The 143,436-nt window shown below is 44.8% G+C and overlaps 1 protein-coding gene across 4 annotated transcripts; it reads left to right on the plus strand.

The window, feature by feature from the left end:
* Positions 1-6,910: 6,910 nt before the first annotated feature.
* IKZF2 (IKAROS family zinc finger 2) lies at positions 6,911-114,081 on the plus strand (the record flags this gene model as incomplete). 4 transcript variants are annotated; one of them, XM_084265569.1, is made up of 7 exons in its annotated part: positions 6,911-6,956; positions 7,703-7,807; positions 66,028-66,294; positions 76,653-76,820; positions 99,934-100,071; positions 107,297-107,440; positions 113,235-114,081. In XM_084265569.1, the coding sequence occupies 7 exons, from the start codon at positions 6,923-6,925 to the stop codon at positions 113,957-113,959; spliced, it is 1,581 nt and encodes a 526-aa protein (XP_084121695.1). In that variant the 3' UTR covers positions 113,960-114,081. The 4 variants fall into 4 exon arrangements, with proteins under 4 accessions (XP_084121695.1, XP_084121692.1, XP_084121693.1 ...); XM_084265566.1 differs by having other exon boundaries at positions 6,923-6,956; positions 66,028-66,216; XM_084265567.1 differs by lacking the exon at positions 107,297-107,440 and having other exon boundaries at positions 6,923-6,956.
* Positions 114,082-143,436: the final 29,355 nt, after the last annotated feature.

The following is a 143,436-nucleotide window of genomic DNA, read 5'->3' on the forward strand; positions in this document are numbered from 1 at the left end:
AAAGAGGGGGAGATGGAATAATGAATAGATTAGTGCTTATATGGCTTTTAGATTGCCCGACACACAGTTAAGTAAAGAAAGGTCTGCATTTGTGCTCTTCAAAGTGTTTTGGGATTTGATCCAGTTTGTCTTCAAAGTGCCCCTTCTGTGGGGAGAGAAAGGAGGGTTCAGTCTAAAGGCAAGAAAGCCAATCCAGGGGTCTGCTGCTCTGTGGTGTTCACGGCTGTCCGAGGCAACGCCGTGTTAGCTAGCTACCTCTCCTGTGATTTGCTAAGTGTAAGTAATGCTGGAGCTTTTGCTGCTGTGAACTATTATTTATGTGACTAACTAATGCAAGCTTTTTGGGACTGAGCTCCTAGAATATGTTGACCTCATACTGGCATATAAAAAAAAATTAGGTAATTTAAACCAGAATTTACATAAAAGCATGAGGGTGGTTTTGAATGATCATGTGCACATACACGTATAGGGGTTAAATGCCCGTACAGTTTAAGTATCTTGCAGAAAACAGGCTGAGCCCATCACTGACCTATCAGAGAGTGTTACTGACCAGCAGCGAGGAATAAACTTCTCCTCCCATGGTCCCTGTGAGGTGAGGGACCTCTATTACCTCCAGCATGCAGGAAGAGAACTGTGGCCCATGGAGATGGAGCGGATGCCTGGAGGGACATTGCAGGTAGCTGTGTGGCAGGATGCTGTCCCAGGCTAGGCAGGGCTTTGGTCTCAGTGATGGGAATGGGTGGGAAAGGGGCTGCCCATGGGCTGGCAGGAGCTCCAGGAGCACCTCTGGATGTCAACCCTGGTGCCCTGATCCTAACCCCACTGCTTGGTCCTCAAGATGGTCACATCTGCTCTGCCGAGTGCCATTCGGGGGCAGGCGTGTGGTTGATATTAATCACTGTGGAGCTCTTGCTGCAGCCCCCGAGCTGAGTTTTGCATTGAAACCAGTGATTCACCCCTGGGTTGCTGCAGCGAAGATGCGCTCATCACTGCAGTCCTCGGAGGTAGCAGGACTATTTTTAGAGGCAAACCCTTTAATTTGATTCCTTTACTTCTCCTTGGGTCACTCCTCCTTGTTTTTGTAGCTTCATTTGGTTGCAAAAGCCTAGGGAGCAGTGGGATTAAAAAAAAAGAAACAAACCAGAAATAATTGCTGTAGAGGATGGGTCCAGCTTTTCCCATCAGCTTCCATGGCTCAAGCAGGTTCCAGCAGCTTTGGGAGAAAAGCTGTTAGCTGTTAAATTATTACCTGTAAGGAGAGCCAGCTGGAAGCTTTCAGTTTTCAACATTTTGATGAAAAGCACCATAAAAATCTTGACAACAAGACTTGTAGCATTTCAATGACTTTTTTTTTTCCTCTTTTTTTCTTTTTTTTTTGCATTTGTTCCTACTTTTCAATGATCTGTAAATGTGATCGAAGGCATCGGGATGCTGCCGAGACCTGCATCTTGGGAATTTTGACACACACCCCCCACACACCCTGAAAATGAAGAGGGGAGGCAGGGAAAAAAGGCAACCCTCAAAGTGTGTACGCCATTAAGTGAACTCATTTGGACAGCTTTTGGGAAGTCACTTTCCATCTGGAGGAGAATTGTCCACAAAGAGAGTTATTCCGGCATAAACTGTTACGGTGTAATTACCCAGCTTATAGTTATGCCAGCCTATTTTCTGATGTAGGCAAGCCAAGTCTAGTTGTTGAAACGTAGGCGTGGGAAACAAGAAGTCTGCTTTCTAGGCGCAGCTCTGGGTGCTCTTTGTGGCCTTGGGCCAGTCCCCTAACCTTTCCGCCTCCTTCCTATGCAAAATGAAATGAACCCACTTCACAGCCGTGGTGTAATGACTAATTGGCTCAAATTTGTAGCGCTGTGGAGAGAGCTGTCTGTTAAAACCTTGGTGTCTTCGGCTGGCTGAGTAAACGTCCTTTTTCAAGCGGGGTTTGTATCCCTCTGTCAGGACCGGGCGGCTCTGCCCCTTCAAAGCAGAAAGCTGTATGATGAGGAGAGGCTGAGCTAAAACCTCCCCCCCGGTTTTACCTGTTACTGCCTCTAACGCTCGTGTGTAGCTGGAAGGAGGGGTAAGGCTGTCGTTAAGGTTTTGCAGGAAAGCAGGAGTTAGGGGTGCTGAGAGCCTAAAGTAGGCTCCTGGTATGCAAAGAACGGTGGCACGTAGGGAAGGGCTCTCGTCGGTGCACATCTGAAACCCACTCGCAAAATGTGTGTTGCTCCCCTTCAGTGTCAGAATAGAGGATAATTTCCTGGTGTTTCCGGTGTAGCTGCTCTGTTGGGTGAATGTTGATGCTTCCTAGTGTTCGCATGCTGAGCTTCCCAAGTGTGATAAAAATCTGTGTGCTCCACACACAATGCATGCAACCACAGCTTCCTGATGGATCGTTAACTGGTCCCTAATGATGGCATCACCACTGGCACCCAGCATTCAGCCTTCACCAAGAGATGCTCCAAGTAAAAGCGGGTGTTCCTGTTGCACCCGGACGAAGCCCTGATAGCCTAAGTCAGGGAAAAGCATCCGTGAGAAAGCACGTCTGGCCTTTACAGTTGGCACGGAGGATGCGTAGGGTGTCGGGCTGCAGATGTGCATTGGGTTTAGGCCGGGCCCTGTGACCCACGCTGCGGCCAGCAGTGCTCCTTTGGCCTTGGCTGTGAGGCACACCGAGGGTTCTCCTCAGGAGAGGATAAACGCCAGGTGTTCTCCCTGCCTTCTCAGAAGGGGAAAACAGCGTGGAAAGGCTTTTATATTAACCGAGCTTTCTCTGAGCGTAACACTGCCAAGAGGAGGAAGAAATCGCCTCGCGTTCAGTTCGGGTGTTGGATGAGGTAACAGGCAGGCAGCTCTGCTTCACAGACAGAGACACACACCTCCCCCCCGGCCGGCTTTACACCGCCCTCCGCCTGCCCCTCGCTTCCCCCCCACTTCCCCAGGCTCCGCACGGCGGCCGTCACCGGAGCGAAGCCGCGGAGAGCGGGACGAGCGTGGCGGGACGGGCCGCGGCCAGCGCTGCGCACCCGCGGCCGCCCGGCGGTTAAAAATAGAAGTGCTGAATCATGACTCCGCCGGCAACTTCACCCGCCCGGCGGTTGCCGCTCCTGAGGAGAAGGAGGAGGAGCGGGGGACGGGGACAGGGACAGGCAGGCGCACACCCGGGGTAGCCCGGTGCCCCGAGGAGGAAGAGGAGGGAGGGGCGGGGGATGCAGACGGGGACGCGGCGGTGCCCTGAGGGGGCGGCGCGCGCGCCCGCCCGCCCGCCCGCCTGTGTCCGTCCGCGTGAGGCGCGGAGCGCACGCGGCGGCACTTGTCCTCTAATCGATTGCCGAGCGTGCTGAGCGGCCCTGCCGGCGCGCGGGCACCCGCCCCCCGCGCCCCCCCCCCGCTCCAGCCACCCACCCCGCTTTCCCCTCCCCGCCACCCGGGCACGCACACACACACACACGCGCTCCTCCATACACACACATAGCGCCCTCCCGCCGCCCCCCTCCCCACCTCCCCTCAATAGCTCCCGCCGCCTCCTCTCCCGCGCCGGCCCTTGGGTGAGGCGCCGCGGGGCGGCTAGGGCGGCGCGCGCGCCCGCCCTCCCGCCCCGAGCGTGTCCGCGTGTCTCCCCCGCGCGCGCGGGTGTGTGTGTGTGTGTGTGTGTCTGTGTGTGTCCGCCCGTGTGTCCGTGCGAGGGAGCGGGGGAGCGCGGGCGGTGCGCCTGCCGCCGCCGCCGCTGCTGCCGCCGCCGCCGGATCGGTTTCTCGGGGTTTGACCAGCTGTCCCAGGCTAACCCTGCTCTCTGAAGATGGAGGAAGTAAAAACAGGATTACCCTTAGCTACAGCTCCACTGCCTTAGTTTCCATAGCCAACTGCCGTGCACAAACACACCTCCACTAGGCACAGAGCGCCGACACTAATAAAAACACAAACAAAAGGGTGATGGAAGTGATTCACTGCCTGCGCGGCTGAGGTAAATCTGCGCCTGGCTTCTCTTTTTCTTTCTTTTCCCCTTTTTTTTTTTTTTCCTCCCCTCTCCTCCTCCTCCTCCTCCCCTCCCCTCTCCCCGGTCTTTCTCTCGCTGGTGGGGAGGACAGCTCCGTCCGGCGTGCGAGGCGGCTGCGGGGACGGCGGGGCTCTGTGTGTGTGTGTGTGTGTGTGCGCGGAGGGGTCCCCGACTCAAGTGCGGGTGTGCAGCAGCATCTCGCGCACGGCGGTGGGCTCCAATGACTTGTTGCTGGTCCGGTTCTCCCCACCCCCCACCCCCCAAAAAAAAAACCCAACACCCCAAACAAACCCCAACGCTGCCCCCTTCCCCTCTTAAATCCATCGTAAGAGAGGGGCGGCGGGGGTGGGTGTGCTGGGAGTGGGGGGGCGGCGGCGGGTCTCGCCCGGTCCGTTAGTCAGCGCCGGCCCCAACTGCCATTTCCCTCAGCGCCCGCCGCCACCTGCGGGCCCCCGGGGGGCTGCGGCCTGACGCGGCGGCGGGAGCCGGAGCCGGGGGGGTGCAGCGCCCGTGGAAGTGCAGGCAAGGGAGAAAATGAAAACAGGGCGAAAACCGAGGCAGGACTTCCATGACTTTGACAGGTTGTGGCATGGGCGGGGAGAGGCAACGGGGATGAGGCGCGGAGCCCGGTGTCGCCCAGGGCCGGGAGCAGCACTCCGGGGAAGTTGGCCTAGGCTTCCTGCGCGGGGTGTGAGTGCGTCTGCCGGGCACCCCCCTCCTCCCACACCCCATCCCTCCCCGCATCCCCTCACCCCATCCCGCCCCGCATCCCCTCCTCTCTCTCTCTTCCCCCCCCGTTTTCGTGCCGATTTGTAAGGAACCGGTGGATCAAGTTTTTCTCTCTCTCCTCGCTGGTTAATCGCATTGCTGCTGACCGACCTCCCTCCCTCCCTCTCCCTTTTCTTTCTTTTTTATTCCCCCCCCCCCCCCTTCTTCATCTTCCTTCAAAGTATATGCCATTCCTGAGCGACTTTCCCCGCCGGCTCATCCCCGGGGCTGCCCGGCTCCCCGGCTCCGCATGCCCCACCTGTAAGTGCCGGGGGCGGGTTTCTTTCCCCTCTCCCCTCCTTTCCCCTTCAACCCCCTCCCCCCCCCCCAGCCTTCTGTCTCTTCCTCTCTCTTTTCTTTAAAAATATTTTTTAAACTTTCCCCATCCTGCTGTGCCTTCAACCCGAGCAAAATTCTGCCTCTCCATTCCTTGGAGGCTTAGCAGCAGGGATTTGCCATCACTAGCCTGCAAATGGTGACCAAACTTTCTTTTCCTTCTCCCCCCACCCTCCCCTTAACCCCCCTTCTCTTTCTCCTCCCCTGCCTTGAAGAAATAAAAAAATTAAAAAAAGAAAAAACAAACCGTGCTTTAATTTCGGTTATGGATGTTTCTGTGTTTCTTTTTTGTCTTCCTTTCTCTTCCTCCTCCCTTCCTCCCCTTTTCTTTCCTTCCACTTCATTGGCTGGGATGATCTTTCCCTGTTGCTTCTTGATGTTTCTTTCTTTTTCTCAGTGTGTGCCTGCCTACCTGGACTAGGGGGAAGATAAGGTAATTTGGAAGGGTTTGAGGAAGCGGCTTACCTGTTTTGAAAACTTTTTTTTTCCCTTCTTCTTCTTTTTGAGATTTCTTTTTAAGAGTCATGTGAAAATCAGTAATTGAAGAGAGTTTGGTAGCAGCTGGGCAGGTTGAAATTTAAGTGTTATGTGCTGAATGCCTTGGGAATTTGATCTGCTTTATACCAAAGAAGAGCACAGAGAAAAGTATTTATTTATTGGGGGAAAGGAGGAGGAGGAGGGGGAAGGAAAGCGGGTTAAGGGAGGGGGAGGGAAGTGGTTTTGGAGACAAGAAGTGAAGCTGCCTGTTTTCCAGTAAGTAATGGAGAAATTCCAGGAGCCAGGGCTAAATATACTTGGCGATCAATACAGAAATGGCTCATTGTGAATAATTTAGCTGCCTGGTGCAGTGAGAGTTTTGAAACTAAAGGCAAAAGAGAGGCTGTGGAGGGAGAGGGGAAATAAAATTCTCCTCTGGTCATGTCAGATTCTTTAACTTTTTCACTTAAAAGAACATAGTTATGATTATCGATCTCTCTTTATATTTTTTCCCCTTTTTTATTTATTTTTCCCCCCCCTCAATATATATCAAATGATAGCTAGGGGGTGTCATTCTATACAGTTACTTGGGTTTCTGGAAAGTAATAGCTTGTTCTGTGTCAGCAAAGCGCTTCCAGAAACTTTTAAGATTGCTCCACAAAATTCACGATGGGGGAGCATTAAGTGTGACGTTCGGCCCCATGCTGTGGCAGATAAGTAAGGTTAGAGCGAACAGGTGCATATGTGTACAGGGGTGTGTGTGTGTGTGTGTAGTACGGTGATAACTTGCTGGAGGAAGGGGGGAGGCAGATGCTGGAGCAAGGGGATGGATGCTGGAGGGGTGTATTTTTTTTCTCGGATCAGGATGGAGTCTCTTGGAGCTTGTGTGAAAAGAGCGATTGTTAACAGTGTCCATCTCCCCAAAGTCTGTTCTGGCTTGTGAGAGGTGATAAGTGATGAAAAGCATTACCGTCCCAGCTTGGGCAAAACCAGTGGGAAGTTTGGGGGGCAGGGAGGGGGAATAAACCCAAACCTCTCAGATCAGATGAAAATGCAGGTGGGGGGGGACACACACATGACAAGAGAGAGAGAAATGGTCAGACCAAGGCGATCCCAGTGCTGCCTGCCCAGGAGGCAGCTGAGTTTCTCTACTCAATTTGCAGGAAGAGCTCGGTGCTTTTTGCAAATGAGCAGATGCGGTACACTTGTGTGTTTCTCTAGGCAGTGGTTGCAACAGCAGCAAAATGGGCAACTACTTAGGGCTTTAAGTAAGTTTAATCATTTAATGGTTGATACTGACAGGCGTCTTTGAGGGTGTACTTTTCTGCCTTGCAGCACTGCACTTTGACTATGGAAGCAGAGGCTGCTGATGGATATATAACATGTAAGTAGTAATTTCATTTGATTATTCCGAATTACTTTACTTTTCCCCCTATCCTTTCTATAACAGACACCCGAAACTTTAGCTTCCTTCTGTATGGGGCTTTGCATTGAGATGATGCCGAATTAGTAGTATTTAAATGTGAACTTTGAATGCATGGGGATGGGTGCATGCGTGAGTAGCTCCCGGTTTAAGTAAGTGCTGAAGATGAATGAACTTTGCAGAGGAGAGAGAGAGAGTTTATCTTCAGACATTCAGCTTGTAGCCAGAAACTTTTCCTGCCTTTCACTATGGTCTTCTGTTCTCTGTGTTGGGGTTTGTGTGTTTTGTTTAACTGTCAGTTAACCAAAAGCTCCGGGAGGGGGGGGGGAGGAAGGTCTGCACCGTAAAGTGCTACTTTAGCCTTCTCCTTGCCCAGCCCCGACTCTCAGTGTCTGCAAGTGGAAAAGCAACCCTAACTTCTCTTGAGGCGAAGCAGCTGGGGCAGGGTTTGTCACAGGTGTGTGTGCAGAAGGACTGGTGGCAGTAAATTCGAGGGGGGCTCTTAAGATCGATCAGGCAGATGTTGGCTTGTGGTGACTGATGCCTTGTGGTGACTGAGAGTCCAGTTGGCCCAGGCTGTGGCAAACCTCGCCGGACAAGGAGGGAAGGGCAGGGGCACAGGGAGCAGCGAGAGGGTTGGAGTTCTTGATCCTTTGTGTTGCCTTGCTCTGGAAACTGACTGAGGGGGACTTGTTTTGTGAATGCAGGTGACAACGAGCTTTCGCCCGAAAGGGAGCACTGCGGCATGGCCATTGACCTCACCTCCAGCACACCCAATGGGCAGCACACCTCCCCCGGTCACATGGCAAGCAGTAAGTCTCCTCTTAAACCAGCCCTTGGCTTACTCTGGTCCTTCGGCTTTTCAGCAGCTTGCTTACCCAGTCTTAACCACTGCTGTAGGAGTCGATAATAAAAGAAGGACAGGGTAGATTTTGTTTTATTATTTTTTTTTTCGTTCTTGTTCATGCTGGTGTCTCCTCTAAACATGAACGGGATTACTAGTCTGAACTATCCCAAGGTGGCATTTGAGAGCTGGTCCTTACCTGTTGCAGGTAGGAAAACACTAGGCTTGACATGTGCTGGCTTTGTTTCATCAGGTTTTGAAATCCAAATGGAAATTGTTGTTGTTGTTATTACTCACTGCGCTTCCCAAAACAGCTTCAAGTAGCTTTATTTGAAAACAAACACATTTTATTTACAAAAAGGCTTTACTCTGGCAAAAGTATAAAGTTAAAATATCTGAGTTTGATGGCAGGTTCTGTTTTACTACTCAGTATAGAAACTTTAGCATCCTGTTCCTCACCCCAGCTTTGCCTTGGCAAATCCAAAAGCGGCCGGGGTAGATTGGAAGTTGGTGGCACTTGGTGGTTGACTCTGATGAACTGAAAGGATTTTGCTGTAGGATGTCAGGGGAGAGAAATGGAGAAAATGCAGATATTTGGGAGGCTTACCGCGGTTGTCCAGTGTTAATAATATTTTAATAATTGCTTTCTTGCTGTATTTTGGAGGTGGATAACCGTCACTTGTGCATGTTTCACCAGCCCAACATCCTTTCTTCTTTTCTTGTGCCTGTGTGAGTGTGGTTAATTGTTTTACCGTCAGTTAGAATATTACAGCAAAATATTTTGCTTAAAGTACTTCTGCACTTGTATTCAAAAACAATGTAACATGCTTTGCTTCCAGTATACTTTGAGGGGGGGGGGTCCTCTCTATGTGATACTGATTTTTTTCTTTCTAGTGGGTATGCTACAGATAGGTATTTTATCTTTTTAAGCCTAGTGTTTGTACAATACCCCACTGAAAACTGTAGAAGAACGAGAGAGCGTTTTAGGGTTGTTTGCTTTAAAACACACAGCGTCTTGCCTTCAAAGTCTTTCTTGCTGAGAAAAAGATGTTACTTTCCTTTAAGAATTCTCCTTTCTTCCTGCAAATTACGAGTGAAATGCAGTTTTTATGAGCCTTTAAAGCCGAGGGTTATTATGAAGATCTCCCAATTATATACATGTTGCTAGAGAATATGATTGCTAATACTCTGGACTGAACTTTATATGACAACCGATCATAATTCAGCATCTTTAGACAATTCCAATCCTGCTGCACTGGGATTCTGATATATTTTATTATGTTGTAAAAGTTTTACTGCTCACTTTCTTCGTTTTCTTTGTTTCCTTTTTATTAATGGGAAGCCTTCATTGGGAAGGGGGGAAAAAAAGCTCCGGGTTTTAAATCTTCTTTATAATCTAGACTAAAAACCAGAGTCAAATTAGGGAATAAAAAGATCTAGGATGAAGTCATGCGAAAATGCTTTAATGTATTCAGTATTTTTGTGCTCACTGTGTTAACGTTTTCATTGACTTCTAAGCTTCGTTAGTTCTTGCAACATATATGTATCTTATTTTTTTTTTTAAAAATGGGTTTTGTGGTATCTCACAGGTGTCTCAACTGCTTTCAGCACCCCTACCCTGTGTTAAGCGTATGCTACTGTTGGAAAATTAGGGGCTCTGCCTGCGGTTCTTAAGCCAAGCCAAACTCTGGCTTCTTAAATTTGTTGTAATTTCTTTGCTGTTTGCAGGCATATGAATGTTTTGCAGAGAGGCCATTTGTTCTGTCTTAAGCATGGAAGATATTGATTAGAGGTTGTCAGCTTTTGTGGCGGGTGTTATGGTGGTTCACTTAAGGGTTTTGGCCAAATCTTGAGTCTGGTAAGTGTAGACTACCTCGCCAGGCTGTGCTTTAGAACTTTCCACCTGTTCTGCAGGGTACAGGAGATCCTTTCAAAGGTTCGGCATCCTAGGGCCCTAGGACATCTGGGGTTTTTTGGGGGGGGGTTGGTTTGGTTTTTTGTTGTTGGGGGTTTTTTTGTATGGTTGGTTTTGTTTGGGGTTTCTTTTTAAGGAGAGGCGGAGGTGGGAGAGTAATGTTCAAAATATTTTGTATGAATTTGGTAGCTCCTCTTGGATCAATCTATTATCCTCCGTTGTCAGCGGAGGAAGTGGCTGCCTTATGTTTTGGTATGGGTGTAATTTCTAGTGGAGTCGCTGGCCTGCTGGCCTGCTGCTCTAGTGAAGCTCAAGGCATGTCATCCCGGCTTGAGGGGGGGTTGCTAGTGGAGGAGGTGGTACGTTAGGCCGTATGTTGATCAGACTCCAAATGTTTCACTCCCGGTTTTGTTGCCTGTTGTCCCCAGCAGGTGACCGGCCTTACTTAGCTGCACGCTCAGGATGTGCACCTGCAAGGCAAAGCTCTAAGGTTTGACCTTTGTTCTTGCGTTCTGTTGAATTGTTTTGAACCACATCTCTTAATTTAGCCTTAATTTGTGTCTGGCTCGAGCAGAGACAGAACCGTAAGAAGCAAATTTCTTGGATCTGTACCGAAATGACTGAGCAGTGCTCTCCCAGCAACAGTAAAATTATGTGCTAGGTAGAGAGTCTTCTATGTTCATTAGCCCCTGGCAATCGGTGTTAGTGGGAGTTCTGGCTGGGCTACTGATGTTTTCAGGTTCTATTCCAAAAGGTTTCGGGTTAAATATTTTGGCTCACGTTGGGGAGTTGTCTACTGCATCCTTTAACCTATTATAATTTTTGAGTATCTAGACAATACGTATAGGTTATGGATGGGGCTGACACTCAATTTTCCTTGTGAATGAGACGATCCTGAAAGATAAATCACAGTAAATCGCCTGTCACAGCTAACTAATGATCTTACATATACCTTACGGTGTGTATCTGCCTTTAGCAGAATCCTGTATGTATGTTGGCAGATTGTGGTTTTATGTAAGCAAAGATTTAAAATAGGTGTAAATAGTCAAACGGAATAGGTTGATAGATCATCTCGCTTTCCTCTACAGCAAAAGACAAATTAGCACACTACCTGCTGAGTACAGATGATACATTTACATAGCCCCAAATCTGGAAGTGCAGATTTTCTTCTGATCTTCTGTAGGAGAACTCTTCCAAGGGCTGGCAGCCAGAGATGGGTGTCAAAGGCCTGCTCAATTAACTTCGTGTTGGTACTAAAGAGTTCCCTTCACGGCCCTATGCCCTCCTGTAGACCCCACCGAGTTCAGAGGAGTCTGTCTTGTTGCCTTTAGTGAATGCTGAACTGGGCTGTAATGATCAGGAACCCCAGAATAAGAACTGGTATGCTTATTAATGACTGATGGAGAATCTTTGTAAAAGAGGCTTTAAAAAGAAATAACTCCCCGTCACCTCCTCCTAATCCCATGTTGAGTTCTTACTACAGCTATTGGAGATTTTAATTTAGTTTTATTCCTCTTGGTTAGAAGACTTTCCCCTTTAGAAACTGCAGTCACTCAGTTAGTTGACTTGATGACTGCTCTCTGTAGGATGAAGGATACTTCTCTAAGGCCACTTGCTTGGTATCGTGGAAAATAACAACACTAGCTATTAGCATCTGACGGGCAGTGACAGAGGAAATTTCCTCTCAAATTAGAGACTTTGCAGTGGGTGTAGATAGCTTTCATATCTCTTCTTTCATAGACAAAAGGAGCCCTTAAACGAAACGGAGACAGAACAATCATAAATATCAACCCCAACATCTGATGTTTGAAACTGATTAAAATCGTGGTATGCTCTGGGGATGTATTTATAGTAGCTTAAAGTGTTCCTAAGTTATGAGAAATAATTTATTAAGAAAATAAGCGTAGTCAACTGACTCCGTCAGTTGCTGAAAATAATGAGGCGATTGCTTTTTCTCCATGGGGGGGAACTGATTGCTCTGACAAGATAGCTACTGGGACAGCAGTGTTAAGTGTGAGGGATTTCAGCAGAGAACTCAGGCAGTGTCTTTTTATAATGCAGCTGATGCTGTATTCCCAGCGATCAGTGGTGACTGTGATGGGCTATCAGTTGCACTCTTTTAATAATTTTTATTTCTTGGTAATTTCCAAGCCCCAAATCTTTCTGATGACTTTGACAATTAAGAGTAGAAAAATCATAGAAGGCCTGTTTTGTCACAGTTCTGTTGCCCCAAGCAGAAAATTCCGTGCATCTCGCGTCAACACTACATCTGTATGGATAAAGAAGTGTAACTTCTGCCTCTCAAAATGAAAGTATGTAAAATTAAGAGGTTGCTCTGTGCCTCAGCTACGCAGCAAACAAGCCTTGCCATCGCCAGAGTCTACAGCCCAGACACGTGAGGCTGGACCTTGCACTGGGATTCTTATTTGGCTCAGTATTTTTGCAGTAGGATGAGGTGACAGAGGCTGAGCCTCTGCGGGAGGCTCTTCTTTAGGGAGGAGGGGGAGGGAGAAGCTTCCTGGGCTGGGCTGCAGGGGAGGGAACTGAGTTAGTGCTCTGAGGCAGTCACTTCCCTGATGCATGCACTGGGGCATGAAGAATTCTGGTAGCCCTACTGCTGTGCTCTGAAGTGGGGGTTCAGGTCTCGAGTTCATATGTCTTGCAGAGTGAAACACTACGTATGGTGCTGAAAGCTTGGACTGGATAACCTTGAGATGCTGAGGAATCTCTTTTCTCTGTGGCCTTTAAAGAGTAGAGTAGGTAATATCTCTTGGTCTGGGTATCTTTAATCCTGCCTCGGTGCCAGGAGGTGGGCTTTTGACAGTCACTTGAGATGGCCTCCAGTCCTTTGTGTCTCACTTCCCAACCTTGACAGTTTGATGTTTCGAGAGCTCAGCCGTGGAATTTCACGTCCATGTCTGATACAGATGTACCTGTGGTTTTACAGGTTGAAGGGTGGTGAAGATACACTGCACCAAGACGAGCTTAGGTGTAAGGGATGAGCTCAATAAAGTGTGGCAGGGAACTGGAAGAGGTGAGCTCCTTTGACACTCAGAGAAGCAATGACTTTGCTTCAGTCTTTTAACCTCAGTACCCCTGAAAATTGCCAGGGGAATAATACTCATGAAAGCTTGAGTCAATGGGTTTAGCTTTCTTGAAGCTTAAGAAGGAAAAAAATAAAGTAATAAAAAAAGAGGTGGTGATTGGGCTTTAAACAGAAATATAATATGAAACCAAACCTCTGCAGAGTAGTGTTATGCTGTTTATTTGGGGTTTTTTCTTGGGGGCAAAAAAAAAAAAAGAAGAAATAAAGAAAAGGTTACCTGGAAGTAAGCCTGCTGGGATGCACCTTGGATTGTTGTAGCTTCATCCACATCGGCTTAGATTTTTCACACTGGTATGGTTGAAATCATGAAATAGTTCCTGTGATACAAACTCTGTGTGTAGATGAAAACGGAGTAGCCACTGAAACTACTGGGTGTTTACATAACTACTGTCTGCAGCTCACACTCCAATGGCCGAGGGTTCCCCTGTGTGTTTCTCATATCTTCTGACACGGTTGCTCTGGCGTTCCTTGTGGAATCAAATGTTCGGCTGCAAAAACATTCCTTTCTCTTGGTGAGTGTTATAACAAGGGTGGAGTGAAATGATCGGTTAATCTCATTAAATAGGTTTTTATTCATTCTGATGGAAGTCTCCTGAGAGGTCATCTGCCAGGGCTTTGTTGCAGCACACACCTTTCTTAGGGAGCTTCTCTTATTCTCTTGGACTGTCAGGTTTGGTTAACTTTCCTTGGTACACACCCTGTTGCAACACTGTGCTCACAGTCAGCAAGTTTTCAGTGTTTACTTCTGGAATTTGAGTTCCTTTTTATACATGCCAACAAAAAGAGCAATCCTTTCTTCCTTGAAATGTGATGTTTGGATGGCAGCTGGGTGATGAGATATGTTAGAGACCTGTCTTTCCCATCCCTGAATCTTGGGGGGGGCAGGGGCTCCTCCTGTTGAAATCGATGAGTATTGTCTCTGGGATGTTGGATCGAGAGTTAGTTTCTGTGGGCCACTGGCTCTGTCTAGTCCACCCCCTAAGTGACAGTTTGCCAGGACTGGGTTTTAGAGGTGGAAATGCATCTTTGCGTTTTACTGAGGGTGAGTGGTGCTTGTTCTCCTTCCAGTGCCAACCAACAAGGCACCTTGAAGAAGTGATGCTATTCTGGCCAGGACGAAAGGGAAGAGCCTTCTGGTGCTTTTTCCTCAGTAAATCCCAGTGAATGAAACTCTTTGGGGGATGAAAGTTGCTGTGAAGAGAATTTAAGAGAAGGCTGTGCCACTGTTGCCTGCCTGGGCGCAGAGCCTGTGCCACAGCATGCTGTCCCTTGCCTAGAGCGGTGAACACTTGTTCGAACTCCAGGCTGCTGGCTGCTGCATCCCAATGGAAGGAGGCAGAGCTGTGATTATTGTTGAGAAGCAATTAGGTTTGACAGGTAGGACTCTGGGCTAGGTGACCAGAAGCACAGTTTTTCTCCCAACTGTTGTCATCATAGGGGAGAACTTTCGTGTTTCTGTGCTGCTTTTTTTCCCCCTCTCCCTCTTGCCTTTTTTCCTGAAGACGGAGGCCATCCATTGCTCAAGGTGGAGGTTTGGATGTTACAAGTTAGGCCCTGGCAAAAGCAGGAAGTTTGTTATGATAGCTGCTTTACTCAGGGGCTGTTTTACATTTAATTTTTGCAGCCCCACAATGAGCTGCATTCAGAAGTACCTTAATACCAGTGTAGCTTATTTCCTGTCCCGTGCAGGAATAATTGTGGTAGTCCTAAAGCACCCTGTGCTGGTGTGATTACATTAGAGCAACCACAAGGTTTTAACTCTTCCCGTACAGCTGAGTGTTACCGGGTCTGCATGTGGACAAACCCCTATTTACAGTGCTCAACAAAACATGCCCTTGATCTGGAGCCAGGGCTACATTACTGGCTTCTGCTGGCACGGCTGTGTCAGCCTGTGGCTTTGAAGAGCTGTAATCCCTCACAGGCAGAGCGATGCTGGCAGAATCTCCTGCTGTGAGCGTAGCCCTGGCTGGCAGGGTCACCTGCAAGTGGTGTCACAGGCGTTACCTCGGAGTGTTCGGCAGACGCTGCTCCTGGAAGAGCATGAGGTTGGTTGATCCCCCTGGATTCTTTGCTGATAGGTCACATAAACTTCTGTGAATTAAAACCTCTTTTTTTTTGGGTTTTTTTTTTTTTTTTTAACTGACTCTTTCTTTCTCTGCACCTCCTATTTTTGCTTTCTAGTTTTGAGGTTTATTCCTGTAACCCTGTGTGGTCAAGGCATAGCAGCACGGAGGTGGTAAGCACCATGGAGGTGGTGAGCTCCATGTGCACAGCACCTGCTCTTTCAGCTTGTGGTTGCTCTGTGTTCGGGAGAGGTCACTGGGCTCTGGGTGTCCCCTCTGGTGAAGCTGAAGTTCCTGGTCAGATCCCTGTGGTATGTCAGGAATGGGGAAAGACCTGTTGATGGTTGGAAGTCAGTCCTAGGGCTGGGCTGGAGATTATCTGCCTCTACCAGCTTGGAGTAAATGGAAAAGAGCAGAGCTTAAGTGCATCACCTCTCTAAACAGGTTAGGAGCCCCTCTTAGCAGACTGCAGTTTGTACACTGGCATAAGCCAGGGAATCTGATTGACTCCAGACTTGCCCCTACTCTCCTTGCTATGGCTTTGTTTACCAGGAGAAGACACACAGACTGTTGGGTTTTTTCCTCAGCCCCTTTGCTGTGGTTTTGGTACCACCTGTGAGGCTGTTTTGGGCACAGGTGTAGGCACAGCACTAGTGGAAAGAGAAAGGGAAGACTAAAGGAATTTGAAAGTCCTTTCCCCAGCACTGGAGTGGGGAAGGCTTTTTGAGGAGTAAGCTCTACTGTCCACCCTAAAGCTTCATGTGGTGGAGATAGAAAACCCAGCTACATCTTGGTGCTGCTGGTGTCAGGTCCTTTGTCCTGGGGTGAGAAAGATGTGGAATAGTATCCAAAGAAGGTAGGACATACTGAAGGACAGTAAACAATAGTCACCTTGTTTACCTGTCCCATCTATCACCTTTTTTCTCATGAAGTTTCCTCTTATGTGAGGAGGTAAGATGGTCAGTGTTTCATCCCAGATAATGAAAGATCTAGGCAGGGTTTACAATAGAGCTAAAACACATGCATGACAAAGCTTGACTTTCCGATGAGCGCTGTTGTCTTGTTTATCCCCTTTGTTCCTCCACTTGAATAAAACAAGTGTTATACTAAAGGTATCAATGCTGGAGTCTGCTCAACTCCTTTTTATTTGTGTTTTCTTTGCATTCCCTTCAGCCTCCAAAATCCCCTAATTCCATCAGAAGCATGTCCTGTGCTTTCTAAAGATGCATGTTCCCTCAGTCTGAGAAAGTTAGGTTGGTGAGTGGCACAGAAAGCTGGCTGGAAAAGCCTCTGATACGCCCAAGTCCGTGTTAATTTTCCTCATAATTACTCTTAGGGAATGTATGGGTGTGCAGTCCTATGAGAATTCACACCTACTCTTTCCTAGTCCCCAGCTTGGCCTTTGGACATTTTACGTTTCCCTTTTCGAGCCCTTTTCGGTAACGATAGAGCCATAAAACACAGACTGAGAGAATCTGGTGACTCTATCTGTGCATCCTTTAAACACCAGCAGCGTGAGTTCAACACCCGCTTCTGTCCAAAGAGCGGCAAAGAGGATGGTGTGAATTCCCTTCTTTTGAAAATGAAAGAAGCTGCCTCTCTCTGTATGAAAACAGCAAGGCTTTTTACACGGAAGAGGCAAGGGGCCTGATAATTTGGGGAAGAGTAGCTATTCTCTTTAAGTCATGGATGGTTTAGAGGTTTCCAGGAAAGAGTCACTGCAGATTGTAGACCTACTTCTGGTTAGCAGCTGGGTTGCGATGGGGGGAAAGCTCTGGCAAAAGAAGAAAACAAGGTTTGGTTTTGGTGGTTTTTAGTCGTCTTTCTTGATAAATCGATAGCTTGCAATGTGTGTTTTGCCTTGGCCAGATAAAGGCCACCAGAAGGGGCACGATTTATTAATTGGTGGCTTTGTGTGGTGATGTTAATTGTAGGTATGGCCCTTGTGTTTTATGTCCGGCGTGATGGCAAGGGGCCTCTCTCCGTGTGACTCGGGGGAGTCTGGGGTGATCTTATTCCCCTGCTCGAGTACAGAAATATTTTAGAATACACCGCTGGGCCTTCAGTTAGCACCATGCCTTAATCCTCATCACCTTTCAGCTGTAGGTCTGTCCTAGATGTAGATGTCTATAATAGTTTTACAGTTTAATCTCCCAAAATTGGGTCAACTTTCAGCAGTTGTTTTGACCTTGTTACCAGCACGGGTGGTTCCTGGGTAAGTTTAATACACCTTTGTGCGGTTGTGTGGGACAATTAGGGGTATCAGCTCTACTTGAAACTCTCTGCTTGAAATTTTTCCTCTATCTTAAACACATATGTGCCTCCCTGCATCACTGTTAGGTATTATCCTTTGGATAATCTGCTCTTCTAGAGTGTAATGTAATAATATCTTCTCATTATATAATGCTTTTTAAACTATAAATCTTTGAGAACTTCACAAAGGATGCCAGTTGAAGAGATACAAACAGGTGAATAAAATTATAGGCTGAAGAGGTGGAGAAAAAATAAAATGAAATTCGTATTAGGATGAATTCAGCGCCTGTAGGTGGGAGGCAGCCAGCTTCATCACTTGTGTATAGGACTCCAAAATGTCAGATTGTAGGTAGCTCTTGAGTTCACAAGAATGATGTTCTAGTTGTGTATTTCAGGGTCAAGTAGTATATGACGTTAGCAGGTATGAGAGCTCTGTGTGTTTATTCTTGTGTCCTCTCAGATTTGTATTGTCGGTCACACAATTCCTTTATTTCTCAGAAATCCCATGAATTTATGTGATTCCCAAACCAGAGTCTTCTTGCAGAATAAATGCTGTCAGCCATCCACTGCCCCCAAATTAGAGAAGGTTGGCAGCTGGAGGGGGTGAAATAAAAAAACCCCCGAAACTCAGAATGTGTCCAGCTCTGGTTTATGACAAGCCTGTACATGTGTGGTGTGTGTAAATACAAATTGAAAGGCACTTATGGAGAGTTTCGGTCACACACAGGATGGAGATGTATGGGCTTGAAAAATATTAGAATCACGCAAGTCTCATGAAATTAGGAAGCCAGAAAGAGGAGGAGTAGAGGTATGTGACTTGTGCTTCTGCTGAAGGGAAAGCTATTAACCACCACCCTTTGCAAATGCCAAATGCACGGGGAAAAAGTTGTTGGAAGCCAGTCTCTGCTAAGTCTGCTGCTCCCAGAACCTACTTTTTGTTAGATGTTTGTATGAAATCACCTTGCTGGGCAGACTGTGAGACCAGACATGACTCAGGCTATCAGCACATAACGTGGTTTCAGGTTGCTGTCTTACTGCTCTTGCCTTAAAATGCTGGGATGAGGTATTTGTGCTTTTTTTTTTTTTTCACACTTTTTAAAGTGCTTCGTTTATTTAATGTCATTAGTGCTATTGTTACTTAAATTTAGCTTCTGACTGGTAACCATTAAATATTTATAGAAGAATCGATAGTAGTGAGATTTTTTGCTATAGTAAATATATATCACATATGTATTCAAAACCAAAGCAAACTGCAGTGCATTCCAGGAAATAATCTATAATGATGCTCTGGAAAGTACTTGCTCATCTTCATGTCAGGATGCTTTATCTGTGTCCCAAGTGCAGCCATTCCTGCACTGACTGTTTTTTTTAACGGCCTAGAAACACAGCACAGTCCCTTTAGAAAAAGGGGCAAAGTAGCATTTTGGATGTAGAAATGTTTATGATGATCGTGGTATAATTATTTGAGGTTTCTGGGTAATGGGGGATCCTTAAGTTTTGTGTTGCACCTGATAGACAGCGTCCCAGCACCAGACCGCCGTGGTGAAAGAGAACTGTGTGGAGGTATTGGTTCTGCTTCACTTGTGCTGATCGCTGTCACCTGTTCCCTTTGCTGAAACACAGGGATGTCACTTGGTGCCCCAGCTTGCCCTGTCCTCGACTTCGTTGGGGTATCTGAACGACACGGGTGGTGTGTGAGAGTTCCTTTGAGGAATCTCTGATGTGTCTCCTGCTGTGAGGCCTATGCTCGCGGCTGGGTGGAGGCAAAACCAGTGCAGCGTTTGGGAAGGGGAAAGTGTTTTTGGAGAAGGTGGTAATGTGGTGACTCGTTTAAAATCGTTTAAACCCAATGCCTAGTTAAAAAACTAGGGCCATGAGCTTAAACTGGCCTCAGAGGCAGGCTAGGCTTCATTGGAGGAGCATGGACAAAGGTGTGCGATACATGGGAGGCCTGATGCCTGGACAAGGTAATTCCTTCTCCAGCTGGGATCTCCGTATCATTTTCTCATGAGACTGTAAATGGAATAGGTCTTGGTAAGCCCATCAAGGAGATGACCCGAATTAATTGTTCCGGCCAGGTGTTTTGGAAGGTGGGAAGCTTCCTTAACCAGCTGGTGATGAAATTTCAATTTATAATTATGACTGTAGTTTATAATAATAATTCTGATTATATATATATAAACAGTTTAATCTACTATAATGTAATATGGTAACATTTGCTGAGCTTTGGCTGCTTTCAGATAGTGAAAATGTGCTGGTGGTTGTTGGCTGGGATTCAGAAACATTTGTCAAAATTTTGTGTACTATGAGAACAACAAAATTTTGTGTGGATTAAGCAATTATTAATTCTCTTCCATTGTCTGTCGGATAAAACTACAGCTAACTCATTAGCCAAAATTAATTGTAAATAAAGCCGATCTGTTGTTGAGAAGGCTAATTATAGCAGTAATTGTGTAATGATGATGCATTTAATTTCAAAATGCAGATTTAAAAGCTACTCCTTTTTGGCAGTGATGGAGCAAGGTGTTCGGCAATGAAGCAGAATGCTGATCGCTGTCACTGTCCTCTTAATTAATACTGCCAGGATTGTTGGGGTTTTCAGTCTTATTACTGTCCCCTGTAGAGCACTTGGGAGCATCCTAATTCTGCTTGAAGCCGGTGGTTAAACATTTAGAAGGTGCTACATGGAAGCACTAGTGTAAGAGGTGATGTAAAACATTACACGCTCCTGGGTTTACTACTGTAGCAGCGTATCCGCATGTCTGAGCTCTGGGAATACTGGCTGTGCTTTGGGATTTGCTACTGGCTTGCCATGGAGATAGATCTGGAGTTTCAGGCCAACAAAACTGAGTTGTGACTCAACGTTTTAAAAATGATGGAGTGAGTAATTTTCCATGCAGTTTTGTTACAGTATCTTTTGCCCCAAGGATTATTTACTGTGGATTAATTTCCATCAGTTTTTCCACTGGTATATGTAATCTGGAATTTCAATAAGAAAGGAATTGTTAAAATAGGGTAGTGTTCTTATCCCAAATTGCCTGTTTCTAATGTCAAAAGTAGGATCACTAGCAAAATCAGCAGTCGTACCCGCTAGCTTGTATGCGTAATTTGCATAATTTCTTGATTTTTTTTTTTTAATCTGTTGTCAAAATATATGGAATTCTATTATGAGGTGGGTTTTGAGGTGTGAGGGGGGTGTTTTTTTGTTGTCTTTTAGCCTACCCTGCTTCATTTTAACAAAGTACCATTTGAATCCTTAACAGAGACATGGGCATTGGCTACAGAATATGATTCACCTTTTCTCATCGTTTGTAATCACTCTACTGATTATTTCTTTTTTTGCTCTTCTGACTTGGTTTAGAGGGAATTGCAGAACCACAGCATGGAGTTAAATCTGAACGTTCCTCCTAATCAGACTTGAAGGGAATATTGGGCATAAATACATTTTACCTATTTTATTTTTAACTTTTTTTTTTCCTTCACACTTCCTGGTTCATGGGGACAAAAACCCTACGAGCATGTTTTAGTTACATCACTAATATTAGAACTGAGTAATCGGGTGGCTTTGCAGCAGTCTCGTTTATAAATTGTTGGTGAGCAGATGGCTCACCAAGTTGGCATGCCAACTCCAAACTTTCACAATCATGAGTCAAGTTTTAAATTGCAAGATTGCCTTGCATGCCACGAGATACTCTGTGTGTGTGTGTGTGTGTGTGTTTGTTTAATAAATGTAATTTTTTCTGTGCCTTCTCATTTCTGAGCAGTGTTTTGCACTGAAGCATGGCTTTTCAGTCATCTGCTGGCTTTGGGAATGACTTTTTTTTCCTTAATTTAATGAAAGTGGAGGGGCTCCTGTAGTCACTTACCTGAAAAATCTTACTGTTAAGGAAAAGCTGGTAAATATTGGGCTAAAACACATAGCAGTGAGACTTGGCAATCCTGGCTAATGCCAAATACTTCCCATGGTTGAGGTCATTCACAATTACACTTGTAGCAACTCTGGGTTTGTAGGCACAATAATTTGCTAGAAATAATTTGCTTATGTCTGTAATCCTGGATATGCAAATCTGTGCCAATTTGTTTGTTTCCCCAGCGGAGGGCTTAAGTCATTAGGCGTCACGGAGTACAAGTGTTACAGCTTGAAATGCAAGAGTGAGTATTTTCTGTAAGCAAAATGTGACAATAAGAAAAGAGAGCTGAGCTGGAGCACTCAGATATTTTCACTGTGAATACCATGAAGTTCCAAAAGGGTCGGATCCACTTGAGAATTTGGCCAAATATTACTAGAAGGATACTTTTTTTTTCTCCCTTCTTTTTGCTTTTTTAAGCTACTCCTGCAACTAAAATTAATGTGGTAGATGTGGGTTATAATGCGTTGTGGGACCTGTTACAGAATGATAATTAGACCTTATTTCTAAATGGTTCCACACAAAGTGTGCTGTTGTAAATGTTAAACAACTCCGTTTCATCCATAATCATGTAATTGTTGTGTGCAGCTAATTAGTGTGTGTTCAATTTAGGCCCAGATTTTTTGGGAATGTCTCCTGTTCTGGTCCTGATTTAGCAAAGCTCTTAAACAGATGATTAACTTCCATTGGCTTTAATAGGACTTAAGCACATTCTTAATCAGGGCCATTGTGTCAAATCATGTCTCTCGGTGACAATCAGAACAACCTGCCAGAGCTGTAGTAAAAATATCTGTAGGTCCTCCTTAAATTCAGATTAATCATTTCTTTAACTTGTGAAACATTTTGTTTCAGAATCTGAAACTGTGCAGATATTTCTCTCGCTTGCTCGCTCTCGCTCTCTTTTCTTTTTTAAAAGCAAATGGTTATTGTCATAATCTAATTGTATGTATAAAGTTTAAAGATTTTAACTAGCTTGGCAGGAGGCTGTTTACATCAAATCTGCTCAATACACCTTTGAGATGGAGAAGAAGAAAATATGCATCTGAGTGTGCCTCGCTGGAATATAAATGTCAGCGCTGATAGATATCTATGATAGAAAATTTGTGTGGGAGTAGTAATTTAGTAATAAAATAGGTCAAATTAATTCTTATGCTGAAGGGGATACCTTACAATAACCATTTTGTAATTTTATGTTTGACAGTTTGCTCTGCATTATGTGGATAGGTGGAGCTGAGATAATGTAATCCATTTCCAATTGTAAACAAGATTGCTTTAAGAGCTGCTGTAGTAAGATGCATGTTGGCTGACTTTAAGCTGAAAGGTAATTGCCTCTGAATATTAATGTGCATGTGGGGATTTTGTTTTTAATTCTGAGATTTCATCTTTGCCCTATAGCAGCTCTGAAGAGGCCCTTGCTTTCCCAAACTCCACTTTCCTGCTAATTGAAGCTGATGGCAAGTGCTGCGCATTGGGCCCTTTGCTTTTATGTTATGTGGCCCGTGCACCTTGGAGAACGCCGCTTTCTTTGTCTCTGCTTTTTTCTTTCTCTTTTCTTTCGTTTTTTTTTGAGTAGATGAGGGTTTTTTTGGAGATACTCTTGCTGTCCTACAACAGCTATGACTAGTTCCTGGACCAGGGGAGGAATGATAGGTTTTGAAGCAGAAGAGAAGTTGCTGCACTAATTGAATTGTAGCCTTTTAGAGAAATGAGAGTTAAGGTGCTGATCCTGTGCTGTGCAGCTGGAAGGCTTCCCCCAGGGTAATTTAGGACCTATCTAAGGCCCACTGCACTTCGTGGGAGATTCTCCGTCTAGTTCCACATGCTTTTGGAGCATGGGGGGAATGTTTTAGGCAGTAGACAAGTTTGGTCTGAGGGAACGTCAGCTGGCTGCATTTGTGTATGAAGTTGTACCTCATCTCTGATTTCTAGTGTGAGGTTTCTACAAGCTATTCCTTTGCCCCGCTGCAAGGCCAAGCACCGGGTGCAGCGGGACTGGCGTTCAGCAGCATGTGAGTGCAGCTCAACTCTGGAGCAAACTGTAGTCAAACAGTGCTGTGGGAGCTTGAAAATACGTCATGTGCTGGGTATTAACCTACACATGTACCAGTGGCACTGGATGCGTTGGGTGTCATTAGGTAGGACTGCTTTAAGATGGTATGACTGGCCCCACATGCCCTTCTGGCAGAGATGGCTGCTCCAAAGGCAAGCACTCAAAGCAGAGTTCGGCTTGCCACCTTCTCTGTGGCAATGGCAGCAGGTTTTTTTTCTAAAAAAGACAAACCAAACAAGAAACGGGGGTATTTTTAGCTTGGATCAATTTGCTGATGCGGTTTACTGCATGGTCTCATGCAGTGAGAGGGTGGTGGCTGAGCAGGGGTGGGAGCTCCCGGTGCTGAGCTTTCTGCAGAAGCAAAGGTACACTGGACTGCGCTAGTGCCTGGACCTATCAGATCTGTAAATTGTGTTGGTAAAGGAGGCAGGACATGACTTTTCTGCTTCTGATCTGAGGCAGCGGGTAATCACTTGATGCAGAGAGATGGAGCCAGCAGCTGAGAGGTGCTGGCTTGGCAACCAGCCCTTTTGCAGGTCCCCTCTGGCTTCTGGCTTACAAGTAGACTGTAACCTCCTGTAACATCTCTAGTTAAACAGTGGGTGAGGATCGGTGGTGTTATATGTGGGGGCCACCAAATGGAGCCTTCCACATTCCTGCACCTTGCTCAATCGCTGGGGTATCGAGGCTTTTGTCTTAGAATGAATTTTGAATTTCCATACTGCCCTGCGTCCGGTGATTTGGTCAAGGGGGGAGTCCTTGTGGTAGTTCAGTCATTTCTGCAAAGTGATGCTGCTTGTAGCAGAGCTGTTCTGTGGATGCCTTTGCTGACAAATTACTTAGCTGCAGAAACATTTGACTGTAGGCTGGTAAGCAGGAAAAGTGAGGGTGTGTGGGTTTGTGAATGTATGTTGCCCATTAAGGAGTCTCGCTCTATGCTGGGGCTGCTTCATTACTATGTTAAAAATAACATAACAGGATTCTAATAACTAATTAACCTGTTCACCAATTGATCACGCATTGTCTTAAAGGCAGCAGTGTAAGAGAGTCTATGTAATGAAAGTTGACTGGAGGTATGTCCTGTGGCTATTACAAACTTTGTTTTATAACAGCATGTATTTTTCAGTAGCTCGTTGCCATGCTGTAATGTGGTTGGAGTGGGAGAAATAGAAAACTGGCCATTTCCTGGCAGATAGCAATAAGTTTCTACTCAGTCAGAATGCTCTATATGCTGTGATAGGCTTATAATTATTATCCTAAGATTGATGGTTTTTGGGGGAGTGTAAATTTGTGCAGCAGTAATCCATTAAGAAATCAATAATCATTCCATTCTGAAATGCAGTTTCTCTACAACATTATAAATACATATCAAAGATTTGAAACTCTGCTTGTCTCCCTTTCTCCGCCCTCCTCCTGCTTCCCTGAACTCCAAGTTCAATGTCCTTTGCTGTGCTGGAGAAGCAATGATGCAGTAGGACTCTTCTGTTGGGGGGGGGAAAACCAAACAAGGGTGGTAGTATAAACATAATCCTGAGAGCCTGTAAAACCCTTTGAGTGTGAACTTTGCTTTCCCCTCAGTACCCTTTTGATCTTGGGGAAATTCCCCCCTCTCCTCTGCCTCGTTTCTATCCCTGCTAGCTGAGGATGATGAAGATTCATGCCTTGTTTCTCTGTAGGGGACTGTGGAGAGGAAGTGTTGTGTAAGTGTGAAGTTGCGGTATGTGTACATTTCCTTTTCCTCACTCCTCCTCCTCCTCCTCCTCATTCAGCCTTGGTTCTTCATGTAACAACACAAAGGTTTGACTATCAGTGGCCAGCACGTCCTGCAGGACTTCCCTTTTTGCTCTGAATTCTCCCCAGTTGGGCAAGCATATTTTCGAAATGTTGCTGTAAGAGGTCCCCTGATCTGGAGACCTGGAAACCTGCTTTATCTTGGGCTGAAGTCGTTTGATAAATAGTTGACTGTATGAGGGAGGCTGAGAGCATTATTTATGCTTCTTGGTGAAAGGCTAAATGATACGGAGTGAGGTGCTGGTCTGGTCTGGTTTTGATCTTGCAAAGAAAATTATATATGGGGCAGGGAGATGTTATTACTGTAGTAAGAGCCATAAAACACAGAGTACTTAAATATTAAACATTTTCATGTCTTTTAATTCTTCATCTACTTCCTTTTGGCTAGAGCTGGTTGAAAAATCAGTTCTAATGACAAATACCTCAATTTTGAGTTTGAATTACTATTATTTATAGCCAGTTGTGCTGCTTGTTGAAGACCAGGGCATTCTTTAATAGTAGAGTTGTATCTTACATCCATGGTATTGGTTGTCCAGGCCTAGTTTCAGTCTGTTTCCTCATCTGCCCCAATAAAAGGCGTTCTCAGTTTGGGATGGGTGTAATAACTCAATAGCTGCCTTTTACAGTTCCAAGAACTTCGTCATCTAGTGCGTGGAGGCTCACCAGCCTTTTCAGCTTCGAGAGGGAAAGAAAGACCTGTGTTCAGTGTGCCTTTCCTTGTGAGATTTGAGACTGAGGGTATATCCAGAGGCCTAACAAGTTAAAGCATCAGTATTGCTGGTAATGTGGCACTTGTATACCTTGGTTTCTGAAAGCAGGCCATGGGGATACCTGCACGGGTAGAATTCTTCATGTATTTCTCTGTTCGCAGACTTGAGTCTTAGGCAGGGAGGGTGGAAGAGCTAGTGTTGCATGAAACTGGATACCCAGAAGCCAAATGCTGTTGTCTAAAATAATTGAAGGCTGCCCATGTGGTAAATACCCTCACAGTAATGCTGAGTGGGGAGAGCTTTCACGCGTGGCATGATTGGGGGGCAGGCTGACATTCACCGGTTTGCATTGGAAAGTTGTGAGGTTAATAGGAAAAGGCCCAAATGCCAGCAAAAAAAGTTGATCTTGTCAATTGTGTTGAGTAGGTTTCCATGCAGCATTGACTTCTTGTCTGGTGAATTGCTTTTTCTCCTCTTCAAGGCCACGAAGCCCACACTGGGCTGCTTTCTCAACAGTGCAGAATGCTTCTTCATTTACCTAGAAATGTTGCTCTTGCTCTTGTGCTGGTGGAACATGAGTTTAGCTGGCGCTTTGTGGGTTTTGGCTCTTCTTTATTCACTGCTTTGTAGCTTGTGTCACTTCTCTGTTGGCAGTTGTAGCAATCAATGGCTTTCGTAGGTCAGCACAATTCTTAATTTTGAAAATGGCTTTGCTTTTTTTCTTCCTTGGGTCAATTTGTGATATAGAAGCAGCAGCTGACTGACAGCTGATTTTTCTGCAATGATTTGCTGAAGTGTTCATGCAAACGACATGCGGCTTTTCAGCAAAATAGGAAGACTTTATCACACCATTTTTTTTGGGTTTTACCCATTACCGTTTTTTTCCAGTGGTTTGCAGAATGGTGATTGCTGAAAGCCCAATACCAGCTCACAGGATGCTGAGTTTAACAGATAGGGCTTTATTAGCTCTCAGTTGCATTTGTCTTTACTTCACAAGTCTCTGTTTAGAATTACCTGTGAGTGGTTATTTTCCAGTGCGGTTTCCTACGACAAACCTTTTCTTTTTGTTGTTGCTGCTGGTTGTTGGGTTTTTTTTTTTAACTATTAAAAGCTCATCACCATGTATCTCACTCTTACAAATGTGTGTGTGTCCACTGATAGCTTGAATGGCAAATTACAGAAACTGGTATGACTCTTCCAAAAGAAAGGTTCTTCTAAGGGTAATATTTAACCAATTGAATGATGAAGAGATGCCATCCCAATCAGTGAGTTTGAGTTAATTGGCTGTGTACAAAGCATTTTTAAATAATTTCCTTAAAGGTTCTGCGTGTTAGGCTTAGCGTGCCCTTCTAGGGAGGCTAGACTGCAAGACTGCTTTCAAAGGCTGGTTTTGTCTGAGAAGTGGGATTTTTTCCTAAATTGAATTTTATTTTATTTTATTTCTGCACTTTCCAGATCCTAAAACATTATGCATCGTAGCTGCGGGTCCCACATAGTGAATTTAAGGCTGTTTAATAACCGCTTTGCATTTCTCTTTTCTCTTGCGTGCCCCCCTTGGAGTATCCCATGCACCAAGGGCTGCAAACTGCTGCTCTGGGAAACAGCGGCCAGCCACTTTCAGCCTGTGGGCAATAACAGTCATGCAAACATATTGTTTTCAGGTCTCTGTGTCACCTCCTTTTTCTATTTCTGTCACAGTGAGCATTATCAAAGTCTCCGAAATGCAACACGTTGACCACAAGCCACGTGTGAGGGCCAACGGTCCAAAACTGCTAGTTCAACTTCTTATGCTTGTGGACGTGGCTTAAATCCTATTAGAATGATAAGGGAAAAAAGAACCCTAGGCCCCCTTGTCAGTGCTAGCAGGCAATGCATAAGCTTCAGAAAGGCTGTTTGATCCAAAGGGCTCAAAGCCTTCTGGAATGATGAGCAAGCAGTGTCCTCCGTACTTCTGGAGAACGGAGGTGAAAGATGAGTTTACTCTCTCTTTTAGGAAGAGCCACTTGTCTTTGGCATGCCTGACTTGGGATAGAGTAGGCCTGACTTTTAGAGGTGACATGAATTGCTAGACTGAAAATGGGTCAAGAATACACCAAGTTGGATGTAGGCACACTCTTGAAGTGCTGGTCCTAAGTGACTTGGTCAGTGACATGCAGTGAGTCAGGGCCAGAGCCACAAACAAGCTGAAATGCCTGTCTTCCAGCTACTAGTTGACTTCACCAGACCAGCCTTTCTCACTGTGGGTTGTATAGAAGTGTTAAATGTGTTTAATGAAGCTCCCTCACTCTCGTATTTTTTTTTCCCTTTTTTTTTTTTTTTTTTCTCCTCTCACCTCTAAAAGTTGGGGTAAACTACAGAAGAAATCCCTAGCATAAAATCAGTAGAGTTAAGTAGATCAAAGCAAAATGTCAGTGTTTTTTTCCTTAAATGCCTGTCCTGGAAATTCTTCCCTTTCGGCACGTGGAAGGTCTTCACTGAGACTCGTAACCTGGAGTAGGGTAATGGTTCTGAAGTCATCTGAGCAATGCTGCGCTTGAATGAGAAATGTTAACGAGTCTTGTTGAGGCTAACTCTCCCTCGCTCAGTTGGGATAGGGAGAGGGGGAAGTAAATCATTGAGTAGGTATATCTTCCATTCAGCAGGAGCTGCACATGATGGGATTATTAGTATTTCTAAACTAAAGCCCCTGACAGATCCTTGGATGCTTAAAGCTGTGATGATGCTTTACCAGATGGTTCAGAAACTCAGACTGGAATATCTCATTGGCTGGTGCTGAACAATGACATTTCAAACCCACACGTTCGTTTGGATTTTAATTTTTCAGGAGGATTAAAGCTTTTTGGGATATGGGCTGTCTCTTTCCATATATATGTTCAACACCTTATGTAGTTTAGATGCTTTTTGCAGTGCCTTTATAACTCACTATACTCCTTGTGAAAGAGCAGTTTGAACTGCTGCACGTTTGTAGCCGTAACACCCGCTCCAGACAGTGTAAGCGTGCAAGTCATTGCCTCACTTCATGCAACGAGCTTTGTCTCCTACCCAGTAATTGTGTGAACAGCCGATTGTGCTGAAACTTGCCATTTTGTGGATGCTCTATCCCTCTGTTCTTTTCACTTTTCAAATCTTGTCTTCTTTGCAAACACTAACGTGTCTAGGTAGCTCGTATGGAGTGGAGCGTGGCTGTTGATTCCTGCTAGGTGTTGAGCTCTTCAGTCCCGACTCTCCAAAGTATTTTGAATGAGACCCCGCTGCTCGGGGAAGGAAGAAGATCAAAGGAAATTGGTTGGTTTTTTACGCCCCTTCAATCCCGTGGCTTTTTGAAAACAGGATGGAGTGCCCCTCTGGCAAAACTGAATAAATTTTTAGGGCCTGCCAAGTCAGGCAGTCCTCTTTGGCTGCCGGCATCAGTGACCTGGCTAGAACTAGGACCTTTCTGCTACTTCTAAACTGCCTTGAAGCGGGGATGGGAGTATTACTATTAAATTCCCTTCTGCATTCCTTAGGGCAAAGCTGGCTGTTTTGTTGTGTGTAGCTGTATCAGGTCGCAGTAGGTTACAGTGTAAATAACATAAGCGCAGAGATAATTTGGGGATCAGGGGAAGGATTTGAGGCACGGAAAACTTTCTTGTAAGGGTGCTTTTAAAGAAAAAAGTGGTAATGTGAGTTCTATGCAGCAGTGAACTAGGATGCTTCAGTGACAAGGCTGAGAGGTTTTGCTTTTTTTTTTTTTTTTGTGCCCTCTCTTACCCCTGACAGCTTCCTTAAGAGAAAAGCATAATTGGGGAAGGAGTTTCGTTACGTTGAGAAGAAAAAAAGGACATTTTATCTAATGATTTTTATGTGTTAGACTGGTACGTTCAATCCCACTGTTCTCCATATGATTCATTCTATTTGTACACGACTGTTGCTCCGTGTTAAATAACGTGCAGGGTTTTTTTCCGTTAAACAAGTATTCCCTCAGCTTGTCGCAAAAAAAGCTGACACATGTTCGTTCTTCACGCGGGGAGTTCTACATCTGTCGACACTTCAGACATAATCAGTTTAGATTTCAGCAGCTGATTAGTGCTCACCTCTAACCAAACTGAGAAGCTGCTCTTCCAAATGGTAACAAATAATATCCTAATTAGTCCTCTGCATAACGATAGCAGGAGTCTTAGCTTGAAAGCTCCTGATCTCGGAGGCCTTTCTGTTCTAGTCCGTTGGCTTTACAGACCGTTGTATCAGCATTTACGCCAGGCTTTTATTCCCCCTGCCTCAAAATGCCTCATGGAGCAGTTAATTATGCACCTGAAGGTAGGCATTAAGCACACAACGATATTCCACACGCAGTTATGAACGTTTCATTAGCAGTGGTTAATTTATGTACGATTGTGAAAGCAAGAGAAGGAATGCTGGGCAGGACTCCAGGATTATCCTATAGCACTTGTGGATGTTAAGTGTCCCCGGGAAGCTATTTGACCTGGCCAGCCAGTGCAGATGAGCACAGCTCATGCTGCCTTTAATACTGGTTTGCCTGAAGCAGGAACCCACAGAGCGAACGGAGCAGAAAATGAAGGGAGGGAGGAGGACAATATGGAGAGTGACTCCTCTGTACTCCAGTGACTGGCTGGTTGTGACAGCACCAGGTTTTACCAGGAAGTTTTAAATGGGTTTATGCTTTTCTGAGTCTGATTAGCCAGTTAACAAAACATGCCCATCCCTGTCTATTAAACTCCGTGTACTTCCTCTTAGCTAACACTACTTTGCACAAGCCTGGGATTTTTAAATAAATAAATGCCCATGAAGGCATAATTTAATAAATACTACTTGCAGGGATGGCACAGTAGCCACTGGCACTTCTCAGGACAAAAGTGATGTGGGCAGCTATAGCTGGATTACCGTGACCTCAATACTACAAAGAATTGAGGAAAGAAAAAAGGGAGAGAGGATTTGCCGGAGGGAGGACACGAAAAGGGGGGGACGATGCCTTAAGATGCTGTGAGCCAAAGTTGTACAAAAGCAGGCTGAGCAGGCTGAAGACCCGAGTATGTAAATAACCAGTTGTTGAAAAAGGAAGTTTTCAAAAAGGAATTATATTTTTTTTCTTTCAGGTTTGATTCAATAACTTTTAAAACCCCCCGTTTAAGTTGTCAATTGAGAAGTGAAGTTAAAACACAAATCAACTGTAACAGGAAAAAAATCACTTACCAGCAAAAACACTGCTTAAATATTTGCTGGGGAAATATTACAGCGTGCCTAGCTGCTAAAATTGCAGATGTTGCCGAATCTGCACCTAAAAGCAGAGTTTTTTTCTGAAAAGGAGTTACTACCATAGCTGTTGTTTTTCCAGTTGGTACGGGGATATTTTCTTCAGTTTATTTGGCCTTCAAAGTGCTAAGGCAAGGCAGGCAATGCAAAAGCAGACAGGTTTGTCCTCTGCAAGGTGGTGAATAAAAACTGGTTTGAGGGGTTGAGGCCGATTCCAATTTGCATTCAGGATAAGATTGGCAGAAATAACGAATTTAAAAATCATCTAGGAAACAAAACTGTTAATTATCTTTATTATTAACATGTAAAACAAATGTGTGAATGAACGGATGTTAAGCTTTTTAACGAAGTGCACTGCACGTTCCCTGAGGTAATAAAAAGTGCCTGATCTACTATAAAGTTTACATTTATTTACAAAATCACTGATCTCTCAGGCTAGTAGTTTTTTTGTTTAGGAAGCAACTGAGAAATCTAAGTGCAAGACAAAGTTAAGCTGCAGTTTTTAAACTTAAGTTTTTAAATTGAAGTTTCCTGGTTGCTTTTTTTAAACCCCAACTTTAAAAGGTGATTAAGTAACTTGAGTATGAATTGATTCACCATGTCTTTCTCTCTAATAAAATATATTTATCTTAGATACAAGAACCACAGGCTATACCTAATCGTCCTGGATTTCTGTAGAGCAGCTGATAGGCTGTTACTGGGAAAGTTGTTAGTTTAACTAAGAAGATAAAAATTGATATGGGTATTATAAAGCACAGGAGTAAATGTCTAAATGGAAGATTGTGGCAGGTTATAGATGGGAATTGCCAGGCTACAGCCTACAAAAAGGTTAGAAGCTCCTTCTGGTTCAGTCTTAAACCAGATTTATTTCAAATATTCATTAACAAATTCCCATTAAATCGATTAGGTTCTGATCTGTCTTCCAAGTCAAATCAGAAAGCAGTATCAACCTGAAAGAGGATCAGGAACTTGTACAGAAATAGTTGGCACGCTTGGGCTGGAACGGTGAAGATGAGATGAAACGCGATAGCGTGAGGTTGGACACAGAGGCGCTGGGTGGGAGTTCCTGCTGTAACCTGTGTGCCTGAAAGGGACGGAGGCCGGAAAAAGACCTGAGCTGTTTTTTGGTGACACATGGCATCTGTCAGACACCAGCATGACAAAGTTAAACGGAAGGTGTGTGCTTATGATGTTATATGGCAGGTCAAGTGTTTCCAGTGGAGAAGGGAAATGTTAATGCCTTTTTTACAAGCCTGAGAACTGGGGTAGCTTAGCCTACGCAGTGGTCTGAGCTTTGGTGACTAGATGGCTTCTGTTTCACAAACTCCCTTTGCAGACTAGTTCGGGAAGGTCTCCTCTCTGTCAGGAAATGAAGGTGTATTCTGACATGTCTAGGCAGCCTGGTAAAGGAAACCTTTTGAAAGGGCGTGGGGTTGGTCCATTGAAAAGCGCAGGGAGGGGTAAATATTAGAGCGGGTGGTGAGCTAGTTAAACGTAGAGAGTTGTGACCAGAAGCTGCAGGCAACAAATAAAGCCAGATTACCCTTTTGGTTCTGCCAGAAGGTGGACAGGAGCCTGACACATTTCTGAATGGGATCATATGGCAGGATGGCCTGACGGTGGAGGCTTGAAAGTCACGGAGGGCAGCGGGGCACCTTTTCACTTTATAGAGGTCACCAATTGCGTGGTGTGCCCGGAGCCATAAGCAGCGCCTTCCTCATCTTCTCAAATTCTCACATGAAGCCTGCTGGCATTCCCTCTCTACTCTGAAGTCCAAGCCCAAGCCTGTGATGTCTGTGTACATACACAAGGTCTTGCTTTTCCTGGGCCACAGTTCAGTTATGCAACAGCAGAAGCATCATTTCCATTTGCTTTTCATTACTTTCTCCAACTCTAATGTGAGTTTGCTACCCTATTGATGGATGTGAGCCTCCAGTATGTTTTCCTTGGCAAGACCTTTACTAGGTCTACCAGCAAAGAAGCGATTGCCTACAAGAAGCCCTGCAATGCCCAACGGCACGGTTATGAACTCCCTTTAGCTGGATGAGATGTTCCATATTTTACTGTAGAGCTGGGGGGAGCTTGCAGTTAAGCAAGGGACTGAAGAGTCAGTCTCTTTATTTTTGAAGGCAGTGCAAAAAGGAAACTCTTCAGACACTTGCATTTCCTTCTCTCCTTAAACAGGGAAGGTGAAAGAAGGAAAGTAATCTCTGAGCAGCTGTGGAAGGAGTCGAAATGATGTGGCGTTTTGGCATCGTTCAATGTTGCTTATTCATTTGCTGTTGGGAGCAAGGTGACTTCACTTCTCTATAAGAACCCTTGCTATCCAAACTCAAAGCCAGCCATGTGGCAGGCTTGAGGGAGGGGAAGAGCAAACAGAGGGGAAAAAACCCACTTTCAACAATATGGCCTTATTCCTAATAAATATAATTTAAATATATAATTTTTAGTCTGATATTTTTCCCTTAAAAATTAAGTTTCATGCCCCTTATGCACATTTTAAGTGACTCTCACGTTATTTTTCTATACCTCTATACTCAAAACCTAACCTTGAGTATGAGGGAAAAGTTAGTTCAAGGGACTAAGTGTGAGAAGTCAGTGTGGCAGTGAGTCACAGTAGGTGTGAAGTCTGAAAACCTAGTGTGTTCCTTCTAGTGGCTTTGTTCAAGGCAAGGTTAACCCTATATTCAATTTTAAATGGACGAGTAGCAGCAGAAATCAAGGCTCAGGAAGGTGTGTGGAGCAATGGAGGTTCCACTTTGGCTAGCTGAAATTCTAATGGCTATGAAAGCTTAGACTGAACTCTGTGTGTGTGTGTGTATATATGTATACGGATTATTTTTCTTAATGAACCCTGGGGTAAGTTTTATGTTTAAATATTCTGGTAAATTTGCTTTGATTTTATGCAAGATGTTAGTAGAAAACCAAAATCCTCAGCCAGTGCCAAATTTTCATTTGGTGTGAAGTGCCATAAGTGGAGATTTAATATAGGGCTTCTGATTTAGAGCATCTGATGTTCTAGTTTACTATTGTCGGGTTTGTTTTTAAAAATGTGCCATTGTTTATATTTAACATAAAGCTATGTAACAAAGCATCCTCTGGTGTCCTTTCCCTCCTGTTTATCAGGAGAGGAAAGGCCATTCTTCTGTAGTGTGGTTGAAATTAGAACTTCACTCTAGTGATCACAATTCAATTTTACAATCTGCCTCTCCTCTACTATGAAATAGGGTGTGTAATGTCACTTCTGCTGGACAAACAAGCTATGTTGTCCAGATAGTGAGACAAGGAATTAATTGGGGCTGGCTAACTGGGATTTCTGGACAATAGTTGGTAGGACAGTGTTTTCTTACAAAGAATAAATTATAATGTCTTTGAGGTTTGTAAATGTGCATGTTAATGCCAAAACAGTCTGGGATGTATTTTCAAAGCAGTGTTCAGTAATCTTGTTAAATAATGGGATTTGTGTATGTACCTCCTGTGAGGTGCTTTGAAAACATACTCTTAAGTGTCAGAAGTTTTCTGGACACAGGTTTAGGACTTAACATATTCTTTAAAGACTAAGAATAGGCATTTCCCAGTGCTCTCAGGGTTTTTTTTATCGTATCCAAAGTACATGCTGAAAGAAACTACTACAAGTTCTTCTTTAAAAAAAAGAAAAGAAACCCTGGGGTCTGTGGGTGCAAATAGACCTCAGTATAACACAGCATCCTTTCAGTGCTACGTTGGCAGTATCAGCAAGACCAGGATTTTTCTGTGCCCAAGACCTATAGTAAAGCTGGATAAAAGCAACACATTTGACTTGAGAAATATCTGTGTTTAAAAGCCAGGAAGTCGTGAAGCATCTTCCTCTGTTCTTGTGGTAGTTCTGCTGAATAATCACCTGGCAAACAGCCATGGCACATTAGAGAAGCTCACGGTTGCAGCTGGGGTATAGGATATTTTGAGAGGCCAAAGGCTTTGCTAATGTTTGGTTGGAGGTAAGAAATGCTGTGCGATAAGAGTGGTGAGTTTCCTCTTTTTCTTAACCCATCTCGGTGATCTGCAGTGTTGGGGGTTCTGAGCTCAGTGCAGATGAGCAAAGCTGATGGTTTTGTCTGCTTGGCGGTGGTGGAACTAGTGAAATTGGGGACACCTTGGGGAAAGGAGACAGTCTTTGGAATAATGTTATTTTTTGCTTCTCTTCTTTCCTGAAGAATGTATCAAGTGGCCTATGCTCACTCTTTTTTATTCCTTCTGAGCTCCTGAAGCTGGATTTCTTGCTGTTGGCTGGCTTTTTGGCAGACACTGGTCCAACACAAACCAGTTGATCTGGGAACTTAGGTGGATTCATCCAGAGCTGCTATTTAGTAAGTCTCCTCTAAGCTCAGTTAAAAGCTTCAGTTTTCTTTTCCAAGTTACATTTGCCTGAGTTAACCAGGCATGGAAGCAAATCTGTTTACTTCTGTTCTTCTCTTTACACTGCTCCTTCGTTTCTGGACCTTTTACCACTGTGAAACAGTTGGCGTGTGAACGATGTCTGTCCCTCCTGTACTGATAAAAAATCTTACAAAGGTCTCCTAGAAATTTTCTCCTCTGCTGGGAATCAACCTGCCTCCTTCAGTTGTTCTTCATAATGTATGGGTTTTGGTACTTGGCATCTTCCCGATTGCTTTTCATTGAACTGGTTCTGGGGTAGGAATAATGTCCTTGAGGAACTGAACTGGGGTTTCTGCAAGTTAATCAATGCGGGTATTTAGCAAATGATTGGAGTTTGGTAGCGTGCAATTTAGTTACATGGGTCTTGGTTGACTTTTGAATCACCATCCTGCCCTTCACTAGGGGTCTGCAGACACTACCAAGCCCCTTTACTTGCACAGGATTTGAGCATCCACATAACAGCTGTTCGGAATGAAGCCTTCTAGAAGAATAGCCCCATACTTCGGTTTTCCACTGGTTCCTGTGTATGGTACTGGAATTTCTCAGCCACATTTCTGCTGTGATCCCTCATTAAGAATGGAGGAGCCTTACTGGCTTTAGTTGAGGTAGACACAAATGTATCTCAGTTCCCTTAATCTCCATCTTGAATCTGGCCAGGCTTTTTGCCCCCTCTCCTCTGCAGGTTTTCTAGTTTCCAGAACAAATGTCGTTGTAATCCATGTAAATGCACCCTAATTTTTTTTTATTATTTCTTTTTCTTGACTGATATATTGAGCTGTGGTTTTGGGTACTTGTGTCTACTAACCCTGAAGTATGGAAGTATTTGGGCACGCAGGGCTGTGTGCTGACATAACTACTTCAGGCTCACATCTGTCAAACATCACTTGACGTACCATGGCTCTGTTTTTTCACTGATCTAGTCCTGTCTCAATTTAGTTTTGTTATTTTGATTTTTAGCAACTGTAATGCGATGTGTGAAAGTTACACACTGAAACATGGAAGGGGAGATCTTACCAAAACCCCATTAAGGACTTCTTGTACTTCAAACACATAAATAGGCAAGGACCTCTATAAGGAAATAACTAGTACCTGTGTACTTTTTAAAGAGATTTAAACTGACTTCTGGAGACATCTTTTGATTTCATTCCAGCCTGAAATGTTTTCACTTTTGGTACTCTTTGACTCCTGCTTCTACTTTAGATCCTCTTCCAAAACTCTTCACCTTTTAGCTGTTGCTGCCTGGCACAGAATCTCATGAAATGCTTTTTAGCGCTCAGAGTATGCAGCATCCCCCCAAATTCCTTCACGTCACTGCAGTGCCATCCCTGGGGAATTCCAGAGGCTTTGCTGAGCGTGACCTCTTCTACCTTGGTCCAGCCACACAGTCTTGAGCACATTGCTTTCCACATTTGCCTAGTGATTCATTCCTGTGGCATGCAGTTCCCAAAACTTCCCCGCCACACTTGTCCTAGCCATATTGCTGAAAATCGTTACTGGTTGTCTCTTGACCTGAACACGAAACGATACTAAACCAAATGCTTTTCTAACTTAATTCACTGGAGATTAAGCCTGTCTTGTAGAAAGCTTTGGTATGGGGTCATTTTGTGTGACAGCACCATCCTTGTGATGGACTAGAGTTAAGCTCCTTTTTCTGTACAGAACCTCCTATTTTTTTTGAAAGTTGGATGTGAATAAAGAAGTTCTGCATCCCTGTGAGTAACAAGCCAAAGGTTTGTGGCTTTCCTTCATTTTTTTGGGATGGTATTATCTGAAAACAACGTAATATGCTTATTTTCTGGTTTGCAGAGAAGGCATTTTTAGAGCGAGCTGATAGTGAGCCAAAGTCTCTGAAACCTTAAAGTTGTGGTTAGCAGACAGCCAGTCTAGGAAATTAGGTCACCATTACCTCACTTTTTTTTTTTTTAAACATATTTTATTTTTATAAATGTTGTAGTATATCCTGTAGTTGACACTCTTGCTGTCCTACTGGCAGTGCCCAAGGTGGATTGGATCCCGAGCTGACAGCCTGGAGTACTGCATCCAGCTCTGTGGTCCCCAGTGCAGGCAAGACATGGAGCTGTTGGGGCGAGTCCAGAGGAGGCCACAAAGATGATCAGGGGGCTGGAGCACCTCTCCTGTGGAGACAGGCTGAGAGAGTTGGGCTTGCTCAGCCTGGAGAGGAGAAGGCTCTGGGGTGACCTAATTGCAGTGTACTGGTACTTAAAGCGGGAGAGGGACTGTTCACCAGGGAGTGCAGGGGTGGGACAAGGTGCAATAACTTCAGGCTGGAAGAGAGCAGGGTTAGGTTAGATGTTAGGAAGAAATTCTTTTCTCTGAGGGTGTTGAGGTCCTGGCACAAGGTTCCCAGAGAAGTTGTCTAAGCCCCTGGATCCCTGGCAGGGTTCAAGGCCGGGTTGGATGGGGCTTTGGGCAACCTGGGCTAGTGAGGGGGTCCCAGCCAATGGCAGGGGCTTGGAACTAGTTGGTCTATGATGTCACTTCCGACCCAAAGCATTCTGTGATTCTGTTTCCAAGGAGATTCAAGGAAGGACCTGAGGCTTCAGAGGAGCAAACTCAGAGCATCACGTCAGTGTCAGGAGCAGAGCAGCAGTGGAGGATTGCTGGCTTATTTGGGAAAGAAACCGGTAAACTGGTTTTTGACACTGTAGGAGCATATTGGTTTTGGGGATCTGGGTCGTTTGCAGTGGTCATGGTAGGAGTTGTTTCCCTGAGGACTCTGGCTTGGGAGAGAGGTGCCTGGGTGCCATCATGGACCTTGGGGGAGGCAGTTGCAGGTGCCGCGCCTGCCTGAGTGGGCATTTGCCTCTGTACTCTCAGCTGTTACAGCCTCCACTGCAGCAGAAATCATCCCTGTGTGGGTTGTTGGGATGAGGTGGGAGCAAAAGTAACTTGAAAACCCATACCTATTTATATAGATAGAAAAAAAACCCCCTGATTTTTCTTCTCTTAGAAATGCTATTAGCAGAGTCTGGGAGTAGCTGAAAGCTTTATTCCCATCTGTTACATTGTGCACGGTTCTCCTAAGGTGTGACCTTATCAAAGCTGGAATCAAAACACAAAGTAAAACTCAAGGCAGGCTTGATCTAGTTGAGATTCCCTTCAGTAGACCATGGCAATGAGGAACAATGGATATGCTGCTGAGTTCATTCTTTCCCCAAGTGTGGTTTTATCAGCGTTTAGCACGTAAAAAATAGTGCTTACTGGCTTCAGGATCCTTCCCCATGCCTTTTCAGACTTGTTTTTGTTCTCTTTGCCTAAAAATAAGGGAGGTTTCTACTCCCAACTGTAGCATTGACTGAGCCAGTAGTCCTAACTGCCACGTTGAAAGAACAGGTATTTGTGGCTTCTCAGTGGGATTATTTGTTAAGTTCCAGCTACAGAACTTTTACCCTTGAGTCTTCTTCGTGGGCCAGGAGGAGAACAATTTAAATCCTAGGATTAGTCTTCCAGACCCAGGAAAAGAAATCGTTTTGGGGAAAGCTAATGCATCGTTGTGCAGAGCTGGATTTTTGGTTGCTTTTCAGGTGTGCTTTCAGTGCTTTGCCAGGGCTTTCATGAGTTGGTGGGAATATGGTACCTAACTCAGTCGGGATACGTTGGAGGGAGAAAAGAGACTGAGGAGGGAGAGGAGGGATGCAGTGGGCAGACTTTCCGACTTGTCTCTAATCCCCTGACTCCGGCAGAGTAGCAGACTAACGCAAGCTGATAAAGGTAAAACTGGCATGTTCCTCATTAACTGACTGAGTCTCAACCTGCACTTAGTGTCAAGGGAAAGTGTTTGACCCCAAAGGTTTGGGTGATTTTCTGTTGGGGTTTTCTTTGACGGGTGCTTGTTTTGGGGGAGGCAGTTCTTGATGTGAGTTGGAAGGATGGGAACTGTATTTTGTTGAATTAGCTTTAAAGATGTTAAATACTAAAGCATCAGCCTTTTATTCTTTTTTTTTTCCCTCTTTTTTCTTTTTTTTTTTCTTTTTACTACTTCATCTGTGACAGCTTCAGTTTACAGACTCCATTCTTCTTGTGGAAATTTTATTGTGTGACTGTTTCCTTGTTTAGCAATACAGTGGCTTGGGAGGAAGCAACTTTATACTTCTGATCTAATTTTAAAACCACGGAATAGGTCAGTCACTCCTCCAAATAATTTATCTAAAGATTTTTCAAATAAGGTGTAACTTGATTTAGAAAGACGAGGAGTAAAGTGTCAGGGCCAAAACTTTGAAGGAGCTTTTTATGTGTAACCTTATTGGGATTTTTAATGGGCTAAATACAGCATTGTAGGCAGAAGCTGTAAGCTGAGAAGCCCTCCATCTGAGCAGATCCTTGGGGATATGCCCTTGGGAGGGTTTCAGACTGCAAGAAAATGTGGAAAAACAAGAAGATTGCTCTGCAGGGATGGACATAATGCAGGGAGAGGTTGGGAAAGATAAATCCTTCTGGCCCCCTTCATTATGAGAGTAAAACGACACTTTTTGGCTAGAGGCCAGTGAAACCTGGGAGATCTAGGATGGTGCAGACAGGACTAGCAACAAGTTTTGTCAGGGAATGGATTGGATGAGTGCAGATCTGCCTCAGCATTGTGGCTTTTTTTTCTGAATACAGAGCGTTAACCCCTCCATTCCTGCTGCCTTCCAGAAGCAGAAACGAAGCAGAGGTGCTCGGTCCCTTGGAGCAGATGAGGGGGAAAAAATGTCGTAGATTTTTAATTAAACTTGGAAAAACAAGCGGAGGTAGAGGAATGCTCTGACAAGAGGTGTAGGATTGTCGGAGGAGCATGTTGTTGTGATGCTGACCTGAAGATACAGAGGTTAACAGCCATCCCGTCTTCCCCACGCAATCAACATTCAGCAGCACTGTGGAGAGCGGGCTGCCAGGCATATTTGCTTACTCACAAGGAGCATTATGAGAAAAGAAGGAAAGTATTTTTTAAATCAAAATAGAATGATTTTCAGTTAGAAATGCTGCAATCTGTCATCCCAAAAGGTGGTGATTTTGACTTAAAAATTTGACGCACCCTTTTGGTTTTGCCTGTGTTGGCCCACTGAGGCGTGGCTGAGGTGGTGCTTTGAAGGAGACAAGGGGAAAATGATTGTGACCCTCAAAGTCCTAACTCTCAAATAAAATGAAATCTGCACATTTACCTGGTCTGGCTCTAAATTAGCTTCTCTGTACGTGTAGGGAGGGCCAGTGCTGCACCCCAGCAGCCCAGACTTTGGTTATGGACCGCAGGGAACCCAAGGTGCTGTGGCACTGGGACCCGGGAGATCACAGGAGTGAGAGATGCTGCCTTAGAGGGACCTCTGTGAAGGTGGCTCTGGCCAGGCTCGGTGTGCTTGGGAGCCCATGTGTATTTGCATGATCTCATGATCTTCACGGGACAGGATTTAATATTTTTTATGGTAGCTGCACGTAAATATGGGAGGGGTAGAATTTAGCCTGTAAATAGGATCTATTTGGGAACAAACCTTTTGCAGAGCTATATAATGATAGTTTTCATTCCTTCACTTAGGATTGTGGCCCTCGTTTGTTTCTAAAAAAGCTTACGGGGAGGCTTTATTTTAAGATTCACCAAGTACTGAAATTAGCCTGTAACTTCAGGGCTTTTAAGTTAAGTGTGCCGTTTTTCTGAGCCTCTGGCCATGGAGCATTTCACCTTGGAATATTTGTACCGTTCCAGCTGCTCTAAGTCTAGGCATGATATTTTTCTGTTTCCAGAGCCTCAGCTTTATTTTAAAGTCCAACTTTTTACAACTGGGAGATAGCAAGGGGTGTTCCTTTATAGTGACACGAGGTAAAGCTGGCTGGTTTATTAAAATTTCCTGTCCTAACTAGGAGGAATTAGCAGTTGTGGTTCGGAGCAGCAAAAACACCGACGAAGGATAACTCTGAGTAGCCTGGTACCACTTGAACCTTTTGGCAACTAGACCCCTTAGTAAACGCACTTTACATGATTTAAGGACACAGGGTGTTCAGTTTTAAGTCCCTTGGGGTTTTGTACTGGCAGTGCTTTAAGGATGAGGCCATTGCTGAAACTTTCTTATTTTTTAATTCTCCCCCACCCCAAAACTTGCAGCTAATTTTTGCTGTGGGTAGAGGAAAAAGGTGGGAAGAGGGTGCTGAGTTGTTAGCTGGGTGTAGTACCAGGGATTTGGGAAAGAATTTGGGGTTGCCTTGTGTCTGAAAGCTTATGAGGGCACGAGGAGAGTTGCTGTTTGTAGCCAGGTTGTCATGCTTATCACAGCACTTTAGCTCCAGTCTTAAATCTATGCTTTTACCTACTCACTTTCGGATATCAGCAGCCTCTGCTGTTCCCAGGGTGTTCAGTTCTAAATCACACCAAACCTTTGAATCCTTGAGTCATTATCTTTTGCTCTGCGACTTTCCATTCTCTGTGGTATGAAGTACATGGGTGTTATCTGCTCACCTGGGACCAGATCTGAGAGGTGGCGTGGTCTGCAGGAATGAAAACTGGGCTGGGAGCAGGAGGAGGTGGTGAAATCTAGTTCTGGCTCATAGGGCAGACCTAAGCAACCCGCTTCACCTTTCTGTTTCATTTTTTCTCCCCTCTGCAAGGAAAGGGGTAAAGACCTTTCCCTCCTTGGCCTCCCAGGATGGGTGTTGGGCAGCGTAGCTAATTAAACTCCCCCTGAAAAACAGGACCAGACTGTCCTTTAGCAGCTGTTAGCACTGGTCTGATACACGGCGGTGGTCTGATATGCGGCAGGGGTCTGTCCTTGTTTGCTTGGCAGTTGGTCTGTATGGTACATGTGTGATCCGTGCTTTCGGTGTGCCTCGTCATGTTTACCCGTGGCTCTGAAGAAAGACATGTAGCAAAGGTCGTCTGTCTCCATGCATTTTAATACAGCCCAATATAAACTTGGGTTTTCTGGGGGCAGGGGGTGCCTTTGTGCTCAGAGCTATACTTGGGTTGTTCCTAAAGTGTGCATGGTCCACTGAATGCCACAAAGTCACGTAGGGGAATCCTGGATCTGGCTTGTTGCTTTTCTTCTGCAGCTTTTAAGTTGTGAAGACCTTTCCTCCACCTTTCCAGGGGGGAAAGCTGGCAAACAAACACCCGCACACCTGCCAGCGAGGACCACACCTTGGGCTTCCTGACAGTCACAGCAGTCAATAATTTATTGCAGGGAGTACAAATCTGGTTTCCAGCTCAGCCAGCAACCAAAGAACTCAAAGCAAGTAGCGATAATGCCTATTAGAACAATCTCTAACCGAGAGTAGCCATTCTTACTGTAAGCCAAATAGTCTTTTTTCTTTTTCTTCACACCCCTCTTAAACAGCACAACAAACCTGTTGATCCTTCGCAGCTTCATTGTAGGAAGAAGGGATTATTTTTTCCATCCCTCAGATCAGGACCCAGGCTCGCATGGTGTTGCTCTGCTGCTGTTCCAGTAGCTGTGTTGCTGGCAGCAGTGAGAGGATAGGACTCTCATCCCTTGCCCAATTTTCCTCGTATTCCTGTTACCAGAGGCTATTATGTGGTTGAGTTATGTGTGACCAGGCTGCGCTACAAAATCAGGAGGAAGCCTAGAGCTGGGAAAAGCCAGAGTCTAAAAAACAAACCAATGTTTTCTGGGAGAGGATTTTTTCATTTCTCATCTTTTAAGTTGTGGAGCTGGTTTAGAGCATAGCCAGCACACCTCTCTTGAACACTACCTGCCTTTTATAAAAATTACTTGAAAAAAATAGGAATTTTTTACACTTAAGGAAGTAGTTATTTTTCTCTATTACTTAAAAAAAAAACCCAACCCTAGAAAATACTCAAGTGTAATTGGTCTTTGTGTGTTTCTTTAGGATGTTTTTTTCCTGTCTTTCTCTGGGTTGGTTTCCCCCCTACCCCTTGAGAAAACCTGCAGTGTTTCTCTTCTGTTTAACTTTAAAGGTCTCTTCAGCAAGATTGCTTCTTTTGGGGAGGGTGGGGAGCTGTGTGAGTCAGCTTGCAGGACTTCTGCCCTAGCAATACTTGCGGAGTTAGGAGGAATTCCAGCTTCTATTAATCTGCTCCTTTCCCGCAGTATGCTCCTGTATGTGCTCATAACCTGGGATTAAACCTGGCCTTGCTCGGTGTCCCGGCTGGAAGCTGATGGGAAGGAAGATGTACATCGTGGACAGCCAAGTGCAGCCACGTGTCCCAGTTATTTCCAGGGTGGATCAGAGCATGGCTGTAATGAATCCTGGGTTAATTATCTGGTCATACCATTAGAGTTCAGGACTGTCCTGAGAACAGCTGTGTACGTCATGTGGTTGTCATTTAGAAGGGAGTGAAACAAGTTGGTAGAAACCTTTGAACTACCTGTACCTGGCACCCACAGAGAAAGAGCATCAGTGGTTTAGAGAGATCTAACAGCCAACAAGCTGTGGCTTTTGAGGAGGCATTCACAGGAGAAGCTCAGTGGGGAGAGAGGTCAGACTAGAAGATCGTAACAAGCTCTTCAGATTGTAATGTGTCCGAAATCCTACCTGACTCAGGACTTAAAGCATCATATCCCCTTCATTATTGGTAATTTTATTTTCTTTTTCATTGTTTCACGGTGAACTAACAGTAGGTTCTGCCTCACCACGTGATGCTTTGTGTGAATGCTTGTAACCTCATTGCAAAGCTGTGGTACATGAAAGCTTTCTTGGGTGAGTGTGGCTCTCCATGTCTTTCATGATTAATAATCTTTCTGGGCATTATTAAAACCAGCATCATTGGAAGGACTTTGGCTATATCTGGTAGACAAGTGCACGCTTGCTTTCCCTTTTCCCAGTTTGAACTGATATTTCTTTTTTCCAAAGAATCAATGAAGTAATTAAAATAAGTACAAGATTTTCTTCTGCAAGAAATTAATCCATGATCTGTAAAAGGGCATTTGGAGTAAGAAATCCCAGTATCATAAAATACTCTTAAGACTTTTTCAAATCCAGACGGGGCTTATAATAATGTAAGAACTTGACTTCAGCGTCATGTGGGAAATATGGAAGTGAAGGCATGTCCCTTTAGGATTTTTAAAGGGAAAAAATGGGCAAGAAAGCAGAATGGAGGGCGTGAAGGGCAATCTGAGCTTCCCCTGGCAAGGCTGGGAAGGCATAGCAATGTGGTCCAGCTTTGCTTGGTATCCAGTGAGGATGTCTTGCTCTGAACATGACTTAGGACTGTCGTGTAAGTAGTAAATGGTTTCAGCTCAAATGGCTGGTAGAAGGTTTTCTGTGGAAGGATCTGCTTGAGCACATGGTTTAGTGGTGGTTGGTTGGCAGGTTAGGATCATGGTTGGACTTTAGGAGCTAATGGATCTTTTCCAACCCAGACAGTTCTGTGATTCTGTGATTTTAAGTTCTGCACTAAATAGTCCTGTCCATGCGGAGTTCCTTTCGAGGAATTTCACCCTTGCAGAAGCTCGATATCCAGTCCAAACTAGTCATTTCATCTTCTTTAGGCTCCTCCAGAAATCATCATCTCACAGAACAGGTGGGATGAAATTATTTGCCCTCTGGAGATGCTTATTTATTTGGACTGACTTCACAGGGAACTTAGTGCTAGCTGGGACTTGGTGAGCTAGCTGTTAGATGTGTAAAACTAGGTGGCATAAATTTGCCCTCGCAGCAGTAAATGATGAGGTGATAGTTAAACTCACCACAGGGAAGGACAAAGACAGATGGGAATGCATGCATAAAACCCTTCTGGAATTTGACTATGGTGAGGACACCTCTCATGTTGGTTACTTTAAATACAGTGGTTGTTTTGATGTACTATATGCTCATCATAACAGTAATGATCTTTGTAGCATCATCATCCAGGGTGCTGTCTGCTAGTGGAACTCGTACACTCTGTAATGAGTGGTAGCACCACCAGATGATTATGTTCAAGATTAAACTGGGGATAAAAATGACAGACTTCTCCATTTGCTCTAATAACAGAGACGTAGAAACTGCTGTACAAGCTCGACGATATCTGTTATTCCTTCTGGTGTTACCCTGGTACCTGGGATCCTTACCGAGGAGCAAAGTCCTGAGAAGTTTTTATTTGACATCAGAAACATGAAACAATTTTCTCTGCTTGCTTTGCTGATCTGACAAACTAAACAAACCAACCCTACTAAAACCCTAATACTCCTTAGGCAACACTTGGCTCGGGGTTGTCCCTCCACTGTCTTCGTGCTGGTTGTTCACTCTGTGGACTTTATGGAGCTTTCTGTGGTTTTTTTTTGTTTTTTTTTTTAAGAAAGAATGAGGGAAGGGGCCCCAGTCTGGAAAGGACTTGTACTTGTATCGTGGTCAGAAATATGTCAGGGATTTTCCTTGACGTATTTCTTACGCTTCTTACGTGGCCCCTGAGTGGTGTGCTAGATTTTGTCACCTCAGGGAAGTGATGGGGACCAGCATTGCTTTGGTTCCCTGCCTTGGTTAAAGCAGATGTCTATTTACAACCAAATTGATTCGGAATGGCTTTAGGCTTCAGCGTCTGCTTCTGTACCTGTAGCTAGACAGCATGGCCACTTTGCAAAGGGCTGGTCTCACTGAAGGAGCCTTTGTGGATTAAGATCCAATTTAGCATTTGTAAGATTGCCACAAGTAATAGTACAGCCTGACAAACAGCGTCGTCAATAAAGTAATGCAGTCCCTCTGTGTACTACAGCTCTCTGCTCTACATGAGGTGCAGAGTCCAATTTTGGAGTTGTTAGGTCTGAAGCTTCTCTTGTTCACTGACCTGTGGATTCAGAAAAACAGCTTTATTGAAGGCAGTGGTTTGCAGGCAGCATGTAAGACCTGCCGCTGCTGCATCTGCACATGTGAGTAGTGGCTCTGAGTATGAGTGGTACATTCAGAGATCTCATTTTTTTATCATGAGTGTCCTGTTTGCTGCTGCCAATAGCTACTGAGCTCTTTTTTAGTGGAACTTCTGCTGAAAGCATGAAAAGTTTGAATAAATAATGAAATATGAGGCCAGTCTGTTATCTTGAGTGCATTCCCCGCTATCTCCTTACATCTCCAGATATTTTTGTAGGCTGACTAGATCTTTCCCTCCCCCGTGCCCCCTAATCCACCCAACTGTGTCCAGATTGCTGCAATTCTGAGGTTTTCCGTTGTTGCTCAGTTTGGTTTGTTGTTGGATTTTTTTCCTGGTTTCCTTTAAACTGGGACACGTCCATCTTCTCAGTAACAAATACCCTGACACCCAGCCAACACAAGTATAGGGCAGGCTACTAGTTATTTACCATGTGTCGTATATTGGTTGGGTTTTTTTCCCCAAAGCTGCTTCACTAGATCCAGAGTTCCTTCCGAGAGCAGCTGGGTGTTAATCCAGTGAACAGAAAGGGTGCAGAGAACCTGCTGCCGCCTTTGACCAGCAACGAGCAGTCTTGATAGCATCTGTTGTGTGAGGGTAAGGATTGGAAATGGCAAAGCCAGTTTTGGAACAACTGTATCCTTGTTTCTCTACCCTTGAGGACGAGGAGGACAAGTGCCTACATGTGTTGGATTTTGTTAGCTGGATCCAGTTGCTGTATTGAGTTAATGAAGGTCATGTTAGTCTGTGGAATGCTGGGAAAGCAGGAGAAGCTGAAACTGAGCTGGCCCATCCCCAGGCAAACTGGTTTTAACCAGGAAAAAGTCAGAGAATGCGAAGAAACTTCTTGTACATCACCTCAGGCGGTTATGTATTCTGTTTCCTAGTTACATTTTTTTTTTCCTGGTATCAATTCCAAAACAAACAAATGGAGACAGAGGGAGAGAGAGAAGGAGGGGGGGGGCATTCCTTAAAATAACCCTTTAACATCTTGGGCCAAATTCTCTCCTCTTCAGGCCTGAACGTACAGTCTGTCTGTGCTGATATTGGTAGAGAGTACCCCAGATGCATGCCACAATGATTATAAATTGAAACTGATCCCTTTTTAGTCATTCAAAAGTAGAATTGTAGGACTGTGGTGTTTATTTGGTGCTATGCTAATACTGGGATAGATAAATGAGCACTGCCTGTACAGGCCTACTGACTTGGTACCCTTGCACTGGTTTTGGATCCTGTGTAAAACGGAGCACTGGGCAGGAAGGGAGTTTGGCATCGTTTAGAGACTGTAGGTGCAGCTCTGATGGAGGAAGGGGTAGTAGGAGTAAGTCTGTTGAAATAGTAACTTAGGTATTTAGAAGTAGTTGGGCACAAATGTTTCCTGTTGGGCTTACTGGGAGACGTGGCAAGGCCAAGCACTGCTCCAGGAGTGCTTCGAATAGCGGCCTTGTGAATGCTGAAACCCTGGGCCTCCGGTACAGGCTGCAAGTTTCACTTCACTGAGGCATTTGCCATATGTGATTATCATACTGCAACGCTTGAATACACCTTCTTTTTTTTGTCTGTGGCTGATTACATCCACTTCCCCCTCCTGCTCCGTGTTAGCCTAGTCTTCCAAATAGCTTTTGTCTCCAAAAATTTAGGGAGTTTATCGTGCCCGACTTGGGAACTGACCATTCGATCCGCTTGAGAGCAAAAGTAGGAGACATTTCTCAACTTCCCAGCACCGTTGCCCTCTATGTCATCCTGTTTCAAACTCCTCTGTACAACTCCTCAAGTGCTATATAAGGTTCTGCAAAGTATCACGTTGCTTGGCTTGATGCTGAAGGCAGTAGGGCACACAGTCTCTTTGGCGTGCTCCAGCAGCCAGTGGAAACAAGGGTAAGCCAGCCCGTGTACATCTTAGCTTTGGCAAGGATGATCAGAGCCATAGCTCAGCGAGAAATCAGCATTCCCTCTGCAAGTGAAAGGTCAGGAATGCAGAAAGCTCATTGCCTTTTTAAGAAAGTTGAGAGTTTGCCCTTTTTTTTTCCAAAAAGAGGGCAAATAGCAGGATAACAGTCCTGTTTTCTGGTTTCTGTTTGACTGAGAATGTGTCATCTCATCTATTTAAGGAATGTTTACACGTAATATTTTGAAAAGTTGGTAACTTCTGGGTTAAATCTGTTCCATTCAGTCCTGTCATTTGCTTGACTCACTGGTGGCCAATGGTATTTGGTATCCAGCAGACATCCACTCTCTTTCCTGCACCTAAATTATCCAGCCAGCAGACAGATATACGATAGAACTAGAACCTATCAGCATAGGCATTTCCTCCTTAGAACTTGTAGTGCTGGGCTCTAGGGTGGATAGTGCTCTGAGGAGGTCAGGATGCTGTGATATTTTTCAAGCAAGGATGTCCAAACCCAAGCTAAGAAGAGAACATAGCTTGATCAGAAGAGAGCATAGCTTCACCAGCAGAAGCCACATATGTGTGCGTGCATATATATGTGTGTGTGTAGCTTCTCTGTCTAAAAGCACAGACACAGATGTACGGCCTAGCTGTGAGAGTGTGTGCGTGTGAAACTATCCAGAGAAGCGTTTTCCCCCGCTGGAAGCCTCTGGTGCCTAGAAATCAAAGCTTTCTGTGGTGTGTTTAAAGGCTTGATGAGATCTGAACTGAGAAGATTTCTAAAATCCAGGTGGAACTTCTGATGGAAGCAGATTGCGTGATCAACACCCTTGCAAGCTTAGAAGGTAGACTGTGGTAGTGCTGTGAAGAGCTCAGTCAACCTGATCAAGTGCTCAAGGTATCGCTGTAGACCCCCAGAGGAGGTAGAGGTTCTTCCTTCTGCTTGAGTCGGGGTCTGCTGCAGCTTCATGATTTTCTGAATGGCAGCCTGGATGTTTTTTGGTTAATGCAACCCCTCTTTAAAGCCACCACTACTTTTTCCCTACTGTGTTTACAGAGGGAGAGAATGTGATGTATTAAATATTAGATAGGATTTTGTTCCATGTCTCTTCAAATAGATGCTAATTTAGCAGATGTAGTTGCTTTTTATTTCCCAAGCACTATTAATAACGTATCTTGCATTAAATTAACATCCAGAATGATTTTTTTTTTTTTAAATCAATATATTATGTTTGCAATACAAGAAAAACTTAGTGTAACGACGCAAATGAATTTCCCTTCTTAGCGTAGTCTACAGCCATACTTTTCTTCTAATGCTGGAAATAATGACTCACGGAATCACCAGCACGTGACACGGCCTTTGTGAAAGACTTCTCAACTGGCTTGGGGTCATGTTATAAGACATTGGCTTTAGAAATGTCTTCCCACTCGCTGGAACAATTTCTCTTTTGTGCACACATATGCAAAGCCTTGCCTGCCTTTCTTTTCCTCGCAGCCTGTGTTAAACTTCACTTGTCACTTGAATTTGTGGTCTAAGTTTTTCTGCATCGATTTCATTGAACCCAACAGTAAGATATCTCAAAAGATGTACAGAGATTTTCTGAAGGGCTCATAGAAGAGGGAGGATGCTACTGCTAGCTTCAGCCAAAATATATGGAGTGAAAATTGTGCCCGTTTCTCACTGAGCAGATGATGAGAGAAGTCACTGGTTCTACAAATGCTGGGATTCCTGTAAACTGTGTGAAGAAGTTGTGCTGAGTTAGGATTTGTTTCTGCTCCCATTGACTTGGGCACGCGAATGTTAATCTCCAGCATTAATCAATTTATTGTGGCTGAACCCCTGTAAGATAAAGAATTACAACTCCTGTTTTGTAGATAAAGGGAGTTGCAAAGAGATTTAGATTCCTATTTAGACGTGTGTTTAGGCACCTAAAGATGTAACTAGATGCCAAGTAAGATTTATGTAAGTGCCTTAAATGATTTTGAGTGGAAGTTTAGAGCCCAGAGATGTGAGAGGCTCTTAAAAATCCAGCCAGATGCCAGAGTATCTACAGAGCCTTGTACTGACTTCCGTGGTCTATGTTTGGGACCTACACCTCACAGTAGGCAGAAAGTGTGTGCAGGAGATGAAAGCTGGGTCCTCAAGGAGCCTGTGACTTGTGCGTGGGGACAGCGCTCCTCTCACAGACATATGCAGCTGCTATTCCCTCCATCCATTTATTCCCAGCCTCCTGCTTCTATCAGCAACCCCCTCAGGTTGTGTTTTCAGCTGGATCGGTTCCAGACAGAGCAGAGGGTACGGTGCCAGGGCCCGCGGAGGTGCAGTGACTGCATAGTTCCTGTATCCCTGCCGCGGACAGGCAGCCGGCAACACTGCAAAGGCTTCTGCATTAGCCATCTGTGCTGAAAGAAAAGATAGGAGGCACAGCTGTTTCACAGATGTTTTTCTCTCCAAAATGCTACCTGACTGCCGTCACACAGTTAGGGACATAGAGAGGTTGCAAGTGCCTGGTTTTGTTTCTTTTTGTGTTTGGGTTTTTTTTTTCTTTTTTAAAAATGTATTTGTTTAGTTTTAAACAATGCCTGCTTCAATAATTCCTAATCTAAATGAATCCTATGCTTCCTTAGTTCCTAATGCAGGCGGCTAGCTCAGGACTGGTTGGTATCCTCTCAGTCCGCTGGGAACGAGCTCGCTGTGGAAATTCAAGGTGGAAATGACAAATAATAAATTTGTTGAAAAAAGGCAGTTTGTGAGCGGGACCAGAATGAAATTTGAGTCAAGTTAAATGAAAACATTGGGGGAGAAAATGCTTCAGTAACATTACAATGGCTTTTGATGTTTGAAAGTAGAAAACATTTCCCTGTTTGTTTCAAAATAATGACTTTCAGCTCAAAAGGGCTGGGATGATGCAACTTCAGTAATGTTTTATTTTCCTTTTGTCCAAATAAACATCTCGAGTTAACTCAAGTTATCTTCCTAGCAAACGAAACGGTTCTGTCTGTCTGACCGACACGATTATTTTTTTTCTTTTCCTCTTCACTAGTCACTGTGAAATGATGTTCACATCTCTTGTTTCCCTTAACATCTCCCATCAGAACTGCAACTTGGAGGCTGGAATATTCCACCTCCATCAGTGCGGGGTGCATCTACCTAAAATAAATCTCCAGGCTTAAAGCATCTCAGGCTCTACCTCAGAGTAGATGCTTTAGTGTTACCCTAGAGTGAGAATCCCCTGGTGACGATATCTTTAAGGAAGCCAGCGATCCCAAAGCCCCAGGCCAGAAACTTGGCAACAGAGCAGCAACAAGGCATTACTTAGATGAAGAGGTGGCTTTCTGCAAAGACTGCATGTATCACAGAATCGTAGGGGTTGGAAGGGACCTCAAGAGATCATCGGGTCCAAACCCCCTGCCAAAGCAGGCTCCCTAGGACATATATGCATGAATAACAGTGATTAGCAATGTTTGGGAACGTTAAAGGAAATCGATGGCTCTGCTATGCGCATGGAAGCAGATAAATGAAGCATCAGGTGTGATCTATAAAATTATATGTCCTACCTGGGCGTATGCATATTGCCTTCCTGAACCCCTCTGATCCAACTTGGCACCAAAGTAGTTGAATCTGACAAGGTTCTGATTGTAACCTTTGCAACTAGAACTGTGCAGGTACATAGGCTTGATGAGGATGTGACAAGAGAAAATTGAATGTAAAGTCCGCTAGACAGCAGATAAATTTGTTTTATATCTCTATCTTTTCCTTCCTTGGCAATTATTTCAGCAGGTGCTGAACTACTATCTGCTTTGCTGTGAGTGAGGGTGCTCGAATGACCTACTGTAAATTCTTGATATTTCCTGTACTTAGTCGAAGGCATAATAATCATCTGAGGAACTGGTATATTTAGTGTGGGTTAAAATGATTTTTTTTTTAATAGTGCTTTTTTTTGTTTAAAAAGACCAAGATTGGTCATAACTAGTGGTAGGTTCTTAGTACTGTATCACTGAAAGGTGTTCGTATTGTCACCAAACCCCTCTTAGCTGGTTTTGAAGTAGTGGGGTGTAGTTGTCGCTCAGGTCCTTCCGTGTTATGTGTGGCAGTGCGGTAGACTGGTAAGGCCAACGTCTCGCTGTTAGGTTATAGCCCTCCTACGGTGTGATTTTTGGAACTGTAAAGCCAGAGTTGCAAGGTTTCTCAGGTTGATTACAGAGAGGAGTTTATTGTTATTTCCTTCCACTTAAATCTGCTAGGTAAGTTAAAACTGCCAAGGAGGAGAGAGATCTGGAATAGGAGTGATGTGCAGTTAAACGCTGAAAAATCTCTCCCTCTCCCGTACAGGAGAGCTATTAAAACGACTGCTTGTTGTGCATTGATATTCTGCATTTGTTATCTGGAAAGCTACTAGACGCAGTAGTTTGAGCAGACTATTACCATTTCTGACTTCATGCTACAGTGTTCTCGCCTGTCTGCACAGTTGACCCAATCCTGTATGTCATCAGGGAGGAGATGTTTAACTTGTGACACTACTAATCCTTTCCTGAAGGCTTTTCGTTCTTCCTGCACGTTGTCCTTTCATTGCTTTTGTGAGCTGGAACATGCTTGCTCAGCCCAATGATGAATTCATGTAATTACCCTATGTGTGTACTGAAGTCCTGTTGACTTTAACGTAAAAGATCAGTGATTGCTTAAGTATTGCACTGAATCAGGACCCCCAGGCATTTTCACATGCACAAGCTGACTTGGAATCGGTGTACCTTACTGTAGTTCTCCACCGATGGGAAGGAACAGCAGGTTCGGGACACTCCCGCAGTGTTAAGTGCCTGGCTGAGCCACCACCTCAGCTGGGAGGGCAGCAGCCCAGTGCAGCAGGGCTCATCTCCCCCAGGTACATCTACAGACCACACTTGGCCTGTGTTTCACATTAACACAAGTGGGATACATGGAAACAAACCATGGTGTTAGGCCAAGTTCGTAGTGTGTAGTTGGTTAATCCAGCTCTAGAAAGCCTCATTCGTCTGTGTGCAGGTAGGAGTTATGCAAAAGCACGTGTCAGCCCAGGAGCCTGCATCCCACTACAGCTCACCACCGTGTGTACCTCGGCAGCAGCCCTGTTTGCAGAGGCCCGCCGTGCAGAGTCCATCCTCTCTCAGCTGAGTTCTCACACAGGATATGGATGATTTTCTGTGTGCCTCCTGAGAATGTGCTTGTGCACACAGTGGTTTTTTTTACTGATCTAGATATATGTAATGCACTGTGATAGTGCTGACTTGTACAGAGCAGGCTGCGCTTCTGTCAAGCCCATAGAGTCTAGGTTGGTCTTGGTATTACAGGCATCGAGCCTTCAGAGAATATGACTGTCCTCAGCTGAAATGACTGGCAGTCCCAGGAATCACACTGAATTAGGAAAATACTGGGTTATGACAACATATCAACTGGAGACCCAAGTTGACACAGTGTGTATTCCCTGTAGAGGCTCGTTTGTGCTCAGAACAGCGTTAACCCTTGGGTGAGAGGGGAAACACTGCTGTTAGAGCAGTTTCAGCCTGGGCTTCTGCCCCAGCTCTGTGGCATTGCTTTCCCGGGTTGATGATGGAGTGGACTTTTGCTTTCTCTATCCCTTCAGAAGCCATCCGTGCTGCTTCCTCAGTGCTTTGATATTCTGCCAGCCGAGGGAGGGAAGAGCCATTTATAAATATTTCTGGTAATACAGTAAGTACTCTCACATGTTTTGCTCACTCATTTTCCGTATCCAGAAATCTATCCGACCAGAATCGGTTCACTCTCTTTTATTAGCAGAAATAGATCCACAACAATTAAAATTGATTTAAAAAAAAAAAAAAAAAAAAAGAAAAAGAAAGAAGCAGCAGCAGCAAGCACAACATCATATTGACTGACTGTGTGTATATTCACACTGGCTTCCAATCCGTGGATAATTACCCCTCAGAGATTGTGTGCTATGTACAGTATGGTGATGGAATTATGCACTTTAAAGAGCTTTAGTAAGGCTCTTAGGATGCCAGATTCTTTCCTTTTTTCTCCCCCCCTTTCTTCTTTTCATTGCAGTGAGTAATGATTTTTAAATGCACATGACCCGTCCTCAAAACCAAAGTGAGGTATGTCAGTGATGTTGCGTGTCTCTGCATCTTGCTTCTCTGTTGCATCCGTTCAAAAAGAGGCATGCCCATGAGATGAAATTTGGGAATGGTCAGAGGATGTCTTGGGATTGCTGGCTTTGGTTAATGAGAGAAAAGGCAAGTGAAACTCAGATGTTACTGGTTCAGTTTGACAGTGGGTACCCCAGCTGAGGTTACTGGAAGGAGTGAGACCACGGGTACAAATCCATAAGGAAACAGGCTTCGTTAGTTTGGCTGGTCATGGATCAACTGACTTGAACACGGGTGGTTTCTCCGACCTCTTTGTTGGAGCCAGTTGAACTGTTTTGATTTGCAGTTTCACGCTGGAAAAAAATAAAATATTGACTACAAATTTCAGCCTAAATTGTTTTTGGCAAAGTCATAAGCAAGTAAAAAACAGGGCCTCGTCGTAGGAAGTGTCAAGCAGTCGTAATTTTAGGCAGAGATACCAGCTCCTCCTAGAGGAAAAGAGCCAGTACATAAATAGCTCCCAACAGATCCTTTACCCAAGGAGACAAAAGGGTGACGTGCAGAAGTAGCTGCTAATGCCAGATTTAAACTTTCCAATGGGAATGTGTCATGTACATGAGGCTTGAGTTTCTCAGTAATATGTGACTTGATGTAGGAGCGTTTCTTGATGCTTGGTGATGTTTTGGAGGTATTAACAGCTCTTCAGGTCTGTTGGAGGTCTTAGGGGGAACATCTGCAGAGGTAGTACCATGGGAGTTGAAAAAGGAGGTACCTTCTGAAACAGCGGTCAGAATGAACTTGCAGGGCTGTGTCGTCCTCTGTGGCACGTGCTTGTTCTTTGACCACCCTTGCAGCTGTGTTTATGGATTTTTATCTTCTGTTGATGTCTCTAATGAATGTTTAGTGAGTGGTGCTTCATCCAGTTCCACCAGCCTGGACCAGTGGGATGTTGTGTTTAAAGGGAGGGCTCCCAAAGACAACTTGTTGCTCAAAAAGAGGCTTTTTACTTGGGACGGGTCCTCACAGCTGGCCTGCTCCTGCTCAAGGGTGAATGAAGGCAGGCCAGGGAGTGCTCCCGGGGTGGGTTTATATGCACAAGGCACACAAAACAGCACTTTCCTTCTCCCATCCAATCTTCCTTGTGGCCCTGCACCTCAGCAGGACCGGTGTCCCTGCTCTCCCCGTGTCACCTGGGCTGCAGAAAATAGACCAAGGCAAACAAGTTCCTTCCTTGATGCTGCCCAGACTCAGCCCCTTAATGAAACAAAGGGCACGCTGCTTTTACAGCCAACTGAAGGCAAACAGCTCTGTTGTCCAGCGGAGAGGCTGCCTGCATGGCTGTGCGGGGTGGTTGAGTGTGAGGTTTCCACAGAGTAGTTGAGTCGATGGGACGTGTTTGGGAGAGGGCTGCACGTATCTCCTGGGAATCAGATGCCTTGCTCTGTGAGTCTGTTAGGTCTCCACCTCCTTGACTCTTGAAGTACGATACCGAGTGGTGTTCAAAGACGCTTGCAGAATCTTTCAGCTTGTTCAGTGATGGAGCATTGTATGACCTCCTCAGCAGTCTGAAATGCTTCAGGCTGGGGTTTGGTCCTGTAATCCCTGGTCCTTGCTTGGTTTAGCAGGCAATGGGGAGGTCTGCTCACCGCGGTGAAAGAGTGGCGAGCGCTTTTGGTGTATAAGTGGTTGATGCGATAAAACTGTGTGAGTGTGTGTGTCCATTCTTACTGTTTTAATCTAACTTGAGGAAACATTCTTTAGTTGTTAGATATGTAAATTTTGGGGTACCTAATTATCTGGTTTACTTGCCAAGTCTCTCCAACCCCCTTTCTTCCACAATTCCACCACCCTCTTCCCTTCTTATTCCCTTAAATATGCATAGATGATGAATAGCAAATCTCCTCATAGAATTCTTCAGGAATATTTACTGTAGGGTTTTGCTTTTGTTTGCTTTTCTGGTGACTTGGAGATGGCATGGTGAGAAAAGAAACATGTGAGCTAAACCTGTTGGTTTGAACATTGTGTCAGAAAATATCCATAAATTGCAAGTTACTACACAGATGTATAGATTTAATGAGACTGTGTAATGCCATTTATTTATGCTAAAGAATCTGACATACGGTACTGAAAAAAAGTTAATACTCTAAGAGTTATTTTATATTTTTCCATTGCCATCTGTCACTGCCTACATAATAATGATACAGGTGAAAGCCTAGCATTGCTTTAAAAAAATAAATCAGAATGAATAGTCATTTAAATATCTTGCTGCTTTAATAGCTGGTGTGTTTTAAGTTGTAGGAAGGAAGCAAAAGAGATACCCTCCCCCCCGTTTTTAGTATATTAACTTTGGGGTTTAAACAGATTTAGATTCTTGAAGTGACTTCTGAAACTGGAAAATAATTATCAACTGTTGTGCCCTCTAAATTTGGAAAAGTTAAGGGACTAAACTCAAACTCAAATGCATAGTGAGAAGTCCCTGCGCTCAGACATTTGCAGTTATCCGGGGCTCAACCGGTCCCCTAACCTCGGGATATGCCCATCACTTTGCATCAGACACCTGCTTCCAAGGGTGCAGATGAGGCTTTGACTCAAACAAATGAAACCGGTTTTGTTGTTAATCTGCTTTTTACAATGTAGTGACAAAGAGTGAAAATATTTTTGTGGCAGGTGCTTATCCTGTAATTTTCCTTGGGTTGATGAGTCAGGGGAGGTGCCTCCTTGAGAGGAGGAGGAGGAGGACATGGCTAGCTTGGGTTGCATTAAGATGATTTAGAGTTTATATAATTCAGAATAAATACATCTTTTCCTGAAAGCTGTGAATGATCCAAAGGTATAACTTGGTAATGAAAGCCTTTCACTTGTTTAAAATAATGTTTCTAGTGGTAAAAATGCAAGAAAATGAAGCCAAGTACCTGGTCCGGACCCAGACAAGTCATTCCATTGGCTTTAAACAACTTTATCGGGTGATATTTTCAAATACAGTGCAGATCCCTAATGGAAAGTTCCTTATAAATGAAATAATCATTACTGTTATAATTCCTACTCTGCGTATGTTGGAAAACATTTTAGGAAGTCATGCACTTTTTCAGAAGCAGAGATGACAATGAGTGAGCAATGAGGTTTTGGTCACTTCAGATGGATGTTATAAATCACTTTATTTTTGTTTATAAGAGATGATCCATATATAGCTCTAGTTTGTCAGCATTTTCCATTGCAAACTTCAAGGTTTGGATACCATACAGAGCTCAGCAGCCTCTTAGAAATCAGTGTAGAGGGTGAATGTCGTGTCATTGCTCAATGACTTCTGCTCCCTTATTAGAGTTTGAACCCGCCTTAAGAAGATGTGCATGGTTTAATGCTTTGAGAGACAGAGTGTTTCACTGCAGGACTGAGCCTGATTTTATTCTTCCTCCTCTCTGCTTTCTGGTGTGCATCAGAAATAAATCTACTGAAGTAAAAAAGACTGGTGGTAGGAGAGGAGACTGATGGTGTTTAACGTACATGGTGCAGACAGTAAGAGACTTGCTTTAGATTGGCAAGGGAAAGGGGCTGTGAAAGACCACCGACATCACCGAGCCCTGGCTCCTGCAGCTCACGGTCACTGTGAAATACAAGCTTACAATGGAGAGGGCCCCCCAGCATCACCTGTCTGTCTGCAACAAGCATTAAACCATTAAGACAAAGGCAGCAAGTCTTAGTGATTATGGTACTTTGCAGGAGAGAGCAGGACAGCACAAGGGCTGACCAGGTGTTGCAAAAAGGCAGAAAGTTTGCAAGATGACATTTGCCCAGAAAGAAAAGCCTGTGCCCGCAAAAGGAGAAGAAAAAGAAAAACCCAACTTCCTTCCCCCTCCATCTGCACCCCCCCTACCCATATCAGAATAGCCCCCAAAGCAGTGGAACAATTGAACAGGTACCCAACAATCGTCCCTAGCTTGGCTGTAGGAAAGAATCATGCACAAGTCTGAGCCTAATAACTGGCTTAGCTCAAGTGTCAGTGGAGGGGACAAGAGGTAGGAGCCAAGTGCCACCATGTCCCGTTTGGCTTTTGCAGGGCCAGTTTCTGACATTGTGAGTGGATAGAGGGCTGTGGGGGTAAGGGAATAGGCAGAAACCTGGGATTACATTAAGCACAACGCTTGTTGCACAGTAATTATGCTGTAAGTATGGTGGGGGGGGGGGGGGCGGGGGGAACCGAGGGTGAGGATGGGTCATTAGGAGTACTTTTCCTACCCTGGGATATGAATACATGACTCTGGCTTGTGTAAGTACAAGTTGCACAGATGAATTTGTGGGTGAAATTTGGCCTGAGGTCCTTCTGGAGAGGAATCTTGCAACAGTGAGCAATCATATATATTTGGTTAGGAGCTCTTGCCAGATGGAGGTATGCAGCATGAGTGACTTGTGGGGAGCAGTCATGCCTAAAGGCTGGCCATCCGGGCAAATCCTGGTCTAGATACCACCATCCTTTCTTATACTGAGGTAGCCCTTACTCGGCATCTCAGCCTTTGAACAGACATCAGCAGAGTTCTCACTGAATAGGACTCAAAAGCCACAGAAACCATCAGAATTTGGTCCTGCGATAGAAAAGAAAATTCAGGTCTTCGTGCTGCACTTGCTGGGGGTGCTATGCACTTAAATCAGAGCCCTTCCAACTCTTAACTGTGGTCTTTTCAGCTTGATATTTGTATTAGCTTTGTATGGCCGTTTGAGCGTGAAAGTTGCTCCACAGGTTTCGCTGCTGCAGTCCTCGTGCCTGGCTGCAGGCAGCTGGGCTGGGAGAAGCTGCTCGGTGTTGTAAAACCTTTGCTACCGACGGCATGCTACCAGTGACATCCAGGGTGCTCCGTGTCAGCCCAAGCTGGCTCTTGTGGTGGCACAGTATGCTAGGTCAGGGGCCTGAGCCATCTGAAAATGATTGATTTTTCTCAGTAAGGTTAGTTTGCACCCAGATCGGCTTCCCCCACCGGGTTCCATAAGTGCTGGTGCCTGTAGAAAAGATGGGGAATGAGAGGATGGCAACCGTGGTTTGTGTCAGCTAAAACCTGACTGAAGCTTGGCTTAGCTATGCAACCACGTCTTAATTTAAACTAAACTTGGGTGTAACAGACCTGTTAGTCTACACTTACTGCACACACCACCTCCAGAAGCTATGAAATAAGTATTCTGTTGCATTTAGTGAGAGTTTAAATTGACTTCAGAGGTAGCAGGCTTAAACTGCGACTCTTCAATGTGAAAACCTAAAAATTTCTAAGGATGCCGAAATAAGCTGATGAATTCTCACTGAATTTCTGGCGTATTAACCACCTCCATGTAGGCTTGAAGAATCCCGTTTGTAGCATGCAGAAAAGGACTCTGCACTCAACTTCTAAAATCTTTTTCCTTCCTCCTTTGGTTTAACAGTTACAGATGGGCATGAGCCTGCTGAGGTCACGGTGACAACATGGTGTCATCATCTAAGTATTCGTGCTCACTCAGTAGCCTGAAGCTCAATCTTTGGCAGCCTGTGATAAACAAATTTGACACCCAGCATCGGGGATGTCCATGTGTAACGTAAGAGGCCCTGCTTGGGCCTCTGTCGCTTGACTCGAAAGGAGCTGGGTAATTCCCCGTTCTTTGCAGGTGACATTCACCCTCATTTGTTCCATCCAGCTACGGCTTCACTTCTCTCTGAGGCTCCAGAAAGCCTCAATCTACCCTGAAAGCAGTACTGGCTCCCTCCACATGCACCTTTCTAACGCCCAACAGACATTTTCCATTACAGTGTTGTTAGGATCGTGTTGCCCACGGGTGTCCTTTAAGAGATGTCTTCCTTTCTCCTGGAGTTGGTCATTATCTACCCCAAAGCTGCCTTGAGCAGACCTTTCTTCTCCTTCCTCAGCATCACACCTACACAGCTTTGGAGCGATACCTGTTTTGCAGGAGGAGGCCTGTTCATTTCTCAGGAACTAAAAATAATTTCCAGTTAATTTGCTTTTTGATGTCAACCTGTTTGCTGAGTGCTTTGTGGCTACAAGGCGACAGTGGAGCGGGCTCCTTGCTGGGTTGTGCCACTGTTCAGCTGGCTTTCTCACCATTTGAGTGCTTGCTTTTTTAAAAGGGGAAGATTTGTCATTGGTGCTCCCTTGTTTACGCATTTAATAGCTCACAATTAAGTCAAAATGGACTTGAAAAGCCTTATTAATGAAGAGCGAAATTCTATCAGCAACAAGAAACTCAATAGTGACGTTTTCTCCTCAGGAAGACCCCTTTATGCTATTCCAGGAGGAAAGTGTGTTTAAACATGCATTAAAGTCACACTACACTTCTGGAGTGGTGTAAACACCCTCTTTAAGGACCCTTTTTGCTGCCAGAGTGCTCTTAGCTTGAACAAGAGTCAGGGCTCATTGTTTCCAGCTTTTTGGCATTCCTTACCTTGAGTTCTCAAAATCTGTCAAGATGGAAGAGTTCTCTCTCCTCCTCCCCCCTTTAATTTTCATTTTACAAAACCCTTTGTCAGCGTGCCATCCCGGCTCTTAAAATTAAATGTATTCCTCTCTCCATTACTGAATGCTTTTAATTCTATAGAAACATTCTGCGCCGTCTGAGTGTTGCGGTGTGTAAGAAGGATGGACCCAGGTTCAAAGCATGCAAGAAGCTGGGTCATTTTCTGTGTGTCTTTAGCTGCCAATTAGCAATGTCATTAATCCACTGCCTAGGAGAAGTTCATGATTAAAATAGATGGTGTCGCTGACCATTGACAAGATGATACGCAGAAGGTTGTGGTGTAGCCGCCTGTCACTGCACTGCCGTAGTTGGAGCTCAGTCTCACTTTCCAGAGGGAAGTAACAGTGCCTTAATTTCCTCACGTTCTGGGGGTACAGACAGACATGTTATCCGGGCTTTAAATATTGCATCATGTTGTGTTCTGGGCAGGGAACCTGCAACAGACCCTGGAAGAACTAATGTACCACCTCCTCCCTTCAACCAGACAAGTTTGGTTAGAGAGCATGTTGTGTCCACGTTAGCTACGAGTGTCCTTCGCTGTGTTCGCCCACAGAGCCACCCCAAGGCTCTCCGAGGGCGGCAGATTTGAATTTTGCCTCCTCAAGGATGCATATTTGAAGCTGGGCCAAAGCTTTTGTTTCCTGCTGGCGAGAGAAGAGAGATGGGGGAAGAGGTATGAAAGGGCTTGATGGGTCAGACTTGCTTTTTCTGCTGCTCCGGGGGCAGCAGGAAGAGGCTGGTGGTACACTGCCACTGCCAGGAAAGGCTAACCTCTAGCTGGAGACCACAAACCCTTGGTGGCAATGGTCAGCCTGGTTTTCCAAGGCCACAGATAAAATAAGCAACGACCTAGGACAGCAGACAGCGGAGGAGACAGAGGGTCACAGTCCTGGTGTGCTGGCCAGAAGGAATTTGGTTTTGTAGTGGGAAATGTACTCTGGCTTGCTTGCTTCAGAAAAGAGATGACTAGTGCTTTAACTTACACCCAACCTGGGAATCAAATCTCTCCGCCAAACAGGAGAGGGTGGTTGGTTTTGTTTTTTCTCCCAAATTTCAGTTTTGAAGGAAACAAATTTCAGTGATGGAAGATGAAATACTAGGACTGTGTTTCTGAGGTGGATCTTCCAACTTCTGGTTTGTAGCTACGCTAATTTGTGGGGGAAAGGAAATATTTTGGTACTGAAAACTTGCCAAAATGCTGTTTAACAGGGAATTGCAGTTTAATTAGCACTTATGAGGCATTAACAATAATTGTATTCAATTTGGCCACTCAGGATAAAGTATGATTCAGGATCAGCTGGTTGGTGCTCTGAAGGAGATAGGAAGAAAAACCCCAAGCAAGCAGCATTGCTGTGTGGTCTGGTGAATACGTGCCCTTAGCTTCATGTTCACAGGTAGAAGCTTATGTATCTTTTTTTTTCCCCCTCGAGGTGCTGTACTGGACTTGGGAAAAAGCAGAAGGTGCTTTGGATTAATTGGAGGGAAATGGTTTGACTCCAGGTTCAAGATGGATTACAGTTTATCCCTGCTATCTTCTTTTTTTTTCACTGTGATTTTCAGAAGAAGTGCCAAAAAACTTAATTTTTTTTTTCTATTTACTTATTTATGCTTTGCTTTGCCAAGGAATGAGAAAGCCTGCTGCTTTTAGCAAGTGTGTGAATAAGAAAGCCAAGGGAACCCAGGGTGAAACTCGATGTGGAGACTTGTGTGTGATGCAGGGTAGCCATAAACATCCCTCGACTATTTCTTTCTTTCTTTGCAGCAGGGTTCATTACGCTCTCTGAGTTTGTGGCCGTAGGTGAAAACAAAGACGGGTGCCACAACGTTATGCTAGTTTGAAAGCCTGGCTGGGGAGGAAAAAACAAACTATATACGATTTAAGTGCCTGTTTGTATGTACGCTGCCACACAAGCCAAATGTGCACACCAGTATGATGTAAGGAAGCGGAGATGACCTGATTAGCAAAGCCCTCACAACGAGCTGAGGAGATCCCTGCTGCACCAGCGCTCCCCTCCTTGGGGACCCGGTGACTTATCCCAGCGGAAGGAAACCTTCCCGCGGCAGCAAGAGCTAGCCCAAGGGTTCTGAATATGGCAGCGGCCGGGCTCTGCATGAAGGTGAGGGGAATAAGAGGAGTTTAACAGCCTGCACAACTTCGCAGGCGTATTCTGAAGGATGCAATGTGAATTACTTTGCGGGCAGCCCTTTGCAGGAGGAGTTGTGGGGAGCGCTGCGTGTTTTGGGGAGGCTGCATTTCAGCGAGCGGCTCACTCTTGTTTTGTCGTGCTGTTTATCCCGTTGGATGAAAGCCATCGCTTGGCTGAAAGAAACGCTGGGGCGTAGAGGCAAAGTAAGTGATCCTCCAGTTCATAAGCTCTCGCAGCCTTGCTTTCAATACGCGCTGAGCAGGCAGAGGTCCGCAGGCTTGAATGGGAGCTCGTGGTGCTCAGCAGTTATTACAGTCAAGTGTTTATTGTTCCATGTCAGAGAAACAGAGACAAAAATTTATATATGTAAGAGACACGAAGGATACATGGCTTTTCTGTCTCTCTAGTGAGGATGGATGTATAAATAATACACCACTGGTAGGAGGTTTCTTTGGTTATTTAGTGCGTTATTGTATATGGAGGGCACACAGTCTTGCGGTGGAAGCCCCGGGGTTTTAGGTGAGGAGCGTGGGGCACCGCCTCTGGCTCTACCCTAGCTGCTTGTGTGGTCAAGTGTATTAAATCCTGCTCCTGAGGACAGCAAACCATTTATTCAGGTTTCTTCTCAGACTCGCTGAATACCCCGAAAGGCCATTATTATTAGAGGGAGCTGCCATTCCTTAGCTCCAAAAGCAGGCTGTCCATAAATCACCCACATGTGCTTTCCAGAGGGAGGTGGGACTAGGACTTTGGCTTTCTCCCTGCCAGCCCACGGAGCTGGCCAGAGCTCTCAAACTTCCAGCCCGCTCCCTGGAGCGTGCATCCTCCTGGTCACAGGGCTGGTGATGGCTGTGCCATTCACCATCCTCTGCATAAGCATCGGATGGATTCCCTTTGCTTCTCTTGCTGCCGTGATGAGGCAAGACCCCTCACTCGCCATGCGAACAGCTGCCTGTTGACTCATTTCTACCTTTCTTCCTCCCCTTGTTGAAGTGCTGATGGCCTCACAGAAGCACCTATTAAGAAAGCTATATCTTGTCCTAGGGGGTGGTTTGCAGTTACCTAAAGTTTAGGGCATCTTCTTCACAGCCACTGAGAGTGTGCTTTCATCCACATATTTCCCTGTGTGCACTGTTGGTACCGAGTTGGCACCATGGGGCAGAGAGCCGTCGCAGGGGCAGGAACGTGCTCTTCCACAGCACCAGTTATAGGTGGGGATGGCCAGCCGGTACCCAGGCCAACACAGCCGCACACTGCCCCGGGCAACTAGCTGGAGCCAGGTCACGATGAAGCTCTCAGTCTGTGCCACTGTTTCTTTTTTTAAATGTTAAATGCATCTCTGTGGCAACAAAAATATCAATTCCCTTCTAGAAATGAAGTGCTCTGATATATTTTGCAGTTACTAGTCTGCTGCGAGCCAGTCTGACTGCGTCTCTGCTCTGGGTGTACTTTGCTGTAACAGTACTTGCATTGCTTAGCTCCCACTAGTGCCTCGCTGAATAGCAGAAGATGTATTTCAACAATTTTATGATTAAAAAGCGACATCTCGCTACTGTTTGGTCTCTGGTGCCTTGGCCCCGTTCATTATGCTTTACCTAGGAGTCACAGCAGTGATTTAGAATTGCATCATCAGCATCGGTCGCTGAACCTTGTGTTTTCTTTACCTGTAAATTCTGGGGAAGGAGGATGAAGGAGGAAATCTAAGTGGTAGGGTTTGTTCTTCTGACATTTCCAGGCGGGCTGTTTGAATCTGCAGTGTCTCACAGTATTCAGGCACGTTTACTCTGAACTCTTTCACTGGATTCCCAGACAGCGGCTGCTCTGGATCAGTCCTGGCTGGGATTGGGAGGCACTGGCCAGGCCCAGGGCACGCGGTTGCCCTCCAAGTTCGCTGCTGTCACCAGCACTTGTGCTAATGGCCTTAGTACAGAGGTCAAAGACTGCTTAGATATGAAGGCTGAATCACCACCTTTTTAAACCCCTCAGCAGGATCAAGGCTTAGGGAAGTAGACACGTGGGCTCGCCTTCTGGCTGGCAGTGTGGATGCAGAGTGACTCTGCGACAGGTCTTTCGGCAGTTTCCACCAACCATTGAGGCGTGGAAATGGGGGTGTCTGGTGATTAAATCACCCATGTACCAACACCCTTCCTGAAAAAGCCTCATGCATTCATTTTCTCACAAGATTGTCTGATCCCACAAAATACTGATGGTTGGAGGAGGTTTATAATGTGACCTGAGGATCACAGAAATCAGTGGTGAGCCCATCAGTCTGACCAGGCAGATAGGAAAGATCTTCAACTGCACTGATTTCACTTGCAAATATAAATAAACCAGCAGCCTAGGTCTTGACATGTTTGCCTTGGCAGTGTCCTGTTTACATGGCTCAGAAAATGGTAGTAAGCAAAAAAGCACTGGAGGCTCATCTAGAAATTGGTCTCCCCTTTGTTGAGGATACCTGCCTGTGCAGGCAGCCTCTTTTCAGTTGTCAGTGGGGACAGGACAACGGCCAATGGCCTCAAGTTGGAGCACAGGTAGTTCCGCGCCAATATGCAGAAGAATTTCTTCCCGGTGAGGGTGAGGGAGTCCTGAGACAGGCTGCCCAGGGGTGTGTGGGGTCTTCTTCTCTGGAGATGTTCAAGACCTGTCTGGATGCCGACCTGTGCGACCTGTCCTAGAGAGTTGCTTTGGCAGGAGGGGTGGACTCGATGATCTCTGGAGGTCCCTTCCAACCCCTACGATTCCATGATTTTGTGATTTGGAGATTCCTAATGCAGACAAGCCCAGCCTCCCTAGGTCCCTGTGTTTTGAACAATCCTGTGGACAAAGGGTGCGTGTTTCTGGGAGCTGTGGTGGTGCGGTGTCCTGTCTTTGGAAACCTGTGTGTTGGTGCGCTGGGCAGGAGAGTCCCAGAGGAACCCAGCTCTGTCTGCATCCTTTGCTCTTGGGACTTCAGCTCCTTGAAAGGATGGGGGTGCTTCTGTGTTTCAAGCTGAAAAGCAGGAGGCTAGTTCTTAGCCTTTTGGTAGGTCTCCAAATCAGGCCGTGCCTTCATTTCTAAGCTGTAAAATAGGCACAGACATTAGGACTTCAAAAAACCCACCAAAATAACAAACAAAACGAGGCCTTGAAGAAATAGGCAGCTGTAACTTGTGGTGCTGTCACCACCATGAGGCCCTCATGTTGGTTTGAGCTTCAAGGCCAAGCTTTAATCTTGCTAATGGTAGAAACTGATCACGATGTTAGCAATGGCAAACTTAAAATATACATTTTTAATTCTTTTTAATTTTTTTTTTTTTTTATTTCAGCAAATTCAGTAAAGCTAGAAATGCAAAGTGATGAGGAATGTGACAGGAAGCCCATGAGTCAGGAAGATGAGATCAGGGCTCACGATGAAGGAAGCAGCCTGGAAGAGCCCCTTACTGAGAGTAACGAGATGGCGGATAACAGAAAGATCCAGGAGCTATCGAGCGAGGGAGGAATCCGGCTTCCGAATGGTAAACTGAAATGTGACGTCTGTGGCATGGTTTGCATTGGGCCCAATGTGCTAATGGTACATAAAAGGAGCCACACTGGTAAGCAGCTGAAAGAAAATCCGATGACTGCCTGTGGCATCTGATGTTGATATTACCTGACAACTCTTCTCTCTTCCCTTTCCATTCATGGGGTAGCAAGAGGCTGGGGAGGGGAAAGATGGGCTTTGTTGTTGTTGTTGTTTTCCCCCTGCTCCCCAAATGCTGGTGATGCTGTGTTTCTGGCAAGCATTGGCATTTCCTTGTCATTTATTTCCAGCTTTGGGTTCTTAGAAACTGCACAGAAGTCTGGAAATGGCCTTTTTTTTACAGTTCATGACCAGGGGTGAGATGGTGAGAGTTGTTTTCTGGCGTGGAGGGGGATGTGTGCTCATGTGTGTGTGGATGTGCAAGGTTTTTGAGCCTTTAGAGTGGGTCTTAGATGGTCTTCCCTTGGAGATGCTCACAGGTGGACAATGCTGGCAGCATCCTGGGGATCTCACAGCTCCTTTGCAAGTGGCTGGGCGTGATGCTGGTGGCCTGGTGAACCCGGGACCAGCAAATCTGGAGGGGGGCACGCATTACCTGCCTATCTTCATGCCAGGGTGGGCTTGCTGCTCACTGGTTGACAGGCAAACCTTACCTGAGCTACTCTTGTGGGCTAGAATTTGGCTCCCCCAAATACTGTTTTCATGGCACCTTTCAGTGATTGCACTCTATCAACTATTTTTGTTAATATTAGTGCTGCTTTTTGGAGACCAAAACAGCTTACAAGGCTTATGGCTTTGAGAATTCCAGAGGCAGACAAAACCTTTACCATGTGTTGATTCAGTGGGTTTCTGGGGCCTGAATGATCAGGTCTCAAGTTTAAAATGAAATTTCAGGGGAATTTTGGCTAATATGACAAACTGGGGGCCCAGGAGGCTGGTCCTCACCTCTGCAGCTCCTTGGGTGGGAGTGACAGTTCCCTCCAACAGGATAAAAGTCCAGGTGGTGCCAGGAGACACTGCTCTCCAGTTTTTGCAGACCCTTTGATTCAAAAAAGCCCTTAAGCTCGTGCTTAACTTCTATGAGATTTGAGCACATGTAAGTCACCTGAAGTGCTACGATACATGCTTAACTTAAGATGCACACTTAAATCTTATTAAGGTTAAACACAGGTTTCTGTGTTGGAGCCTCCGTGGGTGTTTGCTCTTTGCATTTTTTGGACAAAATGAAAGATATATTGGGTTTTTTTTATCTTTTTCTGCTATTATTTAATGGGGTGAGAGACTGACACTGTCTGCTAGGACATAAAAAGAAAAGTAGGGTTTGAAGGTAGAGTAAGAGACTCTGTAATCCCTTTGTAAACCCGGTAGTTTGCAGGCAAGTAGCGTGCTCTTGATGGGAAACAAATCAATAGAATTTCTGTACAGAGGAATAATAAATATATGTATAATGTAGTTAATGCCCTGTATATAAGTTGTATCGATAATAACTTAACATAAATGTATAATGCAGAGCACTGCAGTATCGTTTATGATGCAGTCATGATTTTAGACAGCAATTACGACAGGGGGAAAAGCGTTAGCTGGAGAACTGAAGTCTTGATTAACAATTTGACGTGCTATTACTAGGGAAAGACTAAGAGAATAGAGAACACAACAGACTGAGTCCTCAGCTTTCACCCTCCCTAAAAGTTTTCATTGGTGCTTGCACGTATCCGAACATATGTATTGTAAGTGCATCGGAGTCCACGTATTTGAACTTAAGCAGCTGAATTAGACCTGCTAAATTTAGGTTGAGGTAGTTAATTAAATGGTCTGTGGGTTTTTTGAGACAGTGAATAGTTAACGCATCTCTTAAATGTGGACAGGCTGCCTTTTTCATGTCAAAGGCGACATGAAAACTCAAAGCAAACAGAACCAAATCTTGTCTGCACGCAGCCGCCTCGCCTGCATGCGGGTGCTTGGGTAGGAATTGCATAACTGGGTAGCTTTCTCCTTTGGGCTACTGCTGGTGCCTTACAGAGCTCTTCACTCTTTTCCCCCTCTGAGCAGAGGAGCTGTGATGTATTGCTCTATACAGATGATTTCAAGCATGTAGAAATGGCATTCCTTTTAACGTGCAGCTCGGCGCTCTGCTCTCGCTAAACCAGTTGGCAAGTTTTGCGGGGGATTTTTTTTCTTTCCCCCCACGTTGTTTGTTTGTTTTTTTTAATACATGCTGCTACTTCACTGTCCACAACAGAAGGAGAAGTTTGCCTGGGTTTCCACATCCTTGATTTTAAAGGAGTATTTTTAACATACTGGTATCTGTCTTCTAAAGCGCAGCGTTTTTAAAATGTATTGCCACTTCCTCGGCAGCCGGGGTGCGACAGGCTGGCCCCAGCGCTGGAATGAGCCCTGACCTGTGGGTAGTCTGGTTTTGCAGCCCAAGGGGGAATGGTGGAGGGAAGGGAGGTTGTCCCTAGGGAGTGGAAACAGAACAGTATTCTTTATCAGCTAACACAACTGGCATGTAAATCCTTACTTCTCAAAGCCAATTTCAGTATGTTTTGGGAGCTGAATCCCCCCTTGCTCTCTTCTCTATCTGTACCCAACTAAAGCATGGTCTGGCCAGTTGTTTGCGTTGGCAAAAAGAGAAGCCCTTTTCCTGTCAGGCTTCTATGTAAATCACACAGAATCCTGTGGTCCGTAGTACAGACTGTAATTTGCATGTGTGCTGGGATGAGAGTGTGGCTTTCCTTACGCCGGGGACCCGGGCTTTGCGAGAAGCTGTGCCATGTGGCTTCGGCTGCGTTACGCACGTAAAGGGGCACAGCTTTCTCCAGACGTTATTCATCGGTTCCTGAGAAGTGGTTGTCTTCCCTACGCCACATTACGGTAGTTTAATCAAACAGATATTGGGGTGGGGACAATAATCTGTGCCATGGATGAGGCCGGAGTAGATGAGCTCAGTGTCCTATCTCATCCTCATGTGCTGGAGCATCTGTTTCCTCTGATGCCTGCAGTGGCCCCTTTCCGTGATAGAGCGAGCTGGGGATTTCCCATCGATCCTTCAGATCCGTACAAGCGCAGCCTCCTGCACGTGGTGCAAGCGATGCTTTGGCCCATGGCACCTCTGTTCCAGGGCACACAGTGCTGCTCGTGTGATACCACTAAACACGATGTTTCCCTGATAATTCAGTTGAAGCAGTGTTGTAATCTGCATGGGCATCAGGCAATGGCCTTTCTATTTATTCGTCATCCCTGACAGAGACTAAATAAAATGCTCAGTGTGGGAATTGTGTGATCTGCTCCCTGCTTTAGTGAGCAGGGTAACCCCCCCTCCCCACCCCTTTCCTCACGTGCCACATCCTCATGTCAGAAAAACAGCCTGTGTCATGTTTGATTTATTTTCCTCCTTTCCCATACTATCTTTTTGTGGTCCAGATTCCATATTCCACAGCACGTGCCCTGAGTTGCAGCATCTTTATCAGAGTTTTTTGTTACTGCAGGAGATGACTGGTCACGTAATATTGCCACTGGATACTCCTGGGGCTTGTGCTGGGGGACATTGTGGGAAGGGGAGAAGAAGAGGGTAAGGTCAATAATCCAGTTTGCCTGAGGTAATGAAAAGGAGTGGAGGTGATGCCTCACCTCTCCAGGCTTTCTGCTGGTGAGCTTGAATTAAAATTTCCACCCCAGTTTCGCAAAGCAGAAACCGTTCGCAGGTACAGCGGTGCTGCCGCCTCTGTGATCCGCAAGGTCCACATCATGTTCTCCCTTCTGGTTCTCCACTCAAACAGCAAGTCCTTTTTCTAGGTTTTGTTGGGTATTTAAACACTTTGTTTCTAAGGGATGATTGGGATTTCCTGTTTTTTTTTTAAGAACACCCAGAGTTTAAACACTTTCCGTGTTCTCTCTGTCAGTGGCAGAGCAAAGCCGGGTCGCTGGGTCCATAGCACGATGACGAGGCAGTGGGGACATCAGCCTTGCCCCATTCTCACTTTGGGCTGCCAGTCAATTATTTTCAGGCCTTTTTTGGGGTATTTTCAGGCCTTTTTTGGGGTGCTGACCGCAGGAAGGTCTCAGATCGTTGCTCCTACTCCATATGCATTTCAGTACCTTAATGCCAGTGGAATGAGTTAACCTTGTGGTAATTCAGTCAAACAGGAGGGAAATCTTCAAGGGTTGATTTAGCATCCATAGCATTATACCTGAACGTATGCAATGCTGGAACTCTGAATGCTGGTTATAATTTCTATTTTCTTCACACAGAGTTCTGATTTTTTGGGACACAATTAATAAATGAGGGAAAAGCCAATTGTGCTGGTTAGTATAAAAGACTTTTATGCCTGAAGCAGCTGACCAGGAACAAATTTAAACACATGGTCATGTTAACACATTACAGTTAACTCTGTTGGACTGTCATATTCTTTTAGTAGAAAGGATTTATTTGGGTTAATTTGTAATTTGCAACCTAGTACAGGTTCCTACCACTTGCAGTGGGAATGGATTTGACACCGAATCAAAAATTATAGAGCCAAATGTCTGAAAGTGATATTTTTCTATGTAGGTTCCTAACTTTCCACCTTCCCTAAAGTCTCTTTTTCTACTTGAACAGAAGGAAGGGGAGTTTAGGGTTTTTTAAATCGCTGTCTGCATATGTTTTACTCACAGTACCGAGCAGCTAAACTCCTCTGATATTTTTACCAGTTGACTTAGATTTTAGTTTATTTTTTCTCTTAAGAATATGGTCATAAATTTGTGTACAGACGACACCTGGAAATCACCCAGGATTGCCCAGGAATTTTTCACGAGAGATTTGTCACTACTGTTTATAATAAATCACCCTGTCTGGAAGCTATTTAGTCCCAACACAAGTGCTGGTGAAATCACTGGTTTCGAGTGATGTGCGGCCCACTAAGCAAATCCGATAGAGCAGTAAGTAGGTACGCAGGCAGGTAGTCCCCTGAGTAACAAATCCTTAAATGAAGCACAGTCTGCTGCTCTGTATTTGGCTTGGGTGAAGATAGGCTGACACTCGCTGCCTGTCAGGATGTTGGTAGCACAGCTAGTATTTTCAGTTCACAGAATCACAAGGTTGGAAAAGACCTTTAAGATCTTCGAGTCCAACAGTTCCTGTCCTATGCTAAACCATATCCCTGAGCACCTCATCTGCCCGTCTGTTAAACACAGCCAGGGTTGGTGATTCAGCCCCCTCCCTGGGCAGCCTGCTCCAGGCCCTGACAACACTTTCAGTGAAGAATTTTTTCCTCACATCTAGTCTGACCCTACCCTGGCACAGTTTGAGGCCATTTCTCCTTGTCCTATATCCTGTCACTGAGACCGTTGCCCATCTCTCTGCACCCTCTTGTCAGGTCATTGTTGGTGTTGATAAGGTCTCCCCTCAGCCTCCTCTTCTCCAGGCTAAACACCCTTAGCTGCTCCTCAGAGGATTTGCCCTCCAGCCCCTTCTTCAGCCTGGTTGCCCTTCTCTGCACATGCTCCAGGACCTCGATGTCTTTCTTGTGTGAGGGGCCCAAAACTGAGCCCAGCACTCGAGGTGCGGCCTCACCGATGCCCAGTACAGGAGCACAATCACCTCCCCAGACCTACTGGACGCACTGTTTCTGACACAAGCCAGGATGCTGTTTGTCTTCCTGGCCCCCTGGGCACTCTGCTGGCTCATGTTCAGTGGCAGTCAACCAACATCCCCAGGTCCTCCTCTGCCTGACACCTGTCCAGCCAGTCTCCCCCAAGCCTGTATCACTGCATATAGTTGCAGCATCTGATGAATCGCAAGGAATGTTTCCCTTTAAATGAATATCAAGAAGCAGCTCGCTATGGAAGGCAGCATGGGGACAACAATTTGGTGCTTTGAGGCTCAAAAAAGAGAAATCCTGTTTGAGAAGTACCAAAGCTGTTCTTCACCTATCAAAAGTACATGCCAGAAAAAAAAAAAAAAAAAAAAAAAAGACTGAGCCCTTTGATATGCATTTAACCAGGACAGATGTTAAATGTAGTCTTGCTGGGCCTGGCTCTTATAGTTGGAAGGACTCTATCCTGGCTTTTCTTGTTACTGTGAAGAGACCTTAAACCAGCATTGTGGGTTGGTTTTTAAAAAAAAAGCAATGAAAACATTCCCAGTAAGGGAGCTGAAGAGACAACCAGGTTACGAGAACATCTTTAGGTATCGTTTTGTGAGTATCTCCTCTTGATTTCAAAGAGGCAGAAATTACCAGCCGAGGGTGATGAAAACCTAGGTCTCCTTGGTTGCAGGGTCTGCTCTTTGTCCTCAGTTAAATTTCTGTTGTGATACAGAAACTATCGCTCTGTATTTTGCACCGCTGTGAGATTCGAAGAAGGGTAACTCATACTGAAACTTCTGCGCAGCACTTCCGTGCTGAGGCGGTAAAGGAGAGTCGCTGTGCGGGGAAGCTTCCAATTAAGCAGAAAAAAGGAGCCCATTTGCTTTTTTGAAAGAACATTTGACATATACACAGTAAAATATGAAGGCTTTTAGTAGGAAGTTAATCAGTTCATTTGCCTGGTTTCAGGTTGTATCAGCTAGACAGTCTTGGGGAGGTTGTGCAGTGAAGTCTCCAGCCAGCTGCCCGTACTGAAGATACCCAGGAAAGGACAGTGTCTTGCTAACAGCCCTGAGTGTTGGTCTCTGTCACCTTTCATCTCAGTGTCTGTTTGCACAACAGCAAGTTAACTTGTATCCCTCAGGTCCTGCTGTAGCTACAGAGCAGTAATATTTCGTTATTTTCTTCCTGGAGGAGATGGAACTGGGACAGATGCACATTAAACAATGAGCTGTGAAGTTTCAGCAGTGTTTTACTGTAATTCAAATTTAAATATTTCAAATCATACCTTTTAAATTAATACTTTCTTTAACTGTATAGTGATAAACCCTCCCTTCGGATTTATTTATTTATGGGTTTATTAATTTAATTATGGGGGCTGTTCCCTGGCACAGCCTCCTCTTACAAAGCCTTTATGAAAGGTAATACTTTATGGGCCTGGCCTACCTCGCCTTGCCAATTCCTGAAGTAACTTTAGATAATTAAATTCCCTATGCTGGCGAATGAGGCTTTTTAGGCATTCTTGGTTTTGCCTGGCTTTAGATCTTAAACCTGGGGCTGAAAAGAAACGCCTTTTTTTGTTTGGTTAGCTGTTCCTCCTCCTCCCCACTCAGAAGCTCCTTTTTTTTTTTTAATCACTAAAGTTTGAGGTTTTTTCTGCCCTGCTTTAACTCTAAAACAGAGAAAAGGTTTGATGCTTAAACTAGACTGAAAATATTTTGTAGTCACATAGTTTCCAGTGTTGAGAACCAAAAAGCTTGCTTAGTCATATTTCAGTACATGTCCTTCTTCTGAGGAGTTTGGATTTCAGCGAACGGCTGTAAGTTTATGGAGTCACCCAGTAAATACCCAGTAAATACCGTGACTCTCAAACATGCACTGTGCTACTTATTATCTGTAGCCCCTTGTTCAGTAGGTCTGGAGCGTCCAGTATGTCTGTGCTGCCCTCACTGCCCAAAGACAGGAGAACGTTTTAAACGTGGTCAGGGGCTGCCGAGAAGAGTTGTGTTTAGGTAAAGACTTTTCTCATCAGTGGATCTTTAGTTTGAAATGTGATTAATTTCAGCCTCTGAACAAAAAGCTTTTAATTTTCACAGAATTGGAAGGGAAGTGAATAAGGATGGCAAGGTGGTTGTTTTGTTGTTGCGCAGTAATCATACTGAAGAACTGCTTACAAACCTACTAGGAAAAGGCAGCAGGGATACATAATAGGGTAGCAGTCCTCTCAAGGCACCAAAGTGCTAACGAAGGCTGGTTTGCTAGTATCTGGAGTGTGCATCAGACAGCAGAGTTTTTGGGAAACCAGCAAAATCTTCTTACTATTGAGTCTATGTTTTTTTGTGCACCCTTCTATTGTTGTCTCAGATTAGCTGAGCTAAATGTAAAAGGCGCTAATCAACAGCATGAAGGTGTGATTAAAATTAATGGTCATCCCACGAGCCTGCAGCTTAAACAAGGAGCAGGAATCAAATGACTGGACAAAAGTCTAAGGAACAGATCAAAGCAGTTATTTACCCAGAATTAAGCCGGTAGGAAAAATGAATTCATGCTGGCTTTAAATAGATACGGAGGTTATTTAAGGTAAAATGTGCTATTGTAGCAGATACTGTCTGCTGTGAGAGAGGAGCAGGCTATTGGTGACTTTGCGGTGAGTGCTTTCGTGTCATCTTCGCCACTGAACTGCAGTGCAGTGACTGTGAATTCCTAACCAGAGGCTTTCGGCACCGCTTCAGCTGCCGGTTTGTCAAGGAATAATAATGCCCGCCCGGATGCGGCCTCCGAATTGCCAAAGATAAGTGGGGGGTGTAGTGGATGAAGCATATTAAATGCATAGCTTTAAATACAGCAGGAGAAAAAGGAAAGACTTGCGACTTGGTAAGAAATTTGCTACCTTCTTTAATGTTGTCATCCTGAAACTGAAGCTATCATTCCTGCATACTGAGAAACGTGTCAAAGGAAGGGCTTTTGCCTGTTTTCTCAGACAGCGAAAACAAAACAGAAAAGAGAAAAAAAAGCAAGAAGCAGATATTTTTCTACTGTAGTGTCTTTACATATCTCTGTTATGGACGTTTTGAAATGATATAAAAGGAGATAATGGCTAATCAGATCCTTTAAGTAGAGTGTGGGAGTTTAAAGGGAAACCACAAATCTTTATCAATTCCAAAGAGCTTCTGCTCACTGCATGGGAGGGTGAGCTTCATGCCCTGATTTTTTTTTTTTCTTATCATTACTCCATAATATTCTTGGCAAGATTGTAGGAACCTTAGTATCTGTCGTCTTCAGTGCATCTCCAGTGGTTTCAGATCTAATTCCCAGCTCATGCACGTGAAGTTGCAGAGAGATGGCATATATATGGCACACCTGCCTTCTGCTGCCCTCCTGGTAGGACTGGAATGCTGGCAGTGATTTAAACCACTGAAGCAAGAATTGCTTGTGGACATCTGTAAGAGCTCTCTTCCTCCCTCTCTTTCCATTCGAATCAACAGATGTATCTTGGACTTCACACTAGACACGTGAACCACTTTGATAAAAACATAGCATTAATTTTGGGCAGCGAGGGAGTAATCTTTTTAAAGCAATTGAAAAAGGCTTTCGAGAGAGGTGACTGATCATGGAACATGTTTGTTTTTCACAAGAGTTGTGCTTCAGGCCAGTGAATTCCACCTCAGGAAGTCCCACCAGGATTTGACCAAGGGTCTGTAATAGATGATATGCTGGGAAAAAAAAATGAATGAGGCTGCTTACATGTGAAATCTGATGTTGGAGACCTTGCTGAGCAGGGGCCATAGCTAGTGGAAATATTTCAGCATCTAGAGCCCAGACGCAGTACAGCGCTTGGGCAAGTGGCCAGCTCGAGTGTCTGCTCCTACCCTATTGATTTACACTGTACCCCCGGGGACACAAGTAGATGTTTAGAGCTGACTGCCAGCCCAAGAATGCTGGAACTACCTGAGTGTCCTCAACAGATGTTGACGTTAGAGTATGGTTTTGTAAATGTTTCACAAAACCTCTGTGAGTTTGTCAGGGGGGTTTCCTCTAAATAATGTGACAAAGCCCTGGTGTTTGTTGTTACAGACCCAATTCCTCCTGGCTGGGGTAGATATGGAGGAGTAACATCAAAATAAGTTGTGTGTGTGTATGTGTGTGTGAATGCATGGGATGAGGGGAGAGGGTATGGTGTAGAGTTTCTGGTTTTAGGTTGGTGGAGGGTTTTTTTTTCATCAAACAACCCTTTTCAGTTAGTTTTACTTGGAGCACAAACTTGCTTATTTCACAGTTTAATGGTGTAAAGTTTTTCTCAGTGCTTGCTACTGCCCAGAGCTTGAGGGCCTGATCCTCGCTTTCATCAGTTCTCTTCATACCACTCTAGCAATGCAAAGCAGCCTTCAAAAAGGGATTTTGTTTTAAAGTAAAATGTAAGCAAATGATTTTTGGTTTGAAGCAAAGACCTTAAGATCTTTCTAAGTCGAGTTGTTACCACCAGTTCTGAATACTCTTATGGATGGGACCTACACTAAAAATAAGTGCAAAACTATAGAGAGGAATACCTCAGAACCACGGTTATGGATCTCAACTTTGAGCAGTGCTCATCTTTTGTGAAGATGAAAACCTCTGAGGTGCAGAGGTTTATGAAAACCAGGCTGTACTCATCACCTCAAGCTGAGGCTGCAGAAAGAGTGAGCCCAAACTCACTATTGGAGGCTTTGTCCATCTCACTAAGGAAACTGCCTCTGACTTGAGCAAGTGCCGTGTGATGGTGGTGGTGGGGACCATCCCTGTGTAAGACGGCAGTATTAGGAAGAGAGGGACAACGGGCTTGGTGCGTCTTATGATGTTTCTTGACAACCCTGTCCCTTTTCCCTTCCAGGTGAACGCCCCTTCCACTGTAACCAATGTGGAGCTTCTTTTACCCAGAAGGGGAACCTGCTGAGGCACATCAAGTTGCACTCTGGGGAGAAACCATTCAAATGTCCCTTCTGCAGCTATGCCTGCCGACGGAGGGACGCCCTCACCGGACACCTCAGGACGCACTCTGGTGAGCCTGCCTTAGCTTCTCTTCCCTCTTTATGTTTTTTTCTCTTGTCATTATTGTTCGAGTGAAGTGGGTTGTGGAAATAACTGTGTGTTCCCAGTGGCTCTGGGTCCCTACCATCCTCTTCAGATAGCGCAGCTCTGAACTTCGGGAAAGCCTTGATGTGAATCAGACAAGTTGTGGTTCAGCCACACCTCTCCTTTTGTGTAAGTGAGCTCCTCTGCTGATGCTATCGCGTTTCCCTTTGAATGTCTCCTTGGGTGTATCCAGGCTTTGCTGGCAGATTGTTTTGACAGTCTCAGCCCCAAAGTGCTGTGAAATTCCAAAGATCATAAAGAATAGCTGTGTACTGTTGGAAGCCTGCTTTGCAGTTTTATACCCATTTTTTCACCTAATAAGTGCCCAGTGCTGGTGGAGTTCCTTCTTGCTCACCTTTCAAAACCCTCGTAATTGAATTTTTGATTCAGTTATATCTTGCTCTAATGTCCCAACTCATGGCAGGCACAACACTCACCTGAGACAGAAGGTGTTGGAGAAAGACGGGGGTTTGTCCTGTCGTGCTACTTGGTAGTATTGTGTCTATGTCTAGTTTCTTGGTAGGTTCTAAAGGAATACCTGTCACAGAACTGTTATGTGTTAGTTGTCTTGTTGGTAGCCCCGCTGATCAGGATCCAGAAGTGTTTCTAGTACCTGTACGCTACACCAAGGAGTAGTATCGTTCTGCCCATTGGCTCATTTGTGCAGGACTCTTGAGTATGATCTTAACTTGCTGAGTTTTTTACCTCCAAGGATATTCAAGTGCTGTGTCCAGGCCGTTTTTAAGAGAGCGTGTTTTTCATTGTTGGATGAGCAGAGATAATTGGACTGGTTAGAAATGACAGCATTGCAGATGAACTTTTTTTGAGGTGTTAGCAAATGTGTGACTACTGAAACACAGTGGTTGAAGTGCAGCCGCAGACAGAAACTCTGCATGTGAAAATGTAATCGTGGGGCTTCCCGACTCTTTGTACAGGTTTCTTCTACAGGGTCAGCCACACTGCAGGGGAGGTTTCTGTTTTATGAGTGAGTGGTAGCTTGGTCTTAGGTACAGAGTTGCCTCGATGCTTCCAGGAATCAGAAAGGATAAACTAGTAAGCTTTTCCAGGTAGGCTTTGGAGCATGCAGGAGGGTGTATTGATGCAAACGTGCCGCTGGCAGGAAGCGTGAGCTTCCAAGGGAGCCCCAGCGTGGGACTGGGCTGCGAGAGAATTGCGTGAGAGTTGTCAGCCGGGAGCATTTGATCTGCAAGTCAGAAGAGAAAATGTCTGTGGAACTGCAAGGTGCAATTTTCACACGTCTGACCATAACCATAGTTTCATCTTGAAATTTAGTAATAAAGAAAACACCAGAGAAATATTCACAATTCAAAAAAAAAAAAAGAGGGAGTTGTGACATAAAATAGCCCACATTACAAAACACGAATGCTGTGGTTGGAGATTGTTTTCATAATATGAATATAGATTTTGTTACCTAGATACAGCCATTGGTAGAGATTGTTTGCTCTTCCTGTGAGAAGAGTACATGGCTAATGTCTCTCTGCTTTTTGCACGAGGATGAAATGTGAAGATGTGGGATGTTCACAAGCCACCTAAGTTGCTTGGGCATATGGGTTCCCCTGGAGGTCCTCCTTGCCTGGCTGACAGCTTTGTTCAGGTTTCCTCCAGTTGTAATTTGATGTTTGGCTTTCAGCAGAGAAGGGCTCACCCCTCTATGCAGTCAGCTACAACAGCTTTCAGCAGAGGGCCGGCAGGAACAGACAAGTGCTCCCCTAGTACTGTCCAAGACAAGTCTTAAGAGCAGCCCTCACTGGTTGAAGAGTGAAAAACCTGGGATGCTGCCCTAAAACATGGCACCCACCTACACGAAGGTGAAATACCACTCTGAATATGAGCATGGATGTTTAAGGGGTCTTTCCATCCCTGTCACATAGGCAGGCTTGGTCGGTTAATGCATATGTACATCGTTGGATGGTTTATGGGTATCTGTGTGAATGCGGTTCGTGGAGAAGGTGGCTGGATGTTCCCTACACGTTTTAAAGCTTCGTATCCGTGTACTGTGCCAGCACTTTCTGCTTTAAGCACATGTTAAAGTACATAGGTAGACCTCAAAGGTATAGCAACACTAGTAAACTTCATTGAATGTTTGCATCTTCTGCTTCTTCTGACCATAAAACATGCTATGAGATCAAATATGGAAAGAAGAGGGTGAAAACTGTTTTGCAATATGAGACTTGAGTCCAGTTTCCATCTGGTACACGTAATGTCAGAATTGGGATAATTCTGAATATGCTTTTGTAAGAAGTCTCTTTAGGTCAGATCCTCATCTGATAGATTAGGATTACATCCCCGAGCAGGGGAAACTCTGCTCTTTTATACCAGCTGAGAATGTCCACATGATTTTATAAATGCAAGACCAATTTTTCCTTTTCCTCCTTAAATAAGAGTGCAGCTAATAATAAAAAATCCCCAAATACTCTTTTTTTTTCTTTTTCTTTCCCAAGGTGTTAAGCTACTCATTTCTTATGGAAGGCAGAGTATGCAAGAAGGGAATTGTAGACATTTTTTTCTTTATATCTTTTTTTTTCCCCCCCTCCCAGTCAGTTTGATCTGTGAATTTGAAAGCACTTTGTTTGTGTCACCACTTAGTCAGCTACACCCTCTCACTACTGCCAGTTAGTCAATTTTTCCTGTGCTTAGTGCAGGGTTTTCATACAGTAAGACAGGAAAGGTGAAAAAATAAGGAAATGTAATTGCAAGTAGAAATTAGCAGCATCTGAGCTGAAATAGCTGAAACTACAGTTAATTTAAAAATTAATTTGTGACAGCTTCTTTCCCTTTTTTTTCTTGCTTTGGGTGGATCTTTTTTGTTCATGCTTTTTAATATTGTTTCCTATTTATCTGAAAATATTTCTAAGCATCTCAGTGCCCATTTTGCCTTCCTTTCTTGTACAAAATAACATCTTTCTATGTAAGTGCTCCCAGGGTGACTGGTTAACAAAGTATTACTTTGTGTTACATCTGTAATGCTGCTGTTGTTTAACCCTGAATAATTAAGGACTTATCTTGCAGTGATTTACCTCTGCGATTATTTACCTTTTACTGACATATGGAGTTCTGATGAACTTTGTGTCTGTTTTCCTCCCACATGCAGCAGCTTTGATTTCAGGAATATAATGATGCCTTCAGGACATCAGTAGGATAATGCCTGGGGAGAGATTCATGCACAGAATTACACTAAGAGTGGGCATGAGCCTCAAGATACTTACAGGACTTTTAGATGTTGTTTTCAGAATTAACTCCACAGTTCTCCAAGACAGATAATCCAGGAGAGGTGCCCAGCAAGGCTTCCAGGATACCTTGGAGTAAAGACAGACTGTGGAGGGATAAGGCAAAAGTTGGTAGCCCCATCTTGCAGGGATGCACTTGGCAAACCAGCAGGGATCAGGGGTTGGCTTCACCTTGCCTAGTTTTTGCCAATTTTAAAGAGAAAAGCATCCAGGCAAAGCCAATCTCCTGATGGCTGTCAAACAGTACTTGCTATCGCACCCTGAGACAGACCCATCTTCTCCAGCATCTATAGGATTGCACAGTGAGATAAAGGCAGATACAAACATGTGAGAAGAATGCTATTGTAGGCAAATAATGAATAAAACCCAGAAGTTTTAAGGAAGGCTGTTGATCTGGAAGATCAGTCCAATGGTTAAAGTAGCTGGGTGTTGACTTTTGTATTTTGAAAGACATGAAGCACAACCTGATGCTGCTTTACCCTGTAAAGTCGGGCATCCTAAAATGGGTGCATAAATTTCTCTTGTGTCTAGAATGGAACCAAGTCAACCCTCCCCTCATAATGCTATTGTAAACATAAATGCTTTGATAGCTCCTAAAAACTCAAGGCTGCACTCATGAGCTGTCTAGGAGTGCCCATAGTAAATATCAGCGCATTAGTTTTTGGAGCGGGAGCTCAGGCAGTGGGCCGTATATGAGGGGTAGGATCCCTTGCTAAGGGGAAAGCACAGCACAGAATAGGTTCTCATTAAGCAAGAACTGCTCGTCCATCCTTTGCACTAAGCAAGGATGGTCCTGTGGGCAAATCACTTGGTGACTTTTGTGATTAAAAGACTTGGCTCATCATGTGCACACGCAGATGACGGGCCACCCGAAACCTTCTCAGGTAACCTCAGGTCTGGAATTTCCTGGTTTTTCTCTTTAGCTTGGCAGCTCAAGTCATGTTCCCCTACTGTGGGAGTATGTGTTATTAATATATGAAGGCAGTTTTACTGTTTATTTCTTCCTAAAAAAAATGCGTACTCAGATCATTTTTTTTTCCTGTTGCAGAAGCTTTTTCTCACAGCACATTTAAAAATTTCCTTCCAAGCTATTTAGAAAATGCTTTTTCTACCCCTTTTTCTGTTTAGAAAATGCTTTCCCCCCCCCTCCTTTTCTCCTCTTAACAAATATTTGCTTTTTTCCTCCCCCTCTTCTTCCTGCACATTGTTACTGCCCAGCTCTTCAATAGCACTGAACTAATGGTATCATTTCATTCTGCAAAAGAAAAGCAGTGAAGCATTTGTTTTGAAAAGAAAGGCTTAGGCAAAACTCCCAAAAGCACAATCTGAGCAAACTATGTACAGCGCAAGAGAGAAAAGGCATGTATAATTAAGGAGGTAAATGCCCTCTTCATGGAAAGATAGTTTAGTAACTCTTCTTTTTGTTTCTTGGTTTGCAAGTCTATCTTTCTCATGCCTTCTCCATAAGTACTTTATTCTCAGCTCTTCCTGGTTGTAGGGAGCTATTCGAGATGTCCTACACGCCTGCAATTGCATGGCTGTTGTCAGAAGAACTGACGAGTGATATCTGTGTGCGACTGTGCTCAGAGGCAGAAGGAATCTGGTTCCTTAATGTTCCTAACGTGCCTGACTCAGTGCGCGTTTTGGGAGAGCCGTTCCACCTGCAAGGGCTTCAGTCCAGCTGAAAAATTGGATGAACAAGCGCGGTGCTGAAAGACACGACACTGTGCATCAGGTTCTGCCTGTCAAAAGCCAGTGAGAATTGGAGCAGTGGCAAGGGTGGCTCTTGTGTTGCAGCCTCTATAAAATCTCTGGTGTTCTGCTTTCCATACTGTTTGTACATGCATTTTTTGGAAGGTGAGATCAAAATGCGTACCGGGTAGGAGTTTGTATGCCAGGTCTTCCATCTCTTGGTCTTTTGTAGAGACAACTTGTACCCCATGCTCCACTGAAGCCCTGTCTGAACCTGATCCTTGGTGGGGTCATTTTCACCTCCAGAGCACTACTGCAACATGTGTTACTAACAGCTGTATGTCAAGATCATTTTCTGTGTCCCAGAATTATCTTGCTATACTAAGCCTTATCTACCGAGCGTAAATACCACTGAGAAACCATCTTTGATTTAAAGGTCCTGTAGGATCATGATCTTTCCAGAAGAAGTGCGGTTGGACTTTGTTTTTGGGGGAACTTGTGAAAAGATGTGGTTCTATTCAAAGCAAGAAGTGTTCACTTTTTGCTTGTTGGGCTTTTTTTGTCTTGAAATTCTCTCTTTCTGTGGTAGTTAGGGGTCAGTCTTTGACTGTTCAGCCTCAGAGATCTGTTTCCAGAAGATAAGACAAACAGGTGGGCAAAGGTAGATGTGCTCTGTACCAGCCTCAGGAATATCTTTCTCTCTCTTAGGAGGGGGGAATCAGCTTTTTGCCTCCCTCCTTCCCCCACCCCCTGCCCCCAATTTCTCTGGGGTATATGATTGAGATGAGAGGGGAACAGGCGCTGTGCATCTCCCTGCTTCTGGTGGTGCCCCAGTGTAAGCAGGATGTGACCTCTGCCTTCAGTGCTTTGGAGGCTTTCTGCAAATTGGCTGAAAAGACTATTGACTTGACTCGCCCACTCTGCCAGAGATGAGAGACACCGCCACCATGGGAGCATCCTCATTCTGAATATCATTTCACAGCTATATTAGTAGGTGCTGAGACTGTCTGTGAGACAAATCTTGTGTCTCCTGCTGTCCCTCGAAGGTGGCCTGGCTAGGTCTCTGCCACCTACAGGTCTACCAGCAAGTCCTTCAGTGGAGAGAAAGGGGACAGCAGGTCTAGGGGGAAGTTGCACTGTCTTCTCCTTTCCCTCATCATCCTGGTCTCCTCCTTAATGAGACAGGTTGGCAGAATTAGATGCTTGGGGTCTGGACCCTCAGGAAGGGAAGAGTTTTGTGTTAAGGCAGAAGACCTGCACCTCAGAATAGGGAGGAGTACCAATGCTCCCCCATGACTGCAACTTCACCAGGAGGGAAAGTTTACTTAGGGCACACTGCAGTTCAGCAGTATGGAAGGGTACTCGGGAGGAAACGATGCGCTGCTCTTTGCCCCTTTCTTCAGACATCCTGAACCTCTTGTCACCACATCCAGAAGGCCAGAGAGCACTGAGATACTCGGGGTAACAAGGTCCTTGTTCAGACGGCATCATCATGGTGTAAGATTCACGTGGGATCATCCCTTATTCATTCTGTCTGTGCCAAGATGGCAGTGTGTGTGTGGGACAGGACTGCTGGCATCCAGTGTTCTGTCTCCTTTCTGTGTTAGCAGTTCACATCCTGGCATCATCTTCATGTTGCTTCGGGCCACATACAACCAGAACAAAGCTCTGGGTCCTGCCCTACTGGGTTGCTGTTTGGAGAGAAAGCAGAGACTTCTCCGCTGCTGGGTGATGGCAGTTCTTGTGCCAACCATCCTGCTTCGGAGGGGCGAACGAGACAGTGACTCTCTTTTTCCTCTGAGCTTTTCTTCTGCAATGATGCTGTGTGTGGGATTTCACTGGCATCAAAAAAGCAGATGAATGTGATAAGGCTTCTGCATATAGAGCAGCAGTCATTCTGAACAGTGCGCCTAACCTGTTTTTTTAACCATCCAGCGAGACAGTTTCTATTGTCTCCCAAGGGAGACAGTTCTACTTCCCATATGCTTTTTATAGCTGTGACTCTCACCCTGATATTTAACCTAAACTATCCTTTCTTTTGCTGCAGATTATTACTCTTCCTAACAGTATCTTCTGTGACTGTGAGTAATTCCTGTGCTCGGTTTACACTGTGATAGGCTGTAGTCATACGTCTGGCATCGATTCTGTTCTAGTCTGCCTTTATCTTCCAATCCTCTCATCTCTTCTTTTTTTTTTTTTATTACTAACTTTGAATTTTTTTGCTGCTCTTATTCACTCATTTACGAGGGACCTAAATCACGAGGTCACTTTATGCTTTGGAAACAGGGGGCCGGTACAGATGCAGACCCCTTAACCTCATCTCTGCCTCGATTGCCTGTCAGTGGGATTGAAATAAAGAGCGATGGCAAGAGGGCAAGATGCACAAACGTTTGCGAGGCGCATGCATGTTGTTGCACCGAAGGTCGTGTAAGCACGTAGCAGAGTATTCCAGCACTGCCGGCGCCCCTGCTGCATAGCACTGCATATTATCTCCTTAGTTTTACGTAGCCTTTGTGCAATAGTGAAATGAGATAATTACAAAGTGGAAGGAATAATAACTTTGTATTGTTGCTATAACCACTGAGGTATTATACCCTGATACCGGCGTGATTATCTTAGACACAATAGTAAGGTGATTATTAATAATGCTAAAGGACTTAATACTTAGCCTGCAATTTTTTGCGTCTTGTTTCTTTTATGAACCCTATCTGTTTCATCAGCCCAAAGCCTGGGTGAAGTGGGTATGTGGTGTTGCCTCCTTGTTACCCGTTTTTCAGTGATGGGAAAATGAAATAGGAAAAAAAAGAAACCCCAGGAGACCCGATGTTCAAATTCAGGTACCTAAGCACCGAAGTAGCTTCACTTGAGTTACTTCTCTTTCTGCACCAGAACTACTGAGGGTCTAGTGGGTTAGGGGTTTAAAGATGCTCCTCTGTGTTCAAGCTATAGAGGCCCCTTTTGGCCATGTCTCCCTTGTCATCAGGGATCGTTTCACAGAACCAGAATTTAAGGTGCAGCTGTAAATGCAGGCGTTGCATGGCCAGGCTCCAGACCCTCTTTGGGAGCTGGGTGTCTCATTGCATTAGAGTAAAGCTTGTGGGACGGGGTGCAGCGCTTCAAGGCGCCTTCTGCTCCAGAGACAGCCTTCTGAGGTAGCTGCAGCGGTTTTTGCAGAGCGGAGATCCAAGAGGTGACCGAGGGCTCTCTCGTGCACTTAAGAACACGGTTTTGACTTGCTGAAGCCACGTCTCAGCAAAACCAAGACCACGTCTTGCACGCGCTCTGAGCAGCAAAATAACCACAGTAGCCCTCAGGAGGAAAAAAAGTGTTTGCCTTTCCCCTGAGAAAATTATTTTCAAGGGCAAAAAGCTTTTGCGTATTGGCTCTGAGGAAAGGAGATCCAGCATTTGGAGCTGGCCTGCGCCCGTTCTTGGAGGAATCTCTGAAACCTTTCAGCTTGAGAAAGTCTGAGCTTGGAATCAAACCGTGGTTTGAGGCCGTCTCATTGCTGTCTCAGAGCTGGTTTACGGGGAACTGCCGCTGACATTGCTGAGAATATAGGAGTGGTTTGAGGTGCAAGAGAGGTATTTTTGCCATCAGGAAAGGAAGCCAAGAGAGACTAAAGGGGGAAAAAAATAACCCAGTTAACACCACGCCGTAGCAGAACTGCAGAAAGCCACTACTGATATATTCTCCCGAGCTCTCAGCAACCTGTAATTATGAATTGGCTTACAGCTAAGATATTGATGAATATCACTCAAGAAGGAAAATGAGAATGTCTAGATTTTTTTTGTTTTACAGTGAACCCATACTGAACTCTGTGTGACTCTCCTCCTATTTATAACCCTGTGTGAAGTTCAAGGAAACTTGTCCTGGAGGTTTCCCATGAGAAGGAACTGTGTTTTTACCTGACTAAAGCTCTCTGGATATTTTCCCACTTTTTATTTGATCTAAGTGTGAACTTTCTCCACCCTCTGCCCCTCCTTCCTTTCTGGAGTGGTTAGAGAGGTTGATTACAGCCAGGATTACACAAGAGATGCCAGTTGCACACATGTTTTGCATAACTGTGCTGTGTTGATTTCAGACAGGGTGCCCCAAGTTCCCCTCAGTGCCTTGCAACAGAGACACAAGATCTCTATCTTCATTCCTGAAGCTGGAGAAATGCTGTTGAGGCCCTGCCTATTGAAACTTTGACAAAGAGCACCTGGCTGGGACGCTTCCCAACCCCATAGTTATCTGTACACTGCAAAGCCCTTGCTTTCGGAAAAAACCTCTACTTGAAGGTTGTTTGGGTTTGGGGTTTTTTTTGTATTAAATATGCAAGTGTTGCTCTACATATGTGCTAAGTGGCACAAGTGATCAGTGGGGCAGCGTGAGTAGGATTTTTGGTGCTGGGCAACAGAGTTCCACAGGATGCTGCTGCTTCTCCTGCCCAGAGAGCCAGCCAGTCTGTGTTGAGGATGGGGGAACAAGCTCCGTAAGCACATGGCCTTTCCCTCCCTCCCTCCCAGTGAGACAGCTGTGAATGCTCTCACATACTCTGAGCTGGTAGGGGGCCTGTCCTAAGGATCCTGGCCAGAAAATTCAGACAAGCTCATCCTAATACTGATTTCAGGGACTAGTTCACCATGGCTCTGTCTTCAAAACCACTGAGCTTTGCTTGATTTCAGTGAGAATCAGGCACTCCCACACCCTGGGTCTCAGCCTTTTGCTGGGAAATAGGTGTTTTCTTTATCCTCCCTCTTTTCAGTTTGGAGTGGAAGTCTAGGCATGCACAGGGTCTGCCCCCCAGTCAAACCAGGCTATGGCACCAGGGCTGTTTGGTGGGACGGAGCTGCTCTCACAGGTAGGCAGAGTCCAGACTGGTAAAGGGCTTTGGGCTCTTCCTAGAAAATATGTCACATGCAAAGGATACACTGCTGAGAATCTGATGATGAAATTTTTATATAAAAAAGCGACATGGGTCATAGACTCTCTCTCAATTGGATACCCTTCGTGTGCATGCATTTTGCTCGTCTCCTTGGAGACAGTGGCTTGTCTGAGAGCAGCTAGCCTTGACTAGGAAAGGCCTGACATTTCTGGTTTGTGGGATGAAGCTGTGGCGCTGCATCTCCCGACAGCTGCAAAGGCATGATTTGATAGGAGCATAAGCGGTTCTGTACAAGGTCATCGCGTGAGCATCTTTATCTAATACCCCTCTGGGAACAGTGCTGGAGTCCCCGGTGTGAAAGACAAGATTCGAAGATCCTCCAAGAGAACTTAGCAATCCTGGGCCCTCGGATATCAGAAACGTTTGTGAAATCTCTCCCTTCCCTCTCCTTCTGCCAAAGAGCTGAGTCAGCTGGACTGGCATGTCTGGAACTCTGTGGCACCGTGAGCAGGCAGCCTGCCAGCTGCATTACACACCGCATCCAGAGCAACACGTCACTCCTCTCTCTCTCTCTCTCTTTTTTTTTTTTCCTCTTTAATTTTTTATTTTTTTTCCCTCTATGCAATCTCCACCCTCTCTCCCTTTTATTTTTCCTTGTTGATCCGTGTAGGTGAGTCAGAGAAACCTGCTCATCCACAACCTGTTCCTTCTTGCCAAATCCTGGAGCAGCACTCCCAGTTCTTGTTAGGTGTCAGGAATAGGTTATGAAAACAAAGACTGATACAGGCAGCATACTGGGTATAGGGTGCATGAAAATTAAACTTGTAGTCAGTGTGCTGCTTCGAATGTGTTCCTAATAGAGCGATGTCTTTTGTAGGAGGCACTTCATTCAGTGATTCATATATAATAAGGTTAGTTTTCTTCCTCTAAAACACCAGGATGGAACAGAAGGAATGACTTAAGGGCTAAATGAGAGCATGTTTAAGGAGAAATTCCATTTGTTCCCCTGGATTTTAAAACAACAGGAGAGTAGGAGATTCCCAGTAGGAAAATACGTTGTTCACAAAAGTGCTTTTGAACAAAGTGACTGCGTTTTTGATCTCAGCTGTGGGACTGAACTAAAGAAACTCCCCTGATATTAGCACAGTTCCTCAGAGTTTACGTGACTGAGGCGTTTCTAACCCCAGGAATGAAAGAATTGTGTATCTGGATCCTCCGGATCAGAGATACTTACGAACGAGAGTGCAAGGTGATAAAGGTGTCCTTCTCATGTAGCCTAAGATACTGATTTCATGGGTGGGGAGGGAGTGAGAAAACATACAGGCTGACATTTCTCTTTGGTCAACTGGCTCCAGGAGCTGGAAGCTGAAGGTATCTGACTTCTGCTGGGTGTTGGTAACTGCAGGCGCTGGTCACGCTGTAGGGTCAGGTTATGTGTCTATCCATAGCTATGTTTCCATCAAGCAGTATCAAAGGATTGCTTTTTGGAGTGTTGTGTTGGAACGAAGCTGCTCAGCTTCAAAGAATAGATCGTGCACTGGGAAAAGTGCTTTGTTTGACTTTTATGTGCCACAGTAAAACATCCACATTAGTTATATTGTGAAAAATGTATCCATTATGTTCATATCATTAGTCTTCTACGAGAAATGAGCTTGTTCCAAGGGCTAAGGATGAGCCAGCTTCAGGAAATGGCAAGTACAGTTTTGGTTGAGGTGCCTGAGCTTCTGCCTTGGTGAACGTGAAGTCTGGGATGAATGTGACCTGACTGGTGTACACTCCCTGACATAGCACCACACTTGGCACTGGTGAAGAGAAGGGAAAGGGACGTTTTGTGTCACGTGATATATAACTCACAGCGAGAGATGGTCGTTTCTCAGGGAGGTCGAGTGCAAGACCAGAAGGTTTAGTGCCCAGCCACCCTCTGCAGGGGATGAACTTACAATATAGACAAAAAGGGACTTGCCAAAGATATTCAAGATGTCAGTGTCGCAGGTACAAATGAACTCAGAGCTCCCAAATCCCCATCCACTGGCTCAATTGCAAGACCTTCCACACACCAAGAAAACAAACCTAGAAGAGTTAAAAAGGAAATGAGAGGAAGATATTTTTCTTCTCCCAGGTATTGAGAAATGAAAAGTTTTACACCCTTTTGCTCTTGATTCAGACTTTAGAAAGAAATCACCTCTTTTAAATAGCTTAGCAGAGTCTTCAATGTGATTTTTTTGTTTGGGTTTTTTTTCCATCAAGGAACGCAGTTAACCATACTCCGAGTTTCCTAAATTCCCTGCTTTTACAGGAAACCTTATAAAGTAGTTCTGGATGTTGAGAGAGCTCTGTGTTGTGTTCTCCAACTTTTCTGCTTTTTCTTTCCTCCTTTTCTTTTTTCTTCCTTTAGGTTTAATTTCACACCCATATTTAATTTCCTTTCGTTCTGTCTGCCTCCCTTTCAGCCACAACGCCAGTTTCTGAATCCATCCAGGACTTGTAGTGCAAAGCCAATTGTACCAAAGAGGAAATATCCTAAAACCCCAAATCTTTCCTCCCTCTCTTGTTCTTTCCACTGAGCAAACCTGAAAAAAAACTCCTGGGGTTTAGGAAGTGCTCTGGAACTGTCATTATTTATTTATTTGTGTTACAAAAGAAAAAAACAACTAGGAAACTTATTGAGACTAATGGGAATTGCTGGATTTTATTATCCAGAAAAGATTAATGTAGCTTCAGTGACATCCATAGACAGCTGATATAGAGGTTTGTGCTACGCCAGCTGTCCAGTATCCCAGATCCATCTCTCAGAGCGTTAGAGCATCCCATCAGCCTTTAAAAGGTATCTTTACTATTAATTTTTTCTGGGCTAAGAATAATTTTTCAAAGAAATCACCCCAGTGCTGTGGCAAACTTTGGCCAGAGAGCCATGAACACCACAAGCATCAGTGAGGAGCGTGGCGGGGAAAGGAGGAGGCTGTCCAGCCCCTGTGGCAGCCCACTTGTTTGCCTTCCTGAAGCTGGAATAAATGTCTTGGACCTGGGATGAGCCTTTGGGAGCAGTGAGCTGCCTCGACAAGTCTCTCACTGGAGGAGCCTTTAGCACGAGGTTTTCAGAAGGACACAGCACGACTTGACTCAGAGCTGCCTGCTTGAGTGAAGTACCCCCCTTCTTTCTAGCCCCTCTGTAACCAGAGGTAAATATCGACGTTGTCAGGCGGGGAGCAACAGGAACAGCTAGGAAAGCTGCAGTCAAAAGGAGGGAGTCAGCTCTTTTTTTCTGTTTGACCTTATTTGACATTTGATGAGAAAACCACATGTTTGAACAGCAGATCTTTATGAGGGTAACACAGAGGCATGGGCCACACTGGTTCTTGCACAGGAAGGAAAGTATGAATAAAAATTCTCATGTCCCAGAGGAGCCCATTAGTTTCACAGCCTGACCTGGTTTTGGAAGCAAGGCTCCCTTTGCTGCTGGCCTTGATCAAAATAAGTGAAAACTCCCAACTTCAGTGGTTGGGAAAAGAAGAGGAGCTGTCAATATTATTCCTCCCGTATTGCTGTTATCTTCATGACAACTTGCTGTTAATAGTCTGTTTCCAAAACTTTGTTTCTGACAATGACAAGAAAAGGGAAAACTTCCTCACGGAAAGGGAAACCAGAGCATGTTCTTCCTATCTCGCAATATGTGATGCGAAGCTGGAAGATGCCAGGTGCTAAAAGGAATACTGTTTCTTGTGCAGGAGCATGTGGTGGCACAGTGGAACTCCATGGTGGAAGGCTGAATGCCCTGGGGCTGTTCAGCCTGGAGAAAAGAAGACTGAGAGGGGTTCTGATCAGTGTTTATAAATATCTCAAGTGTGGGACACAGGAGAAAATGGCCAGGCTCTTCTCAGTGGTCTGTGGGGACAGAACAAGGGGCAATGGCCTCAGGTTGGAGCACAGGGAGTTCTGCACCAATATGCAGAAGAACTTTTACCCAGTGAGGGTGTGGGATCCCTGGGACAGGTTGTCCGGGGGGCGTGGAGTCTCCTTCTCCGGAGCTACTCCAGCCCCGTCTGGATGCTGACCTGTGTGACCTGTCCTAGGGAACCTGCTTTGGCAGGGGGGTTGGACTCGATGATCTCTAGAGATCCCTTCCAACCCCTACAATTCTGTGATTCTGTTGCCACAGAATGGGAAGAAATGAGCCTGAGTTAAAGGTTTGTTCAGTGTGTTTATGCGGAAGGAAACTATCTGGTGTTGTAGCGGAAGTTCTCTCTGACTCCCTTGTTTTATATAGTATAAAATAACTGGTACTGCCGTGCTCGGTACTGCTTGCTTCCAGTCACTTAAAGATTCTGGTGGCTTTATAATGCTGAAGGGTTCTGCAAGGTAGGCAAGGGGCTGCGCTTGGAATAAATACAAGCTGTGGGCAGGGATGTAAATTGACTTGGGGGTCAGTTACTTCCATTGATACCACCTGTGGATTTCGTCAACATCTACACTTGTTTTACCCAAAGGGGATCAAGAAAAACCACCACCCAAAACCCCCAAACAAACAAAAGCTCTTCTCAAGGGAGTGTTTGTCCAGCAGCATTCCTGATCCGCACCAAGGTACCCACACCCTTTGCTGCATGTGTGAGTTGTTCCTCTCCGTCGGCATTCGGTCGCAGCGGAGCTCGGCGGGTGATGACGTGTGGATCTCCAGTTACCTCCTTAAATTCCTGCTGAGCTCTGGCACTGACAGGGAGAGGACAGGACAGGGCAGAGAAAAACAGCAGACCAACCTTAAACTTGTTTTTGTTTTTCCTGCTCACCGTTGCCGTGGAGAAGGGTTAAAATTAAGAGAGGCCAACGATGAGGCGCGTTTTGGAATGGTTCGTCGTGTGAACCAATTAATGCTCTGCTTATCAAGTAGACTTTAGTGTAATGTTAAAGGTCTGAAGTGGAGTGGAAAGTACAGAGCTGGTACATGCAGTTAAGGTTTAACCTCTGTCTTAATCCGGTTCCCACCCACGTCCAGATAGTGCGGAGGCTCCTTGTCGAAATCACCTCTCTCCTGTTTGCTACAGGGCCTCTCCCCCTTCAAAAGAAACTTGCTGTAAACCTGCTGCCCCTTTGAGTGATTCCAAAGCTGGCCAGGTGCTAAAACACCTAGTTTACTTTGTGGACTTGGGGATTTTGTTAGTTTATCCCGCCCCCCGCCACTGTGCCATTTAAACAGAGTCCCTTTTTAATAGCACTTAATCATTTTGGAGTTGGTATAAAATTCCTGGGAACCCCATCCAGTGTCAGAGTGCCTGGGGGACTGGGACACCTTGGTATGGGACAAAGACAGTGCGCCCGGTTCAGTGGCCACACCGCACGAATGCACAACATTTGCACCTGAAGTTTTCAAATACATGAGGGGAACGTGAAAGCTCCATTGCCGGTAACATAAACTAAAACAAGGACTGTCGGGTGCTTTTTGACCACTTTGAAGCCGTTATGTGGAAGGAAATAAAGGTAAGCTGAGAGAAATACATAAGGAGAGCTTCATATGTTTTTTGGGACACAGAATTAGAGCTAGTAATCTTGAATTGCATCTTTTTTTGGAAGTAAATATGCCATCAGTATCTTTATTTGTGTTTTCCTTGATTTAGTACGTATTTTATTTGTATGGTTTTGCATAGACACGTTTTCTTTTGTTTCTCATACAAACATAGATACAACAGACAACCCTACAAAGGGAACTGTCTTCTGTGCTGCAAAGGAAGAAAATGGGGTGTAAGATTCTTCCTTTTCTGTTCTTAACTATATAATGGGTGCTGCGAGACTCTGGCAGGAGCCCTGCAAGTATCTGGGTGGTGAAGGGAGATTGCAGCAATTCTGTGACTGTGCCAATGAAACAGGAGTTTGTTTGTTTGTTTGTTAAACTTCTGGCACAAAAATGCCACCTACTTATTTATAACCCTTGTGGCAGATTGGAACATTGTTTTATCTGTAAAATCCTGCAGATCAGTTAATAAATAAACACAATCTGATGAATCAGATTAAATAACAGAGCCACCAGTAGCTGCAAGATAAATCGTAATAAACCACTAAAGTAATAAAAGGCTGCGGACAGAATCACCTCGAAGTCACAAGACCCCAACCCCTTTGCACCAGCATTTACTGATTCACTCCAGATTCTGACCTGTGTTTTTTATCCTTAGAGAAGTGCTTGAAGGCTCTTCCTGACTGGTGTATTTACTTGTTTCCCACGTGTGGCTCTGCATGTCTTTTCTGGTCCCTTCTAGTCAAACCATAGCATGGATGAAGTCTTCAGAGCTCATGTATAATCTGATGTTTCATACCGCTTGCTGCGGTAGATGAAGAGGGAGGACTGAACGCTACTACTACAGTATTTAATCGCTAGTCGCTTGTTTTACAATACTGTAAACAACTGTCAGGTAGATGCTGGTGTCAGGCTTCTGGTTTGTGCCCCAGAGGTATTTATAGGAAAGTCATGTGTGTCTAGAAAACAAAGAGGGTGTAGGTGCAATGTTTTGCCATTGTTTTATTGCATGCTGATGTGCTACATGTACCTAGTGGTGTTTCGCTGCTGGCTGTGCAGGACTGCTGTACTAGCACATGGTGGCTGTCGACAGAAATAACTTAACCGTTGACTGCCACTATGCAAAAAGTCAGGACAAGCCTTTTTTCGTTTGCTGGGAGGCTCATGAATCGCTGAACGGCCACGTATATCTCAATAGGCAAATTGATAGTAATCTTTACTAAGAGCCATTGGACCATGAGGTCATGAAGCGAGTCGAGTGCTCTGTTTCAGGCTCCATGTCAAGAAACGTCTAGATGCTTAATGGCATGTATGTAGGCTGTTCTTGTTGTAATGCTGCGTTTTGGGTCTTGAACCTTTTGAGGTGTCTAGAGCATTCGGAAACCTATTTAAGCACAATTCTAGCTGTATGGTCTGCTCTACCACGTGATCTAGTGAACCTGTCATTAGTCCCGTGAACCTTAATGCTTGGCCCAAAATACCATGATCTAAAACCTTCTTGTAGAATGGAGCAGTCGCAACTCTGTGAGGGCCAGAAATGTGTCTGCATCCCATGAAATGTACCCCAGGTACTGCTGCCTCTGCTTGAAGTGGCAAGCATTAAAAGATTAAGGGAAAGCTTTCATAATGTGATTAGAGGTTTGGTTCTTTCTGAAAATCAGACTGCGTTAAGATGTCACAGGTTGGGCGCTCCGAAGTGGAGGCACTTGACACTGCAAGTCTCAAGTCTCTATGTTTGTTTGTTCTAGCAGCCCAGGGCTGTATTTTATGTGTTTACATGTTGTGACTTCTGCATGCAGGTTGTCTTGGACAATCTCAGGCTAGCTGTGGGACTTGCTGTTATTTCTGAAGCCTAGTATATACCGATTATTGTGTGTGTGTAATCTCCCAGGGAAAAAAAAAAAAGGGGGAAAAAAAAAAGGCAACAAATCAAAGAGCCCCCATGAATTCCAATGAACACATTTACAGTCATTAAGCACAGCGGCAAGATGCAGCGCTGGAGTGGGAGGCAGTTTCCTTCGCTAAGCTACGTGCTGCTCAGAGCCAGCATGGGCTTAGGTCTCGCTTTAATTTTTTTTTTTTTTTTGGTGATTAATTCGAACAGGGGTCTATTATTCATGTAAATATTTTTGTGTGTGAAGCTTTGAGCTAGGCAGCTCTAGAAAAGCCGAAGCGTGCTGTTTAATTACAGCAGAGAACCGGAGGGACTGTGTGTCTCCTCTCAGCAGCCTCAGCCCTTCCCGACAAAACCTCAGCGCTGCCTTGGCCCTCCTCAGCCTTGGCAATCGCTGCTGCAGCTCAGGCAAGCCGAAGGTGGGAAGGACTGTGGCAGCTGTTATATCCCCCTTTTTGAGACTGTTACATATTCTTTTTTTCTGTTCCTTGATGGTGTTAAATGTCACCGAGCTGAGGGACATTATACATTTCCCTGGGCTGACCGCTTCATGGCCGGAAAGGACACCCTGCCTGCATGTTGCCTCATCTCCTACCTGTTTTGTTTTATTTTTATTTTATTTTATTTTATTTTATTTTATTTTATTTTATTTTATTTATTTTATTTTATTTATTTTATTTTATTTTATTTATTTTATTTTATTCTGACTTTATCTTCTTACTCCTGGTTGATCCTCCATCCTACATATCTCCTCCCGCTCTCTAATGTTCACTCCCATATCTAATAAAATCACAGTGTATTATTAAGTCTTTAATTTCTCAGTAGAGATATGGGATGTATTTCTCTGTGTCTACCTGCTTGCGTGAGCTTCACCAAATTAGCCTCCATGTGTCTTGTGAAGTGCATGAATCCATTTACGTGCTGTGAAGATGGGAATTATTACCTTAATCATACGTATGAATAATTGAAGCATGGGAAATCAGAATAACTTGCCTGTAGTCACAAAATTTGCAGCGTAACTAAGAGTTGAACCTTAAGCTCCCTAGTACCGGCCTAGTGCTTTAATCATCTTTCCTGCCTCCGTGTTAAACCTGATCTTACCATGGTAAGTCCCATTCGAGGCAAAGGGTTGCTTTGTGGTTGGTACTGTGTACCTGCAGAACTGCTCCCCTCTCCCAGGCAGCTTCCAGTTTTAGGGAAGAAAGAAGAAATAATGAGTTAATTCTGGTTATGATTGTGACTGTGAATTCCACAGCCTCACTGCTAAGTCTATGTATCAGCCCAAAAGCATGTTTTAACTTGTTTGATGCTGCTTCAGAAAGCTTCAGGAGGACAGCAATGGGGTTTCCTCCTGCTCTAGGGTGCTAGGGGCCAAGTGGGATTTTGGATTCTACCGAAATCGGTCACGCTGGCTGCGCTGCTTTGCGAGGGATTTCCTCTGACCAAAAGCAGCTCTATCAGATGGCCACTTAGATCAGCAGTCTTGGCTGGCTTCCCTTCCCAGGTCTTGACGGGGCAATAATGCTAGAGTAATAAAAAATGTGGTGCAAAGCTCAGTACAAAGTCTCTGGTCCTTGGATTGGGCTGACGTACGTCACGCCGCTGTAGTAACGCCCTTGCCTGCATGAGCTGTTCGTGTCAGAGGTTGAGCTGTCACAGGTATTCGGAATGTAGGCAGGTAGGTGGGAAGTTCTGCCTTGCACTGCTGCAGACAAGAACATGGTACCCAAAATAGGGAAATGTGGGAGTAGCTGGTCCCGACTGCTGAAAACGATGTGTGCTTTGTCACTGGTCTTAATGGAGGCAGGATTTTAGCTCAACCAAGTGTGTCATTGCTCTTAACCTGTTCTGTAAGCCCTTCTCATATGCTTATGGCAAGGTATTACCTGGGATGCCTTGTTATTTCCCTTTGACTTACTTTATATTCTGATATGTGCTCCCATCTCTTTTGAGAACAAAATGTTGCGTGAATGCCTTACGGGCTCTTTGTCTTTGACTGACCTTTTTTTATGACTTTAAAGAAGTTTCCCTAGGCCCAAGTCTGCTTTCTGTCTTGAATATTGACCTTAGAGTTACATCATCTCATTGTTGCAGCACGCAGGCTTCTCAGCTATCAAAGTTCACCCACAGGACTCCCAACTATTCCTCACTCAGAAATGCCTTGTACATCCTCCTCCTCTTCTCCCTCCTCCCTCCACATGAGCATTTTAATTTCACAAGCAAACTCCGTTTCTCTGTGAATTTCGACGAGTGGTTTACCTGTTTCATGGTAAAAATTGTACTTCAAATTTAAATGTCTTTTTCGCTGTGACTGTCATAATATTTTCCATTTGAGGCTGAGACTCCACTGTGGGTTTTCTGTGCCACGTTGTCATCTGTACGAATCTGAGCTTAAATGCGTGGAAATTCTGACATTTCAGTAAGAAATATAAAAAAAACCCACTTTATATTCTTCAAGTTTGCTGTTTCATAGGTATGGCTGCTGGGTTTTGCCCAGTGCCTTGGTCTTTCCCAGTTCAACAACAGATTGAAGATTTCTCAAGGTTTCTGGGGCTTGTTTGTATTCACTGTATTGTGTCATTTCTATGAGAATGAGTGATGGTAATTTTTGATCTGATTGCTTACCCTGAAAAGGTGATAAAGGAATAATAACCCCAAACCAGGGATTTCCAAACTGACTTTGCTTGGGTGCTGCTACCGTTGGTAGCGGTGTTTACGTGCAGTGCCGAGTGTGATGCTGCTGTTCCGTGGTCCTTGGCGAGGAGCTCCGAGAAGGCGGCTTTCTACGGAGCAAGTTGAGCCAAACTTTGAGTGGCTCCATGGTGGAAATAGGTCCATGGAAACGGCTCCGTGGTGGGAAAAGCTGTCTTGAGCAGGGGCTTGGAGGGGGTTTTGGTAGGCTGTAGCACCATTGAACCCTTTATCTTCAAGTCAATGGCTTATAGAACAAAACCCCTTGTGTTCAGTGTCTTTGGGGCAAATTTTGACTATTAACGTTTACCTTACAAGTTACTTTGCAAATACAATGGGAAATTTGCAGCTGCTTCAGTGATTTGATGTTTGTCATGACAAAGTTTTAAAAGTCAGACCTTGTTTCCTACTGCTGCGGTCAGGACCACCAATTCCACTGTGGTGTGACCCAAGCGACAGCAGCTCAGTATCATTTTGTAGTATAGAGTGGATTTTAAAGGGGAAGGAGGAGGCGTGGTTTACGGTGGGATTGTATCTGTAGAGTAAGGGGGATGGGATTTGGAAATGAACCCAAGGGAGTTGTGATTCTCTGGTTGAGTAGTCTTATACAAACTTGATTCTTCACGGTGGAGTCTGAGCAGCTTCCAGTTTTGCATTAGGCAACATGACTAACATTAGTCATGTGTTGTTTATTGTCTTATCTTCTCCCCAGAGGAAGGAGCATGTGTGCTGGAGTATTTCTTTCCTTGGGGAGTTACGTTCCTCAAATCCCATATTGTGTGTAGAAATCATGTCTTTATCTTTAGCTTTTATCATCTCTGTGAACCTTGAAATTTGATGGAATTTGGATAACCGACCATCCTTGGAAAAAGCTCGGCCTTCTCGTGTGAGGAGCTTGTGAAATTGTTGCAGTACAGGCAGCAACCATTTGAAGAGTTTTAATACCTACTTTTTTCTCTTATTATTATTATTGAATCAATTTTTTATGCTGTGAACTTATAGAGGAATATGTTTCTCCGTGTTAAATGATAATTTATTTAATTAATTGTAGCTGTCTCTGGGATAGCAGAAAGCAATCATCCCTTCTCCTCGCATCTCAGTTGCCTGATAACCTGGTGTAGCCGGAGCAGGTGGGCTAATTTGGCCCTGCTTCAGCTCCGTTAGCTTAATCCTTTCAATTGCATTGGATTTTTTTGATTGGACACCAAGTTAGCTTCTAATAAAGGCATCAGACTGACAGGCATTGATGCCATTTAGATGCGTGATGTAGCATTGTAACGCTGATGATAAAAGTCTTTCCATCCTTTGGAGCTGGCAGCGTGTTTTCCTAAAGGCGCTTCCAGAACAGGATGGCCGGTTTGTGTTTAAGAGCTGAGGCTTGAATTTGGATCGTTCACATCAGGGGCAATTAGTCTGAGTGGGATAATGAGCCTCATGCTTGGCCTCTGCTGAGATTCCCATTACCAATGCCAGTTATGGCAGCAGTGTGAGCTACCGAACTAAATAAAATGAAGACCAGAACTGCTTGGTTGAAGACAATACTTCCCTGAGGATAAGCCTTATCTCAAAGCAGAGAAGAACAAATTCACAGTTTGCATGCTCACTAAAAGCAGCTGCCTTAAAAAACTCGCTTGTGCCACAGAACCACACGTAGAAACAAACTTTTTGAGAGAAAAAAAGAAAGTTTCTACAAGTATTTTCATTTCATTAAATCCCTCCTAAGACAACTTTTTGACTAGCTCCAGTACTAAGAGGCTTATCATCTCCCACCACATAGGTGATGAGGGGCATATGCTGTGGTATCTGCTAGTCTTGAAGAGGCCTCACAGAATTACTAGATGATCTTTAAGATCTCTCCCAACCCAAACCATTGTATGATTCTGTAATTTCCCTGCCTCTGTGTCTGTCGTGGTTAGGGCTTCAGCCCCAGTGCAGGGAGCCATCTGCCCAGCTTCTTGTTGGCTGCTCCTTGTCCTTCCTGCAGTGTCCCCTGCATCTTCCCATCCCAGTGGTGACGGTGCATTTTAGCTGCACTTAGTATCAGCTTGAAGTTCATTAAGTAAAAGACAATGAAAAGCTTCAGTATTGGGACAAACCCAATAGAAACATGGATATTATCCAGCAGAGGATGTTCTCAGTTTCTTTGGCTGGAAACTAAAATTCTTACCTAAGATTTTCAAAACTCTGGAAGAAGTTTGACTTTCCCAATAACTCAGCCTGCTCTGAAAATCGCAGTTGAGGGTGTTTTACCAGACTTTGAGTACTGACTTAATAGCTCTTTAGTTATTAGATAATAAGTGTTCGTGTTCTACGAGCTTTAAATTATGTTAAAAACCTTTATTAGCACGGCTTGGCAAAATACATTTCTGGCTAGCTTTCTGGCCTTGGGTTAGGCCATTCTTGTGGTTTTTTAATGACATGCTACGGAAGGGATATACTTTGTATGAGAATCTGGTGCCAGGTTCTGCATGTGTTAAGAGGCATTTGCCGTTTGTTCGTAATGCTGCCGAGTGAAACAAAACCCGGTGGTAGCTCAGTTCTGGCATCTTAGCTTTCTATTGTCATCTCCTTTTCTAATTTGTTTTATTTATTCTTTCTCCTCCAACCTTCCCTTACTAATTTTGGCAAACTTGTCTCACCAAAACACCACCACCACCTCTGGGCTGCGTAATGGGTTTCCCCAGTGCTGGGAGCAGAATTAGGGCACTAGGGCAAGCCGGTTTGGGTTTTTGTGGAGGCAGCTGTTTGTACCATGGGCAAAGTGTCTCAGAAGTTTCTTTCCCATGAGACTTGGTGACGCGCAGGCAAGTGCTGGGGTGTGATTCAGCTGTTTGGTTTGTTTTCCCCCCTCTTGTAGTCTGTTTGTTTGCTTTGCGACCAACAAGTCCGCCTCTTTTTCCTTCTGCTGATAGTGCGTGTTAGTGTGAAAAACGGATGGGGCAAAATACCCAGCGGGTGGGAGGAGGTGTGTGCGGTGGGAAAATGGGGCTGGGAAAAAGGTCTGGGACTTGAGTAACCTTTCTTTAGGTGTCTTTCCATCACAGGAGTTGTTTGTTGCAAAGGTGTGATTTTTTTTTTTCTTTTTTATGATAGCAAAAAGTGGGTTGTAGTGGATTTGAACCGATGCTCTCGTTCTTTCCACAGTGGGGAAGCCTCACAAGTGCAACTACTGTGGCCGGAGCTACAAGCAGCGCAGTTCGCTGGAGGAGCACAAGGAACGCTGCCACAACTATCTGCAGAACGTCAGTATGGAGGCTGCTGGGCAGGTCATGAGTCACCATGGTGGGTGGTAACCGCCTTTTGAGGTCTCTTGGACTTTAAGCATCACTTCCAAGTCTTTTTTCCATCTGTTTTTCTTCCTTCCTTTCAGCTCTGCATCCCTTCTATCTTCTAGAATGTTTATACTCAGATAGGCAGGAGGAGAAAAGATGGGCTAGAATCCTCACTCTGTCCAGTTTAACAGTACTGGTTTTCTGGGGTTTTGTTTGGTTGGTTGGTTGGGTTTTTTTAAAATCACTATTTCACTTTTTAGGATGTATAAATATGAAAGTAAAGCAAAGTCACCTCTACAAAGATACCCTAAAAAACCCCTAAGGATGGTAGAGGTATTCAGAAGTTGTTATTTCTGCTCCTTGTGATATTAAATTAAAATAAGAAAACAAGGAGGATAGACAAAAATCTACAGAGCAGAATGGAATTCAGCAGAGTTGAGGAAGGTAATTATAACAAAAAAAAGAGAGATGTTTATATGCATTTACATGTGTTGGTATTAATATGTTAACTAACGCTGCATGTGTTAATATACATAAAGACTGAAGATTGCCAAAAAGATTGTTGAAAGCAAAAATGTCAAACTCTGGGAATTTGTTTTAAAAAATTTCTGTAGCTATTAGCGTGGGTAACAAGCATCATGTCTCAGACTGAAGGGTTGTAGGCTTATCTGTAGCACTGAGAACTAAATGGGAGCTATCCAAAAGTTGTTACTGTTTCATTTAAAAATCAGTGTTTTGGAAACTCTTCTAAAGCATCATTTAACTTTTAAAAGTTGTCTTTAGATCTTTGGCGCTTGAAGTAGTTTAAATTTCCCACTAATCAGAAAGTATAAAAATTACACAGTTTCCATTTTGATTTTAAACTATAATATACCTAAAATACCAAGAAGTCAGATTGTAGGTAAATGAAAAGGCAAAAGAATGCTGGGGTTCTGGGTTTTTTTTTTCCATTTTGGTTTTCATTGTTGAGTGGAGTCGTATGGCTTCATTTGGAAATTAATTATGTAGAAGTTCTGAAAGGTCATTTCTAAAAACCTAAAAATACAAGCTGATAGAAAGTCTATTCAGCATTACTAATATGGGCTTTTTTTTATGGGGGGAAAAAATCACAAGAAAACTTTCAAGGGTGTATTTCCATGAACAATTTAATCCCATGAAGGCATTCTAAGTGGATTTAATACGTATTGCCAAAATGTTGGTACAGCTCTATTAAGTAATTATTGTCTTTGTAGACACCCTGGCGACTAAAATCAGCATTTTAAAATGTAACAGATGACTTGAAAGCCATCGAAGTTAGTGATGATCTGCTTTGGGCCTGACTTTGTGCTTGTACAAGTCAGTGGAAGGGCTGGTTTCAGGGCTTTGCTGTTTGCCCGTGCCTGTCGTGTGCTTGGTCTGTTGGATGGAGTGCTTAGTGGATAGTAGGAACTTAACCACCTACTCCATTCCTAAAAAAATACACGCTCTTTGCTCTACAAGGGTGTGCTTGTCTTAGTAAGCAGGGAGGCAATGATTTCAGCCAGCCTTTCCTTAGGGGAATAAGCTGATACAGTTACAGAAGACGGGACGTTTCAGAGATCACCTTGTGGGAGGCTTTTCCCAAATCCCACTCAACTTTATTTATTTGTAAATTCTTTTATAATTTATTATTCTGTTAGTTATTAAAATCAGGTTTACTCTTGTTGATAGTGTACTCCTGGGGAAATCTAAGCTTTGTTCTAAGCTGTTTAATGCTGTGACAAGACAGGTAAGTCCTTAACCTTGTCTACTCAAAGAAAGCTGGAATGGTTGACCTTGCATTGATTTTTCTACCAACTGAAGCTAAACCAGTGCAAACCCCACGTGGACAGTTCTTTTATTTACAGCCTGACTGACTTGGGGCTTAAAATAGAAACGTTCACGCAACCACTTCACTTTTCTCAACAAAATTAGCTTAAAACAGCACTCTGAATTCAACTAGTGCCTCTTTTTCCTCCGGGCAAACATGTGGAAGAGGATGTTTGATTCTCTGTCATCATTTAGCTGTTCTGTGAGGACTGGCAGAGAGAGGGATTTCCACGTTCAGCTGAGACTGGTAATGAATCTCACTTCACATCCCACAGCTGCCCAGAGAGGTGGTGGATGCCCCATCCCTGAAGGTGTTCAAGGCCAGGTTGGATGGGGCTCTGGGTAAGCTTGTGTAGATCCAGGCCTGGAGGGTGGTGGCCCTGCCTGAAGCAGGGGAGTTGAAACTGTATGATCCTTGGGGTCCCTTCCAACCCAGACCAGTCTATGATTCTATGATCCCTCCTGCCTGTGAAGCTCAGCATGGAATTGAGGGCCATAAGCAGCAAGCACTAGAGGTCTGCAGCAAAGTCCTGTCTCCTGGGACTATCGAGACACAAAGGAAGAGCATACAAGCAATCAGTCAGCTTAAAATTAGGTCTTAGACAAACCCTGAAAACTGTATTTCCTTCTCTCCCAAGTCACATACGGAAAGGATGTTTGTGAGGATGAGTGGCTGCATGCTTTGGCGGTTCTAATCACTGGTTTGTTTTGTGTTACACAGGAGTTAAGTTTTCCTGACTCTTTTTCCAAATGCTTTTTAAGTACTTTGTTCTTGCTGAGTGTTCTGAAGCCTCTGAATGCATTTTGGTGTGACTCCTGGTCACAACCTCACCATTATGCACAGAACAGTTAGAGGTGTGGGGATTTTCTTATCCCTGCAGGTATCCTGCTTTAAAGGTGGAGGTGAGGCATCCATGTTGGGTCTCAGCCAAGATGGCCAATGTTTTACATAGGTCTAAATGACTTCTGCAGAGAGATGAACTATTCCAGAAAACTGGAGACAGCCCCTAAAGAGTTTGGAATTGATTTTTTTTAAGCATGGTGCTCAAGTTGATCAGTTTATAGGCATGCTACAGACATCTGCTTGGGTACTTTTCTTCGTGGCCTGATGAAGCCTTTAATTACAATTATCTTTGTCTTGCAGATGGGTAGATCACCTGAGTGAAGCCACAAGGGGAAGCTAGGGGAGGGGAAGGAGGGCTAGTTTCAGTGTGTGGGTAGGATTGTACAAGTCTCTGGGTCCCACTCTGGCCTCTCAATGGGTGCCGAGTTGCTTGGTGAGCTGCCCTTCCTTGTGGCTAGGTCCTGTTCCCTACTCAGCACGGTTGGTTGTTGCCAATTTTTGGCTAAGCAGTGCTGGCCCAGGAGGTAGAAATCAGTCTGCAGCCTCCTAGTTAGTGGCACACTGAGTGTGACAAAAGTGACAGTCTGAATGCTAAGAACGTGAGCTTTAGCAGAACCAACAGGGAGAGATGTTGAATGCTAGCAATGGTTTGCACCTGGTATGTTGTTCTCCATCTCCACAAAGCAGAAAGTCCAGGGCAGTTCTTAAAGTGGGATGGAGAAGGAGAAAAAAGCCTAGTCCTGAACTGTGTCAGGCTCAGAGGCCAGCTCCACATAAAACACACGGGACTCTTCTGTCCTTCCCTCTTCAATTTAAGATTCCCACCAGGGTCCACGGGAATATTTCGTGCATTTCAGTGCACCACATGCCTTCTACAATAGCAACGTTGAGAGCTTAGGAAAGGAGATTGAGCTGGATGGACTCATATGAATTCATACCAGCTGAGACTTTGCACAGTGTCTCTTGCCTGTACACAGTTGTATTTATCAGCAAAACACGTACTGGGTAATTTCTTTACTACTTTTTTCCCCCTCTTCTATTCTTTCCTTGCTGGAACAGCGCAGCCTTTGTTACCGGTTGGCGTGGTTTCTTGCAAAAACCCCAAACCTAAAAGATCCTCACCCAGAGCGCTATGATTGAAAGACCAATGTTTTCAGGGAAGTGAGGGCTTTGCTCTGAAGACCATCCAGATTTGTGTTTTGAGAGTTCTGGCTTAGTGGAGAAGTTTGCTGTTAACGGCAGTTGGGTACATTAACAGTGCGGAGATGGTGAACGTTTGCGTGGGCAGTCCAGGGGCACACCCTGATTGGGAGGATCCCTGAACAAAAAAAAAAAAGCCATTCTAAACTGAAATTCTAAGTTCATAGCCTAAAATGAGTTGCTGCATCAAAGCTGGTTGTAAAGTGTCGTCTGTCCTTCAGCAGCTCCCACTACCAAGGTAATGAAGTGAAGTACAGGAGATACAACAAAGAAAGAATTGCATTTGTGGCAGAGTGAATGTCTCCACGTGAGCAGATGATTTGTGCTGACTGTTGGTTGCGTGTGATACGTTTGCTTTTGCCCTTTTTCATTTTGATTTTCCTCAAAAAAGAAAAATGCAGCCTGGGCAACTTGTCCTTTATTTGTAGGTTTTATGTTGAAGTGAAAATTAATGTACCTAGAATTAATGGTGTGATCTCTACCTCAACTCCTCAGCTTTCTGGAATGTGACATCTCACCTGGCTGTTTCCATCTTTCCCTTCTCCCAGGAAATCTACGTAACAAAACACGTTCCAGTAACTTACTCCCATTGTAACCCACATACTGGTGTGATTGGGTGATTCTGTTGCAAAAGAGCTGTACCCTGGATTAAAATTGAGTTCTGAGGCAGGAAAGAGAGCTCACAGCATGAGTGATAGAAAAGAAAATGCTTTTATTGGTGACAATTTTACTTTTAAAAGGAGTGCAAGCAGAATTTTTGCCTGACTTAAAGAAGAGCAGATGTCTTTTTTAGCACTGTTCATTTTTCATGGAAGAAAGGTTTCAAATTCCGTCTAGGAAATTTTACACACTTATGCCCAACAGTAGAATTATTTAATTATTACTTAATTGTTATAAACCATCTGAATGTGTTGGGGCTTAATCAGATGACTATGAAAGTGTTCGGGAGGTTTTCAGCTGGTTTTGTGGACAAGTAGAGTCCTACAAAGCCAGCGTGCTTTACGGAAGTTTTCCCAGGAGGGATTTAGAGACCACTGCACCTCCCGAGTTCCCCCAAACCAGCCTCGTGTCCTGTGCACCAGCAGCTGGAAAATCTGGAAGTGATACCTTCATGCAAAGCTGGCCCATCTCAGCATGGACAGAGATTGGCACTGAGCAGGGATCAGGGTTTCACGTAGAGTATGCGTGCATATGTACGCCAAAAGGACGATCAGCTACATTTCCCAGTGAAAATTCAAAAGCATAATCTTTCCTTTCTTCCAAAGTCTCCTCAGTAAATACTCAAGTAGAACTAGTGCAGATAGGTCCTGACCAAGCACAGTATTTAAATAACCTTAAGAATGGAGCCTTAGCTATTCAGGTATTCCAGACCTCCCAGTCTGCACTGGGCATTAATTAAGTCTCTTGAACACTGCATCCCATTTTGTTGCAACATTAGATTCATTTCATATTTCTGCTTTTTTTTCCTCCCTCTCTTTCAGTGATGCCAGCAGGACTGCCTTGTAAATGAGAAGCCATTGTGTTTCTCAGGGGGAGCATCCTGTACAAATAAAAAAGCAGCCGAGTAAATCATTTTATAGCATATGGTAGATTCTAAGCCTCAAAGTACTCAGCTTTCCATAGCAGCAGAGGCACAAATGGAATCAAATGAATAAATTGCCATGTTTTCTTATTATGAATGTCTGAATTGAGAAGTTCACCTGAGCAGATACTCTGTTTTGTAATTGCCTGGTATTTGCTCTTCCTTACTAGAAAGAAGGCAAAGACAAGGCTTTTATCACCTCATTTTTCACATATTATGTGCTAGCAAACAGCTGCATGTTTAAGAACAGGGGAGTGATTATTCCATATTAGGATCCTGCAGGTAGTAAAGTTACGGGGGAGGAAAGCGTGCTGGTGGTGTTCACTTAGTCTCTGGGAGAAGGTGTCTGTGACACAGAAGGCTGCTGTGGTGAGAGACCAGAGGAGGACTAGCAGAAGATAAGGGTTTCGGCCCTTCTCTGCTACCTCTGCAGTACCAGCCACAACTTCACTGGAAGATTTATCTAATACAGAGAACATAATGGCATGCGCACAGTTTACTAATTATAATTAGATCTCTGCAATCCCAGTTTCTGTTTGTCTACCATACATTCTTCTCCTCTGATGATTTTTCACACCTCCACCATCCCATTAGCACATGGACCTAGTTGCTGACCCTCCTTAAGTTTTGCTTGCTACCTTCTGAAGATGAATGTGTGACAGCTAGGCCATGTGTTAAATTTGTGGCAGCAGAGCGGAGCTCCATGCTTGACCTATGTTGCAAATGGCTCGGACTGTCTGGACCTGCTCTGCAGCAAGGTACCACTGATACTTGTTGGTGTCTGTAAGAGGATGCTCAACGAAAACTTTTTAGTTCTTTGTAGGTATTTAGTGAACAGCTATGTCAGAAAGTGATGTACAATGCTGTGTAAGTTGGTCGCTACCCTGTTTGGAAGCCTGTGTAATTTCTGAACTTCTTTAGCACCTCATTCCCTACCCCAACTAGTGACCAAGTGTGAAATAAGTAAAGATGGGAAGGGGTGATCAATTCCTCCTCCTTGTCTCCAGGACAGTCAGTGTATGAGCATTCCCCCAACATAGTTAGTACAGGAATGCTCTCTGCTGATCCCAAGAAGGGGAAGGGCAGACACAGAAGACTTAACTTTTACCACTTGCTGGGTATTTGTTTGAAGAGATACAATATTAATAACAAAATTGATGGTTTCTGTAGCTGGTTCTGAAAGGACTTTCCACACGATGCTAATCCTGTAATTCCAATACAGTGTTTGTTGACTTTGCAATCTCATGCGTAGAGGAAACACGCTTTAGCAGATAGGTCCGTCATTTGGGAAGTGTTTGTCTTGGGGAAGGCATAGACAGGCTCGGGAAACATATGTGGACAATGTCTCATATGTCTTTTAGTCATTGAGGCTGGTGTGAAAAGCAAGTAAGAACGGTAAGCGTGCCACATGATTAGCGTGACATGAAGACACAAAGCATTCTAATTAAAAAGTTATATCGACAACAGGTCACCATATTGAAGGGAGAATAACAGAAACTGTCACCTCCAGAGTGAGTTTTCAAGCACGTCCCCTCCTCGCTGGGGATCTTGAGTATTCAGAACAAAAAAAATGCTTAAATTTGGGCTTCTGCTAATTAAGATGGTCCCAAACAGGCGTTTTGTAAACAGGGCTCTGCTTAAAGGTGACTGCTATCCTGATGCCCAGTGTGTTCTTGCACCTTACTTTATTGTGTGTTGCACAATCAGCAGGGCTCAAATGATTTGTGTTATCTGTGAAGCGTAGACCGGACTTGTCTGATACAATTTTTTGGTTTTATGTAGTACCTCCTATGGAAGATTGTAAGGAACAAGAGCCTGTGATGGACAACAATATTTCTCTGGTGCCTTTTGAGAGACCTGCTGTTATAGAGAAGCTGACAAGCAACATGGGAAAGCGTAAAAGCTCCACCCCACAGAAGTTTGTGGGTAAGCTTGAAATACGCCTTTTTATTATTTTTAGTGCATAGGTATAGGTTACTTGTAATTTTAATAGCCAAAAGAACAAGGGGAAAAGTAGAGCTCAGAACTTGGTTGTAATGGGGGAAGGACAACAATGGAGATGGTTAAATCACAGCAAGAAATCCGGAAAATTACTGAATCCATTTTACCAACCAATTTAAAAGTGAGGTCCCCAGAATAATGAAAATGGCTTAGAAAATCTCAAGGTTTTTTACTGTGCCAGAAAGTTGGTTGGGTCTTTTTTAAACTTTTCTCTGGCCCTTTTGAGATTTAGACTTGTCATCCTTCCCTCTCCTTGCCTGAGCAAGTAAAAACCAAGGCTCTCATATAATTATCTGCTTCCATATGTGTGTGTGTTAAAAAAAAACAAAACACAACAAAAACAAACAAGTATCTCAAGACCTGTAACTTGCATGAAATTCTTAGGAGTTGGCAAAAACTGGTCTGGTCACACTGGCACAAGGAACTTGTGTTAGAAGAGGTGCTTGCTCCCAGTGCAGGGTCCTTACTAACTTATTAACACATGAAAACAAAACAGCATAGGGTGAATTTTGGTTACGAAATCTAAAGTCCTTTGCCCAGAATTCAAACTTTGCTTTCTATCTTGACATCTTAAAACTGTTGGGCTTGTAATAGGAGACAGTATGTGGAATTCTACTTGCTTTGAGCTGTAGCTTAAAGCTTCTTTTTTACTGCTGCTGAGGCAGTGCTAAACTTAGGAGGGGAGCTGGGACAGAGAGTTATTTGGAGTAAATGTATGCTGCTAGACTCCAAAGTCATGTTATACATGTTTTCTGCACTCACTGCCTGGAAGGACAGTTGTACTGATTTTAAAGGTGTCGTATACTCGTGCTGCCTACACAGAAGACACTTAGGGAGAAAGGATCAGAGGGTGTAAGCAATTAACACAGCCATTTAGAAAAGTCATTGCCCCTCAGCTAAATGCAGATTCAGATGGATTTGTTCAGTCGCCACCAGAAGGATGTTTTAAGCTAACCCACATGGTTTTGAATAGTAGGGGGCTAGCAGCATGTAGCAGCTCACCTGAGGGGCACTAACACACTGACCTGGATGCACTCCCTCATCTGACCATTCCCAAATACCAATGCTAAGCCAAAGTTAGGGCTGGAACAATCCAGCCCTGGTGAGGAACACCGAGGAGGCATCAGGGTTTCCCTTACTGCTGCTGGTCCTTCTGAGATAAAAGCTGAATTCCTAGACCGTTGCCTTTAAGAGTGGTCTGAAATGAATTACTGCAGCGAGAAAGAACCGGAGGATTTGTGCTCTGATTTAATTTACTGCTGTAACGACAGTTGGGGCTGAAGAGGGTGGAAATGGGAACAGGGCTCTCTACTGACAAGCCAAATACAGCTTTATGAGGTTGTAAACATGGCCCCATCATAGCAGGTTTTTCCTAGTGTGTCTCAGCAAGCAGTCATGGAGGCTGTGATCAACAGCGAACTAGTTCACCATGCTGACACTTAAACTGGTGTGTCTAGACCTCAGAGGCATTACAGCCTCAAAAGGAAAAAGGACACTTCTGTTCCTTTTCCCTCCAGGTTATCCACAGACTTGAATAGAAATGCGTTTGCAATACCTCTCAGAGCTTATCTTTGAGGGACTGGAGGCTTCTGAGAGGGCTGGAGAGCCACCTGAGGGGGCTGGAGACCTTGCTCCTTCCCCTTAAATTCTGGTGTACCCATTCCTTCTCTCAAAGCAGGATAGCTTACTTGCTGAGGTATGCAGGATAAGCACACCTCACAGCTGAGGCAAGCTGTTTTTTGGACGGTATAAACCGAATCAGTTCTTGGAAGCTGTAGATTATGGTTGTCTTTTTATTTTTTTTTTTAGACCAGGAAGGTTATTTGTTATTTTACTTGTCCACTTACACACAAATGAACATATGTTATTACTGTCTTCAAAGGGAGATGCAGGGATTGGAAATCCTTACCTGAGATACACTGTAGCAGAGTATTATCCAGTAGGAGATACTGCTTTGTTGTCAGATAAACCTGTTTCTTCTATAAGTATTGATCATTTTGGTACTGGTATGCCATTTTGGGGGGGCTCAGGGCTTCAGGGTTTCATGTGGCATGCAGCTTTTTATCCAGACCTAGCTGTGGGGCAAGTGTGTCCTCTTTCATATTTACCGTATCTTATTCTTCTGCCTTTTCTGATCGTGCATGGCATCGCAGCGTTTGAATTGCAGAACAGCTTTGCTGCTTTTCTTTTTTTCACCATGACCTCACTTTTCTTCCTGTTTTCTCCCCAATGAAATACTGTTTTGCTCTATCAGGAAGAACTTGTAATGGCCCTCTTGCTTGCAGGAAATCTTCCTGTGCATACTGCAAGCGTGGCACCTGTCCAAAACAACTTAATGGTGTTTATGAGAAGGTCATGTAAGCATAAGCTAAAATCTTTGCATGCTACATCTATCAGTGCTTTACTGCTCTTTCTGATCAGCAGTCCCCAAGGGACCTTGGTTATGGACCACAGTCTCTGCTCTGGTTGAAATTTTAGGAGGAAAGGAAGCAGCAAACAGCAAATAGAGTGAGAGACTTGGTTACATATCAGCTATTGAGGTATTAGTCTTACCAAACCTGTTGAACTAGTGGAAGCAGAAAGTATAACTTAGGATGTGCAGTCTGAGGAGCTGGTTTTGCCTCTCCTTAATGAAGGGAGAAGCCAACACTAGTGAAATTGAAAGCAACCATCATCCTCAAGCTGATCAAACGAAGCAGATTCACATATTTTCAGTCTGAATGTGGTGATCACTCTCACAGTGACATCGAGGTTAAGAACTGGCAGGATACAAAAGGAGACATTTATGTGGCTTATGGTAAGGCCATGGTTGTTATAGTAAGAATTGAAAATACACAGGCATACTCAGAACAGATGAAGATCAACTGGCTTCAACTTCTTGTTAATGGGGCTCAGGAAGACATTTACCCAGTGGTAAATTCTGTAACTGCTTTCTCCAAGAATTCTTGCTGTTTTCTCCTGAGTGGCCAGCATTGCAGTGGCTTTAGATAAGTGATGAGATGGACTATGGGTGTCACAGGACAGCTGGGTCTTTGTGCTTTGATCTACCTTCAGATACCCCCTTGGAGGTTTTTTTGAATGTCACATGGTGACTGCAGCAGAGAATGTTTGTTCCTCTACTTCACTAACTCAGGGCAAGAATAAATAGGATTTGGATATCATTTTGCATGAGAAGTCACAATGACGGATCTCATGAGTCAGTTTTAAGCACAGATTTTGCTCAAGAGGAGTTAAAGGTGAAAACCACATTGGACTGGTTTGTTAACGTTTCTTTTGAGCTGTGTTTCACGCCCTCTCCTCCCCGTGTTATCATTTATTTTACTACTTTGTGCCACACTCTTTTTCTAAGGCTCTGACATCTTTGGAACTGCTTCATAATTAAAGGAATGAATAATTCACGTCGCTGGCAATTTGCAGTTTGCTCTGCTCTGCTGTCTGTGGTGGACCAACTAAGTGTGGAAGGTGAAAAGAATCAAAATAAGGTTTGCGTCATCCATCCAAGTAGACCTTAAAGGATAAGTCGGAATGTTTCTTGATCTGTTTAGTGTACCCAGGACTGGCTGTGTTTGGAGGCTGGATCAGACTCTAACCAGGTCTGGTTCTTTGCTCAAACACCGGAGTGATAAAAGCGGCCAGGGCGAGTGGCAGGGCTCAGTCGACTTTTGCATTCTCCTTTCTTCCTTCCCACCATGCCAGAGACACCATGTGTCTCCTGGACCTGTCCTTCGGTCCCACTTTGGCCCCACCTGGGCAGGAGTTGCTCAAGTTCAGATGAGGCTGGAGCCACCCCTGTTAAGGAGTCATCCATCCTAACAGCTGCAGGACAGCCGTCCCAGACAGCAAGACAGCCAGCCCACAGCAGAAACAGGGAAAAGAGGATGTTTGATGGCAAGAATCATCCTTAAGCCATGTTAGATTACAGAGGCCATCTTTGTAGCACCCCTTCCTTCTTCCTCCCCTGTTTTTCATCCAAATGTCTCCACGTGTAACAGGAACAGTTTTCTACATTACGCTTTCTTTCGGTAAGCTGTAAGCATAACACAGCCAGCTGTAGGGAAACATCAGGAGGTACATGAGCAACCAGTCTAATTAGAAGCACGTCAGCAGCACTGCTGAAGACAGTCGAAATATTCACGTGCTTTAGACTCGCATTTAATTACCTTGCTAATCAGGGCTAAGTTCCAACAGAAAGCAATGTATCATCTCCAAGGATAACCTGATTGTTCCATGGGTAATATAAAATTATTTCTCTCTTTATTCATCGCTTTAAGATAAGCCACACTAAGTGGAAGGAATTATTCTAGTCAAAAAATGAAATGCTGAGTGATAGCTATGTTGAAATGTACTAATGCTATTTGGAAGAGATTTTGGGATTACAGTTCTGTTTCTTTCTTATGGTGGCTTATATGCGATTTGTTCCAAGCAATTTTGGCAAAAGGTGATACAATATTCCTCAGTTCTTTAATTCTTGGATAGCCAAACCAGTTGTATGTAGTGCCTCCTTGAATTTATTAGCTTATGCCGTGGAAGAAAGGGTTTGGATATGTACTGCAGCATGTAAAGGCAGTGAAAAGTCACAAAGACAATGAGAACCGACCAACGTGGTTTGTCAGACCCTGTAAAATCAGCTTCAGAAGTGCTAAGAGGTAAAATTTCTGTGCGGGAACGCATATGGGGTGTGTGTCTTGCATGATGTAAGTAATGATGTGAATAGTGGTAAATTTGTTAACTTCAAAGGAGAGCTATGATACCCAACGAGCCCTGTGACCAGCATAATTTTAGCAGCGTGTCGTTCTGGTTTCACGTGTCTGTAATGCCATTGATTTAGAAAGGTTACAAGGATGTGGATTTGGATTCACAGGGTGATGAATCAGCCAGCTTCATCGCCTTTATCTATTTATTTATCCTGTGTCAACGAAAGTTGCTTTTACCTTTTACCAAGTGAAGCTAAGCTATACCTCCAGTTTCCCTGTTTTCTTTTCCTGCTTAAACACACACTGGGAGTGTCTCCTCTTTTTTCGCAGCCCAAAACATTGGGGTAAGATATTTTTGAGGGTGTAAATTACCAGTATATCACAACCTGAATGCAGGATGGCTTATCATCACCCAGTGTTCCCAGTACTTGCCCCATTCTGCAGCTGCATGCAATTATCTTACACTTTTTCTACTCACTGAAGGATTTACTTGTTGGCAGCTCTAAGGGTGTTAGTTCCCCACTGCACCAGCCCTCTGTACCTGTCACTTAACTTTTCTTGCTATGCAGCCCCCTTGTAAGGTGTGTATGAGGTACCTTGGAGGGCAGGGGACATGTCGTGTTGCCTCCTTTGGGAGAGTGTGTCTAATGGCACAAACCAGTGGAGCTTCATTGGCCTTGGTGGTTCAATGCCGTTTTTCTACCAGTTAATGCGTGTTTCCTAATTTGAGGTGTGGGCAGAGGCAGGCCCAGGGGAAGGTTTGGAATTGGTCTGGAGGTCACTGCAGTTGCATGTTTCATCTGGGATTAACAAAAAACAAAAATAAACTGCTGGTGAGCTGACCCCATCGCATGACAAAAACTGTATAGGAAGTGAGTAAACAAGTAGAAGGGGGCTAACTTTGGACTCTGGAATGAATTTCACCCCAAGTCAGCAGTTTTCCATCCCTCTCCACCCCTTTTACAGTGAAACCTTGGAGTCATTACGTTGAATTTTTTTCTCATTCATTTGCTCTTGTCCCTTAGGTGAAAAGCTCATGAGATTTGGCTATCCAGATATTCCCTTTGATATGAACCTAACCTATGAGAAGGAGGCTGAGCTGATGCAGTCTCACATGATGGACCAAGCCATCAACAATGCAATCACCTACCTTGGAGCTGAGGCACTTCACCCCCTGATGCAGCACACACCAAGCACAATTGCAGAGGTGGCCCCGGTCATCAACTCAGCTTATGCGCAGGTCTATCATCCAAACAGGATAGAAAGGCCCATTAGCAGGGAAACAGCTGATAGTCATGAGAACAACATGGATGGCCCGATCTCCCTCATCAGACCAAAGAGTCGAACCCAGGATAGAGAGGGCTCCCCCAGCAATAGCTGCCTGGATTCTACTGACTCAGACAGCAGCCATGAAGACCGCCAGTCCTACCAAGGAAACTCTGCCTTAAATCCCAAGAGGAAGCCAAGCCCAGCTTATATGAAGGAGGACGCCAAGGCTTTGGATGCCACAAAAGCTTCTAAGGGCTCATTAAAGGATATCTACAAGGTCATCAACGGAGAAGGGGAGCAGATTAGGGCTTTCAAGTGTGAGCACTGTCGTGTCCTTTTCCTGGACCATGTCATGTACACCATCCACATGGGCTGCCACGGCTACCGGGACCCGCTAGAGTGCAACATCTGTGGCTACCGAAGCCAGGACCGCTATGAGTTCTCGTCGCACATAGTCCGAGGGGAGCACACATTCCACTAGGCCTTCTCATCCAAAGGGGACTCGTATGAAGTAGAAGAACTGCACATGAAGAAATACTGCACTTACAATCCCACTTTTCCTCAGACATTGAGATGCCTATTTTGTTGTTGTTGCTGTTGTTGTTGTTGCTGTTGTTTAATTATTATTATTATTAACCTTATTTTTTGTGGACCCAACCTCATTTGCTCTGCCCAGCTTAAGAATGGGGGGAAAAAAAAAAAAAAGGAAGGGAAGGGATAAAAGAGGGGCTAGCTGTTGCTGTCATTTCTTGGTCACACCTCGCTGTCTGTGGGAATTGGAAGGCAGTCCCTTTCTGTCTGTCAGCTGAACATCGTGTCCTGTTTTGGGATGTCATTTGACCCTGCGTAGGTGCTTTAACGTCCCGATGAGATGCCACTCATTTACAATTTCAGATGCATAGGTAGAAACATTTCAGAGGAGAGAGCCTTCTTCAACAGTGTCAGTACGGTTGTGGGGGTTCCTGTGGCTGGAGGGGAAGGGTGGAAATTTGGTTCTGCAGAATGAACAATTATCACTAAAGCAAAACTGTCCACGTTCTAGGAGCACGAATTAAAGGCAGTTATCCCTTTTCAAAATTACTTTCTAGGGTGAGCTGTTTTCCTGGGTTCAGTGTGTATTGCCCCTCTAGAATGTAAAAAAACCAAAAACAAAACAAAACAACCCACCCAAAACCAAAAAAAAAAACCAATATAAAAAAAAAAATCCCACAAAAAAAGTATGTCTTAACACTGTACCATGTTACAGCAGCTCGGTTTCATAAATCTGAGGGGCTTCTGTGGTAAGTCTGAGGCTTTGTATTTTTATTTTCCTTAACTTATGAAGCACCTTTTTTTTGCTTTGTTGATTTGCTGTTACTTCAGGCCTATGTGTTGACTCACTGGCTTCTTAGAGACCCTTGGGAGCATTACTTATTTAGTTGCACCCTATGTTTTAAGAAATAGCGTATAGAAATAACATTTAAATTTGCTTCTAGGACAGCAAGTGGCCTAGGAGCAGGTGAGAGAGTCTGTAGTTTACTCAAGAGGTTCTGCTGCTCTTCTGAAATAATTTTGTTTTAAAATTACAGATTTAAAAAAGACAAAAATACTAGTAGCAAAGTGTTCTTTAAATATAATTATATATCTATGTATACCTATATAAATACTTTCTCATTCTACTATCACAGTGTTAACTTCTTGGCAACAGCCTAAACTAAGACTTGCAGCCGGGAAAATGCTAAGAGCCAGCTCCTCGGCCAGCATTAATCCTCTTAGCTCCATTGAATTTCATGGAAATACCCCAACTACTTCAGCTACATCGGGATCCCAGCCTTGACCATTTCTTTTCTTGTTCACATCTTACTTGATAATTTGCTGAACCAGTAACTTTATTCTGTATTTAAGTCACCAGTTCAGCTTTAACGTAGGGGTGGAAGCATTTGCAGATTCTGGTGGATAGCCTTTGCTCCTGGAGAGCACAGAAGCCCTGCAAATGATAGGATTGTGTATGACCTTCCCAGCTTCTCTGGAAGCGATACATGGAGGTGCAGGTCCTGTGATTTAATTTGCATTTGCAGATTTTACCTTTATTCCTGATTTATTAAGTTCACTCTAGGGAATACAAATGGAGAAACAAACTCCAGAGCAAGTCCTTGAACTACAGGCTGGACAAAAGGGGAAAAAAAAAAAAGCCCAACCCCACCAATCTGTTTTGTTTCCTTTCTTTCTCTCCCTCCCAGTAAATAACAAAGCCAGCAACCACCCAGCAAGTTGCAGGTTGCATCAGTAAAAACTGGGCTTAAACCTATGTGACAGATTGCCATTGCAACCCAACTGTTTTGCACCGATCACAATTGAAATGTTGTTGTTTGGCAACAAGAGCGCAAGCTTGAGAATGGAAAAATCTGCCACGGGTTTAACCCCCTCTGTGCCACATGGTCTCCAGGCACTTGGTGAGACCTTTTCCAAAGTACAGAGTTAGTAAAGTATAAAAGAGAGCGCAAGATCAGGGCCATAATGAATTCCCATCTGCTCACTTCAGGCTGCACGCTTGATGCGTGTGCCAGTTTGCTGTTCGTTTTGAGCGTACTGGGGTGGGTTGGGTTTGTTGGGTTTTTTTTACTTTCTCCTTCTTCCTAGACCTGGAGTGTTTGAAAGTAGGAGCTGAGTGGTATTGATTGAAATCTTTTTATGGTGACATTCTTGGCAGCTAGAACCTGTGTTTAGAAAGGATACAGTAGATCATGGCCAGATTACCTGATGACTGCTTCCCAGCACTGAAATGCTATTAAGTAGGAGCTGGTAAAGTCTTGCAGTAGCCTATTAATTATAATACAATATGGAGAGAAATGTCATCTTCTGTAATGTGAGAGCTATCAAGGCTGGGAATATACGGGCTGCAGAGTGACAGATTTAAAGACCTATTCCCAACATTGTTCTTAACGTCATTGGGTTTCTCCCCCTCCTTCTTTCTTTGTCCTAACATAGAGGAAACTCAGGCAAGTAACTGCAGCCGTCCTCTGGACCGCTCTCATTTCCTTGTGCTTGGTCCAATCAAAGGAGTTTGCACAGGAGAAAAATGGGGAGATGCTGGAGGGCGTCACTTTTATTCCATATGGCTTGTTTCTCTGCGGCTATGAAGGCTGGTTTAGGAGGTGGCCGGCCACATTCTGCACCAGGATGTGCTTGGAAATTTAGAAAAAAGAGGGGGGTGCTGCTTTTGCAGCAACCAAAAAAATAAAGAAAAAACAAATGAAAACAAGGAAAAAAAAAAGGGTTATTTTTTGTTTTTTTTTTTAAAAAGGTGGCTGAGCTTTCTGCTGAGGTGGGAAGGGACTTGTAAGAACGAGGAGCAAAGGGAAAGTTGCTGGGCCTGAAGGTCACAAGGCTTGTGTGGGCCTCCAGAAATACCCTCAGCTGAGCTAGGGAAAAGGGTTGTCGGCAATCCTTTTCAGTCTCTGGGGGCTCTGTTCTCCCCTCCACGGGCAGGGGAAAGACCCTGGGCTCTGGCTTCTTGGAACACTTAGTATGAGGGGGTGAAAAGTGTTCAAAACCTCTGCCTGTGTTTGGGAAAGCACCAGAATACGGGAAAGGCGGAGAATCTCTTGTGTATCCGCAAATAAGTTGGCTGTGATTGTACCTGCGGTTCGTTAGCGTGCACTTTGATTCCTTGCTGATTCATTGATACCTCCTGTGGCGTAGATTCCGTAGATGTTTTGGAGCTCGGGCAGGGAGGCGCAGTGGGTTTGTAGCTGGCTTCAGTTAAGCCCAGCCTCGCGTTCCGATAGTAGCGTGCGAGACGCATCCTGGTGTCACAGAGAATTGGGGAGGCACTGAGGGGCGAGGCAGGAAGGTTCAGTTAGCTTCCAAAAACTGCTTTTTTTGGGGGGGAAAACAGGAAGCTGAGGGGTTACATTGATTTCTTATTAGCAATGTCCTTTTACGAGCACTCCTGTAAAGTTTAATCCTAGAGGTACGGAAAGGAGAAAGATGAAATTTTGGTTCAAACTTTGAACAAATCTTTGGACTGGCACTTATTTTACTGTTCGCTTCCTATTGACCATCAGTGGCAGGTTTTCTATCAAGCAGTTTGCCCTACACAGAAGCGTGCAAAGTGGGGCCAAAGAGACTTTTTTTTAGATTTTTTTTTTTCTTGCATGCTCTCTGCAGATTTCTAAGAAAAGCTCTTGAGTTTTGGTGAGTTCATTAGTCACTCACAGGCTACTAGGAATTTCGGTAGATAATCCTTGGCCCGCGGATCCACTTGTTCTGAGTATTTGGGGTTGGAAATCAAACCCAGCCAGTTCTTATTGGACTCGTTTGAAATTCTTGGAATCGGGTTTCCAGTTAAAAACACGCATTTGCAAATTTAGAATTGGCTTTCCGTGAGCATTCCCCATTTTCATTAACAAAAAAAGGCCATTTCTGCACACGCCCCTGCCAATAAACCCTTTCACTTCTTTTTACATCAAAAATGCCAAGATTTTCCATCTCAATTTAGCGTATTACAAGCCTGGTAATTGAAATAGAAGTATGACTGCTTATTCCCCTCTTGGTATGATCCATATTCTTGGAGCAAAGGGCATTATCTCTATATCTCTTGTTATGGCAAATGAATTTTACAGCCACCTCTCTTTGCAGTCAGGTACGAGTGCACATCAAAATATATAGCATTTTTCAGTAAAGCCAGCTCTTTACTCGGTAACTTATGGGATTAAAACAATTTTATTCTCCTTAAAAAGTGCTTCCATCTGTGATGTGGTATGAAAGGTTGATTAGGCATTAACCGCTGTTGGTCTGTATTAGGGAGAAAGAATCTAAATTTGTTAATTGGCCTGGGGTTTGTGTTTTTATGATAGTGGTTTCTGCAAGGTGACGATGCAGTTCACAAGACAGCCATGTGGAACTAAAATGTGTTTATTACAAGGTGAAGAAATTGTCAATTTGACGAGCTTCTAAATTTCTTTCTGTTTACAAGGGCCTTCCTAAATTGGAATTAAAAATTCACCCATATTAAAATCAAAACTGGCCTTTAAGAGAACATTATTGCCATTGTCTAGGTCCTGAACTGGCTTTTTGACATGTGAAGGAAGCCAGACATGAAACACTTCTTCCTCCAGAAAGAAACTTCAGAGACAATTTAGGGAGAATTGCTTACTTCAGCCAAGGTTGGGAGCTGTGGTAATACGGTTCCTTTGCTAGAATATGTTCCTTTCCTTACCTATTGCTGTGTGTTGTAACATAGTGAGGGAGAAGGGAGGCTGTGCTGGTGCTGGAGTTGCCTAAACTCAGAATGGGATTTTAGGAAAAGTGTAATGAAGTTGTCTTTGACGCAGGAAATTTGCATCTTAGCTTGGCTTAGCATCATTTAAAAACAAAAATGGACGGCAGTGGCATCCCACAGTCTAGGGCAGCTGGAAATTTTGAGAAAGTATATTTATATATACGTGGTACCATACGATTAGACCTATGCTTTATTGTATATGTGCCTTTTTCACATGCATTTTGGAAGTTTGTGATGTCATTCCTGATATCCTCCCCTACCTTTTCAGAATGCACGACAAAATCTAACCCAAAGCAAGCATCCCTTCTCCTAAGGCATAGCAAGGCAGGTCATGCTGCCCTTCCTGCACCCTCCTCGGCAGCTTGACCTGGATAGAGGACTTCTTAGGACTTAGGATCTTAGGACATCTGCAGTTAGGTTTCCCAGAGTCAGCTGGTTTTCGGGTGTGGGTAGGGCTGAAAATTACCCTAGTGAAGTGCATTCCACCTATCCAGCCAGAGCTGGTCTCAGAGCTGGTCCCAACCAACCCAGCGTCCCCAGCGCAGTGCTGAGACTCGCTGCAGAAGATGCCAGCCGTGGAGTGCCAGGGCAGGGGTCTCCTCTTTTTCTCCCCCTCCAGATCTTTAAGCGAAGCACGCTTGAAAAGGGACTTGGCTATACATTTAAGTTCCTGCTTAGGAACGGGAGCAGACTTTAAATCGTCTGCCACTCGCTTCAACACAGGAAAAGAAATCCAGCAAGAACAAAAGTCCTTTGGAAACGGTTTGCAAGTTTGACTGCCGCACTGCTGTCGCCCTTATTATTGGCACAGAGAGATGAGAGAAGCCCACCTGTAGGTGGAATGCTTTGGTGAAAAGCTGGGTGTGTGTTTTGGTACTTTCCTGGCAGGTTGGTGACCTAGTTTCAGATCTAGTTATTTACCCTGCGATGGTGCAGCATCTAAGTGTGCCAGCGTGGGCACGGCTTGAAGCCTGCCGGCAGGGGAGCTGAGGGCCAGCATGCTTTCATCAGGTCCAGCGGCAGCACCGCTCTGCTGGCGTCCAGGCCCATGGCACTCACAGAGAGCAGGTGGGAGGAGAAATTGGGTAGAAAAGCAGCTGAATTGGTTTCGTAGTAAATATATTCCCATTTATTCCATTAAGAGTTGTCCTGTAGTACAGGCCAGGGAGAACAACACGGGTTTCTAATTTAGCCTCCTACAGGCATGCCTTGAAGCCTCTGGTGAGGGTCTAAAGCAAGTAGCGGCCAGTCAGGAGGAGGTGGTGTGCTGACAGCTTGCTGTTCTGCCTGGGCCAAGAGAACAATAACCATGGCATCTATGTCAATCACCTGGCTTTTCAGTTGATCATGCAGACAAGCATTCCCAGTTCCTGTCCACTTCCAGCCCTCAGAAAGGTCGTTGTTGGGATGCTCGCCTGGATCCTCATTTGGGATGATAATTGAACACGCTCTCTCCTTTTTGTAAAATCTTTTCCTTTGCAAACAACACATGGGACCTAATTAATCACGGGGTGAAAACGAGCATTTCCACAAAAATTTACATTGCTGTAGTAAAGCTTAATAAAGAAATACTGTGATGTATTTGCTATGGCAGTATGTGAAGTATCAGCACAGTGTGGCAGATGACAGAGTCTCAAGAGGGACTCGTACAATGTGTACTTTGCTCAGAGAAAGGGAGCAGCTTGTCTCAACCCTTGGGCTGATGGGCTGGTGCGTCCTTCTTGCAGCAGGTTATTGATTTTCAGGAACTGCAGCACAGCCCAAGAAAACATTTGAGCGTGGGATTATCCTCCTGCCATCCCTTGGATTAGATCTGGAAGTGCACAGGAGTGTTGCAGTTAACTGTGTGTTAAATAAATACTATTATTTGCGAGATCAGATTCGCAGATTGGTGCGGCGCAGCCAGCTCTGCTTGGGTCTGGTGGCGGGGCTCTGCGGCAAAGCTGCATTCGTTCACCTTTGTGTAGTAGCCTTAATCCCTCGCGTACGTAAATACCGGTGGCCTCTAGCCTGTCTTACCCATCCCGGATAAAACTCGGGCGCCTCCTGCAAAGGCACAGTGGAGAGCGTGACTCCGGTATTGGCACAATGAGGCCAGTTTTGCAGTAAATCGGACCATTTAGTTTTACCTCAAGTGACACCAAGTAAGAAAAGCTTCTTGAAGGGGTAGAGGTCACTGAATCCCCAACTATGCACTTACTGGGATTTGACGTTGCTTACTGGAAATGGATGTTTGTTCCTCAACACACTGTAATGAGGGAAGGACCTTTTTTTGGGGTTATTTTTGTAGTCATTCGGATTCTGAAACTGTGATCAATTGACGAATCGTCAAGTGTCCTCAGAGCTTGAACACGGTCACTTCCTCTGCCGTGTAGCAGTCTCTTCTGATGTCCAGTGATTTTCTCTTTCTCTCTCTCCCCCTCTCTCTCTCCCCCTCTCTCTCTCCCCCTCTCTCTCTCCCCCTCTCTCTCTCCCCCTCTCTCTCTCCCCCTCTCTCTCTCCCCCTCTCTCTCTCCCCCTCTCTCTCTCCCCCTCTCTCTCTCCCCCTCTCTCTCTCCCCCTCTCTCTCTCCCCTTTTCTCTCTCCCCTTTTCTCTCTCTCTCCCCCTCCCCCCTTTTTCCTTCTCTGACCTTTAAGTCTGGGCCTGCTCTTATCTCCTGTAGCTTTGGGCTGTCTGGGGAAGGTTTGGGGTTTATTTTTTGGGGGGGTTTAGGGTTGGTTGGGTTGGTTTTTGGGTTTTTTTGTTTGTTTGTTTATCGGCTGTACAGTCTGTTTACATATTTTTGTACTCAAGTGTAGTTTTATATTAAAAACGGGAAAAAGAAAAAAAGAGAATTGATTTGAGGAAAAAAAAAAAAAAACAATTAAGGTACATACTCTTTGTAACACTTTAAAGACCTAGGGTACCTTCCGAGATGACTCGACCGTGATGTAATTATAATACTGTATATTTGCCTTCCTTTTTAGTTGGTTTTATTTTCTGGTTGTATTTTTGTTGTTGTTGTTGTTTTCCTAAAATGTATATCTTTTTATGAGAAACTGGAAACTTTTAATGCAAATGTTTAGAAAGATATAAAATTGTAAAATTAAAAAAAAAGTCATATAATTTTTTTTCCACTCGGAAGAAAATGCTTTAAAAAAAAAAAACAAAAAAGAAAATACAAGTTTTACTACTGTCCTATTCCAGGGTGGGGGTTACAGCCCCCAGATTTGCTTCTTACTCTTCGTTCTTGGGTCCTGCTTTCTCTAACCATGCTCATTGCAGACGTGGATGAGTTGCTTATAGTAGTTTAAAAGAAACAAATCGCCGACAAAACCACCTTTTCGGGTTGTTCTTCTGTTTGAGTGCAATACTTTCCCTGAGGTCTTGTTAATGTACGATGGGGTTGGGTGTTTTCTTCCCCTTTCCTCTGCACACACAAATCAGTGAAACAAAAAACGCTCCGTCTTAAAATAGTTGGAGAAATAAGGTTGGAATAACTCCGTAAATTAAAATTGTGGCTGACAAAAGGTGAGAGACTGTAAGTTAAAAGCCCATACCTTTAACGCCTGCTTTTATTTACCATCGAAATGCATCCGGTATATGAATTAAGGACATGTTCTTGCCTCTTCCTTCTTTTTCTTTTATAATTGCAGCTTTCTTTTTGAGCAAAGCACTTAATATTGATGTCTATTAGAAAGAAAACAAAGAAAGAAAAAAAAAAAGATCTTTTGGACTGATCCAAAACCCACTCAGTGGAGCCTCTTGTTGCCTTTGATGATGGATTTTGGATTAGACCTAATCTCTTAGCTAGGGCAAAACTGCCGTTTAATGGGAGATATTTGCCTGCATAAGAATTACAGGACTCATGTCCTTCATCTACCTGAGAGACCAGAAAAGCTTCTTTAGAGTTGTCCTTGTCTTATATAAGTTTAGATGGGACTTGTTTTACATATCACAAATATTTATATATAGTGTATTTTTAATGCCTTCCCCCACTCCTCATCCCCCCCCCCCAGTAGACTGAAGCCGCCGTTCTGTAAATATGTATTTAGGTACATAATAAAAGAGAATAAAAAAATCCCCTTGAGATTGCTTTGAAAGGCAGTTACTGCGCATGCACAGGAGCCACTTTTGGTCTTGGAAATTTGTATCTGAGAAATTTCTTTTTAATCAGAAGAAAGGTGAGGAGAGCGCATCCTGTTCTGATTGATTGCCAAAATTATTTCCCAGACTCTTGTGTCAGAGTTCAAGAAGAAAAAGGCATTTGAGTTGGGTGACTTGCCGTGGTTGCCTGCGGGTTCTCACACTTCTCCGGCCAAATTCTGGTAACGTCACCTAGGTTGTTGGGTACCTCCTACATCTTGGGAGCTGTGCCGTGGCAGCGGGGTCACGGCAAAGCACGTGCCAGGTTGTGAGCGTAATTTCGGGCTGCGGGCTCCGACCCATTTGGCACGGCATCTTCCCCCAACTCACATGGAGTTGTGCTCTGCCCACTTTAGTGCTGATTTCCTGGAGTGAGCCGGGTGAGTAATCTGGCAAGCAACAGCTTTTCTCCCAGGCTACCATTTTATTTGTTGTTTTTAATTTTGGGACAGATGTTCTGAGCTCAAATTGAGGAATCTTTTAAATTTAAACAAAATAAATTAAAACAACCAAACAAATAAGGAAAATTAGAGGTTATTCCAAAAACCAGTGAAGACGCTGGGAATGATCCCATCGCTTTACGTGGTCATTGGAACAGGCTTCTATAAAAAGAGCTCAGAAACAATCCCTATGCCAGTGGTGCATGTGAGCGACCCCCATGTAAACCTGTATCCTCCCCCTGCTAAAAACGTTTTGCCGCTGTGGACTGAACTATGGGACTCGTTTGGTTGTGTTTTTCCTTTTTCCTTCTTAGGAAACACGCATACACATGGTTCCACATCTGTATGTGTGTGCTCTGTACGTGTGTGTGTGTGTGTTGTACAGCCACGTGAGAGTGTGTGAGTCTGTGTGTGTGTATAAATACAAGAAGCTGCAGAAACTTTGTAATACTTTGTGAAAAGGATTATATTATAAAGGTTTGTACTGTCTTGAGTGCACAGCTACTGGAATAAATGTAGGGAATCTCAGGAACAAGCATATAATTTGTCCAAGAATTATTTCTTCTCAGAAGTGTAAGTGCAGTTTTTAATTCTGTATATTATTTAATATTTTACCAATAAAAATAAACTTCTGACATGAAAGGGTTTTCCACTCAAGCTTTCTGGAAACTTTGGTGTATGCATGTTTTTCTTTCTTGCAGCGGGAAACACGCGCGACAGTTTGGCGTCCCAAAGGAATCGCGTTCCTACCTGATAACCAACCTTAGTCATTAGCAGGAGACTGAATGCTGTAGAAGTTGGTTTTCTCAGTGATGTCCAATGACAGGACAAAGGGCAACAGGTGCAAGCTGGAGCACAAGGGGTTCCGTGTGAACGTAAGGAGAAACTTTTCCACTGTGAGGGTGGCAGAACTCTGGGACAGGCTGCCCAGAGAGGCTGTGGAGTCTCCTTCTCTGGAGACATTCAAACTCTGCCTGGACATGTTCTTGGGTGACCTAATCTAGGTGATCCTGCTCTGACAAGGGAGTTGGACTATATGTTCTTTTCAAGGCCCCTGCCAACCCTGAACATTCTCTGATTATGAGGGTGGGGTGTGAGACTGGAGAGCTGGGTGCAGATCCACTTTCATATCTGAAGCTCATGACATTCTTGTCATCAGCTTCAGCGTGAGCTAGAAGTACTGTCCCAGAGATCCTGCTATGTCAAATGGTGGTATCGGTCCCCTGCCACTTGGCCTGTCCTTTTGAAATGAGTTGATGGCCCAAGGTCCAACTGTTCCTGGAAAACTCCCGGACCACTTGAACAATTCCTTTAAACCCTTCCATCAGCATGGGATTTGGACACTGAGTTCCCTGCTGCCCTACTCAGGGGTGACCTTCCCAGTAGTGATTTATCGGGCAGTTCACATCACCTAACGTGGCATTTCTTTCATAACGCAGCTATCAATCTGGTAGCATTCATGGTACAAACTCTTCCAAATAGAAGGAAAATCTCCTGAAGCTTTGTAAGTTGTTTGTTAGTTGTTTTAAGGATGTCTTGTAAATTCTTGGTTAGGGATTAACTGGCCTCTCCCCATAATAAAAGTGTTCCTCATTGACATGAGAATGGAGACTCCTTCAGATATCATCTGAAGAAAGCTTAATCTTCCTTTAGGTCATGTTTGATGTATGTTGTCTCCAATGAGCAGAATTTCCTGTGTTGTTTTTTCTCACTCAAGACTGCCATGTTACTGGCTCTTCTTAAACACCCGAGGCTCATCTAATGAGACAGTCCCAATATTAATGCAGAGAGGAGAAATCACGTTGTGCTATCGTAAGACAGAAAACGGCTGGCTCGACTGACTCAAGGTCCCAGCCCATAACTTCCTGGAGATGGTGGTGCTTTTTTCATTGAGTTCAGATAAGGGCCCGAGAAGACAAGGGGAGAGTTCACAGGCAGAAACTAAAGGACTGATAATCCTCGAGGCTGCTGAGTCATTTGCAGGACTGAGATTCTGTGCACGGCCTCCTGTTATTGAGGAAGAGAGTCGTAGAAATCTCCTGGCTGCATTTCAGGGTCAGTGTGATGTTTGTGCTCGCCCAAGTGACCGGGGGAGAGTCACGCCACGGTGTGCCATCACCTTTTGCTCTGGATCACCCCATCAGCAACTGCAAGTAAAGGGCAGGTTGACCTCACCCCTTCAACTCTGTCTAGGCAACAGGGAACCGGATCTGATTCCTTCCCTGTGTCGTTTTTCTGGGAAGCTTTTCCTAAAAACAGCTTTTTCCTGCTAAACAGGGGCTTAAAAATCAGCCCAGTGACCGGTGTCTGTGTATGCTGCTGTGATCGAGTCTTAATTTGGTCTGGTTTCAAAATACTTGGTGGTTTTCTGTGTTACTGGATCAAATGCTGTAATCCCGGGGGGTCTTTTAACCTGCAGCAGCACCCTGCATGACGTGAGCCAGGTAAGTGACGTGTGTCTGACCTGCCTGCAGTGCCTTGGCATTGGCACAGAGCTGAAATTCCCCTCCACACCAAGAGCAAAAATGCCATTGGAGCAGCGTGCTCCAACGAGCACTGTATGTACCAAACCCAGTAGAATTTTCCCAGTTATGAATTCCCAGTAGAATTTTCCTGGTGTTGGTTTCTGACTTGTGCTTCTGTAACACTAATATTTCTATTTTTTTTTTACTCAGTACTTCCAAGAAATCACTAAAGCTTCACCCCAGGGCAAAGTTGTGTTTTTGAAACGTGGCAAGCCAAAGTCCCTTCTTCTCCATCTCCGTGCTCTGGTGTCAAATCCCAGCCCTCCAGTGAATTATTTCCCACCGAGACACTGTGGAATATATCACAGCACCCTGTTAATGGGAGGCAACAGTAGGCCCTCAAAATCGCATCGTGAAGCTCACAGTGATCGAGAGACTAAAAATACATTTCGCTTGGATTGCAGTTTGAACGTGCTTGATTTTATTACTATTTTTTCTTCTTTCCTTTTCTTTTTCAATCAATCCTAACATAGTTAGTCCTCCATAAACCCAGCTTTACCCTTCTGCCCTTCAGGGCTTCTTTTTGTCTCATCTTGGTGCATCGTATAACCATGTCGTCATTTCCAGCGTGCAATTAGCAGCGTTTATTTTCTTTCCTCCCCCCCCCCAGCACAGTACCTTAGGAGCCACAATGACTTCTGGATTCAATGAAATATGAGTTGAAAGGATTACCACGTAAGTACTTGGGGCACTTAAAAATTTAAGGCTGAGAATGAAAGCTCTTTTCAAAGGAATACGCTTGTGAAATAGCCTCTGCATGTCCTGTTAAGTCCTAGGACGGTGATTAGGGATGGAGTCCCAGAACACAACGGTTTCCCAGGGATTTCTGCCAGTGGAGAAACCGAGCCCTTCTAATGAGACTATATAAATGCTCGATATTATTATCTCGTTATTTTTCATTAATCCGCGAGCACCAGCCCGCCTCCACACACTGTAATTCCATGTTACCACCCATGTTCACATTAAAATAGGAACAGATTATTCAAGACTCCCACACAAACCATGAACCTCTATCCCTTCTGATCTGTCACTGGCCGTCCCTGGGACAGAGGAACCTCTCCCCTGGGTGAGAAGAAGTGTTTAACCCTGGCAACCCGGCCCTTCAGAGCTAAATGCCTATTTTTATTCCTGGCAAACACTCCTCTGGCATCCGACATCTGAGCCCCGGATGAAGCTACCGTATCACAACTGATTTTGAACAGAAAATTGCTTTTCAATGAACCCGTTCTCTATGGAAAGCGTCTGCTTTTCATAGATTTGGGAGGATTTGAGGATTATTTTTTTTTCTTCTCAATAAGAAAGCCTGAAACTCTAAACCCTCCCAAGGCTTCTGGGTTATTTAGTTTGGTTTCAAGAGGAAATATTTCCCTGCCCTCAACTCCTGTTTTTGTATCAGTTCGAGTAATGTCAAGACACTATTTGCTGCTCTTTCCCATCATTTTTGTTACTTTTCCTGTTTCGGGCTTCCTGCGCGTAGTTTATAGGGAGTGGTGAGGAATGTAAATTATTATTTTCCACATAGGTGCGGTAGCTATTCAGTTGTAAATCCTGTTTTCAATCCCCCTGACTATTTTATTTGTGATCTGTAATATTGATCTGTCTTCAGGGCAGAGAACGCTGCAATCTATCAGGAGCAAGGGACTGTTATTCCTTGTGAAAATAAAGCATTCAAAGCACTCCCAGAAATCTCTGAGATGGAGAGGAAAAAAAAATGGAAGAGAGATCTTGCTTGAAGCCTTTTTTTTTTTTTCCTCTTTGAAATGAGTAGAGGAATTTGTTTCTGCAGTTGATTTGTTTTTATCAGTTAGTTGCAAAATCTGACTGGCCCTTTCTTTTCAAATCCATCTCCTATAGTAGCCTGCCACTGGCAGTCTCTTGATAGCTGACTTTAAAAAAAAAGACAAAAAAAGAAACCAAAGAAGAAATAAAAAGAAAATAAACCCCAAAGTTTAAAGGTTGACCTCTGAGTGTGGTTCACAATGGTGAGGAAACAGGTCTGTAAAAGGGAGCTCTGTGGTTGTTGCTGTTGGACTCGAGCAAACCCTCTCAGTCCCCCACGAGACGCAGCAGACATCCCCAAAAGGCAGCTGTATTGTCACGCTGGCTGTGAAGAGGGGTTTTGGCAGCCTTGGCTGTCAGCAGTACCGTGGATGCTCTCCAAACCCCTCTTAGGGGTCTTAGGGAGGACAAGCGGATGCGTTGCCTGTAGGAACCAGTCCTCAGCTGCTGCAGATCTGCATGGCCCGGGCGGCCTTACTGCAGCTAAGCTGATTTACCCTGTGTCTCCGTGTGATGCTCTGGGATGTTGTTCGTGCTCATCCGGCTGTGCCCTCACCCATGCGCATCCCCTTGTGCATCCCTGTTCTGCCGACAGCTGTTGGAACCATCCAAACAGGTGCCTTTCACAGAATCACAGGGAAGGGACCTCCAGAGATCAAGTCCAACCCCCTGCCAAAGCAGGTTCACTAGGACAGGTCGCACAGGTCGACGTCCAGGTGGAGCTTGAATATCTCCAGAGACAGAGAGTGCACAACCCCCGTGGGCAGCCTGTCCCAGGGCTCCATCACTCACTGTGAAAAAGTTCTTCCCCAAAGAACTTTGGGATTTTTGGACAGTGTCTGCCTGTGTTAGTGCGACTTGGCTTCCGGTTGTCCGTGCAGCCTGTAGCTGGTTGATGGACAATCCTGGCATCTCAGGGTATGGTCATTGTGGATGTGTTTAACTTTTTTTTTTTTTATTTTCTTTTTCGGTGGGTTGATTTGAGGCTTGTAGAGTCCTTGTGCCTGAGGATGTGGCTAGTATCAGTCATTGGTCTCGCATCAAAACTGAAGTCTAGGTGTCACCTGTTGCATACTCAAAACCAGTGGCCACACTTGACCATTTTGGCCAGCGTACTACAAGAAGCACGACATACAGGTGTCCTTGGATACCTCCTCTCTATCAGAGAGTCCTATCAGCTTGAAATGCTGCTTCTTTTTTCTGAAGTGGCAGAAACGTGGGTGAGGGTTGCATTTCCCGAGCAGCGAACACACAGTTCGGATGCCTGCAGTACATCCCGAGTGTTGTGCTGCTGCTGCATGGCCATGACAAGGCATTTAAAGTGCTTTTCCTTGGGAGATCTTTTTAAAAATTAATTTCTTTGGTCAAATGTTCTCTTTATTTGCCTTCACCTTCCCCCCTTTTCTTCCAGTAAGAAAACAGAAGCTGTCAGTAGACATGAGAACACAGCAAGGTTTAAATCAATCCAGGTTGGTATTGATTATCTGCGGTACGTTAGTTCTTAGAAGCCCTTCCGAGCTAGGTGGTACTCTAGCACGGAGCAAAAATAGGTCCTAGCTACCACTAATGATTTTGCCATCTAATTATAAAAAGGAACCAAGCCAATAGAAGAAAGATGTGGAACTATTGGAGAGGGTTCAGAGGAGGCCACGGAGATGATCAGAGGGTTGGAGCACATCCCCTGTGAAGAAAGGCTGAGGCAGCTGGGCTTGTTCAGCCTGGAGAAGAGAAGGCTATGAGGGGACCTCATTGCAGCCTTCCCTGAAGGGAGCAGAGAAACAGGAGGGGAATCAGCTTGTTAAAAGGGCAGACAATGGCAGGACAATGGGGAATGGACTGATGCTGAAGGAGGGAAGATTGGATATTAGGGGGAAGATCTTCAGAGAGTGGTGAGGTGCTGGAAGGGGCTGCTCAGAGAGGTGGTGGATGCCCCATCCCTAGGGGTGTTCAAGGCCAGGTTGGATGGGGCCCTGGGCAGCCTTGTGTAGATCCAGGCCTGGAGGTTGGTGGCCCTGCCTGTGGCAGGAGTATTGGAGCTCCATGATCCTTGAGGTCCCTTCCAACCCAGACCAGTCTATGATTCTATGGTTCTTCTCGTTTACAGAAGTCCAAAGACACTTTTGTAATGCTGTCCTGACTGCTTTATTTGTCAAAGGGTGGGTACCAGGCCCGGAGGCAGTAGACCAGTCACTGTCCCTCTAACATCCTCCTGCTTTGTGAGACTCACCCCAGGTTCTTACGGAGGGTATACCCTGAGAGGTCTGCTCGTGTTCGATGATGGCCCTGTCAGTATTTGCAGAGCAGTGGGTTCTGCTTACACCTGTGTGTTGCACTTTACACCCTGCGTTTAGCTGACTCCTGAGCTTTGGCTGAATCACTGCTTTTTAGGAGATGATTCTCTTCCTTATGGATATGAGCTGAGATGTACTACAAGCGTACGAGTCCAGTTACCCAAGAGATCCGGGTGGCTTTGGATAACTGACATCCTAATCTTTATCGTGCTTTCACAGATCTGGCTCATCTGTGAACGTTACTGGCTCCATTTCTCTGGGTTGTTTGGGGTTTTTTGCTAGATCTTTTGATGAGATATTACATGATCTGGGCCAAAACCAGATCTGCCTGGGACCTTGCTAGAAACACTGCTACTGAGCAATGCCCTGTTCACAGTTCATGTTGCAAACTCTCTGGTACATGGATGGGCTCTGATCCCTTTAATATGTAAGCATTGATTTTTCTGTTTTCTCCAGAGACAGGGAAAGTGATCACAGTATTGATAGGATACTGGTTTTACACTGGTCCTACCTGCTGGAAAAGAAGTTCTTAAGATTAAGCTGGTGTGAGGCCCCCTGCCCAAGACGCTTCAACTGCTCTTAGGAGACGGCTTTATCTCAAAGGTGGTTTAGATTTAGATTAGATCTGAGGCAGAAATCTTTCTCTATGAGGGTGGGGAGGCCCTGGCACAGGGTGCCCAGAGAAGCTGTGGCTGCCCCTGGTTCCCTGGCAGGGTTCAAGGCCAGGTTGGATGGGGCTTTGGGCACCCTGGGCTGGTGGGGGGTGTCTCTGCCCGTGGCAGGGGGTGGCACTGGGGTGGGGGGGGCGCTTTGAGGTCCCTTCCCACCCAAACCAGGATTCTATGAAAGGTGAAGGATTTCCTGTGTGTGGTGTAGTCTTGGCTTTGAAAGACAACCTGAGCTCTGAAGGAAGGAATGGTTTTGAAGATAACACCACTAGCCAGTCCATTCAGCTTCACGTGATACTGCCGGTTTTCTCAGTGACCTCTGGCTGACTCTCCTGCCCTGCCGAATTCAGATGACCCTAACACTGCCCATGTACTTCATTTTATTGTACAGATTGCTGCACAGCTGAGACTTCTTTGGGATGTGGGCTGTCAGTAGGGAAGCCTTTTTGCTGTTATTTCAGGCTGATACGTGAAGGCCTAGGGTGGGCTGAATAAACCGTGCTTGGTCTCTGATGCAATCTTATCTTAAGTCATCTGCCCTGTTCTGCTACCCAGTTTGCACACTGCCAGAATTCCTAATGGAAGGTTCTTTTTAGGGGAAAATGGTGGTGGGATAAGCCCAGTGCTGATTTTTTTTTGAGCACAGTAGTTCTCCCACTGCTGCTCTCTCAGGGTACCCTCTAAGGCATCGTTCTCGGAGCCTTATCTATTATTCTCTGCTTATCCCATTCCCTGATGGACCAGAAGGAGGGTCAGTGCAAAGCACCGTGCACCTACCTCAAGAGGTATTTGGGCAGGGGTATTCCACAACAACTCTTCTGGGTTATTTCCCCTCGCAGAGAAGCTCCAGTGCTTATCTTGATGGAACGAAACCTGGGCCTGTTCTTCTCGATAAAATGCTTTCCCCTCCAACGGCCTGATGGCTTATCTCTGGTCTTGCAGCAGCACTCGTAACCCTTCTCCTGACCCACTTAACTCCCTGCTTTCAGCAGAGCCGGGGTGGGGGCAGGAAGACTCGATTCATGAATAATATTTGCTCTCTTTTAATGTGAAAAACTCTTCAAGTCCTCCATGCTCACATAATTAGGGAAGAAATCTCTCTTCTTAATCATCTGATAAATTATCCATGGGCAAAACTTGAAGAATGTATTCCTGGTGTGTTTTATTCGTGTGAATTACTGGGTTTAAAACATTTTTAAGTATCTCCTAACAAAGAGCACAACTTAAAAATATAATTTGACATTTGGCACCTTGTTTCCATTGGTTAAAAAAACAACTCCAAACAAAACTGTGCTACCTCTTTCCCATATCCAAAGCAATTTCCGTGGAACCAGTATCTTAGCAAGCATAGCAATCTTCGAGTGCAATCTTCTCGCTGGGGTTAGTCCATATGGATTCTTGGAGAGCCCCTACATGGGTAGTTAGGAAACCGGGCTAAATTCTGCCTGTTGGAATGTTTATTTCAGTGATTGCCTCTGTTCTCTGGAGCACAGTGGGGACTGCTCAGAAAATATTCTTCACCCCAAATCTGCGTGCAGACAAATCCAGCACTGCGGCCGAGATGATCCGGTTCATGTGTGGCCACGGCTGGGTCTGGCGAAACAAGGACAGACAGAAATTCTGGCAGTTGTGAGTAGGGTTGTTAAATGGTGGGACTCTGGACTCTCCAGGATTGAGTGCTGGGAGGAGACCATGGCCACTGCAGCCCAAGAGGTGGTTCTGAAGTGGGACAAGGACAAAACAAGGGTTTTCCAGTTGAAGGCACTGGCTATAGGCCTGCCGAGGTGCAGCGTGACGAGATGCTTGGTTGGCTTTATAGTTTGAGCTCCAAGGAGAAGAAAGAAGGGGTGTAATCACATGCACATCCAGCTTGTAAGGGTTGTGGCCAGGTTCTGCTTTTGAGAAATGGCCAAACAAGGAAATCAGTTAATGAATGTCATCGCATGGCGCACAGGCTTTTGCATTCTTGCATTTACCTTCATTGCTTCCAGTAGTTGGACGAAGTGTCACCATTACATCCGCTGCTTCCCAAGGACAAGCTCACCAGGTCACCTTTGATTTTCTATATTTTTTGGCACGCATTCACCCATAGGTGGAGGAGAAGAGTGAAACCTGCTTAACTTAGCCAGCGTGGAGCTGTGATTTCATTATGCCGGTGTCTTGAGTTGCAGCCATGTGTCACAGACCTTTTGCAGATCATTGCAGATCACTCTTGTTATTGCCCATCACTTGAATTCACTGCTGATCATTTACTCCACACAGATGATGTCCACATTCATCTACTCATGAGGCACTACCTGATGCTTCATTTGGGGAGGATGGAGAGCAGGTGTCGTGGTTTTACCCCAGCTGAGAGCCGAGATCCACGCAGTTGCCTGCTCCTTAAAGGAAAAGAGCAGGGAAAAGGGAAGGGGGGTGGGGTGGGGTGTGAGAAGTAAGGGAAGGGAAAAGAAAGGGGCAAAAACCTCAAAAGCAAGAAACTAAGAGGCCCGTGGGTTGGGATAAGGATAGTTTACTAAGATAACAGAAAAATACGATATAACAATGCTAACAGGACTTCAGAGCAAAAATATATGAAGCTGTTGATACACAATGCAGTTTCTCACCAAACCACACAACTCAGGCCGTGCCACCCAGAACCCGACCGTCCCCCAAGAACCGCGCATCCTGGAGCCGCCCTCGGCCTTCCTCCCATCAGCCCCCCGATATCCTGGTCAGGACGTAACTGGCGTGGAATACTCTCTTTGGTCAGTTGGGTCACCTGTCCTGGCTTCGTCCCTCCTTTCTCATGAGGAGCTGAGAAAGTCCTTGACTGTCTGACAGCAACTAACAACATCAGGGTGTTATCAGCACTACTCCCATTTTAACTCTCAAACACAGCATTCCATCCGCTGCTACAAATGAAGTTAACTCCATCCTGACCAAAACCAGGACAGCAGGAAAACCGAAACCTGACAATCGTCCTGTGAACCGGTATGTGACAGTTTTTAGACATTAGGAAAGGGTTATTGGGCACTGGATCAGGCTGCCCAGGGGAAGGGAGTTGAGTCACAAACCCTGGATGTGTTTAAAAGATGAGTAGATGAGGTGCTCAGAGATATGGTTTGGTAGAGGACAGGTACGGTTGGACTCGATGATCTCAAAGGTCTTTTCCAACCTAGTGATTCTGGTATTCTGTGACAGGATCAGTAACTGAGCTAGCTCTTTAGTCAGAGCATTGCTTCTCCAGACACTGCAACGTAATTTTGCCTACGCAAGGGAGCGGAAAGAAGCCAAGTTTTCCTTTCCAAGTCTGCATGGGACCTAGCGCTTCCACCTCTTGGTGGGTGATTGTAGCAATTTGGCTACTGACACAGTGTGAATCATAGTTGTATTAAAGAGTAACCATCTTTTCTGGGCCGTTGCCAAGATCACCCTTGGTAGCTGTGCTCTGAGTCAGGCTGGAATACTCTGAATCACAGAGGTTGAGGTTGACAGGAAACTTGAAAGACCATCTCGTCCACGCTCCCAGATCATGCAGGATCACTTAGAACCCACCTGGGTTTTGAATACCTCCAAGCATGGAGTCTCCACAACCATTCTGGGCAATCTGTCCCCAGTATTTGACCATCCTCACAGTCACGTTTCTTCTCTTATGCAAAGATCACGGCGGCATTGGGAAACAGGATGCTCATGTGGAGCAAGGCGGGGTGTTGCGCGCGCCGGGTGGATAAGATCAGGGCAGAGCTCCTTTTTCGGTTGGCGCCAGTTGCTGGGCTCTGCTCCTGGCTTGCAGCATGTGTAGCGACGGGGAGCCACCTTATCTGCCAGCACTGAGCAAGGAAGCCTCAAACCACGGCTGGGAACATTTTGAAACAGATTTTTGTCACCCCAGAGGAAACATCGTAGAGGAATAAGAGGCCTTTGTAGCTGTAAACCAGAGATGATGAGATAAAGGCACCCAACTTGTCCTTTGTACATATCAAACAGTGCCACAGCAACCAATTTTAATCCCTTTATTTCAGGGTGAGGAGGAACAGGGGTGTTTCTCAGCTCTTCTCACTATTCTGTTTCCCAATGCAGTGTATGTGTACACCTTTTTTTAACATATGTGTAGGTATGTAGGAGGCCTGGGGGTACACTTGCCTGTACAGAAAAGTAGGAGGTGCTAAAGTGTTGATCATTAACGTGGAGCTTGAAGAAACAGAGCCACTGATGTTCCATGGAGCATCTCAGGTACCACTCACAGCTCAGAGAAATGGCACTGTAGGCTTTGGTGGACTTGGTTGCTGCGTGTCCTCAATTTGCAGCAGTACATTTTGTGCAAGGGCACTACCTGTCTCTGTTTGAAGGACTCCTCTCGCTTGCCAAGCAGATCTAGAGAAATGCAGGTTGTGGAAAACACCCAGAGATGGTAAAGCTGGTTCAGAAGGGGTCCTTCAGCAGACATGCTGGGTTGATCCTGAAATTATTGCTATCGCTGCTCTCCTCATTAAAATAATAAACCCCTGAGGAGGAATGCAGGGGCAAGAGCCAGAACATCACCTGCAGGTGGAGCGGGTTCATAGGAAAATCCACACTATTCCAGATAAACCTGATTCTTTACTCCCAAGTAAGTACCTGAATCAGTATAAATCAATGCTAAGGGAATCAATAGACATATCTCAGTTTAACCTAGCTTAAAACCTGTTTCAGAAGAGAACCTAAGGTGGGCTCTCAGAAAGCATTTTAATAAGTCGGTGCATGAAATAGCACTCTTGGATACATTCAGGGTATGATAACGGAGTAAAAACCAGCAGCAGAGATATAAAAGCAAAGAAACTGTCAGTGCCAATTTCTTGGGAAACATTAGAAAGGAGGATGTGAGAAACTGTGGGGTTCAAGTCCCAACACCAGCTAACATCTCTACAGCTGCTCCTTACCCCGTGCTTCTGCAGTGGTAAGAGAGCAGCAAGCTCAGTCTCCAGCGATGTCAAATAATACTCATTGCATTTAATTTTTTAAATTTAACCAACAAATGTAAAGTATGTCTTGTTTTTCTTCAAAACTTAGTCATCTCTGGCACACCTGGCATCACTTCTGTTCTGAAAAAGGTGGTATCATTTCCCAAATTGTAATGACTCCTGAATTCTTTGAAACCTAATCATTGGGTACCTAATCTGGTTTTTACAGTGTTTTCTAAAGCAGGTCGGTGTTGGTGCACGTTTCTGCCCCATTAGCAATGTGTGCCACCCAAAAAAATCGACGACGTTAACGTGAAAGCCAACCAAAAGCTGGACTAATGAAAAGGTCAAAAAATATTATTAAGCATTAAAATTCTGAGAAGTCCCTGTTGTGCAGGAGACCGTAACCAGAAGAGGAAACAGCACAGCATGAGCCATCTCCCGTGATAAAGATCTGGTGAGCAGAGAAGAGCAGAGGAAGTGGAGCACGTGTGATGATTCCTGTGACAGGACGTGGCCCTCCTCCTCTTCATCGGGTGGTCCACTCTGGGCTTTGGCTGAACTATGCTGGAATTTGGTTGCACTCAGGGATAATTTTACCTTTTAGCTTATTTCATCAAGTGAACGGGAGCCTTTGTTTTTATGGTTACAGAAGGGCACCTGAGACTGAAGCCATCCAAGCCCAATACAGCTTCCTCTTCTTCTCCAACCCCAACGTGCCTTGGACCTGATCTGACCTGTGAAGGTGTTGGTACCACGTCTCTCCAGGATCACTGTCTCTCTGCCATGCCTCGTGTGTAACACCTATTTTCAGAGACCTGGGATGACACTATTAACGCTGTCCCGTTTTGGCACCAAACAGGTTGGTGTCCAGTTGCCAGGGCTGGCCACAAGTCTGGTGACAAAGACTCCATTGTAGCTCTTCTCATGGAAGGATGTAAAGGTTTTAAAGCCCTTGACATTATTATAAAGGCTTGCAATATTCAGAGGCAACACCTAAGGGATGAGTAGAAGTTGCTTAAAGGACCTCAAATATAAAGAAATAACCCACTGTTACTCTTGCCCACTACAAGGGGCTGCGTACCTCTACCACAAAGGCTTCTTCATGTCAATTATGATTAGCCTCTGCTTTCATCCACAGGCAAATGCCATAAACAAGGCGAGGGTGACAGCCAACCACCTATGTCTGTCTGTACCGCAGCTGAAGTTCACCCAGTAACATACAGGCGCCAAGTCTCAGGGGACGGCTGGAGACGGTATGACCTCTGAGGGCACTGTCCTCTTCAGATGTCCTGCCTGGGGACCTGGACTCAGGTCTGCAGGTAAGTGGACAGCTGAATTTCTTCCCCTGGTAAGGCCCTGAGCAGATGACAAGCAGGGTGATCTTTCCCACCCCACAAGTAGTGGGTTTGCTCTTGGGGCTTTGCCTCCCTGCAGAGCAGCAGTGTGTCCCCTTCCCCCGTGTAGGCACAAGGACACAAAAAGAACCAGGGAGAGGAGGAAAAATTTCACCCAGTTCACCAAAGAGCCATGGGTGATGAATAGCTGGAGGTTGCCCAGGGAGGCTGGGTGGGGTTTGCTAGTTCACCTGTGCGTGTCATTGCACAGGTGGGTGAGACGAGCCCACGGCCTGGCAGTATGTCACAAAAGGCCCCGGGGAAGGAAGGAGCGTGGGTAAAAACCTGCTTCATGCCCTGGGAGAGGAGGAATCGCCAGTCTATTGCTTGGAAAAATTTAAGGTGCTGGTGTATGGGCAGAGATGCAGGTGCCAACTAGGAACTGGGATGGTTTAGGGGAGGTGTTGACATGAGTAAGGTCATTCTAAACCTTGATTAGCACATACACACACAAAAGAAAGTGGGAAAAAATTATTCCATACATGGTGGAATGAAACAAAATACAAACAAAAGCCTAATTGATGGCTGTTGTTTTGCATTTTTCCATGCTTTTATGTCTCCTTTTTGCTTGCTACCTAGTGTTTTCCCTGCCTTTGGAGATGCTCACAAAGGGGAGACAAAGCTCTGGCGGTACAGCATTTTTCAGATACACCTGCATCTTCCTATGTGGAGATGGAAAGGAAAAACTCAAATCTAACCCTGAGATGTTTCAGTTTCCGGCCTCCAAATAATGTTGCAACTCTGTTGCAAGAACTTCAGGACAGAAACTGTCTTGCTTTGTGTGTAGGTAGCAAAGAAACAGGCCTTCGTGCATCGTGCCGTGGGAACCCCTTGCAATGCTGCTGTCCTGTCAGCTACACTGCTGGTTTGAGCATCCATGGGATTCGCCAGTTATAATAATAATCATCATCATCATCATCTTTCCAAAACCAAAGGGCTTCCTTTTACCTCCTTCAGATGCCTTTCTGGCGAGGGATGTTTTTAGGTCAAGAGCCTGCCTCTGATTTCAGGTGGTAGCTTGTCAGGCGGGATTTTACTTTAATATTTTTATTTTTCCCCTGTGGACGGATGATTGGCCTAATTTAGGAATCCTAAAATTATTATTATTGTTATTTGTTCTCCCCAGGCATGAGAAACACACCTGTAATTTCTCACGGAATATGCTTTTGTGGCAGAAAAATCGCATTCCCTCCCGTGCCGACGCGTGAAATGCATCCTTATGTAAAGAGCAGCCCAGCTCATCTGTTTATTGCTCCATCGGGCTCGGCAGCCGTATGTAAACGCACGGCGTGTTTGTTTGTGCGCCGGTGGTTAATGCTCATTAAGCGGAGAGACTAATAGCACTGCCTGGAGCCAAGCAAAAGTGGAAGGCAGTTGCCGTACAAATTTCCCCAGCTTGATTTGGCAAGCACGGGCAGCGCTGAACCTGCAGCACCCCGGCTGCTCTTCCTGCCGGTGTTCGCTCTGCAGGCTTGCCCAGCAGCCCAAGATGACTTTATAAACAGCATCTCCCTGCACAAAAAGTGCTGATGATCCCCGTGAGGGAGCGTTGGGCTGCTGCCGTGTGAGGAGGGATAGTGATAGAGTGGTCTGGGTGGTCCTGCTTCTCTGGGTTATGTCTGTTTGGCCAAGCTGTGGTCTCCCCCCTGCTTCCTGCTACTCCTGCCAGGCGTCTTCAGCTCCATTTTCTTTGGGCTTTGCTGGCTAATATCTCCTGTGGCTTCCTCTGCACTTCAGGGGATTATCTGTGTGTGATGGTGGGGGATTGGGGGGAACTGAGGCACCAGTCATGGTGTCATTTGAGAGGTGTCAGCAGCAGCATAGTGCTGAACAATGAGAACATATCCCTGGGCTGACAGCTCAGAGGAAGATCAGGGTGCTGATAGGTCTCCGCTCTCTCCAGAGTATGGGAGTGACAGGCCAAGTCTGAGAACCTGGCACAGCACCCAGGGCAGTGAGGGGTTGTTTTCCCAAGCAGTTGGTGCTTAGAGAAGAGGTTCCATGAGGGAGAAAGATCAGAAGCACTTTGGGTTTGTTCTGAAGCTTGATTCTTGAGGATAAATGAGTTTTAGTACTCAAAAAAGGGTTTTTCCCTGAAGAAATTATACCTGTGAGGTCACGGTGTCTGCTGATCCGGCCTGTGAATGTCAGTAAGCATGAGAACAGCTGCCACGAGAGGTGTCCATGGGGACAATGCCCAGAGGATATGCCTTATGGAAGGCATCACATCCCAGCTTTGACAGCTATGACATACCCTCGTCAACTGCCCTTGCTGGAGGAAACAGAGCCCAGACCCTGAAAGGGGGCGCCCATGTCCAGTGGTGGTCCAGGAGCTGGGCTCCAAATGGAGTCACTGGTTTGTAATATTAGCATCTTCTTAGAGTTGTCACTTTTGCAAAAGTCTCATTCCATGATGGGAGTGACCGCAGGCATGTGTGACACTGGCTGGCGTCTGGCTTCAGGTGGATGTTGGAGGCCAAACATAGTGTGACGCTCCCTGCCAGGGCTGGAGGCTGCCCGAGGCATGCTGGGGCACACGACCATCGAGGAGCCCGGCTGTAGGCAGTGAGTGTTGTTTTTGGGAAGAGGGTTCGAGGCACAGAGCATCGCTTCGAACTGAGGGAGAGGTTTCTTACGAGGCCCCTCCTGAGCTGGGGTAAGGCTCAGGGGCTGCAGCCCTTTGCTTGCTCTCTCAAGAGCTTGGCCCAGTCAAGTCACCCAAAGTGCAACGGTGGCCTTCAAGAGCCTTAGGGCTCACCTGTATCTAGAAGAGCACCCATAAGGACTGAGGTACTGAATGCAAAATGGAACAGCACTCACTCTGGAATAGGAGTTGCTTTATTTTAACTTGACTTAATACATGTTCTTATTCTAGCTTAAGAGCATCCAGAAAAGCTCTTCTAGTCAATTTTCAAGTGTCAACAAGCTGTTTTTCTTGGTCTCACAAACTCATCTTTGAAATGGGAATAACTTAGTCTCCCATCTGGCGTTGAAAGCTACTTTGTAGCGGAAATCTCCTGTATATTCATACAAAATTTTGAGAGGAGCAGGTGGAAATTATCTGGCAATTAAAGTTGGTGCTGTGGAGCTAGGGCTTGGAATGACATAGTCAGTCTATTCAAAAGTTCACATCTCCCACTGCCAGCAGTTGGGTATGTGACTGTTCATCGTGCTGCTCTTCATCAGGAAGGTGGTGGGGTCGGCGGGAAGGTGGCGGGGTCAGCAGAGACGGGGGGGGAAGGGAGGATGGCGGAAGCTGACAGCAAAAGATTTCAGCTGATTTCTGATAACTGCCTTTGGGCAGATGGATTGCATTTATCTGGAAGGAAATGGTTAAAAGCAGTTCTTGAGCAGTTCTGGCTCTGACGTCATTCCACAGGCTTATTGGGGTATTAACAAAGAAAAGTAGCTTTCTGTGAATGCAGGAAGCGGCCTCCAATAAACTTTACAAAATTTCACAGAAAAACGGACATAAAAAGGTCAAGACTCTCCTCAGCCATTCTTGGCTAATTTTATTTTGAGCAGTAGATTTCTCTGCTCACTTAAAATACTTGGGTCTAATACTTGGGTCTGAGCAGTAATATAGGACCATTGTCATCATCCTGAAGGGGAAGTGTTCATCATCCTCTTGCAGCAGCAGCAGCTGAAGGTGTATCAGTCCCCATTTTTCAGAGTCACGTGCTGTTTTTGGGGACTATTAGTTGCTGATGTTACATCACCCATGTATGCTCTGCCCATCACAGACAGGGCAAGCTGCAGGATTATTTTGGTGTGTTTGTTTCTCTGGGTTCTTTTTTTTTTTTCGGTTGGCACAGAATTAATTATTCTCACAAGTCCCTGAAAAGGTTTCCTCAAACTTTCCAAACGAATTTGACTGGAAGCCCCAACAGATTTATTCCAGCTCCAGGACTTGTAGGGAGGAATAAGTGTGTATGAACAGGGGGTTCAGTTAGAAATTGGCTTAGAAGATTGTTCCAGAGAATTAAAAAATGAACTGCAGCAGTCCAGCAAGGCCCTATCAATGAACAAGATTTTCTACCTGTGCCTTGTAGACACTGCTCCTGGTTGAATTTCTCTCCAATGTTATGGTGAGGAGCATCGTGGCGTTGCTGTGAAAACACTGACATGCTATGAATGTCCCAGAAAGCCTCCTTGGCAGTGTGGATGCCCATCCACTCCTGGCTGCGGGGTGGATGGACCACCTAGAGCCGATCCCTGCATGATTCCCTTTTCACTTGGCAGCATCTCATCCACAACTGCGAAACGGGAGCAAAACCACATGGCTGGTGGGGACGGATGAGGTTCCATGGAGTGACAGACTCTACTGATGGAGAGAAGTACTTCAGGGCCAGCCCTGAGGGTTTTGAGAATTGGCTGGGGACAGGGGGAGTTGTCATTCTGTGTACGTAAAACTGCAGAGTCGCTTCACCGCAGGAGTTGTAAAAATGGGTATGAGCAACCCAGGTGAGACGAGTTGCCTGGTGAGTAGGTGCTCAGGTGTGGTCCTAGATCTCTTCAGGGCCTGATGCTCAGGGAGCCGAGGGCTTTCTCTAGCCTGTCAGGGTCAGAAGGTAATCAGGCAATTCAGCGCTTGGTGTGAGCAGCCTTAGAAGAAGGGAGAATTAAGCCAGAATTTAGCTGGCTTAAAAGTAAGCAATGAAAATAAAAAGGGAGCGCGATCGATCTCGGCTGGGAGTTGGTGTGTTTTAAACATACAGGATGGTTCTTCATTGCAACCCATGTAAGAGTTTGCTAATACCCCGACTGGTTATAGAAACCGAAAGAAATAGCTTTGCACAGGGGGATATAAGCATGCGTTTGACTTGCTTCCAGGTATGACAATAGCTAAGAGCCATCAAAGCTAGGAAGAAAATAGCTGCCAACAGACCTGTCTAACTTGGATGATCCTGATTTTCTACTTGCTCTGTCAAACCCTGCTCCCTCGCACCTTTCTGATGGAGCTGAGGACAGAATTTCCCTTCGAGAGCAGCTTTTGTTCCCATCAGCATTAACCATGTTTTCTCTCTGTAGGATATGAAGAGCTTTGGAAAGAAAACTCGTCTCAGTCTTCCTCCGCTTCACCAGCAAGAAACGCTGGGTACTGAGCATGGAGGACGCACAGACGGCAGGGATGGAGATCTGACCTCTGAGGCTCAGAGGATGCCAGGAGGCAGCAGCAACACGATTGTATCGAGGAAGGTTTGTTTTTTTTTTCCAAAGAAAAAAGCCTTGCCATTGGAAGTTACCGAAGGAATATCACAACCTGCTCCTGACTACAGCGACTGGAAATACCAGACCAGCTCTGATTCCCCTCCTCTCTGAAAATACCCATGAGGGGTCAGGTAAGCCTTCACCAAACCTTGGCAGGAAAATACCTGTGCCAAGGTGTTTTCCTGAGGGGGGATGCTGGAGGATGGGTGTTATTTGGCTTATGGGGTTCTGGTCTGAAATAAACCTGAAGCCTGAGTGTTCCAGGTTTCCCAACGGAGACAATGACTATATTTTTTGCAGCTGTCTCATGATGGGGGTTGTGTGTGTGTGTTTGGTCTTGTATGCCCATGTAAGCATTGTAATTGATGTTTTAGGGTGCTTTGCCTCTTGTTCTGGGGGGGAAAGCCCCTTCCCAGGCTGATAAAGGATGCTGCACATTTGGGTGACCAGCTAGGGAAGGTGATGTATCAAACAAGAATTAAAAATACTACATTCTAACTGGAAAAATACAAACTTCAGGCATTTGGACACTTCCATGATCGTTTAATGTAACCTGGGAACAGAGAGCTAAAAGTCATCTAAGAATGTTTACCCCTGGCCACAGATGAAGTGAAGTATCTATTTTCTGCCTTTTTTCCCCCATTAGGCTGTTGAAACTTGCAAAGAAATTAGTTTTGACTAAGGGTTTTCATGCATAATGTGAGCTGTGCATTTTTTTTTCTTCTAATATGTAAAATAATTGGGTTTTGAACAATGTCATAGGTTTTAAGCTAGTTGGATATGTAACTGACAGCTCTGAAACATGGAGAGAGTCTTGGGTCATTCTTTGAGGGTAAAGATGCCGGAGAAAGCCACAAATTGGAGCACTTCGGTTCTTTTACATTCTCGACTGCAGCTTTTGCTCTCTCCTGTGAATTTCTGTTCTTTGCCAGGATATCGGGGATAAAGGCTGAAGAAGAGATAGCTGCGCTTCTCGAGACAGAGAGAAACAACTTTAAAGTGGTAAATGATGCTGCAGTGAAAGCGTAGGGTGTGTGGCAGGTATAAGCTACAAACCACCTGTATGGGAAGGCTTGTGTTGAAGCTTTGAACGTGCAGTCCACAGTTTTGAAGGAGAGAAGATGGTTTGAGTGTTGGGGTTTTTTTTTGCCTTACTTGAGGAATTTGATCTCAAACTGAATAATATGACCTTTAAAAGCCAATAGTGGTGATATCTGTCTGTCAGAAATCCATGCAGGTGTGTCACTTTGTACTTTTGTACCCATGGGTGTTTCTTCATGTGGGTTTTCTTTTCATGGACCGTGACTCAAAAATGCCCACACCAAAGTGTTGTAGT

This window comes from Gallinula chloropus, assembly GCF_964237585.1.
Source record: "Gallinula chloropus genome assembly, chromosome: 5".
Classification (NCBI taxonomy): Eukaryota; Metazoa; Chordata; class Aves; order Gruiformes; family Rallidae; genus Gallinula; species Gallinula chloropus.